Source organism: Triturus cristatus, chromosome 1_2 (assembly GCF_964204655.1).
Source record: "Triturus cristatus chromosome 1_2, aTriCri1.1, whole genome shotgun sequence".
NCBI lineage: Eukaryota > Metazoa > Chordata > Amphibia > Caudata > Salamandridae > Triturus > Triturus cristatus.
In genome coordinates, this window is record NC_140580.1 from 856,490,536 (window position 1) to 856,634,714 (window position 144,179).

The following is a 144,179-nucleotide window of genomic DNA, read 5'->3' on the forward strand; positions in this document are numbered from 1 at the left end:
AATCCGCATTAACCCCAGAGGCTAACACTGACGCCCCTAGCGAAACGCAACTTGTGCAGGAACAAACACGCCCACACAGACTTTGGTTTTAACAATCATGTTGGCCTTGTGCACGCACCTTGTAAGGGGTATGACAAGGAAGTTAAGTGGTCTAAGGTATTAGAGGTGATTATCCTAAGACAGTAAGTCTCCGCCTGAGACGATAGAAACCCCCCCTGTTATTTAAACCCACCCTCCCTTGTGTTTAATTTTGAGTTTGCTTGTTTGGTTTACAGACAATTGTGGAGCAGTTTCTTTATATTGTTTAGTGTGGACGCCCGCGCCCACTTAACACACACCTGGAAGGGAAGCTGTCGGAAAGACATATAGTGATACCCCGGTACCTACGATTGCTTTATTTATGTACAGGGGTTCCTACCCTCAATTTCTTGATTGCAGTGCAGGTACACATCTGAAATGCATGAACTCTGTTAACCAGCAAATTTAAATGTATGTACATGCCATACCCCTGTAATGTAACAATACTCAATAATTGGAAGCGATTGTTTCATGTATAATCACAAAAGCTAATAAAACAGATCAAACAAAAAAAATAAGAAATCAACAAAAGGTTTGTGGTGCTAAAATCACCATCTTCCCAGCTTTCAAAAACAGGCAGACTTTTGTCAGAAAAGCAACATTTTCCAGACAGTTTTGGCATTTTACTGGGACATGGCCTATTTTTCCTATCTTTTGTGCTTTCAACCTCCTTCCAGTTAGAGGTAGAAATGGGTGTGAAACCAATAATGGATACCGGAAAGCTATACATTTTTGAAAGGTAGATAGATAAAATTCTGAATTCAGCAAGGTGTCATTTGTGTAGATTCTTCAAGGTATTCCTATAGAAATTAAAAGTTGAATAAAAAAAATATTGAAATTGAGTAGAAAAAACACAGCCATTTGTGCCACATTTTCACCTGTAACTTCTTCTAACTATGGCAGACTTTTGAAAGCAATATACTGTTGCATCAGCGGGACCCTTTTGGTTGTGGGGATATATAGGGCTTGTAGATTCACCAAGAACCAGAGGTACCCAGAGCCAATAACTGAGCTGCACCTGCAATGGTTTTTCATTGTGTACCGGGTACACATCAATTCTTTTGGTAAAATTTAAAGAGTGAAAAATAGGTATCAAGGAAACCTATGTATTTAAAAAATGGGAACAAGATATGGAGTTTAGAAGCAGTGGTTATTTGCACATCTCTGAATTAGTCAGTAGCCATAGTAGCATGTGAATTAGAGGGCATTTTTCAATGCATAGAAAGACAACTGGTAATAACACTGCTTTTACTATTCTGTGTTCCCCTAAGTCTCCTGACTTGTGTGGGTAAGCCTAGTGCCTACGACAGGAAACGGGTCAAAACACAACATGGACACATCAAATTTTTCCAATGAAAACTGACCCTTTTTTTGCAATGTCACTAGCTGTGGCACCTAGAGAAACCTAGCAAACCTGTACATTTTTGAAAAGTAGATACCCAGGGGAATTCAGGATGGGGTGACTTGTGTTACCCAGAATCCCTTGCAAACCTCAAACTTTGTAAAAAAAAAAACACACACACACATTTTCCTTACATTTCTGTGATGGAAAGTTCTGTATTCTGCAGGGAGTCCTAAACTTCCACGCACACAGCATTCCCAAAGTCTCCCGATAAAAATGGTACCTAACTTGTGTGGGTAGGCCTAGTTCCCAACACAGGAAACAACCCAAAACATACATTGGAGACTTGAAAATTATGGATGACAAAAAGACCTGGTTTTGCGAGGGAGTCACCTGCGTTTTTGGTCCTTGGCGGCCATATAGGATAACCTACCAAACCAAGACATTTCTGAAAACTAGACACATCGATGAATCCCCCCAACGCTTTCTTACAAAAATCCCCTTGCTAAAAAAAAATCAAATTTTCCTTACATTTCTGTCTGGGATCACCGCGCTGGCACACATTTCATACCACCCAGCATTCCCCTTGGTCTCTCAATAAAAATGATACCTCACTGGTGTCCAATGGTGGCCCCCCTGCAGTGATGCTAAGCAGGGATCCTCTAGGAAAGGGTAGCATTTAAAAGGGGAGATTCTCCCCTTTCCATCGAAATCTCTCCTGTGTGTTTCGGTGCTCGGGGGCTGAGATAGCCCCATGAGCAACCAAGCAGTGAAAGTGAAATGAGCCAAAAATGCCTCGGGCAGCTAGGGAAGTTCTTCCCCAGTTCCCGAGGCAAAAAACAAAAGGAAATCCCTCTGCTGTTTTCAGCAGAGGGATTTCTGAATGCTGTGACTTGGACGTAACGGTTAAGTCCAAGGCATAGAAGGGGTTAAATATATACTAAAATACATAACAATCACTAAAAAACGATATTATAAACAACTGTATTTTTGTAAACGATTATAATGATTTTGATGTATGCAAAATAGAGATTACTTGCCTTAAAATCGATATTCTTGAGAATGATATTCTTGCAGACGATATTTCTATGTCAAGATATTTTAGACATGATTTTTTGGTATGATGATATTTTGGTTTCGACATTTTGGGGCCGATTCCGATCTTGTAAAAAGGCCCTACGAATCGTCGTACGGAGCGTTTTCTCCATACCACTCGCACCCGGTAAACTGTCCGTACAACCTAGGAAGTACGATTCGTACAGAAAGCCTATTTCCGTACGAATCGTACAAAAGACCGTACGGGTAAACAAACCCTACGAATCTGATCCGGAACAGCTTGTACGTGACGTCCGTAAGTATGTAAGCAGCGTTTTACGGCCCAGCAAGTACGATTCGTCCCTACGGCACTCCGTATGGCTCTTTTTTTTATGGGAGCCAATAACAGCCGTAAAAGCTGAGTCCCCAGGGGTACGAGTCGTACAGGTCCCCCCCGCGTATGTACGCATCGTACCCCCCGCGTATGTATGCACCGTACCACCCACCCACGTATGTATGCACCGTACCCACCCGCGTATGTACGCACCGTACTCCCAGCGCGTATGTACGCACCATACCCCCAGCGCATACGCGCTGGGGGTACTGTGCTTACATACGCGGGTGGGGTACGGTGTATACATACGCGGGTGGGGTACGGTGCGTACATACGCGGGGGGGCCTGTACGACTCGTACCCCGGGAACAACTTTTCCCGGGCTACGAGTCGTACAAACTTCGCTTCGTAGCGGGTAGAGTCATTCCCCGTGTACGGGACGTTTTCCGTACAATTCATAAATCGAATAGCCGGTCCGGGTCATACTGGTAAGCTCGGACTGTATGTTTATGAATCGTACGGAAAAGTGTCCGGGTACGTCTCGTACAACTTTTCCCGCTACGATTCGTACGGATCGGGCTGATCCGTATGTACTTTTTCCCGTACGAATTGTACTTCACGGGTCGGACGTGACTTGTACGATTCATACGGAAAAAAATACGGATACGAGTCGTACGGAATTTTTTTTTACCGGATCGGAATGGCACCTTTGTGTGAATACTGACTATCTCGCTTTACTTATGGAGACACCCCCATCAGATCTTTCTCCTCCCTCTGGACCCCACTTTTCAGTCTTCTAGATAGAGTTCTTTTTTTATTCAGCAGAAGGAGGATGTCTTGCGCAGCACCTTTGGATTAGGTGTAACACATACCCCAATGATGGCCAACTCACCTTTTGCCAGGCACGACAAATCTAAATTACAGCAGCAAATAACTACTAGGAGGAAAGGTTTGCCCTGTGAGGCTGCATATCTCAGTAAACTAAGCAGTGAACATACATGACCATTTGTAAATAAATCTTGCTTTTTATGTACTATGCCACCAGTTGTCTTTACATTATGCTGGGTGTTAATGTATCATTAGCTGAAAAACTTGAGTAGAGTTGGGCAAGACCTATGGCTCAGTGAATGTAGTCAATATCCAAAGCCATTATTTCACTTCTACTTTTCTTTGCCACATCACAGTTCTGACTCAAGCAGTTAGCTGCTAACATGCATGTTTAATGTTTTTTTTTGTTTTTTGTACAGAGTGAGGCATAGAGCAAAGAGGTCATTTATGATTTTCTCCTGTGGTGTTGTTGTTCACTTTTCGACCTTAGCCTCTTGAAGTCTCAGCAAGGCAGTTGTATTTAAAGTCCGTTGATCTCGCCACTTGGAGTGCGCTATAAGAAACAAAAGCCCAATATTTTGAGTCAACATTTAGTATGCTAGATTTAGTTAGAGTATACATGAACACAGGGCCTTCTTACAAAATAATAAACCAAACACTGGTTTTGTTCTTTTTACATAATATACAGATACGTTGAGCAAGAAACACACACTGGAAGTTAGGCCAAAGGAGTTTAGGAAAAGAATTACCCAAACTGTGACTGGTACAATTGGTCTTAGTTTCCATTCATTAACTACCAACAGGGTATTCCTTCACCAGTAGGATGCTTTCCTAAAAGAACACGGCCACTTTGAAGTTTTCATCAGCGGAGAGCTTGCATTCTCTACTGCTCCTCTCCTTGCCTTTATGTCACTAAAAGTAACTTCCGGGGACTGAAGGGGGTGGGCCTCTTACTGAAGGCACAATTTAATTGTAATTAAAAGTTAACGGATAAACTCTGATACCTGTGCAAACAAGAATTTACATAAGGATCGGAATGATGAGCTGTATGTTATTTATCACACGCTCCTGATGGATTCCGACACATCGAATCTCTGGTGGGGGGGAAAACTTGTGGAATTCTGAGTATTAAAAAAAGACTCTTCATGTTATGCCTTATTTGCCTCTTGAAACTCAAAACTGTAGGTATTTACCACGAATGCTACATACTTCTCCCTGGGTTAATGGTGTTTACCATGGTTAGCAAACATTCCACTGTAATCCACCCAACTTGTAATGATGGCCTCTTATTGAGCTGTATTAGCATCCAATTTAAGACGCTGGAACAGAGGCCTGTCAACAACTTTGTCAAATTATCCCACAGCTCAAAGTAGTACAGACTAAGGGCCCTAGTCCGCCCGCCACCGTAATGGTAAACGGGACCGACCGCCAGAGGTGCGGCAGTCCCGTTAGGCCAATTAGGATGCGACCGCCATCCTGGCGGTCGCATCCCGCACCTTTTACATTGCGGCGGGCGGTGCTGTAAGCAGCACCCGCCGTAATGTAAAATATGCATATTGTACATTGGCATGCACAACGTGACAGGCACCGCGCAGTGCCTGCCACGTTGTGCATGCCAATGAAGGGGGGTACCATGGGTACCCCCAAGTGCAGCCATCAACCCCCCCCACGCCACCTGGGGCCCGCAATGGCCCCCAAAGCCATTTACCGTATGCTTTTCCATGGCGGAGTCTCCTCCATGGAAAGGCATACACATACAGGCCTGCTAATATGGATGGCGGTGCCCACCATATTGTCTGCCTTTTCCTCCCGGCCGACAATCCGACCGGCGGAAAAGCGGCGGACGGACTTTCCGTCTGCCGTGGTACCCCCGCCATAGTAATATGGCGGGGGTAAATTATGCTGTGATGTTATGTGGATCGCCACCGCTGGCCGGGCGGTTGCGATCCGCACGATATCCTAATAGACCCTTAAGTCCTGTAGGTTTAAAATTTAAGAAGTGCTGGATATGTATAAATTAGGCATAAATGCAGAGAAGTTAAAAGATAAAGAATGAAAAGTTACTTGTAATCCTAGATCTCCATTCTGGGAATCATCATTGACGTCAAAAGGTTTTAAATAGTCCCACCCATTTGAGGGAGCTCTTTACAACACATAATATGTTACAGCCTGATTTAGAGTTTGGCTGACTGGTTACTACATTAACCGCCTGCCCTATTTAGTGCAAGTCTGACTATCATCTTTCCACCTGCTGTGCCATGATTGGCTTCATCGATGAAAAGCTTACCTTACTCCGGCAGCCTCACAGCGAGCTGGCTGTCACAGTAAGAGCAGACCAGCCATGTTTAGTGCTGATGGTCTGATGTCCTTTTTTTCTGTCGGTCTCAGCCAGCGAAAACCTGGTGGTGATTAACAGAAAAACAATACTGACCCCCGACTCCAGGGGAAAAACTCCCTGGCTGCGGAGGTCCTTGGTTATTTCTTTTTTCAAATGCAGTTTTTGAAAAACAAAGTTTAATGGACAGCTGTCAAAACCGTCAGTGGCCATCCACCAAAAGTTTGGTGACTTCACAGGCCAGCAGTGATCTCTAAATATGGTGATCCTTTGTCAGGGAAAGTGACGGACGTAAAGTCTTTTCCCTGACAGAGTAAATATCTCCATACAGTAAGAGTAAATATCTCCATACAGTAAATAAGGCCCTGTGTCAAGTTTCACACTTGTGTATACCCTGAAAATATATATTGTTAACCCGATTTTGCTTGTGCTAATACTGGGGGAGTAGCAACAGGGACTGGGAGCACTGCATGAAGTGTGCAGGAGCTCTACAAGCACTGGAGGCTAAGGGGTTAAATGGAATCCCTAGACTTCAGTTTTCCACTGTGTCCTGCATGTGCATTAGGAAGATCAGTGTCAATTCTTGTTCTTCAAAGATCTGGATCATCAGGGAGAACTACAGGGTCACTTACTTCTTGGATTGGTGTGTCTCCAGTGTTGGGGCTATCTACCAAAAGAGTGCTGTTGTTGGGTGTTGTGAGAGAGATTAGCATAGCGGAGCTTTTGCCTTTCGGTGTCTGTGCTTTTCTTGTGCTTTGTGTGTTTAGGGGTAAAGTGCAGATGAACCACTGTGAAGTCTAGGATGGTTACTTAAGAGACTGACTCCATATGAGACCAAATTCCTTGACTCTGAAGAACAAGTAAGAAGGTTCTTCATGCTGGTAGGGAGCCATCTGTTACCATGGACTGAACTGACCGAGCTTTCTGGAAAGGACCACTTTCTCATGTTCTCTTCATTCATCCTCCACAAGAGAGATAACAAAGTTGCTGCTTGTGTCAGTTCATGTCCTGCTGATGAATTCTCTGCACCAGGGAAGGTGCTGACAGCCTGAAAATGATTTCTAAAGCCAGACATTTGCATGGTTGCCACCACTGTCTGGAAGTCTTGCTGGACCTTGTTGTACTGTTGGCCTTTTGAACTTTCCAATTACAAAATACAATTGGATAGTTATCTTGGGACAGGTTTTTTTTTTATTATGAAGGCATTTTATCCACATTTTCCATCATACAATTACTGTAAAACACAAAGTGCATGCATGTGGTCCCAATTCAAAATAGATTGTGGCATGGACGTCAAACACAACAGCCATTTTTTAAAGCCACATGTTAACAAACAAATCCTGGGAACCCTATGGACCATCTCACATACCTATGTTATGTTAAAAAATATTTATAGAGTTCTTCATACACCAAAATGTTTTTTTTGGAGCTAACGGTAGAACAGACAAAAACTCGGATTTATATTTTGGCAGACAGGGTACTCTGTTGCAAATGCAGTGGCTTATCCTGTCCACCAAACCCTCGGCCGTCAACCTCATTTAGAGTTGGGTGAATTGTAAGTACTCCGTCAAAAGCGAAGGCCCGATCTAGGTGGGACCATCAGAGGACGAACTTTACACCATCTGGCTTACTTAAAGGAGATGGTGGTGAGGGCCTGATTTGGATTTTAAGAGAGATTAGTCCGTAGGGATGGGTGAACCCGTAGGGGTGGGAGGACAATACTTCTACCAACCTAAAGGACTTCCACCAGCCACATTTTTCAGTTGTTGGCTGTCCTGGTGGACAACTCTCTACATTGACAGAATCCGTTGTCTTGGCGATTCCTATCACTGTAGAAATGAATGCCAGATAGCACGTACCACCTTTAAAGTTCTCAAAAGCTTTTTGTTTTTCGAAAACAAACTCCCAATGCAGGAGTTTGTTTTGGAGAAACAAAAAACGAATGGCCCCACATGCTGGGGGTTTTCTCTTTCTCAGGGTGTGTAAATCATTGTTGTTTTTTTTCCCTGTCTCATACTGTCCGGTTTTTCCTGGCAGTGACGGACTGGAAAAAAGACTTTGTACCATCGACACTAAATAGGGCAGATGTTGTAAAGTACTTCCTCCAACGGCCCCTACTCCAATGACGGCTCCATCGCAAAGTCCATCCTCCACCAGCCCCTACTCCTTTGTTGTGCTATTGGATGTAGTATTCCGATGATGGAGACATTAGGGTCTCTGTCGAAGGAATGCTTACAGTGTGAGTCTTACTCTAAATGAGGCAGGGTGAGTTTGGCAGACAGGGTACTCCATCACGTTTGCAACAGAGAATTTTGTCTGTCAAACTCCAAATCAGGCCCCAAGTCTTTTTTTCCTGCCTGTCACCGACAGGACAATCCTTATGGTAGTTGACAGGAAAAACGCCCCATACCCTGGAAGAAAACTCCAGCAAGTTGGGGGGATGGGGTAATTTTTCCCCCCAAAAAATAAACTCCCGCTTTGGGAGTTACTTTTGAAAATTAAAAAGCTTTTGAAAAGTTTGACGGCTGTCTGTGAAGGTTGACGGTACCATCTATCTAACCTTTTCTTTATTGACATGACGGTGGTTCCTGTCAATATATAGAGTTGTGTGCAGGACTGGTGCAAAATTCTAAATTGGGTAGGCGGGGATTCCTCAGGAGGGCGGGGCTACTGTCCTCTGCCATCGCAAACAAAGTACTCTGTCTGCCAAACTCTAAATCTGTGAAAAGAAAGTGAAAAGAGGTAACTTTTAACTCTAGAGGAAGGGTAGTCCAGAGCAGGGGAGTCATAGTAGAAAATACTTTGCCTCCTTAGCATGCATTTTTTAAAGAAGGGTTGTAACAGTTATGTCGCAAAAGGGTGAGTGAAGGGAATGTATTAGATTGTCCACTATCTGAGTGTGCAGGTGTGACCTATTTTGAAGTAAGACTTTGATGGGCTGGCAGCCCTCTCATGATTGCAGAGGACTGCGTGCCCCACTGCTGAGTATCTGCTATGTTCACGACCTGGCAGTAGTGCTTCATGGCAAACACAACAAAATGATGGACAGAGTGCTGAAACTTTTCATCCAGTCACACCTAGTCTCAGATCAGGGTTCAATCCATCATTCTTTTGCTCACTATGCCACCCCAGTGTGGACCTAGCCATATGCAAATCAGTTTTGACCCTGTACCTCATGGGAACGGGCCAGCCTGAACTGCAAGGCCAGGTCCTCCCAGGACTGAAAACAAGCATCCTGGGACGAAGTCCATGCCCAGGAAGGCCTCGACATCGATCGGATGCTGATCTGCGTGGGTCCCAGTAAAGCCCTCTATGTTCAGGCTTAGAAACTTTTCTAGAAGTCAGATTTTCTTCAGAAGGGCAAACCACCAAGTTGAGGCCAACTGATGATTCGACGGTCTCCGTCAGGTCTCCAAGCATAAAGTTGACAAAAAGTCCCAACTTGTTTCAGTTTGGGGACAGGAGGTGTACACTCTAACACCAGCCAAGGGTCCAGAATGTAGGGGAAGCACCACTTTGGGAGCTAGGACTCCCGCCAACAGAGGCCAGCAGCAGGACTAGGGCAGCTCCAGTTGGAACTAGTCAGCTAGGCAGCTGCAGGGAGAGCAGCCTCTGGAAGCTTGTTGTGTTTATGTAGCTCATACCAGAGGTCAGCCAACAGACTTCTGGAGTCACTTCTGTGGTCTAGCCTGTGAGTGGAGGGCAATCCATTGTCCACTTCCTAACAGAGGGTTTCTGCTGGAGCCTCGAAGACGCACATCTGTAGTCCTGTACTGCAAACCAATCCAGTGGCATTCAGATACATTTCTGGCTGAATGGTAAAGCCTTGAATTCCTGTTACTTACCATAGAAATGCATGGTTGTAAAGGTGAAACAGCAGTGATAACAAACCCTCACATTTAACAATGAAGTCTGCTGTCTATCCACGTCCCTGTAGGACTCTATCTCTGGCCAATACGGTGGGTATACTTGAGTTACGGCCCCACAAAAGGCTTCAATAGTTCAGATTTTTACAGCCAAAGTGCGAGGAAGTTTTATGGCAAGACCGGAGGCTCCTTTAATGAACATTGGCGTTATTTTTGTGGGTTTTCAAACTTCATATTAGTGTCATTAAATTGTGAGTTTAAAAAAACATAATTATAAATTGTTTGTGGACTGTTGTTTCTAATTTATGGAAAACATTAAACGGTGAAAAGTGTTTTTAGAGTAGACAGCTTTACTAGGCCGATATGTTTTGGTGTAAGAAATCCTGCTGTTACCCAAGTCAAACCTAAGCATCAGACAAATGTGAAGATACTTGCTAGGCAGTCAGAAGCGTGTGAGGCAACCCAGTGCTAGTGCACGACTCAAGGGCACGAGGGAGCAAGTGTACAACAGGCCCAAGGACACTCAGCCTTGAGGAATAAGCTGTTGGTAATTCTGAGTAGGGCTGTTGTGTGAGGTGGCAGGAGATGGCAGCTTGACAGGCTAGAGTCACTGATGTCATCCTGGTTGTGGAGAAATTTCGTCCTGCAAGAAGTGGCAGCCTTTTCAGGTGGGTCACAGAAGTTTTTTTTTACATATATTGCGGCGTTAACAAATTGAATGACATGAGGAATTCTACTTACAGCTGTCTGAATGCCAGTTGTGTTTGAGGAAAGAGGCATGAGTGCCCACTTCTGTTTTTTGGTTTACTGTGTATGAGAAGTTGTATTTAGGAGATAAGAACTGCAGAGCAAGACTACATTAGAAAAAAAGAATATATATATATATAGGCGGGTGATGGCCGAGCCAGAGGGCCAGCAAAATGTTTTATCAAAGAGGAACGCTTTAAGGTGCTTGATCAATAGGGGGTTAAGAGCTTTGGTTAGGAAGGCTGTTGGACCAGCCATATAGAAGAGGAAAAGAGGTGAACCGTCGGAGGAAAGAGTCTGGTCTATTTGAGAAGAGGAAGAGCACAATGCAGACAAGGAAAAGATGGAAGGCAAGGGAGGTAAGGTAACGAAGAAGCATTTGAATGAGCCATTTGGGGGGGACAGGCTAAACACCATGCAGAGGAATGGTGTCCTATGCGGCACAAAGAGGCACAGTGCCTGAGAAGCATGAAGGAGTAGCAGGTATGTCTTGATAATGAAAATACATCTGGACTGTTAGAAGGAAGGAAAACGAGGAGATGGCATAAGATGAGAACACTTATGATAAGAATATATGCAGTATGGAGAATAAATTGGTGGAAGAAGGGGGGCAGTGAAGGACCCCGAGAGTGAAATATTTAATCCTGGTTCCATATGGCATTAACTTAGTGCAGAGAGGTTGCTATTTGAACATGTGATGAATTACAATAAAGAGTGTATTTCAAATCTTCTTGAAAGGAAAGAGCGGCAATGAAAGCTGAGTGCACAAGATCAATAACTGATAGGAAAGTGTGTTAAACACAAACTTTAAATCCAGAGATGATTACTTTTTATTAAGACTTCGGAGTGGGCATGTAATAATGGTAATACTTATCACACGCAATAAAATCTGACACTCCTGGGTTGGAATTCATCAGTTGGGATATATAAAACCCAGTTGTTCCCTGATAATGGGGAATAACATGCAGGTCATGGTGTGATGCTCCAAGGCCGCCTGTCATAGTATTTGCCAGCGATTTTGCCCCCCAATAGATTTTGTCAGGTTTGACTTGCCAATATTTATCAGTGTAATGCAATTTTTCTCGCAATATTCATAATTTCGATTCTGAGTTACTGCACATATTGGAATTTCGCGGGCAACTTGTAATGAGGGCCATCAAAGGGATCCAAGGAAAGACTTGGCGAGACCCTTGAGGCAATGGCAGTCAATGTTATTCGATATTTTGCCTATGTTATGTTGGCAAAAATCCCTGATATAGTTTAGAAAGCAGAGATAAAAGATTTATCGCTGGATGTTACGTTGTTCAGAGGTCTAGTTATACACTAGGGAATGCCAATGTAAATTTAATTTCAAAGCTCTGTAAAGCAGAACTAATGCAAATTAATCCAAAGATTGGTGGCATGGCAGAGAAGAACACTAGAGCAAAGAATAAATGTCTGTTATTTTGACTCAAGTGTGTGAAGTCTATAAGTAAGTATATTTCAGCTTTCACAGCATTGGATAAGGCGCAGAATGGTTTGGAGGAAGTAATGTTTTTTGAAGGTTTGGGAGATATGGACACTATGCCAGCCGGAGTTTCATAGGTCCCATTACCAGCTACACAAAAGAGCAGGACACAGTGGTTTTCACACAGCAACGGGAAGAGCTGCCAGAGGGAGAACTGTCAGAAGCTGAGCAAAGGGCAAGTTCAGTCCCAATGAGAATTTAGACTATTTTTTGCTTTACTCCTATAAAGGTGAAAGTAGGAAACAAACATTTCATCAGGCATGGCAGCAGATAATTTCTGATCAATGCGTATCAGAGACAGTTTGAGGCTTCAAAATAGAGTGGCAAGGGATTCCTTTTCATGTAAGGTAACCAAAGGAATTAGATTTTTTAGGAGAACAGATGGATCTAGTCAGTCAAGTGGTACAGCAAATGTTGTCTAATGGTGTAATTGTAAGGTATCAGAGGAGTGAAGAGTACCTTATGCGAGCATAATATTCTTGAAGAAGAAAGATAAGGACTGGAGAGCAGAAAGCAAGTCTCTCAAGGATGCATATGTCACTAGTACAGTGGTGGAAGAGTGTCAGAGGTTTTTACAATCCTCAAGGTTGGCCCAACTTCATAGGTTTATGAATTTGCAGTTTGGGCTCTTGTCAGCATCTTGGTGTTGTACAAAGGTTTTGAGGCCAGTGGCAGCTTTTCTGAGAGAGTGATGTGTGAGAGAGTTTATCAGGACGATATCGTAAGTATGTCACAGAGTTGGAAGGAACTGGGCAAGCACTTAGATCAAGTGAGGAATCTTTTAGAGAGGTTAGAGTTTAATATACATTTTGGAAAGTCAATAAGAAGGGAAATTGAGTTGCTGACATTTCAAGAGAATACTGAGAGTGCCGGTTTGAGGTTGGACATGAAAGAAGGTTAGAAGTATAAAGCAGACGATTTCAAGTATAAAGAAGAAAGAAGTGACATTGAGAAATTTGGCGTGAGTAATCAGTCTATTGTCATCCTCAATCCAAGCTGTGTTTTCAGGGCAACTGCATTACAAAGCTTTGCGTAGAATAAAGGCAAAAGTAATACAAAAGGGGTTATGATATAGATACATGGTGCAGGGGACAAAGGTAGGAGAGGAGCTTCAATGGTGGATGGAGCCTTAGAATGGGCTAGTAATTTTGGAACAAATCCAGAGTTTGTCCTAGAATAGGAGGCAAACCAGTGTTGACGGGGAGCCAGAGTAGACCAAATGGAGACAGGTGGTAGATGGTTTGTAGAGGAGAAAGGCATGCTCATATGTGACTTTGAGATTAAGGCTAGTCTTTTGGTGTTGCAGAGGTTTTAGAAGCAAATATGGAATTGTTCAGTTTTAATGAGGATGCGCAATGTAACAGCGGTTAGGTACATAAATCATTGTGGGCTTCACATCAAGAGAGCTGTTAGATTTTCTGAATGAGTTGTGTCATTTTTATTTGGAACAGAAGCTAGATATCAAGGAAGAATATTTACCTTGACAAGAGAACGAAGCTGCAAAACAGAATTCTAGGGATTATGTAATCGGGATCATAAAGACAGAGCTATTTCAAGAAATTCAGATTAAAATGGGCCCATTGAAGACGGATCTCTTTGTATCAAGGTTTCCAATGCAGTTGCAGAGTAGCTCTAGTTGGAGACCAGATCTAGGAGCTCTGGTGGTGGATGCTTTTCATCCAAACTGAAGGGGCGTGAGAGGTTAAGCATTCCCACCTTTTGTGATGGTTCAGAGTGTCGCTCGAGGAGAGGAGACAGAAATTTCTAATAGTATCAATGACTTTTTTCCAGGAGCCCCAACTTTGTTTTCAAGGTGTTCTGGAAATGGCTTTGATTGGAATCGGAAGTTGTCCTCATTAACAAATATATTACTGTATTCAGCTCCCAAGAAGAAACTGGTTTAGGCAAGAGGTAAAAGGTTCTAAGCAACTACCTCATGAACTCTTTGACCACTCCGTTCAAAAATATGTATTGGCAGTACGGTTGTCTGAGATATTTCGAATTGAGGTTATTTAGAATTTGATGTGGAGCCACTGACAAAAGATGTTGTCTCTTCGAGTGAGACCATTTACGGATCGTTTTCCTTTTCAGTTTGTAGATTTTGATCTGGATTGTGTATTATGTTTTTAAGTATCTCTGCAGAGTTTCAACCTGCAGGTCCTCAACTTCCAAACTTTTGGACATTGTAATACCGAATTGAGATGTGTGGTCTATGCACACGAGGGTCAGGTATGTCTACCAACGTTTTCCAGAAGTACCCTGACCCAATGCTGCCTAGCCAAGCTACAAAGATGATAGCACATAACTCAGTTTCTGGTTAGGGCATCCACCACATTGTTGCTCAGGGTGGATACATGATATATTGCAGGAGAACCTTTAGATTAATTGTACAGTTCCACAATTGTTGTGCTTCCATCGATGAAAGAGAAAACCCTGCCCCACTCGACCATTTGTGATATATCCTATCAATCGATAGGTATACTGTGATGTTAAAATGTATGCTGCCAGAGGTGCTTGGCAATGGGTGAGAGGAAAGTGAGGGGTTATCTTTATATTCAGGGTCGGGCGCAGATTTTGCAAAGTTTGTAGCATTTTTCATATTGTTTTGTAGCTTTGTGTACATGTACGCACATATAACAGCTAATTGTCCAGGTATGAGTTAATGCTTTATCCCAACTCACATACATTGGCTTCCTCTGGAGCCATACATTTGGTGAATATGCAAACAGCAGAGTTGAGGTCAAAAGGCAGGACTTTGAAAGGCCAGTGTTGGTTGTTTACCATGAGGCATGTGTTTTATTGGTGTATTGGGATCTTGAAGTGGGCACCTTACAGATCGATAGCAGCCAGAACACTGTTCTCATCTGAGGATGATATGGTCTCTTGCAGAGCCACCACAGGAACCAGTCTCTTTTCTAAAACGTGGTCAGGTTCACTGGGTTCAGGATAGAATGCCACACTCTTGGATCCTTCTAAATAAGGAACGCATGAAATAAAAACCCTTCCCTCTCTATGCCTTTACACCTGCTACATTGTGTTCTTCAGCAGCGTTTTGACTATCTTTTCTTACAGATCTTGAAGGTGTCAATTCTGTTGCTGTGTGGAACGTTTGGAGCTTTTGTTATAAATTGTAGGGAGTGACCAAAATGAACGCTCTCTCACACCTACATTTCCAATGTAATTGCTTGCTCCACCCATAAATGTTGGTGAATCCTGCCTTCTATCAGTGGCTGCGGTGGCTGCGGTGGGAGTGCTTTTGAAAGGAGATTCAGGTGCATTTTGGCTGATCCTGGTTTTTATTGGAGGGACCATCTCTACTTGTTTAGTAGAATTTGTTGCCTGGTTGCCGAAATTGAGTATCCTTCTATTATAAGTTATTTAAGGGAAAACAGATATGTTCTACATTACCTGTGTGTATGAAAATTTTCAATTTCCATACTGTTATCCACCAAGGTGTCAGAATATTATCTTATGTATGTTAAGTATGAAGTTTTTCTCTGCACTGTTGCGGATGATTTGACTATTTCTGTATACATTTTTATCAATTGCAGCCGTTCATTAACACATTGGCTGAGAAAGGATTGTGCATGGAAAGGCACATCATGAATCTTGGGCTGGACGTCTCAATGACCAAAACTATGTAAGTTGAAAATCATTCTGGGTTACTTGTGTTCCGTTTTAGAAGGGACCTGGCTTGGTATTTTCAGATGGACTGTTACTACTGGAGCAAAACAAACCCTGATTTGAATGTTGCTGATCTCCCTGTTTGAAGTGGCATAGTGAGTGAAAATCATGTTCTGGAATGCAGCCTGATTGACTGCCAGTGTGTGAGAATTTTTGTTAAGTAATCCTCCCATCACCTTTATGTTTTCTTTGGAAGTTCTACGCAGTCTGCCATATCTCTTGAAAACAGACTTCTTGGTAGCAGAGTCCATCAAAGTATCAGTGACGTCCAATTATGTTTTCCCACACTCTCTCAATATAGATAGAGACTGATTTTCCTAATCAATTTCACTACTGATCTCATCTGGCCACCATTGATGTAGCACTGACAACCTTGACTGGCATTGCAGCAAATGTATTTGTGTTTGCCTGAGGCATCCATGTTTCTTCCCTATCCAGGGACTATAGGATGAAGTTGAGTTATTAGACTTCAACTGAGCTTTGGTTGAGATTACTGAGTCTGTTTTCACTGGATGTATTAGGAAGGCAATTGATATTTTTGGAACTGTATGTTTTTTCCTTGCTGGGATTTGTCATGCACCACCAACTCTACTCCTATGCATGGTCTAATATTAGTATTGCCTTTACAGTTATCTGTGATTTATTTTTTAATACAAACAAAATAACAGGACTTTATTGGTATTTCACATTGGTGGGGCGGCTCTTCATGAGATTAGGGAATTTGGCAATGTCTTTGAATAAAGAATAACAGGGTTTGGAATATGAGAAATCTTCATCTAGTGCCACACGGTGATTCTATTCATTAGGTTTCGAGGGTTATTCAGTCACGTGGCAGGAGCATGCCCTGGCCCTCTTGCTATTCCCTAGTATCATCTTTATCCCTGACTCTGCTATTCTAATCCTTTTGTTCCACTGGCAGGGAGGTGGCTCTAGCAGCCTGGGAAATTTGGCATCTAAGCTCTGTAGAAATCTGGTAAATATGAGCCTATACAGGGTCCACTTTAGGGATGAGGAATAGTTTTTGGGTAAAAACCATAGGCATTGTCTGCAGCGGTATGTCTCTACAATCAATCGAGCCTGTTTGAGGGAATATGATATTTTGCTTCAAAGAATCCAAAGATCTAGAGGAGCTTGAATTACAGGCATTGAATTAGGATAAAATGGATGTTCCCCATAAAGTAGGCAGTCTTCATATTCCTGCAACTATTCCTCCTTTTCTTCTCCTGTTTCCCTTCCATGGAAGTCAGGAAGACAGCTCATCTCCAAAGTATCTCCCTCCTCATCTCGAATACAAAAAAAATATTCTTTCTCTAAAAAAGGGCTGACGGATGCCTCGTTATAGTGTTCCTGATTAAAGGAAGGGTCTTCTAAAGTTTGGGTTGGAGGAATATGCATTATTGTGGAAGCTGATGCTTGAAAGCACTGTAAAGATATAGCAGATGAGATGCTTACATCCTGCAGTGCAGTTGACAAGAACGTTGAAGATACAGTCAACAGGAAAACTGTCAACTAATCTTGCATTAACAAGACGTGTTTTACCAACAAGGTAATCTTCTTTGACACTGTTCACATCAACAAGAAGGCCCACAGTACTTGCATCTATTTCAGCACACTGTGTGACTGTTGCTCGTCCTCTCCTGCAGTAAAGCTAGTTCAAATGAGCATTACCATCTGATCTAAAAGCACTTTACACCACAAAATGGGGAAAGACATGTCTACATAATGGTGACACCCAATGTGACAAGCTATGGCATATAGAGGTGGCCAGCAGGGATGTGTCCCTGCCTCACTGTTGCTCAAAATATACTCAGAAGTAGGTGATTTACTCTTTCTACATCCTCTGACCCTGGGTACACCCTTTTCCAGTTAAAATGGGCACATCCCTGCATTCATGTACATGGATAGTTCCATATTTTAGAACCATATGAACGTTGGACTGCGGAAAGACTAGGCTGCAATCCGGAAACGCTGTACAGAACATGGGAGCAGCATCAAGAAAAAGAAAACTGGAATAATGGTGTTGAGTAAGAACACAGCCCTGCAGTGGCTGAGGTTAGAATTGTAAGACTGTTTTAGGATTAGGTCCGAATCCAAATAAATTGCAGACAGTATGTGCTCCAGTTATCTTTGCTATTTTGATCAAATATAGATAACGACAATTCAATTACCACTTTTTGCAGTCTGTAAGACACATAAAAGCCACGTGTTGATATGCAGGCCAGTGCAATGAATCCTAAGTGTGATGAAGAGATTGATTAAATAAAGTACAGTCTATGGTGAGAGACATGTCGTAGAACAACCCCTGTAAATGTAATTCTGTTAGAACGTGGTATTACGTTTAATAGTACTAAAACTATTCCAAGACTTCTATGTTACTGCTACAGTGTCATAAATGCAACCTTTAGGTGTTGTATGTCAAAAATGCTAAGTACTTTGTTGCCTGCAATAATAGTCCAGAATATCAACTATGCAAAGATCTCCACTCCCACTGTGAAGCCTCTCTATTGAAAAGTATAGGGAATATTAAAAATATTTAATTAACTCAAAAATAAATATTAAACATGTTTTTATAATTAATATTAATGTAAATTAATTTTTTATATTTATTTAAAATGTAGAACAACATTTACAATGCTCCAACACTATTACTACACGATTGTAAAATGTAGGCCCTCATTATGATGTTGTGTGGACCACCACAGACCGGCCGCCGGTCGCGGTCTGACCGACATCCAGGCCATCGGTCGGACTGCTAGATTACAATACTGGCAGTCAGAGCGATTATGTCGGGGTGGAAGACTGCCACCTCTGACACGCTCATGGAGCCCGTATGGACGGTGGTCAGACTCTAATCCCTACAATGGAGGCAGTGCCTGCGTAGGCACCACCATAGGGATTGGGATGTCCCTTTCCGACTGCCTTTTCAGGGTGGCCCCCCCGCTATGAAAAGGCAGACAGAAATGGACTTTGGGCGCCCCAAGCAGGTCCGCCATCCCCTGTGGGCCACAGCTAAATGGCCCGGGGCTATATGTGGTGCCCCTCAAACATCTATGCAACGTGTGCCAGACACCACATGGTGCCTGCACACGTGCATATGTTTTTGAAAAGAGCCTTTTTCTACTGCCGCTTGTGCTGCAGACTTTTTCCAGGCCATAGCAAAAGCCTCAGTAGAAAAAAGCATTTTACGACCACCTGCATGTGGTCTTATCGTAATAAGGCAGGCAGGACTGCCGACTCGTTCTTGGATGGTCACCTGCCCGCGGCGAGCAACTGCCATTGTAATTAGCCCCTCAATTTTGAAATACATCTTTAATTAATGGGAATATATTAAATGCAATTAAAATTATTTGTCTGCAATTTAAATTAAAAATAAATTACCACCTAAAGAACAAATATTTTGCATTAGTAATTATTACAAATGATGTATAGAATTAATTAAAATATTTTTGTTATATTTTAATAAAAATTATTGTTACATTGTTTTTCAAATTTTATTCAAAATAGGGTAGTCAAATATTTTATAATTAAATATTAAATATGTACTATTTGTACATACTTTTTAACATAAAATAATACTTATTTACATTTTTAGCTGATTTAAATAATTGAACATTATTTCCAATGGAATTTTATTTTCATTCCCTTCTTCTATTATTTTCTACCAGAGGGCATTGCAGTACAAGTTATTGCCCCTGTGTGGTGCTGGTATCAATTATATTTTTGGGAGTAACTTGCACTCACATTTTGTGAATAGGCAAAAAGTAGTAAACTTACTCAAAAGTGTAGATTACTGAAAGGTATAAGTTACCTTTGTGAATCAGGCCCATAATTTCCCTGTGCCAAGAAACATGTAATGTCTGGTTCTCTTGTAAATCACTCTCATACTCTGTGGCCAGGCACTATAAAAAAACCCTGCAGAATGATAATGAGTGCCACAAAAAAATTAACAATCCACTCCTAAGCTCGGGGTTTGATAGGTCCAAACTGTTAAGAAATCACAGAGCTAATTTCAAATGCCATCTGAAAAATCATGGGACAAGGCATATGCTATCTGCCACGGGTTCACACTTCACAGACTTTGGTACTGCAGACTCAAAGTGGGAAACAGGAGCTAAGAGGTTTTCTTGTCCAGTTCTGCATTTGATTTTCATGGTTTGTCTGCAAACGTGGGGTCGTGGAATGTCTGCACCCTTATGATATCTCTAACGTTCAACACTTTATAACCTACAGACACTTTTTTGTGGATTCTAAAAAATATGCCACTGTAATTAGCAAATGAACATGTTTTGGCCCCCCTTTTCAAAGTGCACCCATTGACAAAAATGCACAAATTTAGAAATACAAAGCAACTGCTCTATTTCATTCAAATTCGTTAAACAGCTCTAAAGTTGTAGGCAAATCAAAATACAACTTTTCAATGTTCAAGATATCTCAAATTTAATCTCTTCATGCCCAATCTGAACACCTTTTTAAAAGCTAGTTTAAAAACTACTGAATGGATTTATACCAAACGAATGAAATCACAATCCTAAAGTACTAGCTTTTTGGCAAGTTTGGTGTAATTCCGTTCAGCTGTTTTTTCTGTATAGAACAGCAAACAACCCTGTTGGAATTCAAATGGGATATCATACTCTTGAAAGCTCCCCCTTTTTTCTTTGCTCCTTGCTTGACAAATCTGTGCAGAAATGACCATTAAGTACCCAAATTGGATAAACTTTGTTTTCGGAAAGTTTCATGCAGATTCGTTGAATGGTGCCAATGTTATTAAAAAAACTGTCCAATCCAATCTCAGACCTAACAATAACTACATATATATATATATATATATATATATATATATATATATATTCACTGAAAAAACCATAGGTTTCACACATGTTATAGTTAGCTGGACATTTTACTGATAAAAAAACCAATGAAATTCCCCCGTTATAGTTACTGTAGGCAACTATAACTCACGCGACCGCAATCTTCTGCTGATGCTAATACTGTATTTAGACACTTATTTGCCCATGTCTTCTTCCATTAAATTTTAGCTATACATATATTACAAATATTTTTTTTTCATAAAGACACATATGTCATCAGCAGAGGATTACGGTCGCGTGAGTTATAGTTGCCTACAGTAACTATAACGGGGGAATTTCATTGGTTTTTTATCAGTAAAATGTCCAGCTAACTATAACATGTGTGAAACCTATGGTTTTTTCAGTGAATTTGCAAGGTTTTTTAAATGCTAATTCCTAACTATAACGTGTGTGAAACCTATGGTTTTTTCAGAGAATTTGTACGGTTTTTGAAATGCTAAGTTACTTTACGCCATTTGTGGCGTGCGCGCCCACTTAACGCAGTTCGTTCCGTGCGCGCACGGTGCGCTTCGTGCACCGTGCGCGCACAGTGAGCACGCGGTGCGCTTCGCGCACCGCGTGCCCACGTTACGCTAGATGGGCCATGAACGCACGATGCGCTTCGCGCACCGTGCGCACATGGAGGACATATGATGAGCATCGTTGTGACAGGTAAAATATATGTTTTGTTTTGCTGTAATAAGCCATGCGCAAATGGTGCCCTTCGGGCACCATTTGCACACGGAGTGGGGAGAATGTGGATATTTTTTTTTTATTTTTATTATTTATTACCGTACGCGTACGGTAAGCTTAATCGGCGAAATTTTCGAAAAAATTAAAATTGCCATTTTTCACTTGGGGGATCATTGGGGACTCCCTCGACATGGCTAGGTGCTTGGGAGCTGTCTAAACAGCCCCTTTACATGTTTTTGCACTTTGTTTTTCAACCCCCTGTCAGAGTGCGAGAGAGAAAATGGCGGCCGCCGCTTCCTGGTTCCGACCGATTCGAATGTTTACTAAGATCTAACGGCCAATCAGAATCGCGCTCGCGCACGTCACCGTACGCGTACGGTAAGCGCACCGTAAGCGCACCGTAAGCTGGCTCAGATATATATATATTGATTTAAAGGCTATTTTCTCAGAATCTACTGAACAGATTTACACCAAACCTACAAAAGGCACTTCCTTGACCTGAGGACTACCTCTCTGCCAAAATTCATTAAATTCTGTTCAGCCGTTCGGGCTGTAGCTCTGTCTAAAGGTCCTATGGAAAAATGCATGGGAAAAACGCGTTTTGGGACCCCCCTTTTATCTCAGCCCCCGCTTGACGAATCCCCCCGAGACTTTCAGGGTAGGAGCGGAGCTCAACGCCCCACCTATTTTGAAAATTTTGCGAGGATTCGTCGACCGGCGCCAAAGTAATTCAAAATAGAATGTTGCGGATTTCCTATGGTAAGAGGGTCCTAACTATAACTATCTACTGGCGACCGCCAGTAGATAATATATATATATATATATACACACTCACACACATACAGTCGCTTCACAGAACTCCTTTAACCCTGAAGGTGGTGGCGTGTGCACAGGTGTGAAGACCGTCAATATTAAACAACTACTTTAGCCATCCAGGAAAAAAAGGCATGCACACCTAGATATATATATATATATTCAATGAGAAAATAGAAAGGTTAAAGCTTAGTTATATATAAAAAAACTTATTTTATCTATACAAACCAAGTTTAAACAACAAACTAAAAAGTCTAAAGGTTTAGTTATATAAGGAAAAAGTTTTTTATTCTTTCCATCCAAACCATACATAAACTAGACGAAGATTAGATAGATTGGATTCTAAAGTTATAACTTTCATTCTCAATTGACACACCACCTTCACGTTACTTTAAGCCGTCCACCGTGTAACTTACTACCTACATTTTAACTTACCATACCACCTTGAAATTACTATAAGCCATGCAGCCTCCTACACTGTGTTCTCACCTCACTCGCCACACTACATTAACTATAACTTAAGCCTTTTCAAGGCACTGGTTATACCCTTGCATATGTCATTACTTCTACCACCTTATGATATCTTGATTGAGATGATTTTTCGAACACAGTGCACGGCAGAGTCATGAGTAATAGTGAAGGATCAAAGTGGTACTCTGATGTAGAGGTGGGCACCCAAAGTCCACCCATCTCCTACTAAGGCTTTGTGGAATTGGTGGTGGTGGTGGGAGCATAATTTCTAGTGGAGTGACAGACCTTTTTCTCTGTCTCCTTTAGGACGAAATGCATAGAGCCCTCCCTGTCTAAAAGCTGTTGACAGTTTCCCCTGACCCTTACTTCCTACTCTTTGAGTTATGTGTGAAAGGTTATTTATTACCAGACTCAGTGTTGCTCAATTTATGAAACTTGAAGAATGAAAGGCTGAGAAAACCAAAGCTTAAATCTGCATGTCATGATTTATAGCAGTGAGCGCTTAACTCAATGAGCTATTTGATCAACAACTACATTCAGGTCTCACCTCAAATACGATTTATCTATCGTCCATGTGACCATGCGAAGAAGCAGTCTTCCTCTACGTTGGGGGGAAGTATTCCCCATTCTCATGGATGGTGCAGTAAGGGAAGTTTTTCCTGGAATTTTGATGGCAAAAGCAACAAGCAAAACACCGTCCTAGTGTCTAAAAAGTACAATGAAAGACAAACAATCAACACATTATCCGTTATTTTAAAGGGTTTTAATATTGGCATGCACTGATATCAACGCAACAATATCAATACCCACATGTTAAAGTAAGTATATGAGCAGAGCTGATATGTTGTAAGTCGAGATTGTGGAATCAATTAATGTGCATTCCTACGACCTTCTCTACAAATGAAGAGAACCTTACGAAAATGAGTAACAATTCCAAATTCCACCATGCATAAAGGTGTGTAGTTACATTCAGCAGACACAAGATCCTCAAAAAACATTAGGCAAATCTACATTTTATGGTTTTGCAATTCTAAATATGTCAATTATTTTATTTTTGGGGTACTAATTATGCAGATAAGCTCCCATAGTCCACGCACTTCTGAATAATTGTCATCTTAGATTTCTCTTAACATAAGGATCAAAAAGCAGGACTGCAGAACACACGATATAAAGGTAAACTGGGCTGGAGAAAATACTCCTACTAAAGAAATAAACAATACTCACCTGTAATCTTCTCCTTGACTACAGTAGAATATAACCCTACACACGCGTGATCCTGGAACGCTTTTTAAATAGATTTTTTTCGAAAAAAGCATCAAAATAAAGTAAAGAGGCAGCTTTTTGCGTTTTTAAAAAGGCAACTAGGTAGGTGTGGGCAGCGGGCGAATGGAGTAGTAACCCCAAAACATTTCTCCCCTTCCACATTACTCATCCGCATACATTGCCAATGCGATGGATCCATCCTGACAACATTTGTACTGTCACTGTCCCGAGGAGACAGATATAATTCTGTGCAGTATCTGCCATGGCCATTTTGATCCGCAAGGACCCGAGGAAGTAGGCCTTGAAGCTGGGGCCTGAAGTTGAGCAAGGTGACACAGAGCGGAGACCCGGGCAGACGCATTATGTGTGAGCCCCTGATGGCAGATTTCACACAAGCCCAAGGGACTTCTCTTCTGGACGACACTGCGCATACCTGCTATTCATGTGGTGGCCGCTCACTGCACGCTTGGAACAAGGATGTACTGAAAGGGGGGACGTAAGTATGTATGTATGTGGTGTTAAAAAGCATGAACCAAGCCAAAGGCAGAGGAGCGCTGTGTAGAGTAAAATGTAGCTGGTTTGTGGACTGTTACTGCATCATGACGAAGTGAACCCTGAAAAAAGTAAGTTACCTCCTACTGAGCCACAACCTAACAGCTAGTACCATTCAACGAGTTTGACCTCTGACTGTCGCTGGGAGTGAATTCAGGTGAAATATCCATTGACAGTCACTTGCCAGCTAAGGGGTAACTTTGCTGACCTGGTTAAAGAAAGATTTGGAAAACAGTTTGAACGGGTAATTTAGACCAACTCTTAACTCAGAACAACATCTCCATCTACAAAGACTGCACCCTCAGCTCTAGAGGGGGTATATTATTTCTATAATTAAGAGGAGTTCTGATGTACCTGATTTGTGGATTCTCTGCTTCACGCGCTAGGTGGCACTAAACAGTGTATTCTTTTTTTTTTTTTTTTTGCAGAGTTTTATATAGCGCGAACATGACCTGACTCCAATGAGGTATCAGAGTGCTTTACATAGCACCAGTTACGTTACATGAGGACACACATTCATTTTTTTGTTTAGGCACGGGGAGACTTGAACCCAGGTCCTCCAGGTCTGAGGTCAAGCGCCCTAACCGTTAAGCCAACTCCTCTCCCCAATGATTTATTCCAATGAATTATCTTCTTCTTGTCATTGGTGCATTCAATAACCATATTGGCTGATCTGAGATGGACTGAATGCAATCCACCGCTGCTACCTGGAGCGTCAGCTTGTTGCTAAAGTGTGAATATGATGGCGGGAATATGATGGAACACTTGATTTCAGAAATGTTAATCTCGAAATCTTCAAAGAAGGATAAATAATGACACATGGACTCTGTCGAGCCAATTATCTGCAGGTGCCACCATGGAGTAGGAACTGATTCAGATAACTCAAGACCATTTGCAGCAGTTTCTCAAAGATATCAAGTCAGAAGAGGGACCGATGAAACCTGATTCCAAGAGTTATTCCAAAGTACTTAAGGGTAATCCAACTTCTTTGTGAGTCAGGATGAATGAACTTGAGTAGACACTTGAAGAGAGATCACAGGTACAGCTCCGTCAATCATCCCCTTTGGTATTGCTTTGTTCGCCCTAAGTTGGCAGGGTATGCCCAGACGTGGGTCCCTTGCTCCCTTTGCCACTGGATTCAAGATAGCCTGGCTGATGAGGGTTATGAACCAGAAACCGGTCCCAGGATGCTTGGTTCCGGTCCAGGGAAGACATGGCTTGGCAGTTCGGGCTGGACTGTTCCCATGAGGCACAGGGTCAGACTGATTTGCATATGGCCACGTCTGAACTGGGGTGGTGGAGTGAGCTAAAGAATGATGATGGATTAAACCCAGATCAGTTAACTGGGGGTGAGTGTTTGATTTGCTCAAACACTCCATCCATCATCCCCTTTGGTATCGCTTTGTTCGCCCTAAGTTGGCAGGGTATGCCCAGACGTGGGTCCCTTGCTCACTTTGCCACTGGATTCAAGATAGCTTGGCTGATGAGGGTTATGAACCCGAAACCGGTCCCAGGATGCTTGTTTCCGGTCCAGGGAAGACATGGCTAGGCAGTTCGGGCTGGACTGTTCCCATGAGGCACAGACTGATTTGCATATGGCCATGTCTGAACTGGGGTGGTGGAATGAGCTAAAGAATGATGATGGATTAAACCCAGATCAGTTGACTGGGGGTGAGTGTTTGATTTGCTCAAATGCTCCGTCCATCATCTCCTTTGGTATCGCAGCATTACATGTATGCCATTGTCAAGTCACTGAGGGAACAAAATGAAGAACTACAGCTCAAAAAGGATTTAGAGAGCAGAGAAATGGCATTTGCATAATAGGTCAGCCATGCCGCGTGGAGAGACAAGCTATAAGGAGCTACTTAAAGAGTTACTACATTTTATGAGAGGCAGAGAAGTGAAGTGAAGAAAACTCCAGGGCTAAAAGACATTAATGATCCTGATTGTGGTACTAACATCCAAAACAATTAGACATGGGTGAAACGTTTTTGCCAGAGGGTGAAGTCTTGAGGAAGAAGAAAAATCACTACAATATATATCGGCAACCAATACCAGAGTACTCCAGAGCTTGAAAGAAGTAGGTGATGTGCATGGATCCTCATGGGACATAAGCGAGTCCAGGTCTGATTCGTGGGCCTGGCATGTATTGCAGGATGCAGTTAGAGTATCCCCATCTGGGGATGTCTTCTGACACCCCCCATCCCCCCCCAACACCCAGCTGGATCACTAGATATTGAGCACTAGTCATGCAAAGTAGTTTTAAACTTGTGATATGGAATGTCAGGGGCTTAATAACCTCTTAAAAAGTTACAAAGTGCACTCTTACCTTAGATGCCAATCCATAAAAGTAACATTTTTACAGGTTAAACATTAATAGATATGGAGATGGGCAAGATTTGAAAACATGGAGAGGTCAGATGTACTCTTCAACTTATTTATCTTATGCCAGGGGGATGGGATTTTGTTGGCCACGAGGATCCCTTTCTCCCACCGCTGGACTAGAGCTAACGTTACAGGACACAATATACTTCTATATGGACTATTAGATGGGTCAGAGTTATGTCTTATTAATATATATGCCCCAAATACTGATGATGCATGTTGCTTTTTCCAAACTTTTGCAATTACTTCTACCATACTTAGGCATACCGCTTATATGGGACGGTGATTACAACTGCCCTCTTGCTGTACTTGCCTTCAGGCAAAACTAAATACGACTGGAGCCCTGTATGAGAGGATGGGCCTATCTAACTAAACATACAACAAGGGAGAGACATTGGACCTCATCATAGCTAAACCAAGCCTCATCTCATTAGAATCCATCTCCCCTTGTGACTGGACTGATCATCACAGCATTCTCTTCTTCATCAATATCGAAGTAATGCCAAAAAGGAGTCAACCTCCAAAAACAAAACAATGGAAAAGGAACATACAGAATATCAACCCCATCACCCTGGTTAACCGATGCAACTCCGCCTTGACCCCCACAACGAACATGGAGGACGTCCATGAACTCACAACTTTTTACAATTCCACGATGCTTGAAATCTTAGAAGCTACAGCACCCCTCCAAGAAAAAAAAAAATGTTTCCGCCAAAATTTCCAAACCGTGGTACAATGACTCCCTGAACTCGGAGCGTCGCAAACTAAGAGCTGCTGAACGACTATGGAAATCTACACCCTCAGACGCCCACCTACATCACCTTAGAACATTAAGAAACTCATACAACAGAAAGATTCTTAAGACCAAGGCAGACTTTTTCAGATCCCAGCTGAACCAAGCAATCAACCGTCCAAAAAAACTATTCGAAATCGTCAAGCAACAAGCTCGCAACACGGCTAACTCTACAGATCTTAACGAACTAGCTACACCTTCCTGCGATGAACTTGCCATCTTCTTCCGTGAAAAGATACAGGCCATCGAGTTCGACATAAAATCTAAGAAGGTCCTCCCACAACCTGTGGCACAGGACGCTAAAGCATACTCAAAATTCAAGGCCCTTTCCAATACTCCAGGGGAAGTCACTAAAAACAATGCCACTTGGAACACCTTCGAGCCAATACCTGATGTAAAAATCTATAACATTCTTCTAGCAATCAATCCCTCCAATCGCTTCTCTGACCCCCTTCCTCCTGCCCTATTCAAAATGATAAAAACATCCATCCTTCCTCTATGGGCAAAAATCGTAAACGCTTCTCTGAGGCAAGGCTCCATACCAGTCTGTCTTAAAATTGGGCAGGTTACGCCTATACTAAAGAAATCGGATGCCATCCCATCAGATCTCAACAATTACCGCCCTATATCTAACATCCCCACCCTGGCCAAATTGTTGGAGAAATGTGTACAAATACAATTATGTAACCATATTGAGTGCTACAACCTCCTAGACAATCACCAATCTGGTTTCCGTCAAGGTCACAGTACAGAATCTGCACTCACACACATATTTGATGACATACTACTTATGCTTGACTGCAACGAATCTTGCCTATTGATACTGCTTGACCTATCCTCCGCCTTCGACACGGTTAAACATGACAACCTATTGTCCCTATTGGAAGGAAGGATGGGCCTCTCGGGCACAGTACTTCAATGGTTCTCCTCCTTCCTTAATAACAGGACACAAAGAATCAAGATGAAGAATACACTCTCTCAACCATCAGTGGTCGACATAGGCGTTCCTCAGGGCTCAGCCCTATCCCCTATTCTCTTTAACCTTCTAATGGAACCCCTAGCGAACGCACTGAAATCAGCGAATATCCTTTACCACCTATATGCGGATGACACCCAACTATATTTGAAAATCTCCACACCTGAAGACTTCATCTCCCTCAACTCCATTCTACAGAACACGCAAAGCTGGCTCAGGAACAACCACCTCATGCTCAATATTAAAAAAACAGAATTCATTCTCATCTCCCCACCTAATCACACTCCAAAGATAGAGCAGTGGATGAAACACCTATCCGTCTTTGAATGTGCTCCCCTCCTCATCGATTCCGTGAAATCCCTGGGAGTCACCATAGACAAACACCTGGATATGAAGTCGCACATCAGCAAGGCCACCAAGGGAGCAAATCACCAGATGAGTTTGCTAAGGAAACTTAAACCCTTCCTCCCGCAGAGCGACTTAAAAATGGCAGTTCAAGCCTTAGTGTTATCAAGACTAGACTATGGAAGCACCACTCTCTGTGGCCTCCCCAGATACAAGCTGGCCCCGTTGAGGGCTTCACTTAACGCTGCTGCAAGATTGGTATCAGGAGCTAAAAGAAATAGCCACATTTCCCCGACCCTGAAAACGCTGAACTGGCTGCCATATGAGGCAAGAATTCATCTAAAAGTTGCCTGCATGACCCATAAAGCACTACACAACAACACACCCAGCTACCTAGCTCAAAAACTAGAACGATCCGGAGGATGCAGACAATTACGAAGCGCGAGTTCTCTACTTCTGAAACCACAAACCTTTCATAAAAAGAGAATTGGTTGCAGAGCCTTCTCAGGGATCGCCCCAAAGATATGGAATTCCCTACCTCCATTGGTTCGGGGAATCTCTTCCCTTACAGCCTTCAAAAAAGAGGTAAAAATCCTCCTAATGAACAAACTTACGTCCTAAGTCCTGACCCTATACTGGCTTCGAGCCACCGATACGATCCGCATATTACTGGATACCCTGTGTGGATGGAAAGAGAAGACTATTGGTCTGTTTATATCCCAATGCAGGCCTAAGGCCAAATAACCTTATTGTCTGCAATATGACGTTGCCCTCTGGGATCATGTTCTCGTCCACTGGTCTACTATGTCATCTTATACCTATGTTATCTTATACCTTTTGCCTCTACTGTAAGTAATGACGAATATCTAATGCGTGTATATTACTTTATCTTTTATGTCTCTTTAACTATATACATACTGTAAAGCGCTCTGATACCCTCGTGGGTCACGTTCGCGCTATATAAAACCTTATAAATAAATAAAATAAATATACATTTGGAGTGAGCTCCACCCCACTGTAAGTGAATACTCTTGCCACTCGTCAACACATGAGACCTATAGCAGACTAAATTGTATCCTGGTAACTGGAGGAAAGTGCCCCTTTTTGACAGGGTCACCCCCACTTTTTGCTTGGTATCTGATGCAATTCTGACAGAAGTGCACCGGCCTCCTTCTATCCAGGTCCCCTGGGCCAGATCTCTTTCCCTAAAATTGTATAATTGTTCACCCAATTACCAATACCGTTAGCACCTCCTGTGAGTACCTAGTACATGGTACCCCTGGCAGGAAAGCTAAAGAGGGTCTCTAACGGCCGTGGCATGTATTGTGCCACCCTAAGAGACCCCTCAGCACCACACATGCAAACTGCCATTGCAGGCTGTGTGTCAAGGGTGCAGAGAAAAGTGAAGACAAAAAATGGAACATCTCCTATGTGCCATGCCTGCAGACACTGCATGAAGTATAGGTCAGTCACCCCTACAGCAGGCCTCACAGCCCTAAGGCAGGATGCACTATACTACATGTGTGGACATATCTGCATGAGCAGATATGCCTCTGTGAAGACTAAGTTGATTCTTAGATATTACAAGTGAATAGAGAACTCATTTGAGTACATGTGCTTTATACTGGTGTTTATGAGTTCCCCAGCTACATGATGGCTTCACTGAAACTAGAGATGTTTTATATCAAACATCTCATATTAATAAGCCTACGCTGATTCCAGTGATGGATTTATTAATACATGCACCCAGAGAGCCCCTTAGAGGTGCCCCCTGAAAAACTACCAACTACCTGTGTACTGGCTGACTGGTGAATACCCAGCCTGCCACCACAGGCAGGTGTCTGACGCCCTGAGGGCAGAACCAATGCCTGCTCCACTGAATGTGTTGTCACCTCTTACAAGAAGGATGGCTAAGTAATCAGAATATCAAAGCAGGAGGCTTTATTGGCCTCTTTCATCCAGACAGGGGAAATACCACCACCCTGACCCGGGATCATTTGGCACCAGGACGGATGGGAAAATTAGCTAGTCAGGAGGCATATTCCTCTCTCAGGCTAGTACCACCCCTAAGGTGGGCTACCTGAAGTTAACACGACCTTTAGAATTCCATCAATTAGTTTGGCAGAATTAGGCTCTCTGGGTCACAGTTATGGCCATTTTCCACGGGAAGTGGTCATATAGAGACTGTAGACACCCTAAAGGTAAGTAGCCCATTGGCTACTACCTGTCACTCCCTGTAATGCCCCTAAATTGAGTATTCAGTTGGCAACCCTAACACCAGGAACTTAGATTCAACGGATTAAGAAGAGAGGACAAAGAAAAGCCACAAGAAAATTGAGAACTGAAAACTGCTGTGGACGTTTGCTGCCAAATCCTGCCTACCTGCCTGCGCTCACCCTCAACGATTGTGACCAGCGACTCATCCTGCAGCTGACCAACTTGCAAGAACCCTGGGAGACTGCCAGCTCTGCGTGAACTGCCAGCAATCTCACTTGGAGTAGAGGAGCTACTCCTTGCAGTCTGGAGGCACCGAAATGCAAAGTTTGGTCTACTGCGTTGCTGCTCCAGCCCCCAGCCTGATTCAGCAGCCCCCGAGTAAGAGGGCCCTGTGTTCCTCCTCCGCCCAGACCCCGGGTTCTCCTGTGGAGACTTTGCCCGCAGGCTCTGCACAATCCAGTGTTTTGTATTGGATATTGAGGAGGCGATGGGACATATTTTGACACTAATAGAGGCTCGACGACTACTAGAGATAGGTTCTCACAGACCTCTCTACAGGACTAATATTCACGTTGAACTTATAGCCAATGTATTGGCAAGTAGACTCTGACATGTTATTGGGTCGTTAGTGGAAGGAGACCAGTATGGCTTTACTCCGGGGACTAGCACATTGATGAACCTCAGACAGCTCATACATGTCTTGCAAACCACCCATGAAATGTAGATAGAGGGTGCGTTGATAGCACTGGATATCGAAAAAGCTTTTGATACTATTAGGTCCCACATGTCCACAGTGATGCATAAGATTTGCTACAATTATTCAGGTCTGAGTGGAATTGCTATATAGTGAGCCCATGTCTAGAGAGAGATTGGGCTCATGGTATCCAACAGCTGGGTGATCAAACGTGGCATTTATCAGGAATGTTCCTCTTTACCCTTATTGTTCAACCTAGCTCTAGAATCTTTGGCAATTAGGCTTAAGGATGTGCTGCAGAATTGGGGATCAAAATTGAGAATGTAACACATATAGTATCTACGTACGCAGATGATACTCTGGTTTAGCTTAGATAACCCCATGCTTTTCTATTGATATTGTTAACAGAATTGGAGCGATTTGGGATGGCATCTGGTCTCAGGGTCAATCAGGATAAGATGGTGGCTTTCCTCATGGGCAGGGTGGTAGGAGCCACACTCAAAAATCTACCAGATGTGGGTCCACAATTGGAAGTGAACAGATTTCGATACTTAGGTGAGCAGATAATCCATACTCTGAATAAACAATATGCTTATAATATGGGTAGTGTCCTGCAAGGACTCCGAAATTGCATCACCTTCTGAAATACATTCCCCCTCTTCAGAATAGGTCATATCGCGCTTGCGAAGATGGTGCACTTGCCCTGCTACATATATAATTTACAATACAAAATTCCCGATCCACATTTAGGGAAAGAAATTAGTTTTGCATTTCTTTGGTTTGAGCGGGAAAGAAAAGCAGGCTACGATTATCCGATTATCTTTTCTTAAATCAGATAAAGCGGAGGGTGGGCTAGGTCTCTCTGACCTGCAATTATATTACTGGCACAACCCGCACTACCTGTGCCCTCTGCACCCCTGGCACATTTCTCCCTTGAGTCATTACAGACCCCTTGCATCTCCACTGGCCCTCCTTCTGATTCCCATTGGTATTGCCACAATCATGCATGCCCTTCCCTCCACTCCTCATGCATATTGCCATAACCATGTTGACCCCATGGCCCTTCCCTCTGTTACCCATGAGTCTTTCCAAAAGCGCTCTCAAAAGTAAGGCCTACTTACGGGTCCTTCCCTACTTCCCATTGCACATACCATTAAGCTCAAAATCTTGCCAGATTTGCAAATCTTGCAAGATCCGGCAGGTATTTTGGTCACAGTAGTATAAATACTATGCATATCCCTAATTGCCTTTGCTTGGCTTCTTACCTACCTGGTTGGAAGCTCTCCATTCCTGGTACTCCAAAGATTTCCTTCCTTGGCTCCAATGGGGCCCTGTCGCCTGCCGATCCAGTCATCCTTGGCGTCGTCTCCTCAGCATCAGCTTGGAGTCCATTACCTGGAAAAAAGAGAAAATATTAGAAACCTCTAGAACACTTTTGACTACCCCCAGGCATCGAAGTTTGGAAACACATTGTGAACAGTTTGTGGACAATCTAGCAGATACGTTTAAGACTAAGAGCCTTGATGAGTGTCAACCAAGTCGCTAAACAAAGGATGTGAAAAACTCAGGTAGTGTAGTACTCTAGTTTTCTTTTCAGTGTAATACAACGTAACTCCTTAGCTTAAATAGAGAAGGACTAAGAGAATTTGATTTGCAACCCTCTAACCTTTAAATAGAGAAATTGACAGTATTCTCACTTATAACTTATTGGTGAGGTGATTAATGATTAGATGGTCACACGCTTTGTGGATGGAAACTAATGTGACATATGTAAACGTGACTGATGTTTGTGCTCCAGCAGTGTGTTACGAAGGACGTCAACTCTCCGAGGCAGTCCAGTCCACAGAAGACGTTGAGGTTTCTGCAGACTCCAGCCTACGCACCTTTTCTCTTCCAACCCGAACCCCACCTCCCTTGGAGATCAACCGCCAATAATCATAGAACATCATGTTTTGAGGGTCAATGTCAGGGGGCTTGGTGGACTCTCTTTGCTCCCACAGGCTACTGGTATTTTGGTGAGTGGAACTTTGACAATTGCATTGAAGCTCAGCTCCAGCCTCTTGTTGCGTGGATGAGGACAATTGAGAAAAACAGCTACTGAAGGGATGCAGGGAGGAGGAACCTATTTCCATTACATTAATGAGGGATGGAGGTGCGCACACCCACTGCCCGTTCATCAATAAACATACTGCAGACATGTGGCAGACTGAGATTTGACCCTGAGAGACCTGTATCTGACAGATAGTTTTATTTAATTTGAGGAGGCACGACTCTAGTTTGGGTTAGGCCCTGGACAGTTTCTGCAATACGTAAAATATCCAAAACAGCAAAGGGAGAATTGGACCAACTTCTTGGCTGCCCCCCAGCTTCCAGGTTACTGGAATTGGTCGTGCTACACACACTGTTTCCAAGTTATACAAGGCGCTGAAGACTGATAAGGTCTGATCTTCCAGTTCGGTATAGATAAGATGCTGATCTGGAGTTACCACTAACAGATAAAGAATGGGACTCAATTCAGGAGCATGTGAAGCTAACTTCAATTAACACCATGTTCCAGCTGACAAATGCTAGTTACCTCCGCCGCACCTATACTACCCATCTGCGGATTAATAGAATGTATCCAGTCAGGTCATCAAAAATGCCCAAAATGTAGAGACATGGACTTGTGAACATCTGTAAACATTTTGGCGAGCAGTTGTACCAAAATTAGTGGAACTTGTAAATATTCCTAGTATGCTCTCAGTACAACATTTGCCTATTTAATCCTATACCCAGGCCCCAAGGTTTGAAGGCCAAAGATAAATTTGCTTTATTGGGGGTAGTTAAACGCCATATTGCTATTCAACGGCTGAGATCATGTGTCCTGTGAGTGAGATCTGTAAGAGTGGGCTATTATTACAAAGGAAATTCGTCTGAATGCATTTAGAACAGATGCTAAACTCCTAAATGATTCTGAATTATGGTCTGCAATGCTTAATGTGTTAATATTGGAGAATGGGGAATCGGAGTCAGCAGAGAAGTTGTATTGTGGTGAAATATCAATGACACCTGTGATTGTTGCAATGGTTAATTTTGTTTCTCCTGGACGCCTGTACCATGGTTTATGCTTGAATATATAAATAAAGTTTAAAGCAAAAAGTGTATGGGTGCCTCCATGGGACAAAGTCTGGCTGATGGGTGAAGGAAAGTAGGATCTGGCAGAAAAGTTGAGAAATGGTGGAGACATTAGCAGGGTTTGAACTGGAAGAGACACATTAAATAAACTACAAATATAAATAACATTTTCGAACCACTCTCTGATCCCATTTAATCCCTCCCTCCTCTGATGACAGAATTGAAGGAATATGTCAAGTGCTAAACATAACACTTCAAAAAATCCCAAACTAGCAGTACAGACCATTGTTTCTCCTCATTAGGAATTGTTTCTCCTTATTAGGCAGATGAGTCGATAACATATGTGGGGTGCAGATCACTGCAGTAATTTAACAAATAACAAACCCATTTATATCCTGCTTTTAAGGCCCGGCCCAAAGGATCTGCAGTAATGGCATGGGGCAGGCCTTCCCTGGCTTGATAGATAAGATGCGGTTACGATGACAGCACTCGGAAGGAGAGATGAGTGTGGTGGGGTATTGGTAAGGTGGCGTGGCCAAGATGTCCAGCAGCAGGCGGCTATAAGTCATCGGAATCCTACACAATCAGGACCTGATCTAGGTCGAACATGTATACATTAGCTGCCCCTGACCTGCAGTGCAAGGAAGAAGAGATTGAATAAGTTCTGGCAGTGCTGATGACATGGGACATGGGAAGCAGCGAGTGTGGCATGTGAGCCACAGCAGACCTTTGCCAGAAAAACGGTGGATGCACGGAGCAGCTGGAAATAGTGTGGCTGTTGCAACGATTGCCCGCTCAGGTTGCATCTGCTGCTTGGTAGCCCTCCTTTATGGCTCCTCCCATTCCAGATTCCCAAATTAAGGCCGCCTAACTGCAGACCAAATCATGCCCTTGATTGGTTCTTCCACTCAGTCCCCCATTTGAAGTACCAAAAGGAAGGCCACAGCCCCCCTCTCACTTTTAAAACAATCCACTCAAAATATTGCAAGGTCTCGCAATATTTCAGTAGTAGACGTGCTCTGGTAAGCATCTTGGGGGTCAGGGAATAAAAACTGCGCTCGAGTATGAGGCCCTTGTTTTGGTTCCTTTCACACTCTGTGTGTTCAAGCGCTAAGCCACGAAAAGAATCCAAGACTCACTAATCTGTAGACTCTCTAGCTACTGTGACATGGCCACGCAGAGAAATCCTTGGGATCGGCAGCAACCCTAAGAGAAAACACACAAAAAGAAAAGAACAAGTAAGAATCCACGCAATGCCCTTAGAAGTGCAGCATGGCAATACTTAGTAACACTGTTTCTAAGTCATAACAACCTAGAGTAACTTTTGAGACACATGCTGAAAGCACAGAGTAGCTTTTAAAAACAACAATAACCATTTTTGTTTTAAAAACATTAACTGGTGCGGCATAAGGCTTGATTATTTGGCAAAGGCAGATTTCTTGAGCAAGAATAACAAGTGTTTATGAACTGCAAAAAAGAACTCGCTGATATGAATCAACCCAGGAGACTTTATAGAGAAATGCCACAGTTGGAATAACCCTTGAGACATTAATCGAGGAGCTGAAATCCGATGTAAGAGTGATAGAGTGTGTTCCCAAGGAGAAGGTACAGCATGTTTTATAGCAAAAAACTCATATTATTTATAATTGTGTCAGGTGATTGTTAATTCCTGTTTGTGATAACTACAGATATTTGTCAAAGTAAAGCACCAAGCTGAGTCATAGGATGTTTGAGGAAAGACGAGTCTAAAAGTTTAGCAGCTGCCAAGTGTCATCCTTGAAGACCACTTAGAAAACATCTCACTCTTCCCAGCCCCCTTCCTTTCTGGAAAACTATCAACTCAAAACATTTAGACTCTGAATTGAGAGTTGTTCTAGAGAGTAGCGGGTAGACCAACATCACCCCTGTGCACTCTCATGAATCTTCAGGTGAGTGGCAAGTGTGACAGAAAGGCAAGATATAAAAAAAGAAATTCCACCTGGGTGACATGGTGGTCTTGGATTCAACCTATACAAAGGATCTGGCCAAGCAATCCCAGGGGTATATGATTTGGCACAGGCCTTAGCAAACATTCAAAATGAGGCTCAAGTGCTAAGGGATGAGAATTTAGAACAACACAATGAGTTGTAAAGATAGAAAACTCGGTATGACCCATGTATGACGTATTTTAGTCAGGGTCAACTCCAGGTCCTGTGTAGTATGAAGGCTTTACCTAATGATGCAGCAAAAACTGTTTTTGTAATATCCTATTTTGGAAGTAGCGAGGCCAATGGGTTTATTTCCATGATTGAAAATAATAATCCAATATTATATGACCAGAGGAAATTCAAGGAGGCTATTAGAAAATTGTTTGCAAGGCATGTGTTTATACAATCTAGTAATAATGAGTTCCTGAATCTAAAACAAAGGTCCAAACACCTTGTAACCTATATTATGACGTTTAATTGTTTGGTCATAGAAACTAATAACCTAAGGAGGAAAAAAAGTATTTGTTTTTACAGGGCATTAAAAGACAATCTGAAAGACTCACTGTCTCATATTTTCGATTTACCTCAGGCCTGCTCAGAATTTATCGCCCTAGTAGTCAATTGGAGCACTGGTTAGAAGAACAAGAAGGGGAGAGGCCTTGAGGTAATGTTGGAGTACTATTACTAAAACCTGAAAGAAAAGAATTGGAGCACAAAGAACTGCCGTTTGTACAGGATGTAGAACTCATGCATATCAGGGCACTTCAAGGATCCCTAACTCCAGAACAAATGGAACGTAGGCACAAACTAAATACCTGCCTATATTATTGTAAACATGGGCATTTTGCAAAGGACTGCCTTACCAGACCCAAAATTTCCCAGAAAGTGGCAGCTGCCACAAGAAGCGAGGGATTGAACCAGAAAAACTAGATAGCCCAACCAGGAAAGAGATCCATTTGTTGGGAGAAAAGAGAAGAACTATGATCTCACAATATTTGGCAAATACTTGTTGTAAAATCTCTCGTCACTTAACTATCACAGTACCAATAATAATCTCGACTCAACAAAGGAAAGTGATGTGTATGTTAATCAACTCTAAAGCTACATGGATTTTTTAGATGTCATAAGCGGCACAGTTGGGAATACCTAGGGTGCCAAAGGATGAGCCAGAACTATGATAGACGTAGACAGACCAGAATTATTTTCCCGATTGATTAGATTTCAAACACCACCACTTGTTGTGGCTTCTGAAAATGAGCACACTAAGAAACTAGCTTTGACTTGATCGATACTCCTAATCCTAGCACAATTAGGAATGCCCCAGTTAGAACATCATAATCCCAGAATTTAAAAAGAACTCGGCAAAGTCACCCTTGACTCTCGCTATTGAGTTAATGTATGTTATAAAGAAGTACTTGACTTAGTATTCCCCCAGTGTAGGCTGTAGTGCAGGGAACCTGGGAGGGAAATTTACCTGAGGTCTACCAAGATTTCTTAGACATGTTCAGTGCTAAAAAGGCTACACAACTGCCCCCTCACAGAGCATTTGATTGCAGGATAGATGTTATTCCTTGGGCTCCTCTCCCTTGCAGTAGGGTTTATGCCACTACAGAACCAGAAACTCAACACTCAAAAGCAATCAATATCTGGATGAACTCTTAGAGACTGGTTTTATACAACATTCCACCTCTCCTGTGTCCTCCTATTTGTTCTTCATTACAAATTAAAATGGCGACCTATGTGCCTGTATAGATTACTGGGCAGTGAACAAGGCCACAATAAAGAATTGTTCTTAATCCTGGTACAATTTGACCACATCCGAAACTTGACTATATACATTAAGTTAGATGTTGAGGGGGCTTAGCACAGAAATGCAAAAAGGAAAGAACGCATAAGAATCCATGCAATCCCCTTGGAATGCAGTGCAGCAGGTGCCACAACAGGTTAGTACACTTATCCTGAGTAATATTATTTCTAAGTCAAAACATCCCTTGGGAGCTTTTCCAAAATATAGTGAGAGAACAACAGAGCTTTTAAAAACAAGAAAAAAAAATCTAAAAGAATATTTACTGGTATGCCTTAAGGCTTGATTATTTGGTAAATAAAAGCCTCTTGAGAGAGAATGACAAATGTTTACAAACTGGAAAAAAGAACTCAATATTAATCAATCCAAGAGGCTTTATAGATAAGTGCCAAAATTGGATTAGTCCTAGAGACATTAATCAAGAAGCTGCAGTATGATGTAAGAGTTATTGTATATTCTGTTATTTGGAGTGTGTTCCCAAGAATAGGCTACTGCATATTGTGGAGCAAAAGACTACTAGCAAGTCATTCATTTTTTTTTTTTGTTTAAATATCTTTATTAGGGGGGCGCTAGAGGGCGCACTGCGGAATGGCTGGCTGAAAAGGCAGCTCCGCCGGGCGGAAGACAATTCGCGGACTTTCGGCCTCATAAACCACCCAAACGACAACGAAAACGGCGAGTATGGCTGTGGGACGCCTTGGGGCATAAGGCAATGAAGTTGCGGGACTGCCTCGGCGGCGCGGCAGGGCTTTTTCAACGAAAAAACGGACGGGGACCGGAGAGCCGATCCAAGATGGCCGCGCCCGCTGCCGGGGACTGCCGCCGCCTCTGAGCGACCGACCACCGGCCCGCAGCTACCAGGATCTGCTGAGGTATACAAAGCGAAATGCCGACATCGAAGCGCTGATGACATTTGTAGTTGAGCCCTAAGAAGCAGAAACGGCGCGGACACACAGGACCAGAGGGCCGATCCAGGAGGGCCGCGCCTGCTCCCGGGGACTGCCGCCGCCTCGGAACGACCGACAACCGGCCCGCAGCTACCAGGGTCTGCCGAGGTATACAAAGCGAAATGCCGACACAGCAGCGCTGGTGAAAATAGTAGGTGAGCCCTAGGAAGCAGAAACGGCGCGAACACACAGGACCAGAGAGCCGATTCAAGATGGCCGCGCCCGCTGCCGGAGACTGCCGCCACCTCTGAACGTCCGACAAATGGCCCTCAGCTACAAGGATCTGACGAGGTATGCACAGCGAAATGCCGACATCGAAGCGCTGGTGCCCATGATAGGTGAGCCCTAGGGAGCAGAAACGGTACGGACACACAGCGTATTTGCTGGCGGCCACAAAATGGCGGAGAGGTTTACTTACATGCCCGTGACACAGTGAGTACGGGAGCCGGATGGTCTTCGATCTATCGGGCTTAACAGCTGCACGACGGATGACCAATGGCGGGATAAGATACAGGCAGTACCCGGAGGCACGCACACCAACACGGTGATTCGGCGGTTTCGGCAGTGAGGGGGGGACAGGAGTGATAACGACGTGGCAGGAAAGCAGAAGCTGGCTGGAGAGGAGTGTGCGACCTGTCCCTCCTGGAGCGGCATCTCATGGCGCCACATAGCTGGTTATTGCCGCGCTGACCTCGATCTGGAGTGTTCCACCACTGGCCTACACACCCCCGTGTGTCAGAGAAGTCGGGACAAATTGGTAGCGGTGGCCGAAGTTAACGCGGCTGGAGGAGGTGTCGCACCTATCGATAACCGCCGGCGGGCTGTTACATAAACTGGCTGCCCCGTCCGCCCGCCTGCCGTGCCACAATCGTAAAAACAGCCACGTACCACGCTGATCCATAGACCCGCACCACCAGTACACTGGCGACTGCCATGGGTAAACCGGACAGGCACCAATCCAAGCTGCAATTCGAGACTCGCAAACAAGGCAAAAATAACGCTACTGCCCCAGAAGCTGAGGGAGATCGTGACGCGTCTGAAGGCTCAGAAATGGAGGCCGTCCTGAAGGCGATCCAGCAGAGCCTGCAAGAAATGAACAACAAGCTGGACACCGTGATGCTGAGGGTAGACACCATGGCGACGAAGCTTGAGAAGCACGATGGACGGCTGACGGAAGCGGAGCACAGGATCTCAAAGGTGGAGGACGACTCCATGGCTATGTTGAAAATGTGTAGTGGTCACGACAAAGCGCTTGAGACCCTGCGAGCGAAGGTGGAGGATCAGGAAGCTAGATCCAGGAGGAACAACATACGCATTTCCGGCCTCCCGGAGTCCACAAACACTGGGAAGATGGAGACCTATGTGGAGACACTACTAAAAGAACTCTTTGGGGCCGATAAATTCTCACCTGTCTTCCTTGTTGAGCGGGCCCATCGGTCGCTGGCACCGATACCTAAACCGGGAGCTGCCCCGCGCATGATAATAGCGAGGATGTTGAATTACAGAGACAGGGACACAGCACTCAGGATGGCCAGGGAAATGGGCAAAATCACGCATCAAGGTAATACCCTGGAATTTTACCCAGACCACACTGTGGCGGTACAGATGGCCCGCAAGGAATTTACCCCCGTAAAGAAAAAATTGCGAGACCTGGGACTAGAGTATGCGATGCTATACCCAGCAAAACTGAAGATCATGTCAGCGGGTAAGCCGATAATACTTCCAACAGTGCAGGCGGCGCAAGAATATATCAAGAAGCTGGGAAAGAGGATGGAATCGCGGGGAGGGACCGATCGCACCAGCGACGTTGAATGAACACTGGACACACTGGACCACGTGCAATGACGAATGAAAGATCTACACTACACTCGGTTGTGGGACTATGCTGACTGTTGAGCGCCACGGGGCAAACTGCGATTGATGTGGTGCTGGGCGCCCAGTGTGAGGTCGGGCGGCCCGGCTCACCCACAGAGTGTGGGAGTACGGACTGACGGCGCACACCCAGCCTGGATCAGTTGGTCGGTAGCACTGGAGATGTCCCCTATCGCAGTGAGTACAGTAAGAGCATTGGGAATGAGGAGATTGGCGGACATAGACTTACGGTTATGATGGGGCACAAGATGCACAGGCACAAGTGGTGTGCTGGCGCAACGGTGCTGGCCACTGGGTGGCGCTAGTCTCTTGGGACGTGACGACCCACCGCTAACAGGGTGATACAAACTGGCGGGGAGAGTCGGCGGTAAAGCGAATTCACAGGTGTGCACCGGGAGGATAGACAATTGGGACATAGCGCACTTCTGCATAGACTGCCGGGCCGGAGGTCATGCTTGCGACAGTCTACGGGGTGGGGAAGGGGATGAAAGGTAACATGCAGATTAATTGCTATTCATACTTCCAACTTCCGCCCACATCCACTATGTGGATGGCGATGTGTGAACCTGGCGACACCCCCCGGAGGGTGCGCCCCACTTCCAAGTTAATTACATTACAGTTACAGTTACAGTTACTCTTGGGATGGCTTTGGCAAAGTTCGGGGGCTAAAGTGGGTGGGGGGAGGGTGGGGAAACTGGACTCTAACCAACTACAACCTCTGTGTCTGAGAGGCATGGCGAACTCCTTGGCAAGGTACTCTCACATGTATAATGATTGCACTCAGAATATGCCGCTGTCACATTCACCTATCATGGGGTATACACTAGTGCACTCACGATATGGAACCCAGACTGAACATCTAGCGTGGATCATCCATCACCCTCTACTAACACATGTCACGTAGAGACTCGCTAAAATTACTCACTTGGAACGTGAGAGGGCTGGGCAACCCCAGGAAAATTAGACAACTGTTTGCTTACTTTGATAGGTTGCGAATTAACATTGTTTTCTTGCAGGAAACACATTTGGATCGAAACGGCACTTCCACACTGGGGGTAAAATGGGCTGAATCAGTCACTCACTCTAACTACTCCTCTTACTCCAGAGGTGTGAGCATACTGATCAGAAAGGGTACGGGCTTTGACATTACTGATGTTCATAGGGACGCGGCAGGGCGGTGCGTGGCGATAGCTGGTAAGATTCGAAGGCAACAGATCTTACTCGTTAACACTTATGGCCCTAATATTGATGATCCAGGGTTTTTTAGACAAGTGTGGGAAACCATCACGAGCATGCAGGCGCCTAAAGTCATTTGGGGGGGGGGATTTCAATGTCACGTTGCAGGATGCGCTAGATAGAGCGGCACACACTGCGGAACAGCATGGGAACGCCAGAATAATGTTACGGGATGCAATGGAAGACCTACATATGGTAGATCTGTGGAGGGCGCGTAACGCGGGAGTAACGACAGCAACACACATAAACGCGGCAAATGACAGTTGGTCCAGGATAGATTATTGGCTGGGCACGCAAGACATACTCACATGGGTGCTTGATGTTGTTCACTTGCCCCGCACATTATCGGACCACAACCCGGTGCTGTTGGAGGTGGAGGTCCCACACTATGACCCACCGCCTTTCACTTGGCGTTTTAACGCAGCAGCGCTAAGAGACCCTGTCTACGTTCATACAATACAGGAGGCAATAGGTGACTATTTTGACCTTAACGGCCCAACAACGGAAGACCCGGGTTTGTTATGGGAGGCCTTTAAGGCTACAATCAGGGGAGTCTGCCTCAGTACAGCCTCAGGCATCCTCAAAGTCTTACGACGGCAACTGCAGACACGCGAACAAGCCATTCGCACACTGGAACAATCATACACCCAGACGGGAGACACCAAAATCTTGGGGGAAATCCAGGTACTACTGACAGAACATGCTAAACTTGCTACTGAAGAGCTGCATTATGTGTCTAAACGAGCTACAGCGAGAAGATATGGGGAAGGAGGTAGGCCTGGCAGGGAACTGGCCTCAAAGATATGCGCAGGCAAAACACCACAAAATATCACGTCCATAACTACTGACGCCGGGGAGGTGATTTCTGACACCAAGGGTATTATGCAGGAATTTATGAACACATATGGCACACTATACAAGGCGCACCCCTCACCGTCACAAGCTGAATTGTTGAAATACATGGAGGACATAGAAATGGCATGGCTGGCTGATGGACATAGGAAGTACTTGGAACGCCCTGTAACTGTAGAAGAAGTCACAGACACCATTAGACGCTTACCTAATAATAAAGCACCAGGACCAGATGGCTTTGTAGCAGAATTCTATAAGGCATACGCTGACCTACTCGCCCCACATTTAGTGAACCTGTACGGGGCGGCACATGAAGCCCAAACACTGCCAGCATCAATGAGGGAAGCCTTACTCATTGCATTGCTGAAACCGGGCAAAGAAATAGATAAATGTGACTCATACCGTCCTCTATCACTGTTAAATGTAGATACAAAAATCATAGCTAGTCTGCTGGCAGACAGACTTAAACCGCTTATGCCGCTATTGATCAGACCTGACCAGTCGGGTTTTATTCCGGATAGGGCCACCACACACAACACACGCACACTGTTCGCGTTAGCACACTATTTGGATCCGGAAACAAAAGCTGTGGCAGTGCTCCTAGACGCTGCTAAAGCGTTCGACACTATTGGTTGGCCCTTTATCCACGCAGTGCTGGTCCGCATGGGCTTCCCGTGGATCTTTCAGAGATGGATAGCTATGCTGTACACAAACTTGACAGCACGCATCAGAGTAAACCGATACGTCTCAGACCCCATACAAATCTGCAGAGGTACTCGGCAAGGGTGTCCGCTCTCGCCGATGCTTTTCGCTTTAGTGTTGGAGCCCCTAGCCTGCAAAATCCGGCAACACCACCACCACTCGGCGATTCAAATGCCCTCTCGACCCATCCACATTTCACTTTACGCGGATGACATGGTGTTATATGTCAAGCACCCTGACCAGCACCTGAATCCGCTTCTGAGAGAGTATATAAAGTTTGGTCACCAGGCAGGTTTGCAGATAAACTGGACTAAGTCCCTTGTATTGGCGCTAACCGACAGCACACAACCGACCGCATTAGATTATCCTTTAGAGTGGCATGAGGACCCCACCAAATATCTGGGCATATGGTTCCATAGAGACCCCGAATTGGTAATCAGGACGAACTACGGGCGGGCGATTGCGGCCCTGGAAGACAAAATTAAAAAATGGAACAGGCTTCCGCTGTCCTTGGCGGACAGGGCAGTGATTGTGAAAATGGTACTGCTGCCGAAATTCCTGTATTTGTTTAACAATATCCCTATAAAACCTCCCGCTGCTGTCTTCCGCAACATCAGGGCGCTAGTCCTTAGTTTGTTATGGGCAGGTAAACAGGCGAGGATGGAATTACGCACCATGACACTGCCATACGCGAGGGGGGGGTTCAAGGTTCCGGACTTCTACCTGTATTACCTATGCGCTCAGGCGCAATACGCACACTTCTGGTACCACGAAGTGCCCTTCCTGACACATGTGGCGGTGGAGGCAGGGGACGCCGACCCGGTCCCCTTGCCCAGTATGCTCACGCATAAGCGCACCAGGCTACACGATCGGGATATTAACCCAGTTAACACGACCACAGAAGCATGGAGACTTCTGGGTAGGGAAGCAGGCTGCTTACCGCTATATGCACCCACGCTCCCGCTAGCACATCACCCAGCCCTCTCGGTAACACAAGAAAGGGTCGGCATGGATCTGTTCCGGCGGGCTGGAATAGACACGTTGGGGGACCTGTACACAAAAGGCGAATTCCAGACACTTGATAAATTGCAATACATCAGCAATCCAACTCCGCTGTTCAGTTTTAACTTCTATAGACTGCAGAGAGCACTACGGGAACACTATCCGACACATCCGGAGGAACCACCTATCCTGGAACCTCTACAACTACTCCTGACTACACCCAAGGCATCTCACCTGGTCTCCAAATTATATGCGAGGATACAAGGGGCGGTAGGGTCCAACACACACAAGGCCAGGGACAGATGGAGCGCGGGACTAACAGAACCCCTGACGGATGTAGAGTGGGATTCTGCTTGCATGCTCACGGGAATGCTAACTCCCAACGGGAACTTGAAAATTATACATTACAAGTATTTGCATCAAGTGTACCACACGCCTCAGAAGCTTTACAAGCATGGCTTACGAGAAGATTCAAAATGTTGTAGATGCGGTCAGGAGGATGCGGATTTCATGCATCTAGCATGGCACTGTCGTAGAGTGGCGGGATATTGGGAACGGGTTGTGGAAGTTTTGAGTGAGATGCTGGGGGTTGGCGTGAAGTGCGAGGCAAAGATCTGTCTACTGGGTATTACTCCACAGCTGAAAGCTTTGAGGCGTAGATTCTGTGCTGTGGCGCTACTTCTGGCCAAAAGAAGGGTGTCACTTCACTGGCATAGTAAAAGAGCGCCAGAAGTAAAACGATGGATTGAAGATATGGTGTACTGCCGTGATACGCTCGTCACATACGAAGAGGAGTTGCCGGGCGGCTCTAAACCCAAAGACTATTGGGGGTACTTACGAGCCTATCTGCTTGAACATGACAAGTCAGACACAGACACGGAAATTGCGTAAGCTAGAAAACCTGCAAATGACAACACAGGGTGATCAGTTATGCAGTACCGACGCTTGGGAGGGAGGATGCCGTGATGCAGAGGGGAGGTTGCAGGGGGAGACCTATAAGTTGGGGAATGTAATGTTAAGATAAGTTTCAGTTACAAAACGAAATGTGCATACAATACATCAAAAACTGTTCAAATGTAAGATTACAGATGTACCAGACAGCGAGCAGAGCACTGACACACACCTGCCTGTTGTCGGATAACACGCCGCCGGTCCGCTGGATGTCGGCTGATGGGCTGTGTACAACTCGCATTGTAGCGCAAAAAAAACTGTACTTGCATGTAGCCGGCCCGAGGCGGATGTAGGCGAGTGCAGTATAAATGATTCGCGACATGTCGGATGTGTGTTAACAAAGTGCAATAAAATTCTTACAATTAAAAAAAAAAATATATATATATATCTTTATTAGGGGTTTTTTTTTTTGTTCCAAAACATTTCCCCATTTGCTCATGTTACACGTCATAACAGTTCTTCAGAAAACAAAGATTAAATAAGAGCAATGTTTCCAAATATACATTGCATTTTTGCGTCAATATTGTTGCGAGTAAACCACTCAGATTATTGCAGATCATAGTACAATGCGTTACAACATACACAATTTTCATCGAGTGACTATTGCTCCTAACACTCCCCTGATCTGCAGACCTACATATCCCTCCACAGTGCTTAATCGCCCGCGGAGAGAGAGGAGTACAGCCAAGTGAGAAGTGAGGGAGAGAAAAAGATGCCAGTGCTACTTAATAACATATCCTATAGCAGTAAGACCACCCTTATCAGATTGTCATGCGAATGACAAGTGTTGAAAAACAATCTTCAGTGGCCAGTACACCAGGCCGACGAGGGACTGGTGCCAGAGGGAAGTAGGAAGGAGAAAAGCAGATACCCCAACAACCTTTTCCATATAAACTATAAACAACAATTAAAAGGCTGCCTTCTAAAGACCGTTCTGAAAATCATTGCACTATAGAGTATGGGACTTTTTAAATGCAGGAGGTATGGCAGGAGAGGGCACTGGGGCGGAGGTCGAGCGCATGACAGTGCCATGGACCCGCTCCAGGTGCGTAGGTGCCGGGACATAAAAAAAATATTAAAAAGGGGGGGGGGGGCAGAGGAGTACGCTGCGCCAGGCCCACGCCACTAAATGCAACCAGTGAGAGGTGAGTGAATGAAGGTCTCCAAGTGTCCGTCTCCCTAACCCCAGGACCGTCGGTATGTGTCGTATGGGACGACTGCCTAGGTGTGGTAGCCCTCCCCAGTATTCACAGTGTTGAAAGCTGTCAGTAGGGCGTCCCATTGTAGTGCTATGGGATATTTACGGAGCCCCGTCGTCTCTTCCCTATGAAGTGCTGTGCTTTCTGCCTGCGCCCATATCTGGAGTGAGTGCGTCCAGCTGATCGTCTCCGGAGGGTTCGCCCTACTAGCAAGTCATTCATAATGGCATCAAAGTAAAGCACACAGGCGAGATAGAGGCAAAACCGTCTGAGGTAAGACAAGTCTAAATTTTATAAGTTGACACATATGATCGTTGACACTTCAAAAGCATCTGTCTCTCCCCAGTCCCTTCTGAGGCACCTATAAACTCACGACATTTAGATAAGGAGTGGGTGGGCCCGCATCGACCTTAAGGAATCTCCAGGATTTTTAGGTGAGTGGCAAGTGCAACAGCCATAGGGCTGGACTTTGTCGCTGACTGTGCTCCAGCTGCAAGGAAAGGAGATCACCTGGCTTGGCACAGTGATGGCAGGAGGAGTCCGGAGGGGGAATCTGGGTGATGACTGTTGGCCTTGTGGAAATCTGAAATAATTTCTGTTAGCATAAGCAGAAACCATCTAGGTTATGGTATCCATTTTGTTGGCTTTGTAATTCTCCCATCCTCTGCTGCTCGTCTTTTTCCCTGCCTGTGCTGTCTATTTTAGTTGACTTCCTGACTCAGCTAAAATAAATATGCATGCTAAAGAGTTTGTAGCTGCCAGAACACCTGGTTTCAGACTCAACTGTCAATCTCTTAGTGCTGCATAAGCACTCCTGCTCCCCCTCCCACTTGGCTGACTAAGTGATTTCCCATCGGCCCATGTTTGTCGGTAACTATTCCTGTGTAGGCCTGTACCTTCTATTTGTATTCACATGCTCACCAGTGCAGGAAAAGCTGTATATAAGGCCTGTGTTCTGTGACTTCAATATACTACCTCAGGCAGCACTTGAGAGTGCTGTGTGGACGTAGTCCCACTCATGAGTGATTAATAAACTTGTTATTTGAATTCCAGCTTCAGTGCCAAACTCTATTTTTTTGGTCTAAGGACCCGTGGACAGAGAAGGGTGACCCCGCTGGGTGTGCTCATTGAAAAGCACATTTCCACAGTTGGCGCCCGACACGTGGGCCCTCATCGGAGACGCGGTCGTCCAAAGGAGTTGTCTTGATGGGAGAGTGGAATTTTGCTGAGGAGATGTCCTGCATGAGGAGACCCTTGTCTTTGCAGTCAAAGTGATTTTTCCGGTTTTCTCGATTTGTCCCTCCAGGTGTTGGCCGGACCCGACTGAGGTATACTTTGCCGTTTTTTTTCTTCAGTGACCATTAGGTCGACCAAGAGCTTGGCAGTAGGAAGTTGGAGACTTTTGTTTGGTAAGATACCTGAAGCGACACTCTTGATTTGCTTGGCCAAGATTCTGGTTTTGTTTGTTTGATTTATCCTTTGCAAAAGATGAAGGCAGGTAATGTGGAGATTTTTCTCTACTTTTGAATATTTTGGAGACGTAATATTTTACAAAAACTTGGTAGCATGCCTGTTCCTAGCACACTCCGTAAGTTGTGTTGCTGTCTTGGTGGTACCAAAATGGATTTAGAAAGAAGTCAGCCGGCTCCCCTGGGAGGACACCTAATAGGCATATGTACATTAAATACAGTATTTCTTCCATAATGTATAGTACACTGTGGAACAAATATACGAAAAAAGATCCTGATCTACAATGGCCAGTGAATGGGTCAATTGATATTAAAAAAAATTCAGTATGTAGAGCAGTGTTTGTTTAAACATAAGAGTCGACAAGATATGTTTGATTGTGTCCGAATGTGGGAGAAAGAAGTGCAAGAGAGAGTGAGGAAAGAAGAAGCTATAGCTGAAAAATAACATTGAAAAATGATCTATCAAAAAGCGTTAGAATTAAAAAATAAAGAGATGAAAGCAATAAAAGAAACAGAGGAAAGGGAGCGTCATTTACAGGTAACTGGCCAGTACCCTATTAGGCGCCCCATTTATCCCATACTTAATAACCCTCAGGATGATCCCATCTTATTAGATCAACCTCTGCCCCCGTATACATTTCCCTCTGCCCCTGAGAATGATCTTTCTGAAGAAGAACATCCTTCTTCACATGATAAAGACTTCGATAAGCAAGATGGGTGGCAGACTCGCTTTACTTTGACTGTGGCAGACTCGCTCTACTTTGACTGTTGATGAAAAATCCACTATCAGATCCACTGCTCGCAAAGAAGCTCATGGGACTACTTCTGACCCAGACCTTGTAGCGATAATTCAGCAGGGAAAGGATTTAGAGCAATTATATTTTGCAGAGAAGTTTACCTGGGAGGTAATACTTGGTTTTAGAAACGGTTCTAAAAACGTAGAGCCCACTGATATCAATTCTGATTATAAACAATTAAATGATGGAACTTTTCTTTTTTCAAATGTACCTGATTTAATTAGGCGAGTTGTTAAATTAAGACATGATACACTACGTTTAAAAGCGGAGCAAAGATCAGCTAGCAAAGTTAAAACTGCACAAACAGTTCAGACCCCAGTGCAGAAAGAAGAAGTTTTGGGGACAGACAATGACCCTAGTGATACTGTGGTTACTGTAAAACCAATGCGTTAAGCTGCGCCTTTGTATGTTCGTCCGAAGGGTGCGGGAACAAGTGCTGATAAAGATTCAGCTGATGCAAAGGGATATTTAGACTATAATTGGGTCTATACTCCTTGGAGTAGAGCAGATGTTATGGCTCTTAAAGCTGCTTTGCCTGACCCGCAGCAAAATCTGTCTGCTTTCTATGAAGAAGTGCAAGGCGCCATTAGCTCCTGCACTATGACCTTGCCAGATATCGATATGTTTTTTGAACTTATTTTGCCCCCTGATATGTGTAGAACAATTCGGAAAATAGATGATAATGTAGCATTTGGTGATACTTGGGTGCAGTTAGAAGAAACAGATGAGGCTAGAGAGCCTGCGCAGAAACCACAACAGGAGATATTAGATCGTCCCAAAGCTATTGTAACTAAAAACTCTCATACCCCCTGAGAAAATAGATTGGACAACGTTAGCGTCTTGTAAACAGAAAGCAGATGAGTCAGTTTCTGATTTCTTTGCACGATTTGAAGAGACATTTCATGACTTTAGTGGGCAGTCATTGACAGATGACACGGGTATGCATCTGTTCGCCGTCAAATGTGTCGCTAACATGTTGCCAGAAATAGCGAGTCGCCTAAAGGCCAGCAAGAGTTCATGGACTACGTCTTCCCCAGTTTCCCTTTTGACTATGGCCCAGTATTATGAGCGTCAGGAATTGGAAGCAAAAGGCAAGGAGGATGTTATGTTGGCTCAAGTATATGGTCCACCATTCAGAGGTGGTGGTAGAGGCGGACGTGCAGTATATACCCCTGGTGTACCCCCTTTCTCTTGATCAACTTTGTCTTCTGATCAGTGAGCTTATTGTAAAGCGATTGGACATTGGCGTTCTGAGTGCCCCCTTTTGAGAGGTCAGCAGTATCAACGGGGTGAAGGAAGTATGAGAGGACGCCCAGGGAAGTCAGGAAATAGGGGAGGAATAGGAAATAGTCCCAGGTTTGAGGCAGTTGAGCACGGGCTAAATTATTCTAATACTTTTGACAGACGGAATCAAAATCAAATGTCAGATTATTCGGCTGATGGTCTTTGTGATTCTGATTATTCATAGGAATGCCTAGGATGGGGTAAGGAACCGGTTGAGGTCCCAGTAGATCAGAAAGGTCCTTATGTTGATGCAAATGTCTTGGGCTCTACTGATCGGTTTCTGGTTGATACATGAGCTACTCGTAGTGCTCTATCTAAACAATTGGTTCCTAGGGCTATGATAACATTGATAGGATTCGCTTGCATTTAGTCTTGATAAATTCACTGCAGAATGTCCATTTTTGCTTTCCCCTACCATGCGGGATAACATTGTGGGTATCAATATGCTCAAACATTTTCGTGCTACAATATGTTGTTGCCCAGAAGGTGTGCGTGTTATCTTAAATTATAATTATCCAATGGTTGTGAGATCTTGTCTCATTAAAGAAGATATTGCTTTGGCATCGTTACCTAGGACTTTATGGGCTACATCAGATACTGATGTGGGACAAATGGTTATTCCACCAGTACATATTCAAGTGATGGAAGGTGCTTCATTGCCTCGATTGCACCAATATCAAATATCTCGGGAAGGCAAGGAAGCATTGACGCACATTGTTCAGGATTTGATCAAGGTGGGGGTTGTGGAAGAAGTTCCTTACAACATTTGTAACAGCCCTATTCCTATTTTGAAAAGAGTCACTGACACTAAAATTTACAGATTCATTATTGATTTACGAGAGGTTAATAAAATTGTGGTGTCTCAATACCCGGTAGTAGTCTCTGACATCACAACACTTCTTACTATGGTTCCTCCTACTGCCACTACATTTAGTGGAATGGATTTGAAGAATGCTTTCTTATCAATACATATACACCCTGATAGCCGTTATTTCTTCGGCTTCACTTTGAATATTAGATCATACAGATTCTGTAGAGCTCCACAAGAGTATACAGAGAGTCCTAGCATTTATAGTCAAGCATTGAAAAGGCAAATTGATTCTTTTCCTGTACCGAAAGGGATGTCTCTTATTCAATATGTCAATGGCATCTTGTTGGCTGCCGATACCCCTGAACAGTGTAAAATAGGAACGCTGTCATTATTGTCATTTCTTGCCTCTCATCGTCACAAAGTCTCTCGGAAGCCGGCCAAGAACTGTTGCTGGGCTCGCTGTATGCGCCTAACGTGGACCAGGCCTCTTTCCTGGCGCAATTGACGCAGCTCCTGCACCCATATGCTGGGCTCCCCTGGCTACTGGGAGGGGACTTTAACATGGTACTGGACGTCCAGCTGGACAGATCCTTTCCCCCCCTCCGTGCCGCGGGGGTGGAATCCAATGCCCGGGCGCTGGGAGACTGGCTCACGCACTGGTCGCTGCGGGACTTGTGGCGCACACTCCACCCGACGGACCGGCTATATTCTTATTACTCGGCGGTCCATGATCTCCATGTGCGGCTGGATCGGATAGTGGGGTCCCACTCATTACTTCCGCTTATCGTACAGTCGGAATATCTGGGGCGGACGCATTCCGACCACAACCCCCTATGGCTCCGGCTCGACTGGGTGGCGGACCGCTCACCGGTGCCCACCTGGAGACTCCAACCAAGTGCACTGGAGGACCCGGAGTTCCGTTCCTCCCTGGGTACGGCCGTCTTGGCCTTTTTTGACGCCAATGAGGGGACGGCGAGCAGTGCCTTGGTGGAGTGGGACGCCCATAAGGTGGCCATTCGGGGGCACTGCCTGGGGGCCCAGTGGAACATACGGAGGGCCCTCTCGGACTCCCTGACGCGCCTTGAAAATGACCTCCTACGATATGAGAGGGAAGGAGAACGTGGGGGCAGGCACTCACGCAGCCTGGAGGATCTCCGCGGGCGACACGCGGAGCTCCTGGAGCGGCTCCGCTGCCACAATTATGCGGCGCACACCGCCAGAACGCATGCCAGGGCAGATCGGGCGGGCCGCCTGTTGGCCTGGCTCATCCAGCAGGGGGATCGCAGGACCCCGATCGGAGCACTCCGGGGGGAGGACGGAGTGATGGTGCACACGCAGCGTGAAATCCATAGGGCCTTCGTAGGCCACTACAAACGCTTGTACGCGGCTCAGGGGACGGGCTCTCGGCACCTTCTTGGGGAGTTCCTCGCTTCCATTCGCCTCCCTGTGGCCACCAGGGAGCATAACGCGGCACTCGGTGGCCCCCTCTCCCTCGAGGAAATTGGGGAGGCAATCCAATCATTGGCGACGGGCAAAACTCCGGGACCGGACGGATTGCCCGCGGAGTACTACAAGGCCTATCGCGAGACCCTGGTACCGTTGCTGCGCGAGCTTTACAGCAAAGCGTTGGGGGAGGGGTTGCTCCCACCCTCCATGCGTGAGGCGTTCCTGGTCTCCCTGCCGAAGCCAGACCGCGACCCCACGGTCCTGGGCTCCTACCGCCCCTTGGCGATGCTCAACGTCGACTACAAGATACTGGCGAAGGTCCTAGCAGACCGGTTAGCGACGGTGGTCCCGCACCTGGTGCACACTGACCAGAACGGGTTTGTCCCTGCGAGGTCCACTTCGCTCAACCTCAGGCGATACTTTAGGGTGGCCGGTGAGGCAGTGCATAGATGGCCCGGAGCGGGATGCCTCCTCCTAGACTTGGAGAAGGCGTTTGACTCCCTGGAGTGGGGCTATCTGTCCACGGTGTTGCTGCAGTACGGGCTGGATGGGGACTTCCTCCGGATGGTCGACCTACTCTACCGGAACCCCACGGTCCGTGTTAGGTTGGGCCCCTATGTCTCGGAGGCGGTGTCGGTGGGCCGGGGCACCCGCCAGGGGTGTCCCTTGTCCCCGTTGCTATTCGCCCTGGCGATGGAGCCACTGGCGGAGGCTCTGCGGACGACCCTGGGAGATGGTATACCACTGGGAGACGCGGTTCACCAGGTGTCGCTCTACGCGGATGACCTGCTGGTGTACGTTAGAGATGTCGGTAGCATGCCGGAGCGGCTGGCCCCGTTGCTGCGGTCCTTTGCCACTATCTCGGGGCTCTGCGTGAACGCGGGTAAATCCTGCCTGTACGCTTTTGGCGAGGAGACTGAGGACCCGGGCTACAGCCTGAATGGCACGCCGGTGCAGTGGAGGGGCGGCACCTTTCGTTACCTGGGGATACACATCTACCGCTGCCCAGCCGACCTGTTTGATGGCAACCTGGGGAGGGCGGTCACGGCGCTTAGGTCACAAGTGGCCTTTTGGAACACGCTCCCGCTGACGACAACGGGCAGGGTGGCGCTCGCCAAGATGGTCATGCTACCTCGTCTCCTGTACTACTTTGCCAACCTGCCATTGTACGTCCCCCCCGCCTTCTTTGGCAGACTCAACCGGATGCTGCGGGATTTTGTCTGGGGCACCGCCAGGCACAGGTTGGCGCTTGCGAAGCTCTTCCTCCCGACGGACAGGGGAGGTCTGGCGGCGCCCTGCTTTGAGCATTATTACCTGGCGGCCCAGCTGCAATGGGTCGCCCGCTGGTTGGCAGACAGGGGCAGGAATGACACAGCCACGGTGGCTGCCCCCTACTCGCTGGAGCATGTGACCGGGCTTTTCCACCCCTTGGCTGCGGTCCCGCGACCGCTGCCGCTCCTCCTGGCGGTGGCGCACAGGTGCTTCCGGAGGGCCTTATACCTCACGCGTGCGGTGGTGCCATATGCGCCGGCGATACCCCTAGAGGGCTCTCCTGGAGGAGGTGGGGGGGTGCTCGCGGCCCCCGCGCTGACGAGCTGGTGGGCGGCGGACGTGCACACGCTGGGAGACCTGTACAGGGACGGCGAGCTGATACCGTACGAAACCTTGGTGTCGGAGGACGGGCTCCCACCCGGCGGGTTCCTCACACACCGCTCACTACTGGCGAGCCTCACCGCCAAATGGGGAAGCATGGCCACAGAGCCTGCCCAACACCTAACCATGCAATACCTGCATGTCATGGGGAGGGGCGGACACCTGGTTCGCTGGTTCGCTGCCTCGTTGTGAGAGCACGTGGCGGTTGATCTGGGCCCACTCCGCGGCAAGTAGGAACTGGATCTGGGGAGGCCGCTGACGGACAGGGAGTGGGAGAGAGTCCTCAAGAGCCCAGCGCGTATCCCCCGTAATATGCGGTTCCGTCAAATCCAGCTGTTCATAGTTCACAGGGCCTATCTCACACCCGAGCTGATTAATAGATACTTCCACCGTGCTGACGCGCACTGTCCTCGGTGCCGTGAGCTAGGGGCGGGGCTGCTGCACTTGCTGTGGGGCTGCCCAGAGTTGCACACCTATTGGAGGGCGGTTAGTGGGCAGTTGCGGGGGAGCACAGGACGCAGCATTCCCTTCGACTGGCCCGAGCACGTCCTGCACCAATTTACCAGGCCGCCCAAGGATAAGGTAGCGTCCCGATTCCTGGATCTGGGGCTCGTGGTGGCGAAGCGCCTCATCACCCGGAGATGGAAGGCACACGACCCGCCGCACGTGCGGGCCTGGAGTTTATCGTTTCAGGCATGGGCCAGAGCGGAAGGGACGGCTATCCGTAGGGAGGACACCCTGGGGCTGCGGAGGGAGCCCATGGCGGACCGCTGGGAACAGTTGCTTGTTGAGTTCCGGCGCTCGGAGGGGGAGGGTGCCACAGGCTGCGCAGGCGAGGCCAGACAGGATGACACTGGCGCAGGCGGCGGCGTAGTGTAGGCAAACCCGCTGACGGGATAGCATGGCCCCCATTACCGCTGGATCACGGATGGGGCGTATGGGGACGCGCGGCGACAACTGCGCCCACTGGGACTTTGAGGGGTACTCCTGGAGTTCGGGGCGGGGGAGGTCGGGGTGGGAAGGGGGTAGGAGCGCACCAAGCGAATCGTTGTCACCGCTGCCATTTGTTATGGGTTCTTCCTTTTGTATAACATGTAATCTTCCCGACTTTATTGACGCCTCAGTTGTGTAGGCGTGATCAGTTGCCCTCGTACGGCTCAATGGCTGGTGGGTGGTGGTGCTGGCCCCCCCCTGCATAGAGGACACCGGAATTGTTAAGGGTGGGGTGGCTGGCTCCCGGGGGGGTGGTGGTGGGTGCGCGCGCAGACACCAGGCTGTTCCCCCTCTCCCCCCCCCCCGTCCTGCCAGTTGGCATGTCCTAAAAGTTTGTACAAGCTTATGACTTACTGAATGTGAAACATGATGCCGAACATGGTTCTCCTGTACAAATGTTTAAATTCAAACTCAATAAAAACAGAATTGCAAAAAAAACAAAGTCTCTCAGAAGAAATTGCAATTTTGTAGACAACAGGTTACCTATTTAGGTCACCTCCTGTCTAAGGAGGGATGTGCACTCACACCAGACCGCATTCAGACCATTTTAGACACTTCTGTGCCCTGTACTCAGAAGGACGTTCGTGCACTGATTGGCCTTACTTCTTTCTGTAGGCAGTGGATCCCTAGCTTTTCATACATTATTAAACCCTTGTTGGCCCTTTTGATTAAAGACACTCTGATGCCTCTCTCTATGTCAAGCTCTTTGTTCAGCACCAGTATTAGGAACTCCAGACTACATTAAGACTTTCATACTCTATGTACACGAGAGGGAAGGTTGTGCCCTCTCGGTTTTAACACAGACACACAGTGATAAACAACGTCCTTGTGCATATTTCTCAGCTGTCCTTGATCCAGATGCCCGCGCACTGCCTGGTTGTTTCCGAGTGGTAGCAGCAGCGGCTGTGTCCATAGGTCAGAGTGAGGGAATAGTCGTCACATAGATTGTTTGTGTTACTACCTCATTCAGTCGATGCCTTAATAAATCAAACAAAGACACAGCATCTGACTAGTGCTCGCTTGACCGGATTTGAATTGACACTTTTGGCCCCTCATATCATGTTGAAAAGATGTTCGACTCTGAATCCTGCTACATTATTGCCACTTCCAGCTATCCAGTCTCTGTCACAAGAGCTACATGATTGTATATCCCATACTGAAGAACAAACAAAGGGTTGTGTTGACCTGCAAGATACGCCTCTCTCTAATGTTGATGGAGAACTATGGGTTGATGGTTCTTGCCTGAAGTTGCCTGATGGTACTACATCTGCTGCTTATGCAATTACAACACTTCAGACAGTAGTTGAGACGGCTCGCATCCCACAGAAGTCAGCTCAAGCAGCTGAGTTGACAGCACTGACAAGAGCATGTGAGTTTAGCACAGATTTGCTTGTTAACATTTACACTGATAGCTGATACGCTTTTGGAGTGGCTCATGATTTTGGGCAACTCTGGAAAGAAAGAGGCTTTCTTACTTCACATGGGACATAAATAGTACATGGGGAATTAGTACATAATCTCCTTACTGCCTTGACCTATCCTAAGAAAGTAGTAATATTTAAATGTAGCGCACACAAGAAAGTGACCGATAAAATAGGAGCAGGCAATGCCTTTGCGGATCACACAGCTCGGGAGACCGCAATGCAGCGAAGTACCACATCTATGTATCTAGTCAAATCACAGGCTGAACGTTGGCATGATGCCAGGCAAGAGGTGCTGGGCATGTAACAATCTGCCTCTGTTGATGAATTCGACCAATGGTCCAAGGAGGGAGCATTGGATGATGAGGGCTGTTGGAGGAATAAAGAAATGACCAAATGGAAGTTACCCACAGCCTATTTACACCCTATGATTCACATGGCACATGGGCCGGCACATGTTGGAGCATCCTCAATAGCAAAGCAACTTATGCAAGTTTGGGATCATCCAGAGATTGTCGGTACGACTAAGAAAATAGTCCAGTCCTGTCTGATTTGTCAGTATGATCCTGGAAAGGGAACACAAACTCCAACAGGAGGGCTTGCAATACCTACTACACCTTTTGAGGTCCTGCAAATGGATTACATCCAGCTTGAGCGCTGTAACAACCTAAAGTATGTCTTGGTAGTGGTTTGTGCCTTTAGTAAATGGGTGGAGGCATGCGCTACGAAAGAAAATACATCTCTTACTACAGCAAAGGTGCTCCTAAATGAGTTCTTTCCCCGATTCGGCATTTGCCGAGTTTTGTGGAGTGACAACGGACCCCATTTTATTGGGTAAGTTGTTGAGTATCTCATGAAAGGGTTGGGAATTAAGCAGAAGTTTCATGCTGCTTTTCACCCACAATCAGCAGGACTAGTGGAACGTTACAATTCTACCCTGAAATTAAAATTGGCCAAGATACAGGCTTACACATCTTTGAAATGGCCTGATGCACTGCCTTTAGCATTGCTATCTATTAGATCAATACCACATACACGATCTGGCCTCACACCGTATGAGGTGGTTTTCGGAAGGCCAATGAATATTTGGGGGATTCCTAAGCCACGCCCTATACATGATGTACCCTATGTATTGATGAATGACTATTTGTCTCAGTTGACTGACAGTTTGTCTTCTATTTATCAACAGGTTCGGGAGACTCTTCCAGACAGGTCGCAAGGTGAGGGCCACTGCTTGCGCCCTGGTGACTTTGTAGTCGTAACATCATTCCAGAGGACCAGCTTCCTAGCACCGAGATGGCGAGGCCCTGAGCAGATGTTGCTGGCTACCAGGACTGCAGTTCGAGTGACAAACCGGAAGAACTAGGTCCATGCGACACACTGTCGAAAAGTGTTGCAAGACCTAGTGAGCCCAGCTGCGTTGGCAGATCACTGCGATATCCTGGTCACCGAGAAAGGATAAGCCACAGCACCTGAAGGATCTGAGGAAGTCTTCCCGGACCACACGATTCCTGATACATCCCAATATCAGCTGTGACCCAGGAAGAAAGACACTTCGTTGCTGAAAAAGACTGTTTGAGCCACTGTCCTGGGTGGTTAAAGACTGACTACAAAGGGGGATAGTCTATTAGTGATTACTCGTCTCAACGTTAGTGAAGATCCAACGCCTGCCCAGGACCTCAGGGCACCATCTGTTTTGTTGTTTGTCGACAAAATAAATATGCCTAAGGAGAAGAAACCAACTGCTGCAAGAGTTTGTAGCAAAAGAACAATGATTGCTACTGGACTAACCTTGACTGTTGTTACTGTTGCTATAATATCATGGATTGAAGAGGAAGTAGCTCCTGTCCGAAATCTATTGACTGCTACTACTCATGTCCCCATTGAACATCATTACTTTACTCTTCCTTATCATGAGCAGATGCACAAACTAGTCACTGAAATCCACGAGGATTCAGGGACTTGGACTTTGACTGGATGGCTATCGAACATGTGTACTGTATGGGGTTGGAAACTATTGTCAGCCCAATGTATACTTTTTGCTATTCTTTTTATTTGTTGCCTATGTATTCAATGTGGCCCAATGCTCTGTTCCCTATGTATTTCTACTTGTACCTCATGTATACCGACTAAACGAAATGTCACAAATGTAACTGCTCGCTTGGCAATGGACCAAGAAATTACTGAATTAATGCAGATAGATGTGTATGATGTTTTCCGTACTCCCTCAAAAGCATAGGAAGATGTCTTCAGCATATGCTAAAAGGGCCGTCTGTGGAAATCTGAAATAATTTCTGTTAGCATAAGCTGAAACCATCTTGGTTATGGCATCCATTTTGTTGGCTTTGTAATTCTCCCATCCTCTGCTGCTTGTCTTTTTCCCTGCATGTGCTGTCCAATTTAGTTGACTACCTGACTCAGCTAAAAGTAATATGCATGCTAAAGTGTTTGTAGCTGCCAGAACACATGGTTTCAGACTCAGCTGTCAATCTCTTAGTACTGCCATAAGCACTCCTGCTCACCCTCCCACTTTGCTGACTAAGTGATTTCCCATCTGCCCATGTTTGTCGGTAACTATTCCTGTGTAGGCCTGTACCTTCTATTTGTATCCACATGCTTATCATTGCAGAAAAAGCTGTATATAAGGCCTGTGTTCTGTGAATTACATGTACTACCTCAGGCAGCACTGGAGAGTGCTGTGTGGACGAAGTCCCACTCATGAGTGATTAATAAACTTGTTATTTGAATTCCAGCTTCAGTGCCAATCTCTATTTTGTTGGTCTAAGGACCAGTGGACAGAGAAGGGTGACCCCTGCACCGGTGTGCTCATTGAAAAGCACATTTCCACAGCCTGTGGAGAGCAGGATGGCACCCGGTGGTGGTGCGGTCAGCTCTTTGCAGATTTATCTCTCGCGGCCAGGAAGACATCCTAAATAGGATCAACTTACTTAAATTACTGTCATCCTTACCTAACCTGGGGTTGCTTGAATCAACAGATCTGACCTACATTATGTTTATCCCTTGTCACAAAGAGAGCCTACAGGAAGAAAGAAAAGTATAGTTCAGAAACAAAGAGATAGCCAGGCGGTGGAGTCCCACTATAAGAGTTTGGCCTGGCAGGATCATAATGAATTTTTCTCAGAGCCAACCTCTCCAATAAAAGGGTTCCTCCATCAGGAGGTGTCTCAATTTTGGTCCATAAACCTCTGGAGCCGGATGTGAGAGTCCACGCTAGTGGTGCTGGGGCCTATTTTTCTGATGTTAGCGGCAACATCCTCTGGATATGGAGGAAAGATGCTGGCACTTATTTTTGGAAAAGTATACCTAAACAGATAAAAAAGCAAACAGAAAACAATCTCTAGTGATATCTTAAAGTTAATCAAGGCCCTACAACAGCAGTATCTCACAGAAATGTGGGTCTTGGTGGGTGACTTCAATATGTTCCTGCTCGAAACCCGTGAACCATTCTCATGGCAACAAGAAGAGGACAACGTATGGGGCATCCCGGAGATCGTTCCGGATCATGTAAAGAAAGACAAGGTTGGCCAGAAGTTTGCCGCCTCTTTCAATGCCTTGGACTTCAGAACACAAAACAGAAGAGGGGATTTTCACTCTGCATTTCACGTGGGTAAGCAATTTCCAAGTGTGCCACACTCTGACGACCAACAATGCAAGGCTATCCTGTACCCTCCATAGTGATACTCCTAAACTGACACAACTTCAAACAATTGGTACAGAAGAGGGAACTTGCGGGCTTCGAAGAATAAAATGGTCAACAATGCCCTCTCCTTCGGCCCTGGTGGAGTTGAGAGAATCTCTGTAATTTGAGGCAAGTAATTCTCCACCCTCAGCTGCGAACTGGCCGCAGTTATTGGGAAATCTAACGGAAAGACTCACCAGCAAGTTCCAAAAGCCACTTTCGTAGAAGACAGGCCAAGGTGGATATGCTTAAAAAAGATCTGCATATCATCATGTCTCCTAGGTTGTTGTCCTTTCTTGAGCGTATATAAATATACTTTCACTTAATTTTGGGTGCTCCCTTGGTGCCAGATACTCATCTACCTTAAGTATCAAACTTCTGGACTTAACAGAGCAGTCCAGATATCCCTTCAAAACAAAGACACCAGAGCACACCTGATAATTGTTACTTTTATCCTACATGCCATCCTTTAACACCAATTTTTCTGTCACGTACGCGACAGAAAATTGGAAACACACGCTTGTGGGACTCGTTAGAGACGGAAGATGGAACTTAACATGGTTCCATGGAGGATACTGAAAGATACAGTTTGAACTTAAGAAACATTGATGTTAAAGGGCGGTCTACCTCGCAGAGACAAATAAATAGGAAATCGTTTTTATGACATATATATTATGAAAACTCATGGACTTATTGACGTCATGAGGACAACTACTCTCAAATAGTGAGCCTTGAGGAAGCCCAGGCGGGCAAAACACGCGTCGGCTGTTGTGCATATTTAAAAGAATAAAGATTGATTTTGGATATCTACGGCTACGTTCATGAAATAGGGACTTTTTTGATAATTATCTTGGAACGTGACCAGAGAATTTAAGGTGGCAGTGCCTAATGCATGTAGGATAAAAGTAACAATCATCAGGTGTGCTCTGGTGTCTTTGTTTTGAAAGGTCCAAAAGCCAGGCAGTGCTTATACCCAGAGGGTAGAAAAAGTAAATGGGGTAACCCTGTGTCCCTCAGAACCTGGGCAAACATACGATTGTACACCCAGAGGGTAGCTTGTAACCCAGCGCTGAGGGTCCTTAAACAAGAACTAAATAAACTCCGGAGGTTAGCACACAAAAGTACTGATACTGCGTCAGAAGTGGCCAAGATCCGGAAGGCTTTTAGATCAAAAGTCTGAGAAATCACCCGAACCAATGAAAAACAAGCATGGGTGGAACTATATGAGGCCGTGAAAACAAAAAATCCAGCACCATTTTTGAATCTCATTAAGATGAGGTTGTGTAAAAACATTTGAAAAACCTTGCCTGCCAGGCCGACCTCCGAGTGGTCGGAATACATTTTCAACCTGTATAACTCTGGGGAAAATAAGTGTGGGCACGATGATCCTGTGGAACAACTAATAGACTGCTCTAATTAAAGTCTGCTGCACTGGGGTGAAGCATTGTCATCCCAAGAATCGATTAATCATACATTGGCATCTTTTTGAGCTGCTGGTGCCCCGGCCACAGAATAATTGGCATATCCGCTAAGCCCATCTTTAAAAATTGTTTGTGGGAGCACACAGTGCCTGACAGCTGAGGATGTGCCATACTTAGTCCATTTCATAAAAAAGCCACATGTGATAATCCATCCAACTTCCGGCTCATTGCCCTACTTGATGTGGAAGGTAAATGATTGCCAAAATCCTAAACAACGGTCCAACACTAGGGCCCTAATACCCATCACTCTATCTGGTTTTAGGAGCGGATATGGCACTGAACACAATTTGATGATCTTCTCCTCTTTGATCAAAGGTGCAAACAGCAAAAAGGCCCCTTCGCTCTATATCATCTTGATAGACTTAAAAACTGCATGTGATAAAGTGTATAGAGGGAGACTATGGCAGAGGATGTCCAGTTGGGGCATCTCAGATAATCTTTTAAGAGCCATTAGAAGCCCATACACAGAAACCTGGGTAAAAGTAAAAGTTACACCTAATACAGACACTACCCATAAAGTCAAGACCACCTCTGGAGTAAAACAAGGCTGTATCCTAACTTCACTATTGTTCAACCTATACTTTGTGGACATTAAAAAAACGTGCTGGGGTTGGCACGTGCTGTTCCACCCAAATTTGCCGACTCCCATATACAATGCCTTGTGTACGGGGATGACACTTTATTATTCAATCACAGCCCGGTAGGCCCTCGCTGTTTATTGTGCGGAATACAAACTTGAAGTTAATTATGCCAAAAAGAAAATCATGGCTTGTGAAGTCAGAAACAGACGTGCAGCTTAATTCAATTTCTCGATGAATAACGTGGCTCTAGGACAAGAGACAAGTCTTAAATATCTGGGCTTTTATTTAAACAATGTGGCTCTCACGTCTCGCATCTTTGTTACCTAAAAGACTCTGCCTGGTCAATCATAAAGAGTTTTATAAAACTGGCTTCCAAGATGAGTGGCCCGATCTATCGGGCATCTGTAAAGTAATTAATGCCAACACTCACGTATGGCTCATTGATTTTTAAGGACCACAGCTCGGGTTGGCTGGACAAAGCGTAATTAAGATGTCACAGACGTCTATTCAACCTCCTGGATGCAGCACCATCTTCACAGATTCAACTGGAATTTGGTTTTTATAAGCAATCAATAATGTTTAAGGCTTGGTTTTTGGGATACTACGTGAAGCTCAGAGCTGCATCTCCAGAGTCTCTGAAGGAAAAGCTAAGGCGAGGTTTCCACAACAAAAAGTAATGTGGGACCCTTACCTTAGGAAGCCCATGGAAGCCCTTGATGCTCTGGATATCCTTGATTACAACTTTATCCTGAAGCTTACCGCAAAACTGTTGGTAAAAACGGGGAAGATACTATCCGGAATTGACGACAAACAAGAACTCTCTCGAAAAGCCCATGCCAGTTTATGTGACTTACTGTATCGAGTGCCCGGGAAAGCAGCGTACTTAGCCTGCCCCATGAAACTGGCAATTAAAAAATATCTGCTGAGGCTGAGATGTGGTCTAACTCCTCTAAAAGGCTATAAAATTGGGCGCTTAACCGGGTCTACGGAACAGCACTGCCGCTTTTGTAACTTTAAGAAGGAAAGTCTTTCCCACCTAATATGCACGCGCCCAGTTTTGAAAAATGTAAGATGCTACTGGTTGAAACCTCTCTTTTGTAACTTGACATAGGACAATGCAACACGGCTATCTCGGCATGTCTAAGTGGTGTGAACCGGAAGTTATCAGCTAGATGTATGAAATCCTCCAAAGAAGCTCTAAAGCTACTAAATCTACATTCTGAGAGTTTTTAACTATCTTAACCGCCAAAGAGTGCCTAGCCCTTTCATCCATTTTGTTGGACTACACTTGGTTCCTGGACTTCTTTTCTTTATTTTCAAACAGCTGAGCTTACCATAGTCAAAAAGTTTTGCCATAGGAAGTTACATCTGCATTACAGATTTTTTACGGCAGCTTTAGATAGGCTACAATATCACTTCCTAGAGTTCACTACTACTGTTTTTGATCAAGGTTTGATTGGCTGGGGCGGACACGGCTTGCCCTGCACTGAAGTCGATTACCCCAGCCAAAATGAATCTCTCTTTATTTTTGGAATCTTTTTATTGACATTTTGCATTACACAGTCACATAATTACTAGATCAGCACAAGCATTAATTACTTTAGTCAGCTGTTGACAGTGACATTAGTGTATCAGTAGATGTACCTTGTTCTATTCATTTGAGAAACCAAAAGTATACAATGGATAGTATACATCTACAGTACTCATATCTAGGTGTGTTCTTTCGTTATGTGCATCACTCTTTGTTCACTGAGTGGCATGTCATAGGTTGGAACAATGGGAGGAGGGTTCAACCAAAGGAGGACAAATTACATAAGGCAGGGTAGGGTAAACCGCCTGTGACCTGTTGCTGCGAGGAGCTGCTACAAGGGCGTATCTGCTCTTCTGAGGTGCTGGACACCAAAGTATTGACTGGCTGACCCGGTAGAGTGGTTCACTTATCCACATATATCACCACATGGCCATGCTGTAATGTGCGACCCGACTAGTCTCCCTCCCTTCCCCCGGGAAACCTCAGGTTGTGTGCTCAAACCCAGTAGATTTGCCACAATAGCACCCCAACTAACAGCTAGTGGAAATGTGCGAAGGCCCAGGAGCTCCTCTCTTTGCAAGGCCATGCCTTCCACCTTGGCCTAATTAAGCAAAGAGTGGCACCATGCCTTTACATGTGGGGCCACTGGCGACTTCCAATGTTAGGTGATCAGGTGCTTTGCCATGATCAAGCCTAGATCCAGAAAGCTGGAAGTGACCCTGTTATTCCTGCCCCTTTTGAAGAGGTGTAGGATGTTTGTCTACTAATGAAATGGAATGTCCTGTTCTGTGCATCGGATTAAGGTGATTGCAACTCCAGCCCAGTACTCCCCCAGACAGGGACACTGCCACAGTAAGTGTAGCAAGTCAGCGTTGGGTAAACAACACTTGGGACAGATTGAATCTGTGCAATTAAAGAGTTTATTAATCTGGGACGGGGTGAGGTATGCCCAATGTAAAAGAAAGAGCTGAATCTGGCGAAAGCGCTGGTTACAGGGAATGTGTGTTGGACCCTCTAGTACTGTGGACCATTCTTTGTCTGAAAAGGCCCGCCCTCGATCATCCTCCCAACGTTGTCACAAGGGAACCAATGAGATTGGTGTATGTTGACGGAGAGAAGATGCAAACCAGCGGATCAGGTGCCCCCGTCCCCCATTATATGCAGGTATTGAATCATGCAGTGTGTGGGGAGTTCTGTAGCTAGGTTACCCCATTTTTATGAGAGTGCAGTGACGAGCGCATTATGTAGCAAAAAGCTCCCTGGATGTAGACCTTCCTCTGAAATGAGCTCAGTGCACGGTATGAGGGTGCAATCTTGATACAGGTCCCCTACTTCATGGATTCCTGCCGGATCCCAGCTACGCAACTCATCCATCGTGATAGGGGACCGCCCCGTAGGTGTCCCGAAGAGGGCAATAGTAGGGGCATATGGCTTGATATCTAGAGTGAGAAAGAGGCTTCTACGGTAGCATCTATAGGCTATTGAGAGCAATAAAGAATCCGGGAGCTGAGGTTTTGTACAGAGGTGAAACATGTGAAGCAATGTGTGATGTGGTATGGGAGGGCACTTTGTGGCAGTATCAGATAGGTGGCGGGAGGCTAGCCAGACATAGTCCCTGATTACCTTTTCAAGTTTACAAAAGAAGGAAGGAGAGATGTAGAGGGGCAGCGTAGAGAAATAGTACAGGAGGCGCGGAAGGATCACCATCTTAGTGAGAGGTACTCTACCAGAGACGGACAATGGGAGGGTTCCCCCGAAGGCCATCTGTGACTGAATAGCAGTGGGGGTTCTGACGATGTTGCCATCGAAGAGGTCTGCCTTACTCCGATATATGCGGACCCTCAAGTAACGAAAAATACCAAAGCACCATGACACCTGAACACCGTTCAGCGAATACTTAGGGTCAAGGGTGTCCTAGGAGAAGGGGAAGAGGATGGACTTTGCTGCATTGACCGGCAATCCTGATGCTGTGGTAAATAATGTAAGCACTAAATCTAAGGGGGGGGATGGAGTGGAGGTCTCTCACATAGAGCATGATGTAATCTGCATATAATGAAATGATATGCCTGCCATCTCCCAGGGAAATGCCCATGTCTACCCGTGAGCGTATGCATGTAGCTAATGGTTCTACTGCTAAGGAGAAAAGGAGGGTTGATAATGGGCAGCCTTGATGGGTCCCGCAGCCCATGTTGATTTTTATACAGTAATTTAACCATGCTAATAAAGAAAGAGCCCAAACCAAACCTGGGTAACACTGCAAAAAGGTAGTCCCATTCAAGGGAGTCAAAAGCCCTCTCCAGGTCTAGCACCAGGCAACCCGAGCGGTCCAGTTCAGCGGGGCGTATTCTGCCACTAACCCGTTCTGATCGGCGTGTATCAATGAGGGCATGCAAGGTGCAAGCCTGTTTGCAAATATTTTCGCAAATATTTTATAGTCCAAATTTAAGATTGCAAGGGAGAGTGTAGGAACCCAAGGCTATATCTCTACCTGGTTTTAATAAATATACCACTTTAGCCATGCACAGAGAAGGTGGCAGGGTCATGCTGTCTATCGCAGAGGTGTAAAGGGTGTGTAATCGCGGAACGAGGACCTCGTCATATGTCTTGAAAAACTAGGTAGGGAGCCCATCAGGTCCTGGTGTTTTTCCGGAAGCCAGTGATAGAGTGCCTCCCGGACCTCATCAGCCAAAATTAATTTCTCTTATTAGGCTTCTGTGGCATGCTATCCAAACGATGATGAAAATGATTTTGCTGCCATCAGACACGCTGCATTGATGCTGTTTGAGGGTTCTGCTCGGTGCATTTTAGCAATGATAATTTCTTTATTAGACATTTCCTCTCTACAGATTTCTTGGTGGGCTACAAACCTTCTGTGTAGTGTTTGTAGTACGTTGTTATTTTCTCTTCATTTGATGGCTCTTTTAATCTCATGTGGACATCATCGCAACTTGCCCTTTAGTGGACCTGGTTCCTTATAGAGTTGAGTGCTGCTACATGTATCGATTGATTAAGCTTTGACTTGTCTGTGGCTCAGTTTTTTCTGTTGTATACAGGTTGCTCTTTTTATATTGTGATGATTTTAAATAACTTGATACAATACGCTTTTTTTGTCTATTTATCTTTGCAGATACTACGTTTTGGGGTTGCCCAATCTGCTTGACCTTGCCAAACTACATGAGACTGGAAGGGTAAGAGGTTCCCTTCCCCCTCTGCAACTAGATGAGGCTGCAGTGGAAAGCACTTTGACTAATAGCTGTCCACAAAATTAAGTGGGTTTGGTGCTGGCGTGGCTGTGGCCTTCACGAAGAATCGTGAGGCAGAGTGGTCGGATGAGTTGCGCTCTAAAGCAGGCCGTTGATAATAAGAGGAGGAGCTGCCTCCCTATGCGGGAGCTGTGCAGAACCCTCAGGGGAGCATCTGGGTCTGATGAGGTAGGAGGTGAGATGCTTGATTGTTGAACATGGACAGTGAACTGGGTATATGGTGAAGCAGCCTGAGTTTCATGAAAGTATGCTCCCATCCTACATGATGGTTGCACCTGTAGATGTGTATGTTGGCACCCCCACAGTGGGTAAAGGTGGGTGAGCTGCAAGGGCACTAGGATTAAATAATGGAGACTGTCACTGTTGGCCAACTCCCTTTGATGCTTCCCCACCCTTCAGCCCCCACACACCACTTTCTCTGTTTGTGCCACTCTACATATTGTTCATACAACGAGGGAAGAAGAAAAGTGCCCTCGCACACTGTGTAAAATCCACAGACTCTTGACTGGCCTGGAGACTCAGGCATGCTTCATGGGCAGAGGTTCTTCACTTGATCATGAACTGAAGAGACTGCTATTAGGTATTGTTATACCTTGGCTGATTGATAGCCAGGATAAAGTACGGCATTGTCGGTTTGTCTTTAACTCACTGAGGTCTCCAACTTAATACATTTGCCATTGGCCAGGACAGGCTGCTACGATCCTCGCAGCAGATGAATATAGACCAGTACACTGAGGGACACCCTTACACGGGGTTGGAAAGAGTATAGGAGATTGTGGAGTGGTGGACACCTAACTTGAACGCAAATTTTATCACAATAAAGCAGTCTCATCACACACTGGAGTATAAAATTCATACCCTCGTAATCAAAGGCGCCCATTTGAGAGTGGACTTTGGGAAAATAAATGAGAGAAGCCTGACCAAATAGACGAAGGTGGATATAATGTAAACAGAGGTGACACATATATATATATAAAAAAGTGACCCTTCCGCTGTCAAAGCTAATTCTCTTTAGAAAATAGACTTCAAGACGCAAAAGAGAGCTCTCGCTACAACAGCTTTTATTTATAGGTTCCCTGAGTGAGTTGGAGGTAATGAACTGGACAATTTATTGAAAAGTGGATCAAAGGAGTCTTGCACCTCAGCAGTAATTGTGGTTGAAAGGGTCACAGAGCCCTGGTGCCAATTCTACCCCTGCACACATCACAGGGCACTACATGTGAGAATCCTGAACTATAAGGACAGAGATGTCATTGCCCAGCTGGCGCCACGGTTGGAGGAACTGTATAAATCGGTGTTGAAAGGGGGGGGGGGGGGGGACTCCCAGGGTCGATGCGAGAATTCCTCTTGGTGTCCTTTCTAAAGCCTGACAGGGACCCGAACCTACCAACCTCGTATCGGCGATTACATTGCTGTCAGCAGACTGTAAGATCCTGGGCAAGATCCTAGCAGGTCACTTCACCCAGATCCTCCCAACACTAGTACATTCGCACCAATGCGGCTTCGTGCCGGGCAGGAATACCTCCCAAAATATCCGCAAGCTGTTCTACATTCAGGACCAGCTGCGCGGTTGTTTACCCTGCGCCTGGAAAAAGCCTTTGACACCATCACATGGCCGTATTATCTCTTCTCAGTCCTGCAACTCGTGGGAGTGTGCCCCAGACTACTAGAGTACAGAAGATTACTATATACCAACCTTACGTTCCGCGTACGTCTAGGTCACTACATATCAGCACCCTTCCAAGTGAAGATCGACACAAGGCAGTGTTGCCCACTCTCCACCCTCCTCTTTGCCTTAGCAATGGAGCCCTTGGCAATCCGCCAACCCCAGGAGTGGGAGAGCTGAGGAATCCCACTAGCTGGCATCACCCACAGAGTGTTCTTATACGCAGACGACTTGCTACAATACGTGCGGGATGTGACAATGGATCTAGACCCCCTATGGGCCACACTTACGGATTTTGCAGCTGCAGCTGGATTGCAGGTCCAAATAGGAAGCATTAAGCTCGCCTGGAGTGCCCAAGCACCGCGATACCTAGGCTTCCGACTCTATCACACCCCAGCTGACCTATATGAAGGCAACCACCGACGAGCACTGACGGGCATACGAAGATCAGTGGGATTCTGGAAAACTCTACCCTTGGCCCCAATCGGCAGAATAGCCATAGCAAAGATGATCATAGTGCCTAGACTACTATACCATTTTGCTTACATACCAGTCATCCCCGCCAGATCCTTTTTCCGAGAACTGGACTCCTTGCTCAGCTCCCTCATATTGGGTAACGGTCGACATAGAGTAGCCCTCATAACTATGCACCTATCTATAGACCAAGGAGGACTGGGGGCTCCATCTTTTGAGGTATATTTCCAGGCAGCACAACTCCAATGCTTATCCTGGTGGACGGCGGGGCGACACCTGGAGGAAACCAGTTCTAAAACCGGCCCCTTGCCGGTACCGGTGATATGCCGCTTACTGTTGCCAGGGAACTGCCCCAGCACAACGTATCCCATACAGGCAGAGATAGCCCTTAGGTGTATGATGAGAATCCACCGTATTTCCCGCGAGACTCCACTCTACACGCCCCTGTTACCTCTAGCTGGTCTACTCAGGGGTTCAGAATATTATACAACCCAACTCTTACAGACATGGACGTACTACTCGCTACTTGAGGTGGAGACCCTGTTCGCAGACGGACAACTCGTCCCATTTGCTCAGTTGGCAGAGGAAAGCGGCCTCCCAAGAGGACAGTTCCTCCTCCATGGACAGATAATTTCAGACTGCTGCAGACTGTGGGACCTATCCGAGGGAGAGCCAATGACACACCCGGTACTCCATACCACACTTCACATAGGCCCTGGGTGACACTTGATTACCTGGTTATATAAGACCATACGCGAATTCGAGCGCCCATTACATGATAAAGAATGGGAGCAGACCCTAGAGTACCCAAAGAAAGTCTCTCGCAATCCACGGTTTAAAAACATCCAATTTTAAATCTGCATCGAGCCTACCTAACACCAGCAAGCCTCCAGAGATTCTATCCTACCACACAGTTCTCACGCCCACGCTGTAGCATCCCCAGAGCATTTCAACATACTCTGACGATTGGGATGTTGAGACTGTAAATAGTATGCCATCCGATTTAGAACCGTCTGCAGCATTTTTGAAAAATAAAATGTTTGATGATTCATCTGATTTTAACACCATGTATTGTTACCAACACCATGGTCATCATTTTCTGCATAAAACAAGTGCACCACATAATGTTTTCGCATATTACCAATGGGAACATTGCCCAACACCACCGGAAGGTAGTTCACAAACGTTTGCACAAAGGTTTGCTTATTTTTCCAGGTTCAATACATCTGATCCATGCTCATATTATTATAAGCTTGCCCTTACATCTGCACAGAAAAATATGCTTACTAATACGAAGCAGATATACTCTGCATCCTCTATTGCCCAAATGTCTGAACAGGGTTTCGACTTATGGAAAGACACTATAGACATAAAATCTGTCTCTGGTACTAAGGAATGGCAGGTTCAGAGAACTGAGGCACTATTTAGAGCATGCCTCATACCACAACAAATTATCTTCCTCAATGACAATGTGCAACAGACTTCCTGTCTTGGGTTAGCCAAGATCAAGGACTTGAACACTCCTCGTATTCCTTTGCTTGCACACTTTGAGGGTTGGCAAAACTATACAGGAAATGGTGAGGGTACACTAGATGACATCATGCAAGGCATTTCAAACAATACAACAGATCCCAATTGGAAGGGATGGTTGGTTTGGTCTATCAACACAAATAGGTGTCAGTCAAGATTCAAGGGTACCACCGAATGGTTTAGTATCCATAGGCCTGACTTACGCTATGTACAACGAGAACATCCATGGGTGGTGACATCATACAGTGTTGGGAAGTTATAATTAGCTTGGCTAAGAACCTCGACACTGTCACAGGTGAAACAACACTTGTCCTTACTCTCAGAAGAGATGGATTTAAGGGATTTTTTGCTAGGTACCCGGAAGCCACATCATAAACTCTTCTTATACGCTGTCTATAATTAAATGTGGAAGGTCTCTCAACAGGAAGCTGCTGAGAGACTTCGTGAAACTGACAGAGTTAACTTAGCTGTGGTTGACAATGGTATGACCACTCTGACATCCAAAATGTATACACCGGGCAACATTGTGTCTTCTGCTATAGATTATCTGTCCATTCTACAACATAGGCAATCACAGTTGAGCTCTATTATGTCATTAATGCTGCACGCTACAATCCTTGCGCTACGGTTATGTGCCCTGGCGATATATCAACAGTAGGTCAATGTTCTCTGCATATAATGTGACTGAAAAGCAGACAACAATGGCACAAATGGATGCAAAATATACAATGCAGCACATTGAAAAATTAGACAAATTACCTTTCACCGTGGCAGAGTCACCGTCCACAGAACAGTTAATTCATGGCCATATAACATTGTCAGTAACAACTTTCCAGTTTCCATATTGCCTAGAACACCACCAGGTAGGCAGGTATGAAGCAATGGGTAGGGAATTCATTCATGAATCTTGGGAATTACCTTATAGATTTAGATGCAGGAACAGAGACACTGAAGTGTTTCTTAGCACTACAGACTGTGCAAATTCATTGAGTGGATCTCTCATTTGCCAGGATATTATGCTTCATGGGGCCTGTAATGGTTCAGTTGCAAACTTGTCCTATCATTTGAAAGGGTCCCAAGCTTGTTGTGGGATGCTTCCAGGCATTGCATATCTAGTGACAATAAGTTCCAGGGTTACTTGTATGCAAGTATTGTTTCCATGACCCATACAGTCAGGGAGGCGCCGTTATGGCCTTCGTTGAATGTTTCCTTTATACGGTTTGATACTCTGAGCCGAATGAAAGCCATGCTTTTACAGAAAGATGTGCCCTTAACCTCAGCCTGAGAGACTTTTGATCTTCAGGTTGCAAGGTCCTCAGCTGAGATACAGGCACTTGTATGAACAAATAAATTGCCCTTTCTATTTCAGAGAAATGGTACAGTGTATCTTTAATATATATGATACGAAGGGTATAGTACACCTATTTAAGACCATAGATTCTGGACTGTTAAGCACCTTTCAGACAGTCTTCGGAGCGATTCCAGCTTTTACACACTCGTATTTGGAAGCATTTTTGGAGGGCTTCCTCTTATCCTGCTACTGGTAGTGGGAATCCTGATTTAAATTTTTCTGCTACGCAATGGACATCCCAGTCACCAAGCAGATGGAAAGCAGATGGAAAAAACGCTCTTGGGGCAATGTTACAGTGATCACATGGTACTCCATCTGGGCACACATCGATACTGGGAGCTAAGCAAGTCTTGGTTCCTATAATTCCGACCATTCTGGATTGACTGTGTTTTGCCTGTTCTCCGCTGCTTGTTCTACGGACACAAATGCATGTTGGATCTCTGTCTAACACTTCTATCGGTTGAGCCACCGGACTTGGATGTATTACTGGACTCGTTAACGGCCCGCGTAGTGCAGTGTCCTCAGCGTATTCCCATGTTGATGTCGGTATTCTTAGAGCCACCACGGGATACTTCAGCTCTACTACAGGCACGCAGGCTTTGATTGCTTCAACTGCTCCCCCAGCATCGGCTGTGGGAACTGAAGAAGATCACCTTTGCTCGATTGACCTAATCTGTGAGGTGTTACAGGGACCGTCGTCTGCGAAGGCAAGCAACAGTGATGTTGCGTCTCCCACTCAGGACACATAAACATTTGGCTTTCCGTGTTGTGAGAAGAATTCAGCCTTTTTCCAAAACAACCGAAATTGGAATTTTTTTAAACAAATCTTTTTCTTCTTTACTCTTACTGAGCACCATGGCTTTCAGCCGCATTCAGTTGCTCAAACTATATATGAACATATCTTAAAGGACTTATAGAGTTTTTAGGCATTTTTTATGAACTTTTAGAGAATTTTTATTCTGAACATTTTTTTCCAATGTTTTATGATTGATTACAAAGCCATTCCCTTTTTAGTATGCCGTCCGGTCGGATGAGGAGTGGGTGTTATGCTTTGTAATGTATCCCAATATAGGCTTGGGTAGTCACCTAACCGTTCACCTACATTTACCCTACCGTTGTACTACATAACAGGTTTGTGCTGACCTTTTACCTAGTTAGGTGCTGCATAAATGTCGTATGGCTTTCTCCGAAAACTAGCCTAATTTATTATGCATGAGGATTCTCAGAATCACAGCAGGACTACCATCTTCTGCATAATAACTATGTATAAGGGTCATCCCTTTCGTCATCCTCAGCTGACATGACACAGCAAGGTAGAACCCCTGAGGGTACCTTTTGGGTATATAAACACCATATCTTTGCTGGGGCAGGCAGTGGAGAAAGACTTCAATGCTGACACACTGACGCGTAACGCTGAGGTTCCTGAAAGCTGACACTCCAGCACGCAGTGGTCTGACATCCCTTGCGGGGTGTCCATCTCGAGACCAAGAAAGGGTCCTCCATTCTCTCACATCAGGTAATGAGGCTGGTTACATCCTAGGGGGATTCTTGGCTATACACCGACATACATGCTAGGTACACTTAGGTACATCTAGTTAGGGTTTGCATCGTAGGAGTACGCATTATTACTGTCATGTATTTATATGGCTGCATATACTCATTGTTTTAGCACTACAGTAGAAATCTACCATCCTTTTACTCTGTTGATGCTTATAATCGCCTATATCTGTTTCTGTTTTATGGTTGTTGCAGCACATATATTTTACACTAGAATGGCGCTGGTTCAATAAATGCTTATTGGAAACGTCCCCACTGTTTATACTGTGTATCTCTCCGAGACAAAATGAGCACGAGTGACTAAGCGAAAAGTACTGTACAGTTTCCACGATCCCTGAGGGGTCAGAATTGTCATGTTAGATAATTGCCAGAAACTATTCGCTCCTTGGTAAGAGGCGTTCATGTGGCACTGTGAGCTACCTAGGTATACAGGAGAACACATCTGGTGGGGGTGTCGTGAATAAGTCTGGACACCTATCCCACAGGTTATCTTGTCTAAACATGCAGATCCTATATAGATTGGTAGGATAAAAAATAAATAAGTGAAATGCTAGAAAAGGATAGACAAGAAGGGGGCTTGGAATTCCTAGATTTAGAGTTGTACTCCCGGGCAGCAGGAGTGGGGCGGAGGGGGGTAGAGGGGTTGGTGAATAAAAAATAAAAAAAAGATCACTCACCTGGCCGGCCGCTGCCTCTCTTCCATCCCCTCCGTCCCCTTCCTGGCTTCCAGTCGAAAAGGAAGCACCCATGCTCCCCTAAGCCAATCACAACGCTGCAATGCAGCGTTGTTTTCTTTTTTGCCATGCTGCGGGGCGACGTTCCTCCGCCTTAGCGTGGTTGTACTACATGGTGACACAGCTCCAACGCGCTGCAAAATGGTGCAAGGAGTCTGATAATTAGGGAAAAGATTACTCCACAGAACATTAGGTTTCTGACGCTCCAAATGTGGGGTAAAGGCGCTTTGGAACGATAGCCACAAGTAGTATGTCAAAAGGAATCTGTATGAGTAGATTTTTTTTTTTTGTAACAAATTTTTATTGACATTTTCAGGTTTATTGTGCTGTACAGTATACAGATCTTTCAAGCAATTGTGCCGTATAGTACAGTATTCTGTATCACATATCATTTTCGAAGACTGGAGGATAATTGGTAAGAAAAGAAAAAAAACGATTTGTGAACCCTATGGACCCTGATAGTAAATATGTCACTTGAACTGGGGTATAACACAGGAAAAACTAGGGGAAGGGCATGGAATTTCACGTCCGGGCCTCTCAGACTAATGCTTGGACAGTCGTGTGGGTGTGGCGCCCTGATGAATTGCGATTGAACCGACTCTTAGGCCCGATCGGCAAGTGTGACAGTATGCGCTATAGAGTTGCTTTGTATGTGATCATGTCACCAGCATGTGAAGGGATTGGGCGGTTAGGATTTAAGACTGCGTTTGCAGGGCTGGTAGTGTAGGTGCGTCTCCGTTAGGGTCTTCGCCGGGGGTTAGTTGCTTAAAGCGATACAACAACATGGCCCAATCCATTGATATGGGGTGCTCGCGGAGGAATCTGTATGAGTAGATATGGTTAAAAGAATTTTGGGTGGTTCTCTTTTTGCTAATGATCTGTAAATAGGTGGTTACAGACATTCCACCACATTGCTGAAGATGTGTCAGTGATAAATTGGAAGGATGGAGGATATTGTATCATCGGGGATTTGTACCAGGGAGAGAAATGTATAACTTTTGATGGAACCTGGTAGGCGTATGGGGTTGGGCCTGGACACTTCCTGCAATATGCAAAGCTGGCTTAAACTGCTAGTGTGATCTGGCTTGAGTTCCCTAATGCACCAGACACACCTGCTGCTTTGACAGGATTGCTGGAAATGGGCCGATAACGACAGATAATCTTGCATCTATACAAAGCCCTAAACAAGCACCACTGACGGTCAGACATCACTGGGATGTAGATATGGACACCTCATTGATGGATAGTGAATGGAAGGTAGCATGTACTCAAGTGCAGAAGGTATCTAGCAATTAACTTTTCAAATTAATACATTTTAATGGCCTCCACTGAACTTACCTTACAGCAGTAAAATTGAACACGATATATCTGCATGTCCCTTTTGTGTGTATGTGTGTGGAGCAACGGAGGCTGCATTCCTCCACATGATATGGTCGTGCACGATGCTGCACACTGTTGGAGTGAGATAGTACCTATGGTGAAAAAGGTGACTGGGTGTGCTTATATGGTGCTGGGGATTATCTCCAAACCAAAAAAACACAAGAAAGCTCAACATAGGTTTGAGCTTTAGGCCTTAGTGTTGGCCAGACGATGCTTAGTGATTAGATGGCAAAACATTAGACCCCCCCGGGGTATCACACTGGGAAAGTGATGTGTTGGAGTGGGCTCTGGCTGAGGAGCTAAGAATTCAGGACGGACACTTAAGCTCCGTGTGATTTGTATATAGCAGCCAATCTGTTATTCTGCAGAATGAGAGGAGACTTCAGAGGTGCTGACCATAACCAGTTGAACCTAAAAGGGAGTGATAATGTTTCAATACACAAATACATTACAAAACTTATAGCGCTACTATTCGATAGTATTGCAGATTTTGTTGACTTTATGATGATAATCACATTCACAAAGCCCATTTAACACAAATAGACGTACTGAGCTTGAGCACAGGGGAATTGACATAATAGGGGACCTCTTTCTTAATGGTACCCTTATGGGTTTTCAGACACCAGTAGACATATTGGACCTCCCTCAAGGACAGCCTTTACTTTATGGAAGGATACTACAAGCCATAAAGTGGCAGTGGAATATAGATATCGCCGAGCCCCCAGTACGCAAAATTACAGTCGCTATACACAATGCGTAGGGCCTGAAAGATAATCAATTGGCTTTATAAATCACTGACTGCAATTACGGGGCTATCTCTCCACCCACTGAGGGATAGATGGGAAAGTGTGGTAGGTCGCGCATTCAATGATAAAGAGTGGCAAATTGCTCTGGAGTACCCACACAATGTATCCCGTAATGCCAGATTCAGATATATAAATATTAATATACCTTACCCCACACAAGATAGGATGGATATACCCAGAGGCACCGTTCACCTGCCCTAGGTGTCGACACAGAGCCACCAATTTTTAGCACATGCACTAGAGCTGCCCCACACTCCATACATATTGAAATTCAGTGTAGAGGGTCGCCTGCTTGGGATACACGCCCGAATCGAGAAATACAAGGTGGCTACCAAAGTATTTGATCTTGCAGTATTATTAGTCAAAAGGGCCATGGGACCATCATTTACAAATAAACGGTCTGATTACCTTATGCCCTTATTGTTTTGTGTAGGTAGAATTTAAGAATACTTTTGAGGTCTAGAGAATGCAACGCTCTCTCAGGAGGGGTGGAAGGGTTCGGGAAAAAGGTAGGGAGCTTAATAGCCTGATTAATATGAAAATCAGAAACAACCTTTGGTAAGAAACTAGGGAGGGTTCTAAGGCCCACCCTGTTGGCATGGAAAATGGGATAAGGATCTTTAGAACACAGAGCTTGTATCTTGCTAACTCTGTGATCAGAGGTAATTGCCACTAAGAAAGCAGTCTTCCACGTCAAATGCTGCAGGGATGCTTTATGTAAGAGTTCGAAGGGAGGACCCATCAATTTAGAAAAGACTACACTAAGCTCCCAGGGAGGAGAGGGAGAACTAACCGGAGGATATACCTTTTTTGACTCTTCAAAGAAGTCTTTAACAAAAGGCATCTGAAAAAAGGAATCCTGCATGGGCGATTTTCTGTATGCTGTAATGGCTCCCAAGTGAACATTTATGGAGGTAAACTGAAGGCCTGATTTATCCAAATACAACAGGTAGGGAAGAATAACTTGTTCCTGTCCTAGGATGGAATAATGGCCATTGGTGGTGCACCATAGGTGGAACCGCTTCTATTTGAACGTGTATGACTTCCTCGTGGATGGCCTCCTTGATTCTGTCAGAATGCTCATACAGTCATACTTGATTCTTTCAGAATATTCATACAGTTCATACTTGACCTTGTAGAATTTGTTGATTACCATAGGAATGAGTGGGATTAGCAGAATGGCGTAAAGTAATGTCTCTGACCAATTGTTCAAAAGCGCATTCCCACTGGAGCCTGGTTATGGATATCTGGATGCAAAGACGCAGCAGACTGATGTCTGGAGATCCCTATCGTTGAAAAATGTCCTGTGTGACATTGCCATTTAGCACCCAGTTTAGGGCTTCGACAAAGTTGCGACTTAGTGTTTCCGCATGTACATTGAGGGTATCTGGGAGATGGATCGCAGATAGAGTCAATGTTCTTGCTATTAACCATCTCCATATGGCTTGGGCCTCTAGCGATAAGTGGTCTCGACCTGGTTCCTCCCTATTTATTCACTAGTACATGGTCGTGAAGTTGTCTGTCTGGACTAACAGGGATCGTGTCTGGATGGAAGGGAAGAATGATTTGAGCGCTAGATGTACCGCTTGAAGTTCCAACACATTGATGTGGGAACTCTTCTCCGCTTCAGACCACAACCCCTGAACTTGTAGAGGGCCCATGTGGGCTCCCCATCCCTGGAGTGATGCATCTGTGTTGATTAATTATGTGACTCGGAAGGTCCTGGTGGCAAGGAACTCCTTTCATCAAATGAGGAAGTTGCATCCACCACCTTAGGGATTCCTTGACCATCTGAGGGAGAGTGATTGCTTCTTCCCAGCAGTCCGAAATCTGTGAATACTGATCTTCAAAGCCTGCTGGAGGGGTCGCATTTTCAACCTGGCATTGGGGACAATGAAGATGCAGGATGCCATTGATCCCAGTAGCGAGGATACGTGTCTGGTCGTGGGATGAAGTGTGTGGAGGAGAGTGCAGCATTTGTTGTTGATTAAGAAGAACCTCTTCTCCGAAGGACAGACTCTTGCATCTGCAGTATCCAGAATAGCACCCAGGTAGTGAATTCTTTGGGTTGGATTGAGAATTGACTTTTTGTGATTGACTTACAGGCCCAAATGACCTAGCACACAAATGCAGGATTTGAGGTGCTCTTTCAGTAGTTGAGGAGACGAGCTCTTTAGCAACCAGTCGTCCAGGTACGGGTAGGTGAAGATCTGCTTATGCAGGAAGGCTTCTACTACCGCCACGCATTTCGAGAACGTGCGTGGGGCTGACTTGAGCCCAAATGGGAGGACTTTTTACTGGAAGTGCTCTGAGGCCACCAGGAACCACAGAAATTTCCGAAGTTTTCAGGAAATTGGTATATGAAAATGTGCGTCCTGCAGGTCGATGGAGCACATCCAGTCCTCTTGATGGAGCTGGGGAACAATTTGATGTAGCGCCAGCATCCTGAACCTTTCTTTGTGGATAAATTTGTTTAAGAGTCTGAGGTCGAGTATAGGCCTCTACTCTCGAGTTGGGCCCTTCTTTAAGACTAGGAAGTAGAGGAAGTAGATCGCCTGTCGTAACTGGGGCCAGGGAACTTTTTCGATGGCTTTTTTTTGTAGCAGAATAGTTACCTCCACCCGAAGCAGGTCTTGCTCTCTGAGGTGGGATTGCCGGAGGTGGGGATTTGAATCTTATTGAGTAACCATTCTGCACTATATTGAGCACTCTGTCCTTTGTGATTTTTTGCCACTTGTCCAGATGTGTCATGATACTTCCCCTCACCGGAGTGGTAAACACAGCTGGGGGAAGCAAGTCCTCATTGTTTGGTTGGTTGCTTAGCATAGGAAGCTGATGTTCTGGCAGCTCCCCCATCCACGTCCTGGCCGACGCTGATGGGATCTAGACTGGTGATGTTGCTGGGAGGTCGAGTGAGGGGTTTGAACCATCTGCTGATCCTTGCGAGTGTCAGAGGGACGGTATCTGCATCTAAACTCCTTGCGCTTCTCCAGACCTACTGCTTTCAGGGTGTCGAGTTCAGAATTCAGATTTCATCCTCGCCGTTTAATCATTGGCATGGGTGCCGAAAATGGAGGTTCCACTGAAGGGTAGGTTCAGGATCCTGTGTTGGGCTTCGGGTTTGAGATCTGTAAATCATAGCCAAGAGTATCGCATAGCACAGATGCCATGAGAGTAGCCATGGGCTGCCAGACCCAAAGCATCAGCTGCAGCACTAATCACTTGGTTCACCACCAGTCCCCCTTCCTGGAGAATCTTTTGGAAATCCTTCTGAACTTCCTTTGGCAGTTTCTCTGTGTACCTGGACCCATAGTGCCCTATCATAACTTCCTAGAAGGGTGAGACACTAGTGACCTTCATATAGGTAGAAGAGGTAGTACACATCCTTTTCTCCAGGGAATCCATTTCTCTGCTGTCCTTATCGGGTGGCACCATGGAGGAGGATTCCCCTGGATGGGCCTTCCTGGCCACTACACATCAGAAGTGAAAGTGCACACCAGTTCTTCATTGTTTAACATTTTTTATAATTTCATCAGCTTGATCTGTGCGTGCAGCCGGTGCCGCGGTCTGCCCTTCAGCCACGTAAATTAGAATCTATCATTGAATTTCCAGAGTAAAACTTCACTCCTGAGTCGGACGCACTGCCATTTAACTGATCAATTGCAATGACGGTACAACTGCTTAATCCATTTTGTCACTTTTCATTTTATTTTGCCAATATTCAAAGTTCATTCCATTCTTCTCTGTCACAAGAAAGCCTTGCTATGTAATCACATTTCTGATGCTGCAGCTATGTTCATCCGGACCTTTATTCTGAAGCAGAAAATTTACATATTTCATCCTCAGTAGTGCTAAATACCCAATGCATTTCGGGCCTCTCTTTTTTTTTTGCCCGTCATCAGGGGTTCACTACAAAAAATTAAGCACCAACGTTAGACCTCACAGTATAACATGTAGTACACATTTTAGATTACTCGAATCATGTTTAAAAATTCCTCCAATGATTAACGTACTCCCTCTAAAACAACACGGGGCTTTTTACACATCTCCTCCCCCTTCATTATTCTACAACTCTATGATTATAGTAAAGATACACAAACTGACTTTTCTCTACCATCACTCTTACTTTTAAACCATCGTTCCCATAAACAAAGGTTCCCTTAAACTCTACCATACCTGCAATACATGACCACGTTCTCCTTCCAGAAGAGAAGCCATTTTAAACTTGTTTACGTTTTGACCCTTTTTCTTTTAATCCTTTTTTTTTATAAAATATCTGGGTGTAGCCCCTCCCCTTCTGGATAACCAATGCTGTATGCCTTCGATTGCCTCATTCCTACATTTCCCACAATCCACTAAATGTGAGTACTTGACTCTAGGTTCTTGTTGCTTAACCCTCCGTTATTTCTTAACCCTCCTTTTTGCCTGCTTAAACAGAATAAAGTCTACCGTACCTCCTATACGTGTCTTACCATCCTATTTCACCAACCCATATCCTTTGTTTTCACTTGATGTGACCCCACCTCCACTGAGTGACCCTTTGTGTATACTCCATCCACCTCATTCCTTTCATCTCCACTTCCTCCGAACCCATGACTCCAAACCATGCTGTTTAAACCATCATTAATCACCCTGTTCTGCAAAATAAAGCCTCTTTCACAACGTAATCAGCTGACTCGATTACACCGCCCTCCCTTACGATGTTACCGACGTTAATCAAGGTTTATCATTAAACATTTTCAAAACTCCAAATTTTAAAACTAGGAGATATCTGTGAATTCATTACATGCTATTCTCATACTGTGTTTACACCGGAATTAAAACCAAAAAATCGTCCGTAGACTACTCAGAAGCAGGCCTTTTTGGCCACTGCCACTATGACAGTCCGGCGGTGGATTGGCCCTCAGAAAGAGTGGCTCCCGGTCTGGCACTCTGTACTTCTTTGAAATGCGCAATGGTGCAGGCCCTATTAACGCATCTGAAAAGGGGGTTCAAGTAGACCAGGTACTAGAGGAAGCAGAGGTCTAGAAGATGATCAATGATGCAGTGTTTCAAAGATTCTGACGCTGAGGTGGTTGGAGCATTCATCTCAATGTTCAATTTCGCTGTAGCCCTACATAGGACCTCATTGAACGGATGGAGGGGTTGCAGACAGTGTAGGTGAGTAATCGCCAACAGATGATCTTGATGTCTCTGTGGATCAGGAAGGAGACCTGTTTTTATGCCTCCGAGACCTCGGAGAGTAGGAATGACGAGACCTCGAAGGAGATCGCCTGTGAGGTGTCCTAGAACGAGACCTTCTTGTTGAAGGAGACCAAGGCCTTTCTGGAAGGCGAATATGTCTGTGAAAAGTCCGACTTTGTCTTGGGACTCTCCATTCCTTTACACTTTGAAGCCAGCACGGTGAGAGGTTAACTGGTGGCGTCTGTTCTCGGGCAGGATATCCCTCTGGTGTAAGCTGCACAATCCTGAGACCTGGGGAGGTGAATGCGCTTCTGGACTTGTCCGTACAGACCTCGACGCTGGCCTCTGTGCTTCTGACACATGTTGTTCCCTAGACATCGGTGTGGGTGAACAAGAAATTTGCTGCTTCTTTGCCGGGGACAAAACATGAGAAGACAGCGGCCTCGATATCGACCTTCTCGAGGTGGAGCGCCTAGGTCTCGACGTCGGTAATGACAGTGAACGGCTGAGCCTGGCGGGTGGGGAGGCTCTAGACGTGGTAAGTCTTTGACCTGTCGTCTGTGGAGTCTTCGATGAAGACCACCCATGCCTGGGCGGCAACAAGGCCCTCGACGTTGAGTGCCTACGTCCCCTCAGCGGCAGACATTTCAACATCAAGCTTCGTTGAGGGGTTGCCGACGACAGCCGGTGCATTGGTGGAGATGTTTTCGACACCGACTGACATCTAGACTTAGACGTCGACTTACTTGGTGCCATCTTCGATGAGGATCCTTGACCCTTGGGCGTGACTTCGACATCGACTTTGTCATCGATGAGCATGGGGCCGAACGTCTCGACGGTGACTTTACCTTCTATGTCGTTGGTTGCTGCAGAGGCCTTTCCAACGTCGATTTCAATGGTGAGCAAACAGGCATTTTCAACATTGATCTCTCCATCGATGGGGAAGCAGAACAGTGTCTTTTTTTGTCCTTTCTGCCTCTGTGCTCGAACTGCACTTGAGAGGATGTCTTTCTAAAAGGCTGTTGGGAACCTTTCAGGCCACTTGTGGATCTCACCTTTCTTCTCTCTTGCATGGCATGCAGCCTTATTCTTTCCCTGTCACACAGAGTCCTTCTGGAAAACTGCTGACAATGATAACATGTGTCTGGTTGTGAGAAGTTGGCAACCACACAAAGCAGACAGAATGTAGATCAGATTTTGCCATTTTTTTCCACACAAAGGACACTTGTTGAACAAGGCTGCCATTTCTTTCTAAAAAAATTATCGAAAAACTCAGAAAACAGAGAATGGTAGTATAGATGATACTCAAAAACTTCAAATGAAGGTCAAAAAACCAACTTCCAAATATCAATTATTGACAGAAAGTCAAAAACTAATAAGTTCAATGCTCCAGGATCCTCACAGAAGGTGCCAGAAAAAAGAACTGACTTACCTGTCACCTGTGGAGCATGATGGGAGTATGGAGGTCTTAAAGGCACAGCGCCAGTTTTATTCTGTTGTTTTTCTCTATGCAGCCTATGGGCTAACTACCTGCTATCACTTTGCCTTTTTCTTTGAAAATATAGGCTATGTTAAGACAGTTATGGAGTGCATGTTCTATGTTACAGAAATGCTAATAGATATGTATTTATTTTAAATAAAAAATCCAATGCAATTTTGGCATTTTAGCCTATTTGATGGTTTAGGTTGCATGCATATGTATATATAGATTTAGATATGTATGTTTGACGGTACTACATACTTAAAGCTTTTGTTTAACATATACATATTATTTATTTTTTTCATATATGCTCTGGGGTCCCCGCACATGAGCTGGACTATTCAGTGTTTATGAATATTGATAAGTCTCCCCTGGAAGAGAAACCTGTGATCACAATAACAGTGAAAAAAGATGTCCAAGATGAATTCTTCCAATAAGCAGTGATCAGTGTCAAACAGAAGACCATATTTGGCCAAAAGGAGAAAATAAGGCAGTACCATCACTTGCTGGCAACCTCTTGCATCAATTGGTCAATATAGGCACCAGATGCAGAATCTCTTCCAAAAGGAGGTGTTTGCTGACCTGGTGGAAATAGTTTTGAATTCTCCTAAGATGTTCATGAACATAAAAGGCAAGTTTAGATCGCCTTACTACATGATGAGCAACCTGGTAAAGGTTAGCAATGCTGGCTTGGATGAAGGATTCTGATTTTAACTATGGTAAGTATGTCTCATCTATTTGGCAGCCTCCCATCAGAATATCTATCAAAAATCTGGCTCTCCCCTTCAGAAGAGATGCCAATTCAAGCTGGTAACCCATCAAACAAGGCTCTTCACAACCAAGGATCCGACTACATTAGTCACGGCCAGAACTTTCCCTGACTGACAAGAAGATTATGCTACGTACCGCCTCCCTATCACTTGCCTACACTCCCCAGATCTACCAAAGCAGAAGTGGAGGATGGCCCTTCTCCTAAATCACAACAAAGACCTGGAACAGCCTCCCCAAGCATCTCAGACTATCATACCTTTTCCAAAATTCCGAAGGACCCTCAAGACCTGGCTGTTCAAATGAGCCATTCCGGAACTGCAAGCACCTGGATACCCTATTGGGTGATTAGCAGCACTTTATTAATATTGATTGATTGAGAATCTCAGTTGGGCACCACCTTGTAAAGCAAAGTAATCGGAAGAAAAGTGTATATTAACGCTTTCGATAATTCTGTTAAAAAGGTATTCTCGGGGGGCGTGGCCTAGCCACGAATGGAGTGAAACGTGCAACCTCGGAGCTCCACTCCACCGCGGCATGCTAAAGCTCATTCGCCAGGGTAAGAGCTAGCTGTCAGGCTCGACCATGAGGGATCAGCTCCTAGAACACGCTAGGACCCCCCGGACACCCTGAAAATCCGCTGGGGACCCTTCCTGCAGACCCAGATACAACAAGACACAGTGGACATGCTCTGCGACAACTCCATCTCGGGCCTCATTGACGAGCCTGCGCCGGTGGGGTTGCCTCTCCCTCGCCTTGGTTTCTCCGCTGAGGAACACGCCTGCACTGGGGGCTGCTTCTTTCCTCCAAATTCATCGGGGGTGGCACTGAGGTGAGGGGAAGCCCTGCTGATGAAGGGCCCAGCAGCCTCCCGGCCGAGACCTAGGAATGGGCCAGACTGCAGAGGCCTGTAAAATCGTCCTGCCGGAGCCGCCACTCAAGGACAGGCGGACCTACTAGCAGCAGCCCTATGAAGAAAGCAAATCCGATGCTGCGGGAAGGCGACGGACAACGGTCGGGGGTGGCGCCCTAGAGGGAGGTGGCAATTGCATTGTGGCCACAAATATAGATATCGGCCACACCTCCGGATCGTGCTCTGGGCCGGGGCCCTGCACAACTCATGCTGCTCGTGGCCCACATCGCAGGGGAGACGCAACTGGTGGTGATACACCTGAAGGTAAGGGGGATCGGCTGCAGGGATCGCACCCACCCTCCCTCTCTTGCTAGGCCCTTGGCTGCCTGAGCCACAGGGCATCCACCTTCCTCTGAAGACCTCATGCTTGGACATTCCAGGAGGAAATCGCAGAGACCGACGCTCCTCCGCCCAGCTACCCCCTCGCCATTGCCCCCCTGCACCTACCATTAATTTTGTCCCTCACCGCTGTGATGATCAGCATTACGCCAGCGCTTACGGGGGTAGGGGAGATCGGCTGCGAGGCCCGCGCAGTGAGGCCTTTGCCTTTCCTCCCCCCTCCTGCTGATTCTCACTTGGGCCCACCTGGGAGACTGGAGCCTGCTACACTGAATCCGAGAGATGGCCAGTGCATAGACGAGTGTGGCTGTGTCCTGGCCCCATTACCTATCCCTTGAAGTGCCTCATAGAGGATACCTACACTTTACCCCTGGCATTGTGGACGACCTCAGCTCTTTCCCCCACTCCCTACTACTCAACTAACGCTCACTGCTTTACCTGCTGATTATTGAGGTGGGGGCCACATGATGCTCCAACACCTTTTGGGGTGAGGGGGATCATCTGTGGGGTTCGAACGGCGAGACTCTCCACCCCCCTCGACCCACTACGTGGAATCTTGGTGTGCTCCTACATGCTGGCCTGGACTTGGGCCTTCCTGCCTGTACTGGGGAGTGCATAGCGTCTAGCGTGGACGAAACATGGGCATGTGATACTGAGGCCCCCTACAGCTTGCATTCAATATTGACTCGTTCACTTACCCTTCTTGGTGCACTTTACGCCTACCAGGTCCTGGAATTGGGCCTGCACCCTCGGCTCCCTTGAGCACGAGCATACTGACCCCTCCCTCTGTTTTCTGAACTCCGGGAGCCGGCTGAGAGGACTGTGCAACGAATGTCTACACCCACCTCCCTCTCGCCTACCCTCGAGGCCTTCCTCTCGAGCCTCTCCTGCTGGGGGGTCCGACCTCTCTACAGATGCGAGGGGGCCCTTGGTGGACACCATTCTGAGACTTCCATCTGTACACACTGGGGAATTGATATATGACTACTTTACCATAGCGAGGACATAACGCACACAACATGGGCCTTTCAGCACATCGTAAATAATTATCTCCCTGATCCCCTGGAATCATTCTTCCTATGCACTGTACTGTGGAGGACTCAACTCTCACCATACCACCCTCTAAAAAAGGAGCAAAGACCCCTCGCCCTCCCCAGATAAGGCCAATCCTACGGGCTGAAACCTAGCGAAGCTTTACAACTGCACTCGCACCCCTGGATCATGTGTGCCTCCATACTTATGCTTTTCCCTCTGGCCTCCAGACGAGAGATCTCTCCTACAGGGCCCGCTCATTGATTCTATTCATCTCTTCCTTTCCTTGTTAAGCATCTTGGCGCCCTACCCCGGATCTCTGGGGTCACCGCTACCACAGACGTGGATGTGACCCAAACAGCCTACGGTGCCCAAGACCACCCGCTGGTACAGATAGGGTCTTAACCCTCAACTTCTCCATAGCGGCTGGTCCACAGCGTCCCCGGGGAGGACTACCGGTCACAAAGCTAGCATTTCCTTCCCTGTCCTCTTGGGTCTTCTTCTGTGATCCGCAACATTCAGGAAAAGTTGTCTTCCGCCATGCCGCGACCCAAAGCGGGCAAAGACTCTGCACCTACCCTAGCTAAAGAGAGGCATCCCTATGGTTGAAATCCACTCCCCAGCCGCTGCCTACTTCGGACCCGCCGAATGCTTCCACCTCGGCCGAACAACCGATGGCCCCGATTACAGAGGCTTTCTTGACCTCTTTTCTACAGGAAATCAAGGCTGAAATCGGATCGTTCAAGAGTGACTTGAAATCTTGCCTATGAGAAATCCAACAAGATGTCACCGAAATTGGGGGCCGGGTGAACACCCACGTGGAAGATCATGAGAGCCTCTGGCGCAGAATGGCTGAACTAGAACACCAGCATATTAACCTGCAACTGAAACAAGAAGATTTGGAAAACCGCAGCCGGCAAAACAATGTCCGCATTAGCGGGATCCCGCGGGGAGCAGAGGACCACGATATTATGGCCTTCACCACTGACCTTCTGCACACAATCAGAGCAGATGATGATGCTTCCCTACTGGCCCTCGACAGAACGCCCCGAGTTGCTGGTCCCGTAGACCATCCGGGCTTTGTCCCAGACATTCTAATCTGAGTAAATTTATTTGCAGAAATCCGGAAGATACGGGAGAAAGAAATCTGACGTACAAAGGCCATCCCATTCAAGTCTTTCAGTACATTGCCCTGGTCACTCCCGTCGCTGTAAAGAATTCAAGCCTATTACAGACAAATTATGGGATCTTCAAAATAAATATCAATGAGGCCACCTTGCCGCATTGATTTTCTCTTGGGAGGGCAAGCGCTAAGCTCTCCGCTCATTGCATGAAGCGAAGCGGCTCCATCATAGACTCGGATGACAGGGGTCTTCTCCACTGGGGTCCCCCTGCAAAGGAGCGATGCGGCCAGAATGGTTTACTGTCCCGGCCCCCAAATGCAGGGCACGCGTCAAAGAACAGACCTCTCTCCAAACAAAGAGGGGCATTATTAACCACCTGCGCACCATGAGCGCAATTCACAACTCACAACTCGGAGACCTCGGACAGCCACGTTCACACTAATGTACCAGTTACACCCTGAATCATTCAGGAAGATCCCCTGCCAAAGGAACATTTATGATCCTTATTCTAACTACTGTGCTTCAACTAATAATTTGTCAACCTGTGTGAACGACTCCGAATGTTTTCTCTAACTCATTATGCTTTGAAGTAACCCTCACTTTCCCTGAATAGCCTGAGCCTCAGCATTACACAGTCACTCTGCTAGCTGGCATACTCCCTTACACTCTCACAAGACCAGGGAGGGCTGCAGAGGCAGCTCACCTGCCTCTGTTGACTACCCCATTAGCTTCTCTCCCTGATAGCCAATGGCTCGGCTATTCAGACCGCCATTCTAACCGCGAGGTTCGGAGCCTGCGCCATCCACACTGGCACATACTACGCTCCCCACTCACGTAGTGCCTACTGGAGGAGTGACATCCTAGGAATGGTCTCAGTCTCGACATTCGAGCTATTCCAGAAATGGCAGTACATCTTACAGGCCCTGTTGAACAAGTTACTTACCTTCGGTAACGATATATCTGTAAGAAACATTAGTTAGTTAGATTTCTCACCTTAGAATAGAATATCCCCAGTCCCCAGGCGTCAGGCTGGATCCGGAAAGATTTTTTGTCATCAATAGCCTTGCACGTCGCTATGCGTCGTCTGCGGCTCCGCGTCCGTCATCGGCGTCGTGATCGCCGGAATGACGTTGTCGGAGTACTTAGACGTCGCCCTCGCGCGCTGACGTCAGTTCTTGTACATAGCTTTCCGCGCCAGGAACGCAGAGCCATGCAAGAGACCGACACTGGTGCCAAAAACGTCTAGGGCCCTGAAAGGGATGACCTCAACCCTAGATATCGGTTCGCAGAACGGGGAGGATGGGTGGGTCGGTTAGGAATCTATCTAACTAATGTTTCTTACAGATCTATCGTTACCGAAGGTAAGTAACTTGTTCATCTGAAAGAAACACGTTAGTTAGATTCCTCACCTTAGAATAGATACCCCAGCAAGGTGGGCCTGCAAACCAAAATCACACCAGAAAGTCCTGGAGAACAGAACGGCCAAAGAAGCCGTCTCTCCGGACTTGGCTGTCCAGGCAATAGTGTTTGGCAAACGTGTGCAGCGAGGCCCACGTTGCTGCCTGACAGATGTCCTGCAAGGGGACTCCCAGGCCCAGGGCAGTGGTCGCCGCTGTGGCCCGAGTGGAATGGAACCTCAGCCCTACAGGAGGTTCCTTTTTAGCTAAGGAGTAACAGACCTTAATACACAAAACGACCGACCGAGAGATGGTTAGTTTGTGCACCGCCCGTCCCTTCTCAGCGCCCACGTAGCCAACAAAGAGTTGGTCGTCCACCCGGAAGTGTTTGGTGCGGTCCAGATAGAAAGACAGCACCCGCCTTGGGTCCAGACGGTGGAGCCTCTCTTCCTCTTTCGAGGGATGCGGAGGCGGAAAGAAGGTGGGCAACGTGACAGACTGTCCGATGTGAAAGGCAGTTACCACCTTACGGAGAAAGGAAGGGCGAGTCCTGAGAACAACTTTGTCCGGATGGACATAAAGGAAAGGAGGCTTCGAAGAGAGAGCCTGGAGCTTACTCACCCATCTAGCAGAGGTGATGGCAACCAGGAAAGCAATCTTAAGAGTGAGAAGACGAAGGGGACAATTATGAAGTGGCTCAAAGGGAGCGCACATCAGGAACGTCAATACCAGATTCAAATCCCACTGAGGCATTACAAAAGGGACAGGAGGAAACATGTGAGTAATGCCCTTAAAGAAGCGAGAAACAACAGGGGATTTGAAACGAGAAGGCTGATCAGGAAGCCGTAAGAAAGCAGAAATGGCTGAAAGATAACCTTTAAGGGTGCCCAGAGCAGAGCCCTGCTGGGCCATGGAAAGAAGAAAGAGTAGAACCTCAGAAACAGGGGGGGAAAGGGGATCCACAGCCTTTGCTGTGCACCATGCCACAAATTTGTTCCACCTGCAGGCGTATACCGATTTTGTGGAGGGACGCCTGGCTGCCAGAATAACATTACAGACTTCAGGAGGCAAGTCAAATGGCATCAACTGCCGCCGCATGGAGGTGGAGGCTGGACAGGTTCGGGTGGAGGACCGTCCCCTGCTGCTGCGACAGAAGGTCCTCCTGAAGAGGCAGTTGTATCGGGGGATCGATCGACAGACTGAGTAGCTCGGGATACCAGTATCTTCGTGCCCAATCCGGAGCCACCAAGATTACTTGGGCTCGGTCGCGACGCAGACGCAACTCCACTTGCGACGAACTGATGACATTGCGTGCTCTCTTTGGTAGCAAATAGATCTAACCAAGGCTCTCCCCACTGCCGAAAGAGGCCTTGCGCCACATCCGAGTTTAGACGCCATTCGTGATCCATCATGCACTGGCGGCTGAGTTCGTCTGCTCTGGCGTTCAGAGAGCCTGCCAGATGTTGAACCACCAGGGTGATGCCCTGATGTTCCAGCCATGTCCAGAGGCGCAGAGCCTCCTGACAAAGGGTCCACTACCCCACCCCACCTTGTTTGTTGCAATACCACATGGCGGTGGTGTTGTCCATGAACACCTGCACTACACTTCCCCGGACAGAGGGAAGGAATGCCTTCAGTGCAAGTCGGATCGCCCTCAGCTCCAGAAGGTTGATATGGAGCCGGGACTCCGCCGGAGACCAGAGGCCTCTGATCTCCGCCTCTCCCATGTGGCCCCCCATCCCAGGAGGGACGCATCCGTCACCACTACGTGCTCCGTTTGGGGTAGGGAGAGGGATCTGCCACTGACCCAATCGCGGTCCGTGAGCCACCACTGCAACTGTCTCGCAGTACCCTCCGAGATCAGGACGTGGTCGGACAGGTTGCCCCGATGCTGGGCCCACTGAAACTTCAGGTCCCACTGCAGAGACCGCATTTGCCATCGGGCATGATGCACCAAAAGGATGCAGGAGGCCATCAGACCCAGAAGCCGCAGCACCAACCTGACCGACACCCGGGATAGAGGCCGAAAGATGGGAATCAGGGCCTGAATATCCCGGACCCGCTGTTCCGGAGGTTAGGCCCGGAACTGCGCCGAATCCAGACCCGCTCCGATGAAGAGGAGCTTCTGGGAGGGACTCAGGTGCGACTTCGGCACATTGATGGAGAACCCTAGCAAATGGAAGAGGTAGGCCGTAGTCTGGAGGTGGGAGACGACTGCCTGGGGTGAGCCCGCCTTCAGCAACCAGTCGTCGAGATAGGGGAAGACCGGAACCCCCAATCTGCACAGATGAGCTGCGACCACCGCCATCACTTTCGTGAACACCCGAGGGGCACTGGTGAGGCCAAAGAGGAGCACGGTAAACTGAAAACGTTCCTGGCCCACCGTGAACCGCAGGTAACGCCGGTGGGCCGGCAGGACGGGGATGTGGAAATAAGCGTCCTGCAAGTCCAATGCTACCATCCAGTCTCCAGGGTCTAGGGCAGCCAGAACCTGAGCCGAGGTGAGCATCTTGAACTTCTCCTTCCATGGGAAGGTGTTGACGCTTCTGAGGTCCAAGATAGAGCGTAGGCCCCCTTTGCCCTTCTTGGGAACCAGAAAGTAGTGGGAATAACAACCACGATCAACTTCTGGACCAGGAACGCGCTCGATGGCCCCCTTGGCCAAGAGGGCCGTAACTTCCTCCTGCAGAAGTTGCAAGTGATACCCCGAAATTCGGTGGCACTGCGGTGGCATGGCTGGAAGGGTCGCCTCGAAGGGGAGGGAGTAGCCCCTTCGGACGATTTGCAGCACCCACCTGCCCGATGTGATGGTACGCCAGTGGAGCAGGTGATGGCGAACTCTGCCTCCCATTGGCGTGGAATGGGCCTGAAAGCTCGGACTATGAGGGCTTTGAGGCGGATGCTGCTGGGGTAGATGTGGACGGACTGGCACGTTGTCCCTCTGTACCACCTCGGCGGAATCCACGTCCGCGACCGCGTGGAGGTTGGTTCTGCGGCCTGTGGCTAGGCGGACGGGAGGGGGCGCCCCTTCCTTGGCCATGAAAGCGGCGAAAAGCTGAAGTTTGCGGGCGCGGGGCCGGAAGGCCCCAGGACTTGGCCGTAGCCCTGGAGTCCTTAAAGTGCTCCAGCGCACTATCCGCTTTGTCGCCAAAAAGGCGACTGCCATCGAAGGGCATGTCCATGAGGGTGCTCTGGACATCCCCGGAAAAACGACGAAGCGCCACAGTGGTCGATATTGCCCTGCTCAGCGAGTCTGTTGTGTCCAGTCCACATCGGATTGCATGCCGTGCCGCATCCCGCCCCTCGGCAAGAGCCTGGGCGAGTCTTGTCCGGGCCTCCTCCGGACACTGGGGCAGCACGTCCTCCACCGTATCCCACAGGGAGTGGGAATAACGGTCCAAAAGGCACGCGGTGTTGATAGACCGCAACCCCATACTAAGAGAGGAGAACAGCTTCTTCCCAAACTGTTCTAGCCTTTTGGATTCCCGATCCGGGGGAGCGGACGGGAAGGAGTTCTGGGAGGTAGAGGCCTGGATAACCAGGCTCTCGGGCGTGGGGTGTTGGGACAGAAAACTGGGGTCGCCCGGTGCAGGGCGGTGGTGCCGGGCCACGTTCCGGTCCACAGGAGGAACTGTGGAGGGCTTGGACCAGGTGCCCTTCAGAATGTCAATGAGTGCTTCCTTGAACTGCAGTAGAGGCTCCAAGGAGCTTGCTGACGGTTGAAGCACTTTGGTGAGGAGGTTCGTCCTCACGGCCACAGCAGGCAGTTTTAGCCCAAGGGCTTCGGCCACCTTGCGCAGCACCACAGAAAATGCAGCACCTTCCTCCGAAGCTACGGCCGGAGGAGAGATGAAGCCAGTGTCAGGGGAGGTGTCAAGACCACTGGCATCCCCCAGCTCATCTACCCAGCCCTGAGATAACTGGCCCTGACTGGCCAGAGGGTCCTCAGACCCCTCCTAGTCATCACTGTTATCCGCTGGACGGCGCTGCTCCGACCCCGGGCCCGGACCGGGACTAAACTGGGGAACGTCGTCGTCCGGGGACGGCGCCGGGGGTGGCACCGGAGGAGTCGGCGCTGGCGCCGGCGGAGGGGTCGTGAGGTTGACTGGCACCGACTGGGATCCAGGCCTGGATCCCCTGGGGGCCTGCGGCGTCGGGAGCGGAGTCGACGACGGCGCTGGGGCCAGAGCCGCCGGCTCGCTGGGCCTCCCAGTTGAGCCTGCGGGGCCCGAAGGCGCGCCGGCAGGCGTCGACGGCGGAGCCAGGTTTCTCATGGCCATGAGGAAGATAGTGACCTCCGCTGGAGTCGCGTCAGTCCCAGGGACCGGAGGGTATGGCGACGGATGGGACCCCTGCGGCTCCGACGGAGCCGCGCTGGTGGGGCCACCCGAACCCTCAGCCGGGTCGCGTGACCGGCGAGGGGAGTCAGAAGAGCGGTGTCGCTTCTTCGACCTCTTCTTGCTGTGCTTCGACTTACAGGATTTCGAAGACTTGGACCCCGGCGAGCGGTGGTGGCTGCGGTACTCGAGTAGTTTGCGGGACCACTCCCGCCTAGCTTTCGAAGTCAAGGCCCGGCAGTCGAGGCACGACTCATCATCGTGGTCGAGCCCGAGGCAATAGAGGCACCAGCGGTGGTGGTCCGTGACCGACATCAGTCGGTGACAGGAGTCACAAGCCTTAAAGCCAGGCATCCCTACCGGCACCAGAGTCGATGTCGACAAGAATAGAACCAAAAGAGTTCAAAAAGTTTAGTCAAAAAGTGACTAAAAGGGTATGCTCTTCCCGGATCGGCGCTTACTGGTTTTACCTCTTCTCCCTAGAAGAGTACCAATCCCCCACCCATGACTAAAACAGCCTTCCCGGACACTTTCCAGTGACACTATGACCACAAACCCATCAATGAAACTTCTTACTCTTAATGTTAAGGGCCTCAACTCTCCTAATAAAAGACGAAAGATTTGGAGATACCTACTCCTCCAAGAACCTGATATTATCTTCCTCCAGGAAACCCATTTACTCTCTACAGATATCCAGGTCATGGCTCACCCGAAATATCCTCACCAATACTGGGATCAGCCACTTCCAAAATGGCAGGGGTCACCATATTAATCAGATCCAGACTGGGAGGGGCGACTTCTTGAGTGACACGGAACACTGGGGGACGATATGTAAAGCTCCAAATCCAATTGGGCGTGCAACCCTTGACCCTTATCAACATCTATGCGCCCAACCAGGTGCAAGATCCCTTTCTCAGATCCTTATTGAAGGATCATCTACACTCTTTAGCGGATGCGGTGATTCTTGGAGGTGACTGCAACATGGTGTGGGACCCCACACTAGACCGTAGCGCAACTTCATTTCAGACCACAGGGGCAATGTCAGATTGGCCTGAAGGACGCCTGGAGGTACCACTCCCTGGGCGAACGCGATTATACCTTCTTCTCTCATGTACACCGTTCTTATTCAAGAATCGACTACTGCTTCCTCTCGCACTCCCTGATTAAATATCTAGACTATGTCTTCAGACATATCTATATCAGACCATGCCCATGTGACGGTGACCTTTCATGTCCCGGGTAGATGATACGAGGCCCCCAGTAGATGGCGCCTTCTCCCCAAGTCTTACGAGATCTAATATACTTGGCAGAAGTCCGTCAGGAGATCTTGGCTTACTTTGAGGTGAACATGCCCCCGGAACCGTCCGAGGCCAGACGGTGGGATGCTTTTAAAGCAACCATCTGAGGTGTTATCACTTCTATAACGATCCCCTTTCCCGAGAAGCCCGTCTGGTTGAACATTGCTTAACTAATGACATTAAGGCTTTGGAACACAAGGATCACGTCACACCCTCGCTCACACTCAAATGACAACTTGCCTTGCTTAGGGGTCAATTGAGACTACTTCGCACTAATAAAGCAGAACGTACCCTTATGTCACTTAAGCACAGATTCTTTGTGGGAGGAGACAAGGTGGGGGCTGTACTGGCACATCATGTACCGGCCAGGTTGCTAAAGCTCATGTCTCTAAAATCGAATGCGCGGACAACACCTGGGCCACATCCGAACGAGACAAGGGTCAGGTCTTAGCTGCATTTTACACTTAACTATACACCGCAGACCCCCCTCAGGCCTGATGAGGCATACTCCTTTCTCAATGCATGCGTCTGGGACCCTCTGGACCATTACTGGAAGACCCAATTAACTTAGACGAAAGAGCATTGAAACAACTTCCACTAAATAAAACTCCGGGCCCAGATGGCCTCTCAATTGCTTTTTACCGCGCCTTTCTCCCTCAACTTCAGGACCACCTGCTCCACCTCATTAATACATTCTTCGACACCATGGGCCTTACCCCTATGATTTCAAACACTGAAGAAGGGCTTATACCAAAACCGGCAAAAGACCCTTCTCTCTGCACCTCCTACCGGCCCATCGCACAGCTTAACACTGACGCCAAAATATACACTAAGATTCTAACAAACCGCCTTGAGCCTTACCTCCCAGGCCTGATCAATCCCGATCAGGTGGGGTCCATTCGCCACCGACAGGGAGCTGACAATGTTCGGCGAATTGCCCATCTTATTGAAAAGGTCCAAAAGCGAGACATCCTGGCCTGCCTGCTATCCCTTGATGCGGAGAAGGCCTATGATCGCGTTGACTGCCAGTTTCGCCATAAAGGTACTCCATTGGCCTAGGACCAACAATGATCTCTAAACTAATGGCTCCTTACACCTTTCCTGTAGCGCGATTCTGAATTAAGGGCCAGCTTACGCCCCCAATCTTGATCCACAGGGGCACCAGACAGGGCTGCCCACTCTCCCCTCTCTTGTTTGCCTTAGCAGTGGAACCCCTCGCTATAGCCATTCACCACTTGCCAGTCCCTGTTTGCCGACGATTTAATGCTTTCAATTACCGCTCCGGCTACGTCTATCCCAGCCTTATCTTCGCTTCTCCACTCCTTTGAAATAACCTCCAATTTTAAGAGCAACATGTCTATATCTCACGCATTAAACATAACCATCCATACTCCGGACCTAAAGAAACTTTAACACATTACCCCTATACACTGGGCAGATCAATCAATTTGCTATTTGGGCCTTAATTTGACCCCGTCCCTCTCCACCTGACCCAGGCCAACTGGCCAGCCTGTCGTAGAGTAATTCTAGAAGAATTACAATGCTGGAAAAGACTCCCTATCTCCTGGTTGGGTCATCTTAATGCGGTGAAAATGACACTTCTCCCAAAGATACTTTATCTCTTCCAAAACTTGCCTACCCCGATCCCTCTAGTAGATTTCCAAAGCGTGACCTAACTTCCTTTATTTGGGGTAAAGGACGTCCGCGCTTCTCGAACAAAGTGCTTATGTTGCCCCGGGACTGTGGAGGCCTTGCGTGTCCTAATCTTTTAGAATACTATTGGGCGGCCCGTCTATGATACGTATCTGAATGGGTGGTACGGGAGAGTGAAAAACATTGGTTCCACATGAACAGGGCAGTGGCTTGCAGACCCCTGTGGGATCTAGCATGGCTTTGCAGAACAGCTAGACCCCGCAGTACATATGCTGCAACCCCCACAAAAACAGTACTCGAGACAGGGGACAAGATCGCGGGACCCAGAGGCCTAACAACTTTCCCTTCAACTAACACACCCATTGCTCCGGCCTTACAACCAAATGCATTCCCCGAATGGAATCAGGGAGAGTGTTGAGTTATCCAAGACCTCTTTGAAGGCGACAAATTTAAATCCTTTGACATATGTAAACAATCCTTCCATGTCACCGACGCCAGCAGACTTCAATACTATCAACTCCATCACTGGTTGCTCATCCCCAGGTACATTCACACCTTCGAAGGCACACGACGCCTAATTTCTCGCACTTATCAAGTACTACAACACTCGCAACCCCATTGTCTTCACACATACCAAAATCAATGGCTTATGGATATAGAGGAACTGGGAACAACTATTGTGTGATATAAGTAGAATTTATAAGAGCATTACTCAGTGTGAATCGGCATAAAAGGTAATGACTCGCTTTTACTACACCCCCGCACTACTACAGAAAGTCCTCCCTGCCCTCTCTCCCCTATGTTGGAGATGCCAAATAGCAACAGGGGACTTTATTCATGTCTTGTGGACGGTGTTCCTGGAAAGAGGTTCTAAGCCACATCAAAGACACTGTGGGGTTCCTCATCCCAAACTCCCCCTTGGTGTCCCTGCTGGGCATTCGACCAGCACAACTCAAAACCATGACGCACTCTGACTGGCGCCTTATCATGCAGATGCTGGGGGCTGCAAAACAAACTATAGCCCAACATTGGAAGACAATATCTCCCCAGGATATCTGCCTGGTTCCTGAGCCTATGGCATGTCATGACAATGGAACTCCTGACAGCCCTTTCGCCCATACAGATGCCAAATTCACATATACCTGGCAACCACTTATCACTAATCTCTCCCAAGCTGCGCATGCTCGTTATCTTCCACCTAGGCTGCGATGTCTTCAACTTTTTTGAGGACTCTTTACTCCTATACTCTAGAGAGATTGCACAACGAGATCCCTTGACACTGGGGGCGGATGGTGACCCCCTTTCCTAGCCAGCAATATACATAGGGATGAAGGACTGTCCCTGATATTCCTTACAACACAATTGGCTTACCCTCCCTCAAACCCTATACATTCCTGGTTATCCGTAGATCTCTTTTATTATTTTAGATGTTTTCATGTTTTAGATTTGTGAACAACATATAAAACGGAAGCAGTTGATGATACCTTGGCCCCATTGAGTGCCTTTTTGGGCTCTTTATTCGCTTGAGCCTTAGGCTACAGGTCTCGAATGCTTTCTCTCACTTGCACTCTAACATTGTACAAGATATGTCTCTAACATATATAGCATTGAATGATCCCCGGAGCGCCCCAATGCATGTTTATAGCTAGAATGTTTGCACTTTTTATAATCACATGCACATTACAATGAACTGACCCGTACCTGAAAGGATAAGTCCCCTTCAACATCCTTCAACTATACCCACTTCTGTGCAACTTGCTGCCATCCTTATTACACCACTTGATGCTTGATAGCTAAACGCTACATGTAAGGCATATACTGGTTGATGCCCTGCTTACTTAAGCTGCTTCCCAACTATCTTATACTGCATGCGATGATGTAGATACAATTATTATTTTTAGAAATAAATGTTTTGACTTCTCTTGTGGTAATAGAGCTGTAACCAACGCCAGTGTTACAGAGGACCTTACTCAGGCCCTATAATGCTCCGTAACAGGAGTCAGTTTGTATAACCTGAACTCTTTTGATTCTAGAAGACTTGGACAATTGGGTTTCAATGCCAACATGACGTCCTAAGTGTACTACTACTGCTATGTAATTACCTAACAAATTCCTCCTCTCCCTTTTCAACTGCATTTCTATTGTAAAGTTTTTTGGAAGATTTAATAAACAGAATTTAAGCAAAAAAAAAGGTATTCTCACTGGATCAATTCTTAGGAAACCAGGATAAAAACTTTGAAGAATCAAACAACGTTGTTATTTAGCACCCATTTGTTTTTTTCCAAAAGGTGCCTGATGAGTTTCTCTATTTTTTAATTCTGAAGGCCTAAGAGACACACCATCCCTAAAATTCCTTGTGAGAGACCAGTGGGAACTTCCCACCCCCAGCGATGCCACCCAACAGACCCTCCTTACCTGGACCCCACTCACGACATAAGATACCCTAAAGACTGTGAAGAGCATCCACTGCGGAGCACCTTCTGACCCCTGTCTGCCGCACATCTTCCACAAGGCCGCCACTGTCATCGTACCCAAGCTACGTCGATCCATCAACTGCTCCCTCTACCACATCCATGTCCTCCTCAACCAAGGCCAAACAGCAGCCCTCATCCTCCTTGACCTATAAACAGCCTTCGACACCGTCTTCCACTGCACACTAGCCACCAGGCTCCAGGCTCCAAGGAAGGCCCTAGACTGGTTACTATCATTCCTCTCAGGAAGAACACAGAGAATAAGACTCCCGCCCTTCCTATCAGAACTGACAGAGATCAGATGCAGAGTACCCCAAGGATCCTCCCTCAGCCCCAACATCTTTAACGTCTATATAACCTTCCTCGCAACCACCATCAGAAATCACGGGCTCAACATCGTCTCCTACGCGGATGATACCCAGCTCATCTTCTCCCTCACCAAGGAACCCAACATCACCAGGCACAATTTCCGAAAAGGGATGAAAGCCGTCGCAACCTGGATGAGGAACAGCTGCCTAAAACTCAACTCAGAAAAAACAGAAGACCTCATCCTTGGCTCCACCCCCTCTGCATGGGACGACACCTGGTGGTCCTCTGCCCTCAGAAACCCACCCATCCCAACGGACCATTCACATAACCTCGGCATCATACTGGACTCATCACTCACCATGAATCGCCAGATCAACGCCGTCTCCTCTGCATGCTTCAACACCCTCCGCATACTATGCAAGACATTCAAGTGGATCCCCCCCGCGATCCCCCGGACACCAGGAAAACCGTCAGTCATGCACTCATCACCAGCAGACTGGACTACGGCAACGCACTCTACGCCGGTGAAGAATTGTTTGTAGAAAACGTTGTAGCCATTTTGGTGAATCAGCTATTTCAGCCAATCGTATAGGTACAGATAGATGATGAGGCCTTTCCACCGAAGAGATTTACTACGATGGCTATGGACTTGCAAAACGGAAAGGGAGCAGACTCTAGTCTGAATGGCTATAGTGGAAGCTCTCTATTCAAACATTTGTGAATATTTTGTGTTTTACACACACACATAGGAATGTGGAAAAATGTGTCTTAAGATCTATGATGCCCATGCAATATGACTGGTTTACCTGTGGTAAGATCTGACAAAGGACTAGACTAGGATGCAGATTTATCCTCTCTTGACACATTTGTTGATCATTTTAAACACAGAATGGGAATGCATTCAAAACTAGGAGCCAGATACATAGGATTTGCTAAAAGTGGTCACAATTTTCGCACTGACTTTTAGTGAATTCAGTGGTATTTTGCTAACTGATGTATGCAATAATAGCTCGGTTCACATAATACCGAATTGGAGTGGGGCGCAATTCAACCTACCTGGTAAAATATAATGAGGCAGGTCGCACTTTGCAACCCACTACAATTTACTGCTATCACAGGGATAGGATGATGATATTTCTGATCACAGGAAGGGAAACGGGGACGGGTCCTTAAAACATGGGAGGTTGGACCACTGAATACCAGAATCAAAGCAAAAGACCTTGTGTGTATACTTAGTCAAGAAAGCAATAAAAAAAATGACCAAAGATCATTATTTAATTGATCATTTACATGAATAAATTAAATTTGTTGAACAGTTACTTCATTTAGCACAAGGGTTTTGAAAAAAAGCAGATACAAAATAGAGATCAATACACAAATAAAGTGTTAAATTTGACACTGACAGAACATTAATACACCTAATTGAATATGGGTGATGTTTGTGACAAGAACAACTCGCAGTACAATGTGAACATGTTGCAGTCAACTATCAAATGTTCAAAAGGATTGCCAGGCAGGTATCTCAGAAAGGTGTCAAAATACAAGATCCAAAACTATTTTTGAAAAGTGATGTTTTATAAAAAGTTTTGGATGAAGTGTTTGAATGAATATCAATTGGAGGAATACACAGCGCTTTTATTGAAGACCGAACTCTATGTTTTTAATCTATTCATATCAGTTTCCAGAGCTAGAAATAATTTGATTTAGAAATCAGTTGATTTCCATGAAGCATTGCAGTGAATTCTAGCTGCTGATGTTTTGAAAGATTGCATGCCCTCACACATTTCCCTCTGATTCCTTGTGAGGACTGCCTTCACACTGGTATTTTTTAAATGAGTAGCTGCAGTCTAACATACATTTTGCCAGTAGCATCTAAGGGGCACATGCATCAACATAAGGAACTACGATTCTTTAATAGTGATTTTTTAGAAATCGTTATTTAGGAATCACAATTCCTTATGTATGTAGGAATCGCTTAAGAAATTGTGATTCCTTCATATTCCTTAATTGCGAATTGTAAATTGCGATTCGCAATTAAGGAATAGCTTCTCATTCATTCCTATGGGCCTACAACATAGGAATGAATGGGAATTGCATGCCCAATTTGCGAGTACTAAATAGGTACTCGCAAATTGCGCATGCAATTTCAAGGGTGCAAGGATGCCAAAAGGACACCCTGATGCACCCCTGAAATTGCCATGTGACCACATGTTGCGCACACACACATGCCCCAAGGGCATGTGTGTGTGTAACATGGAACTTTGAAAAATGCACTTTAGTGCATTTTCAAAGTTTTCGCAAATTACCATCAACTTTAAATTGATGGTAATTTGCGATCCCTAATTGCGAAATTGCAATTTAAAATTGCATCATGCATTGCATTATGGGAATCGCAATCATTTGTAATTTAAGTGATCGCAAATTTTGGGATTACTTAAATTGCGAATTTGCATTTGGGTTAATGCATCCCAAATGCAAAAATACCGGTCGCAAAAGGGGAGATTCTGCTAATCTGCCCCTTTGCGACCGGTATTAAGAATGATGCATGTGCCCCTAAATCTTTGATTCCTCACTGTGGCTGAGCTGTAGTATCCAGAGCTGAACGGGTACTATAATTGAATCAGCCTTCAATTCAGTTTTCAGGAAGTCTGGATCCTGTTGTGGCACCTTATATTTTTTCATTAGGGGACCTCTTCTTCTTTGTGAATGTTGAGAAAACATTTTGAGAACAGGCAGTGGTCCTGCCTGCTCTTAAAAAATTAAACAAGACATTTAATTTTAAATTGTTGAAATCTGTCCCGTTTTCCTTTAAGGAAAACGGGTTGCAATTCAACAACATAAAAACCTTTATTAAAATGCATGTACAGACATGGTGGTCTGCTGGCCACCATCCCTGTGATGGCTGTGATTCCTAATGGGTCACAAACTGCAGCTCACCTCATTAATATTCAAGAGGTAGGTCGATTTGCAACCCAGTAGGAATGATTCAGATGAATCACTATTTGAAAATAGCTATTTCTAGTCAATGTACATCCGGCCCTTAGACTCACAGGTTTGAGAATAGCATTTTGTGGCACTGTAGTAGTAGTATTGTAGCACTGTTAAATGTACCGCAAAATGCAGTTTGTGAGTAGGCCCCACAGTGAGCAACTTGTGCCAGCATGAGTTTTTTTTTTGTACTGTTTACTATTAGAAAAGTGTATGTAGCAGTATGTGATGAAAAAAGACATTTGAAATCAACTTACACCACTTGAACAGGAGCATCAAAATCAAAACAGTAGCATATAAGAAGTATGGTATCTCCTTTTAGGGAGCTATTTAGATATCTTAAGTAACTAAATATTAACTAAATATTGCTCAAAGAGCTGATTTGGGCAGTCTTGATAATTCTGATGAACAAGTCCGAAGAGGATCAGGGGATGGGTGATTTGCCAGTTGGTAATATTAATACGTTAAATGAGAATCTAACCACTTTCATATAACTTGTCTAGACTCACGTTGCCCTTTGCAGATATTTTATTCACAAAAGAGGCATCTTCTTATTTTTGTCTTCATTCTTTTGCCATTCCCTTGAGATAATATCCAAGAGCCCTCTTAGCATTCAGAGTATCGAGATATGTTTGCTGGTGCAATTGGACTGGAAAGAAAAAAAGAAAAGATATGGACTTCGTAACATGGAAATTTGAAATAACTTCAAAAACCTTTTGGTATGGCGCTAAGAACTTAATACTCTATATGAAAAAAATGAACATAGCATGAACCTAACTTATACATGCTACAAACTTGGAAGCCAAGATGGTTTCTATTTTCCATGTTAAATGCAATAAAAGGTTGTTACCTGTAATTGTAATTCCTACGATGATTATCTTAATTATCCATGTGTGTTAGGGTGTGGACACTTCTAGTGGAATCCAAGAACACTTTTAAAATTAATATATAAATAACTATATTATTTTAAAATATATATTCCGTCTTTTTACACGAAAATAAATAGAGACTGCACAGGGAATTAGTTGCTTTTCCTTTAGCCAGCATTGCAGCCTTCACAATGCCATGCATCAGACATGAAGCTCTCTTGTAGGCCACAGATTTCTCGGACAAACAGGAGGGTGGAAAAGTCCATCATGAATAATGAAGTTAGCCATGATGGCTAACTGCAATTAAAGGTAAACATCTTTACCTTTGGGGGCGAGGGGGCTAGAGAGCCCACAGCAAGATAGCCGCACATTAGTGTAGTTCTGCCTGCCAGGCTCGACAATCTGTTAATTAACCTCTGAATACGCAGCCATCCACAACTATACGGCAGTGCTCGCTGGCGGAGGGGCACAGCGCTGTGCTCGGATGATGCAGACGGTCAGATAACATCGTTCTGGACGGTGTAGAGCCTATCTGAGCCGAGGTGAGAAAATGACGGCGCCACACTAATGAACGGATGGAAAAACTCTGCAACCCTGGGCTGTGGGTCGCTACTGGAAGGAGGGCTCTGGTGTAGCTGATTGGTGATAGCAGGAAGAGAGCCCTGACCCTGCAGCACCGATCCTGCCAGAGGAGATGTAGCGTGTTGTACCTGGGGGCCTGCGGGAGACTGCCGGCCTCTGGGCGGGCTTGCAGACGAGAACCCGGGCTGTCGCTGTGGACCATAACCGGACGTGTGCTAGATGGGCTGGTGTCTGATACGGATTGCTGAATGCCTCGGCTGAAGCTGGTGATTGCCCACTGCTGGGCAAACATGTGGCGTTGCGGAGCCTGAGGTGAGAAATGGGGCCGTGGACCTCCAGACCCTAGGCTGATCGCTCTTACCCAGTTTGGGGCACCTGATCTGTCGTGGAGAGGTGGACTTGGCCCGTACTGAATACTGAATGCTTTTTTTGACCGAAACATGGCTAAATGACACCACGAATCCCGCCATTACCCTCGCACTTCCGGAGGGCTATAACATCATCTGTGCAAACAGACCCAACGGTAAATCCGGGGGTGGTGTTGCATTAATTCATAAATCCAAATGGGCGGTCTCCCTTCCCCCATTTGACCAAATTGACAGCATTGAAGGTCTCCCCTTCAACGTCCAAATCTCCCCATCCTCTTCTTGTTCTGGAATTCTTATTTACCGCCCCCCGCATTCCAATGTCTTTCACTTACTGGCACTGGCGGACTATCTTACTCAGCTTAGCACACGATACGCCAATTTCACCGCTCTAGGAGACTTTAATCTCCACGCCGATAATGATTCCTGCCCCCACAGCAGTAATTTCATTTCGACGCTAGCCGCTTGTAAGCTTGTCCAAACAGTTACTCTACCTACCCATAAAGCCGGTCATACTTTGGATCTGATCTGTTCCAATCTACCATCTATCCGAGTCACATCTCCTATCCCGGTTATATGGTCGGATCACTTCCTCATCCCTTTCGAGATTGACATCACCCGCTACGCTAGATCTGCCATCACCCCTAAATCATCAGGTAGAAACTGGAGTTGCATCACTCCTGAATCACTCCTGGGACACCTCAAAAACTTTCCTCCTTGTCTGTCGTCCGATCCGGACATATTGATCGATAATCTGGACTCATGGATTACTCAGGCCTTGGATGCCTTAGCTCCCAGCAAACCCATAAAAACCTACAGGGCGACACCCTCCGCACCATGGTACTCTGATGAGCTGCGGCAGAAAAAGGCCTCTTGTAAATCCCTCGAACGCCCTTGGAGACTCAACTTCTCCCTTGACAGCAAAATCACCTACAAATCAGCCCTTAAAGAATATCGGAGAATGATTGAAAGACACAAACGTGATTTTCTGGCATCCCGAATCCAACTTGCCAGTAATGGCCCTAGGGAAATTTTCAACATAGTGAGATCCTTCACTAACCCCATTGCGCTGACTCGTACTCAGCCTGCCTCCCAGTCGCTTTACGACAAACTCTCTAAATTCTTTGAGGATAAGATTGAGGACATCTACTCCTCTTTCCCCCTCCCCAAAACCGCAGGGCAAAAAAAGAAACTTTCTACCCCCTCGCCCCAGCTACCTACCCTATTCGAATTTGACACCATATCAGAAGTAGACTCTCTGGCCGAACTAACCAAATGCAAATCAGGCTCACCCAAAGACCCCTGGCCGGCCAAGCTCTATAAAAAACATGCACCCCTTCTCAACCCCTACCTCAATCTCATCTGGAATGATTCATTCAGAACGGGCTGTTTCCCTGCCAAATGGAAACTTGCCTCCTTAGTTCCCATCTTAAAGAAACCTAACCTAGATCCAGACAATCCCAGTAACTACAGGCCTATTTCTCTCCTGCCTGCCCCAGCCAAGATATTGGAAAGACTGGCACATTCCCAGCTGTCGAAATACATTGAAACCCATGGTCTTCTCCACGACTCCCAGCACGGCTTTAGGTCGGGCCACAGCACCGAGTCGGCCCTTATCGAAATGGCCGACTCGGTGAGGTGGACGCTTGACCAGGGATCGAGGGCGGTGTTGGTGCTGCTGGATTTATCGGCAGCATTCGACACCGTCTCTCACAAAATCCTGCTGGGAAGACTGGAGGACCTTGGGCTGGGTGGAGCTGTCCTGAAATGGTTTTCATCCTACCTTTCGGACCGCACACAGCAGGTTTTCACACCCCCTTTTTCTTCTCTGGCCAGACCACTCAAATGGGGAGTCCCACAAGGCTCTTCCCTGAGCCCGCTCCTTTTTAACGTGTATTTCACCCCTCTGGCCAAGTTGATTGCACAGACGGGGATCAAATCTACCTCCTACGCTGATGACATCCAGCTTCTTTTCACTTTCGATTCTCACTCTGCCTCTGCTTTTGATCCTTTGAAATCCTGTCTCAGGGACATCTCGAGCTGGATGGATACCAATTCCCTCCGGCTCAACGCCGGTAAAACAGAGATCCTTTTTTTCAACACATCATCCCCCTTGGATTCCAGTATATGGTGGCCAGAAGACTTAAGCTTAGCTCCCATCCCTAAAGACTCGGTGAGAAATCTCGGAGTCCGCTGGGACACTCAACTTAGCTTCAAAAATCAGGTGCAAACAGTAGCAACCTCCTGTTTCGCCAAGATTAGAATCATAAAACGCCTCATCAATTATCTGCCGGCAGACTGCCGTAAGACTGTGATCCAGGCCCTGATCATATCCCATCTTGATTATGCTAATGCTCTCTACCTTGGTATCACAGCGGGCCTCTGCCACAAGCTCCAGACGGTCCAAAACGCCGCCGCACGGCTGGTTGAGAGAATCCCGGCCAGACACCATATTACTCCTCATCTCCATAAGTTACATTGGCTGCCCATAGCAAAAAGATGTGTATTCAAGGCCATGACTCTGGCCTTTCGAGCTTTAAAAGGCAAGGGATCGGCACACCTCAAAAACATTCTTCGACCTTATGCCAACTCCAGGACTCTACGGTCCAATACCCTCCATTTCCTGGAAACCCCCCGATGTAAACGATCTCGGGCCGGTGGCAAAACCTTTGAGGTCTGTACCTCTCAGTGCTGGAACAAACTTCCATTAGCCTTACGCACCTGTCAGACTGAATTAGTTTTCCGTAAATCCCTGAAAACACATCTGTTCTCCTCATAAATTTGGATATCTGCCCCTACGACCTCCCTTTGTTTTTCATTGTTTCAGCGCCGGGACGCCCCGTTGGGGCCGCTGTGCGCTTTATAAATTTCCCAAATAAATACTGAAAACCTCAGTGGCTCACCCCCCTGGCCCGCTGGACTGTACACGCTGAGGGTCCTATTGCATACTGGTGAGCCTCGCCCGGCCTTGTATCGGCTCTGGTTTTTGACCCCCTGCGAATGTGCTGCACGGAGTGCCCAGATCCAGGCTGCCCGAGTCTAATGCTTGGCCCGCACAGGCAGGACTCCCTGGACAAGTGGTGGAAGGGGCGGACTGTGGATTGCCCTAAAACCTGGCCATATTGTCCAGTTTAGCCGCTAACGATTGATCAGTGACTGGGGGTCGCGCTGGCCATTCTTATTTCATCATCAGTTTCAACATGACAGTGGGGCCCTACATGAAGGGGGAGATGCAGCATGCATAGATAATCAAATACTCCAGAGGTCAGGAGGCGCAGTGGGGGAGCAAGCGGGGCTCTAGGAGTTTGATTCCAGCGACGTGTGGTACCCACAAGTGGCGGGACTGGGTGCTCTGCTACCCTACTACTTGCTGCATCTGCAAGCCCGTTCAACATGGGAAAACATGATAAACAGCTGACTCGAGTGACGTTTGAGTCGAGGTGCACACCTAAATTATCACAGCACGCACACTCAAACTGACCAAGAACAGCCTTCTCAGATTACTCCCACTCTAGAGGCCACATTACTTGCTATGCAACACAGTCTGCAGTCAATTGATGGAAAGATTGGTATCTTGAATCTTAGAATGGACAGTATGGCATCCATGCTAGATAAGCATGCAATGCGACTTACCTCGGCGGAGCAGAGGATATCTGCTACAGAAGATGATATACAGTCGCTTACCACTAAACAATTGAATATGGGTAAAATATTGGGTATATTCCAGGTGAAAAGACCTGCAGCAACCTCCGAATTACGAGCATACCGGAGTCCACCAACACCGGCCGATTAGAAAATGATATGGAAAACATGCTGAAGGAGGTATTCGGAAGTCAGCACTTGTCTTCTGTAGTTATCGTGGAGAGGGAGCAGAGGACCGTGCAGGCAGGTTCCCTGCCTGACCACGCCATGGCCAATAATCGACAAACTACTCAACTATTGAGACCGCGGTGCGGTCCTGCGCCTTTCCAGAGAAAGGGGGATGTTTCAATATCATGCCAATAATGTTGCCTTCTTCCCTGACTTTACTGTGGCAGTGGAGTCTGCTCGACGGGAATTCTTACCGGTGAAGAGACTCCAGGTAGCCGGAGTGCCGTACACGATGTTCTGCCCTGCCTGCCTCTGAGTCGATCATGAGAGAACACAGAAGATCTTCTTCACTTCAAAAATGGCCATGGACTTTGCTAAATCTGACGTTCCTACCACAGCTCTCCAAAGCTGGACTCCATCACGGAGGACTGACGAGGCTTCCTGGACATGTGGTGCCTTTCGGACTCCCTTGGTACGTCTCTGACTTGTTCTCCCTTTGCTTGGCATAGCTTGCACCGGTTAAATGTCTATTGGGCACTTGAACTCGTGGAACTGGTGAGTCTGATTTCAGATGTCAGAACTCATTGTACATTGCATTTGTGATAAGCGGGAGTTGATGCACCTGGTATTTGACGCACCTGGTATTTGACTGGAGTTACTCAATGTAAACTGTATTTCTGATGTATTTCTGTTCTCCCAGTAAAGTTCAGGGTCTCCTGATGCTCCCCAGCGTTGACGCGCCAGCTAGGTCTTGCCTTCCTAAATGACCTTGAGTTAGATGCTTGGCCACCTAAGCTCTTTTTAAGGGGTTTCTGACCTCTGGCTACCCCCATGAGGGACCATCCCAAATATTTACTAGACTGGTTTTCAATTTTTTCCTTCAGCAAATTGTTGCTGGGTTTTTCTTAGGATGGGTTTCCTTGTGCTAAAGTGCTCGGGATCTTAGTTTGTTATCTGAGATCCCTGCTCTATATGACCGCTATTACCGTTGAGACACAATACTATTATGCAATTACAATTCCACACAGACTACAACAGGATTGCTTAGGATATTAATGGCCCGACCCATTTGACAGTTTAATTTCCTCACATGGAATGTGCGGGGCCTAAATAATCCCAAGAAGGCTTGTCAGGTGTTTGCCTATCTGGTCGTCAGGCTATACATGTGGCATTCCTTCAGAAGAGACACCTTACAACAAAGGCGGCCCAGGCAGACATACGGATAGTATCATTGTATTCTTCGTATTCCAGGGGCGTCCTCCTCCTGATTAAAAAAGGAACACCCTTCACTATGACACACACCGAGGCAGATGACCAGAGTAGATATGTGATTGTACAGGGTAGCCTTGGTGGCACTGTTGTTACTCTCATAAATGTGTATGGCCCTAACATAGACGACCCTGACTTCTTTAAGAAAGTATGGAATCGACTAATAAGTTGCATCCTTCTGCTGTCATATGACGAAGGGACTTTAATGTTTATTTAGACCCATGTATGGGCAGATCTGCTGTTGCAGACGGGCAGAATAAGCAATCTACTTGTATATTGCGGGAGGGCACGGCAGACTATGGCCTATTGGATGCTTGGAGGGTACGTCACCCAGAAGAAAGGGAAGGCACAGTTATTTTGTCTGCTCATAATATGTGGTCATGGCTGGACTACTGGCTGGTGACGTAAGAGGTAAGCACATGGGCAGTTGAAGTTCGACATATGTAACAAACTCTTGCAGATCACTCTCCTGTATTGCTATCAGCTGTTATCCCCACACACACGCCTAGACAGTTTCAGTGGAGGCTGCTGGATGCAGTATTCAGCAATGGAATAAGCACAGCGGTGATACAATATTTGGAAAATAATAACGGCACAGTTGGGGATGTAAGCACACTGTGAGAAGCCTTTAATCTACAATTAGAGGAGCTTGTATTGGGCTCCGGGCAGGAGTGTTGAGATCCATTTGTGCTTGGCTGAACTCCTTGGAAACCACCATACTCAACCTGGAGAGGGTATACGTGGCCCGACCAGATCCCAAAACGTTAGCTGACATCCAAACTCAAATTACAGAATACAGTGACATGGCAGACCAAGAAATATGTAACATGTCCAAACAATCCAAACGATGGGTGGCATGTACCTATGGGAAAGGAGGTCGGCCTGGCCGTCACTTAGCAGCTAAAATCAAAGAACCTCTGGTGCCCACTCAGGTGGTGAGTATAGACTCCCCAGAAGGTGACACATACTACGATACCCCCTCATCACAACCACAATCATGGGCTTTTTACACAAGGCTATATAGCGCTCACGCCTCAGCAACTGAACATAAAGCAGCATATATTTAGATGATTTTACGCTTGCCTGGCTGTCCCCAGGACAAACGTAATTTCTGGTTCAACCCATCACGGAGGATTACATAAAAGATGTAGTGGTGCTGCCGGATCAGTCGGACTGTGTTCCCTCTAGATCCACCACTCATAACTTACGCATGCTATTTACAGTGCTCCATCAATTCGATCCCTAGCGCCAAGCTCCTTGACGGCTGTATACAATTCCGGTAGCCAGGATCCGAGTTAATGGTGTCACATTGGAGATGATAGGCATTGATTGGGGAACATGACAGGGATGCACGCTATCTCTGATCCTGCCGCACTGGCGCATGAGCTCCTCGTATGTGTAGTAAGACAAAGGCTTGCGGCTGCCGCGCTGCGCTGTCGGCAGCGGCCCTTAGCTATTTATGAAGATGATATGGCGTTGTATGTCCGGGACCCCGCCACCAACCTTGCACCAGTCATCCAAGAGTATATAATGTATGAATGGTGCTCCGGGCTGAGCATAAACTGGTCTAAGTCAACTATATTTCCACTGAGTTCCTGTACGGAACCCCATGCCCTTGAATACCCCTTAGAATGAAGTGCAGATCTAGTAAAATACTTGGAGGTGTGGATACATAGAGACCCAGAGACAGAGTCATTCGGCAGAACTATGGTGCTGCTGTTCTGAAACTGGAAGGCCAGGTGAATCATTGGATACGCCTTCCCCTGGCCCTGGCTGATAGACTAGCCATTATGAAGATGGTTGTGCTTCCCAAGTTTCTATACTTATTTGTAAATATCATGAATCCCCTGACTCTGGCCTTTTTTGAATCGCTTAAGTAAAATATGATAACTCTCGCTTGGGCGGAGGAAGTAACTTTGGCTCCGCTGGCAAACACTCATGCGATTATACAAGCAGGGAGGGTTTGGTGCCCCTGACTTTTAACTTTACTACTTATGTGCACAGGCTCACTTTGTGCACTATTGATATCACCCCCAGAGGTATATCCCGCATGTTGCAATTGAAAGCGATGACGCCTACCCAATTCCCCTCAACGCTATATTACCTCACACACACGCGGTCATCGCGACCACCGAAATAAGCTCAATCTGCAGCACAACACACGTCTGGAAGGCCCTAGGCACCGGCACTAATAAGCTCCCCTTTGTAGCAACTGGCATTACCACTCCTACACCACCCAGCTCTGTCAGTCACTCAGGAGCCAATTGAGCTCACAGGGCCTGGTGTCGGTGGGAGACGAGTATTCCAGGGGGGACTTTCCTCGCGCTCACTGACTTTGTGGGTGTGCAAAAATTCCTCACTTATACACTTCAATCAATACCACCGACTTCAACTGGCAATGAAGGCTCTGTATCCCTCCTTTCCACAGGAACCAGCGGCACTGGGGCCTTTGCAGATTCTCCTCACTTAAACTGACCGTAAAAAGTTAATTACCAAACTAAACAACGCCTCAAAGTGCGACTTGCCCAAGCCCTTAAACGCCACTGTGGATCGATGGAATGCGGTCTTAGAGCAAACTCTTACACTAGCTGAATGGGAATTTTGTTGTGACCAGATAAGGAGCACGCTAAAATCGAATTGCCACATGGGGATTATTCATTTGAAATATCTACAGCAAAAGTACCATTCTCCGCACCAAATGCAGAAATATGGGTTGCGAGCGGATTTGAAGTGCCCACGCTGCTGCGGGGTTTTTAGGTCTCGGCTAGCGAAGGCTGCGCTTGCGCAGTCTCGCTCGCGAGATTTAATGACTTGGAGAAGAGGGGCTTGAACCCGCCCCTCTTCTCTCCTCTTCTCCATTGGCTGGCGTCTTAAATGCTGGCCAGCCATTGGAGAAGAGGTTTGTCTCGCAAAACAGGCCCCGTCCTTTTCGGATTCGGGGGCGTTTTTTTTCGATACTTTTCGCTGGGCGTGTTTTTCTCTCCTCCAGCCAATGGCAAGAGGAGAGAAAAAGAAAAACACGCCCCCGAATCCGAAACCGCCGCTGCCTTTCTCCGAGGCATTTCTGCTTCACCTCGGAGAAAGGCGGCGGCGTTTCCTCCCCACTCACTACATAATCCCTACATAATCCCTAAGTAACGCAGGGTCAGGTGTCGGGTCCGTTTGTGTGTTTGAATGTTAGTGTAGTCCTTACTGTTTCTTCATTATAACCAGAGTTCCACGTTCTGGGTTCTAATGTCGGCAGTTGCTGTTTCTTTCTGTGGGCCGCCTGACGGTTGATGCGTGGACTCTAGATCAACAAAGCTCAAATAAGACTTTTTGAGTTTGGATTTATCTGTGTGACCAAGTATAAGCCTGATTAACCCTCTAACCCCATCCTGTCTTTCCTCGTCAGCCGATTACCTTCATTTTCAACATCCTGCCTCTGCCTACCAGCCCATCTCTTTCTAGCGCCAAGAACTGTTCCAGGCGATAGAGCGCTTTAGAACTTTGGTAGTTCACGTGGAAGGCAGCTAGCTGTCCCTTTCGAATTTAGCGACTGTCAGCACATAGGCTCTTCTCACCTCGAGAGACGAGAGGCGTTGCGCGCGAGGGGCGCGCTGTAATCTGTAACAAGCAGCGGCAGATAAGGCGCCGCAGAGCGGGCTTTGCAAGATGAGATGCGCTCTATTCCTGGAGCCAGCGCTACGTAACTTCCCTGCCTGTCCCCAATATGGGAACTCGGGGAGGACAAGTGCGCAGGATGTGACCTGCCACTGTCAGTCCTCCGGGACCCACCCCCAGTTCCTGACAGCCGCCGGAAGTGTGTGGTTGCCATGTAACTTCCTGAGAGGCGGGAGCGGGGCGGAGCATTGCTTGTGTGTCCGTCTGGGGCTGTGTCTGTCGGTCCTGTCCGTGCCCCCTCCGGTGGCCTGTCCGTGCCCCCGGTGCCGTGTGTGGGCTTCCCTCTCTCTCTTGTTTGTGACCCCCCCAGTCTTTGTTCTGTGGCCCCGGGTGTTCCCGGCTTAGGGAAGGCAGGATGTCGGTGGCCGGGCTGAAGAAACAGTTTTATAAAGCGAGCCAGGTAAGGGATGGGGCTGAGGGCCGCGGGGGTGCCCGCCCGGGGGCAGAGGGGGAGGCATGTGAGCTGTTGGGGAATGCTCACGAGCATGGGACGTAGGCTGGGAGAGGGGGTGCCAGCAGGGGAGCAGAATTGGGCATCACGGAGGGGACTGCCGTAATGGGGTACAGGAAGGGGCATTCGTAGGGATAGATACTATGGAATGGGTGGGTACCAGCATGAAGCTGAGACTGGACATCAGAGGACGTATGGTGGGGCTGAGGGTGCCAGCATAACATTAATGGCTGGGGGCATTGCATAGGACAAAGGCTCGGGGTGGGCAGGTCACCATCTTAGTGACATCTGGGGTCATGCCTGAATAAATGCCTCAAGTCAATGGAGGTGGCAAGGCACTAAATGTATCTAGACAGCCGTGCCAGCTGCCTGATGTGGCCTTAAAAAGACAAGTGGGAATCTGGCCTACAAACTAAGTATCTTATGAGTCGCTCAACAGGTGATGTATCAACGTATGACCACCTTTCTAGATGCCGCTTCTGTAAAATGTGAGGACATGTATTTTTATCAGCGTGCATTCTGATCAGAATCACTTCAACCCGTTAAACGGTTCAGGAAAACGATCCACTTTAAGTTAAAGTGGTTTATCCAGAACGGCACCGTTTGGCCAAATGTGAAGCTGGGAGTTCAGTTCAGGTTTTCCAGTTACAAAGCCAGCCATTAAAGCAGCAGTTTTTTTCTCTTGTGTCTAGGTTTACAGGAAATAGCATTGCTTTGTGGATAGTTTGTCCCCCGAGGGCTTCCTCACTGCACTCAATCAACAAAGCCGATTGGCAGTGTATAGAGATCACTTCCTAAATCTACTTTAGTGTGTGAAGGGGAATTTTGTAGAAACGAGTTGGCTACACCTTATATGAATCAATTGTGAAAAGGGGCAGAAAACAAAATGAATATCTGCAGCTTAAGTACGTCACACTACTTGGATTAAGCAGACGTCACTGTCGTTATTCACAGTATAAACATGAGGCAAGAAGGCCTAAGTCGTATCAATATAATAGAAAAGCCTGTGTAACGTCATAAGCTACCCTGCTAACCCTCGACTCGTTATCTCTTTATTAGTTTGTTGAATTTAAAAGCGTTATTTCAGTAGAAGTAATAAGACACGTTTCGAGCGTGATGTATGCCTGTAGTACATTCCAGGATCTCTCTTTTGATTAACGGGAGACTGAATACGTAACACTGTTTACAAAGCTGCATTATGGTGGAGGGAGGGATGGAGAGAGAAAGAGCAGTGCCACAGATTGGCCGTGGCTCTGCGTTTCAGTGGTACCCGAAGCCAGAAGCTTGCTTTAACCACGCTTCAATCTTTCTTTGCTCACCCGCATATATTGTTCACCAGCGTATGGAGACATAGGTCGTTGAGCGCCTGGGTAGATGGATAGGAAGAGATTGGATGGTATCATGACTGGGTCTTTGGGAATAAGGCTTGCTGGGTGGACAGAGGAAGTTGGTCAGCGCCAGCCTTGGATGGAGGTTTGTATCAGTATCTAGATATGAGAAGCTGAGGTGGGCTGACAAGGAGAGGACATGGTGTAATGGCAAAGAATAGGGCTGGCCTGAGGGCATCGGCTATCATGGGGACAAAGCAATGCCCAGCATGTTGCAGAAGGTGTGTTTAGCACCTTGTTGAGACGAAGGGAAAGAGTGATACCAGGATAAGCCAGTAGCTGAAGTGGGCGTTGGTATGGGAGATGCTCTTTGGCCCCACTGTTGGCACATGGGCTGCACAAACATGCATTTGAGTGGAGGCTTGTTAAACTACTTTATGATGCGATTGTTTGGAAATCAGAATCCAAGAGAATGTTTAATAGAGGTAGGATTCAGCAGCATAACCCCTAGCCTGCGGTGGCATCAGCTTGAAAGGCATGTGCCTGGTGGTTGTGGTGACACTGTCCTAGAGGCAGATGTGGTGGACAGCCTACCCCAGAGTAAACTGAAAAGGCCAATAGCCATGTTTCATATAGTCTGGTGTGGTGAACATTTGGACTTGTGCCGCTTGGGCTCAAGAATGGGAGCAGCTCTTTTCTTATAAGAAAGTGAGCTGAAAATATATGTATTGTTTTCTGTTTTATCCATTTAAAGCGAAAACAAAAGTTACTTCTGTTGTCGCTTTGTGAATCTGTTCGGCCTCTCAGTAATGCTATCTTTTAAGTTCCTCTAGTGAGCCTTTTCTCAAACATTAATACATAAGTGGGCACTGGCTCATGGACCTTGGGGTTCTTCAGGAAAGTCACGTTTTTTATGAAAAGCAGCCAAGCAACCTGACATCGTATTTGGAGCTTGTTCTTTCTGGTTCATTGAATGCCTGTGCGCAGTGTGACATGGACTGACTGTAAGGCATTTAGCGTAGAGTGTCAGTCCTCCACAGTTCTGGTCGTAAACACCATTCATTCCTATAGACTGTGTTTAATGAATCATAATAAGTGACATTATTATTGTGTGGTCTTGATAGTACATTCATTTGTTTGAGTGGCTTTGTGTGGGTGGATCTGTGTGTGTGGGTGGCTTTGTGTGTGTGGCTCTGTGTGTGGCTGCAAATGCAATAGGTCTCGCATTTCAGAGTGATTAAGCTATTGACATTGTAAATAACAATGCCGTTTCTTTACATGTTTTAAAAACATAAACAAAAATAATGTCATGAGCAATGCCAATAGCTCTAACTTTTACAATGCCGAGACCATTGCATTGTAAATGCTTGTTACATCTAGCCTGGGCTTGTCCTCCTGTTTATCACGATTGGACGAAGGTGAAACGGGTCCTCTGACAGGATAATGGGAAGATTGGAGACAAGTGCACGCCGGCGGTGTGTCTCTTGGGCCTCGTTAAGCCTCTCCAGGCAGCTAATCGTAAACTTGTGGCTGTGGCATTACTGCTTGCAAAACGGAGAGTGTCCGTGGGTTGAGCCCTTTCCCCCCAAGTTCGAAGCATGGAGGACAGACATGGCGTATCGCAAGGCACCATTAGACTGCTATACAGAGTGTTAGACCCGGCCTCGTGGCATGGCCATCCCTGTCCCCGCCCCACATATCCTGACCCATGCACCTCATGCAGCCCCCGAGCACACGGCCTAGCCGATCCTTCCCACCAGAACACACACACACCCGACCCGGACTTCCCCGTCCGTGGCCTTCCTCCTTTCGGCCACACCGGGCCCACGTGCCCACTTCATGCACCATGATGGCCGCCCGGCCCCAGCGCGACCCTGGCCTAGAGGCACCACTCCGGCTGGAGGACATTGCGCTCCCATTGGGATGAGAGAGGGAGGAGCAGTTTCCATCGCACCTCTGAGCTCCCCTGGGAAGGGGGGTTTCGATCGGCCCGCCGGCCTCCCCGACGGCTGGCTCCACGCCTGCTGGGTGTCTGGGGCTCCTCCCGACCCGGCCCTGAAAGGATCAAAAGACAATGGCAGGAAACCCCGACAAGCGACCCCCAGGTGACAAGACCCCTGCCTGCACAGACTCCGGACATCAAAGAGGGGTCGACCTATAACAAGGGGTTCTCTGGGACTACCCGGCAGATTCGCCTTTGGAAACACCTGAGCCCTGCTGAGTGACTCGCGGCTCCCTGAAGATCGTAAAACCTCCGAACTTGTGCTGAGCCCTGCTGAGTGACTCGCGGCTCCCTGAAGATCGTAAGACCTCCGAACTTGTGCTGAGCCCTGATGAGTGACTCGCGGCTCCCTGAAGATCGTAAGACCTCCGAACTTGTGCTTGAGCCCTGCTGAGTGACTCACGGCTCCCTGAAGATCGTAAGACCTCCGAACTTGTGCTTGAGCCCTGCTAAGTGACTCACGGCTCCCTAAAGATCGTAAGACCTCCGAACTTGTGCTTGAGCCCTGCTGAGTGATTAGCGGCTCCCACAGACTCTCCTAGGTCCCGCCGGACCCCGACGACGACAAGCGTATCCCCCAGCTCGAGGATTGTGAGCTGTGCGCTGGGTACGCCCCTGCATTTGATCCATATCCCCAAAGACTGTCCCGCTACCTCCTACCTCCCCCCGAGACTCTGTGAGCCGTGCTATACTTGTATATATTTGCCTTGCTGATCATAAAGATCCTACGACTCCGATTTGATAAAGATTTGTTCTTAAGAACTCACGGTGTGGCGTCTCTTTGTCGTGTGGTGCCGAGTGTATGATCCTAGATACGAGATTCCTCCCCTGAGGAGTCTCCCGCCAGTGCCCGGCTACGATACCTCGAGGGTTGGTCTCAGGATAGTCAGGGCCCCCTCCGGGCTCCTCTGAGGTCGCCTTCTAACATTAGAGGAACTTCCACAGGCCTCACGACCTAAGGACTTCTGGGCCCCCTATACATCGTATTCGCTGATGTTAGCAATTGCCGACTAAGACTGCCTGTTTTATTTATTATGCAAATTTCAAACAGATGGGTTATATGGGTAATTTATTTGATGAACTGTATTATTCGCTGCTATGGGATATTGCTGGAATCTCAGATGCATCTGTTTCTTTTCATTTTTTTTTTTAACTTAAAATATATTTTTTTTAAAGCATCTTTACCTTCTAGTTCATGGGAGTTTCATTATCTCACGATGAGCTAAAGTAATACGCAGTCCTCAATTAGTTAGTAGGTAAAGAAGAAAAAAACTAGAGGATCTATTTACATGGGTGGTCTGCTGTTTTTGAGAATCTTTTTTGTAATAAGAGTTTCCAGGGTAGCGTTTGTAGGAACTTTAGACGATCTCGACGTGGCAATGTAACAAATTACATACATGTAAATGAACACGTTACTTACAGGTAATCTTGTTTTCCCTGATTCATCCTCCTCTTCCCAGGACTGACTTAGTGTGGCATTTCTTCCTCCCAACAGGCCTTTTCCATATTTTATGGGATACTTCCTATTTAGCATAGTGTTTCTTTCAACTCTGTCCTTCAGAGGTAGAAGAAAGCCCCTCGCCTACCACTATCTACCAAAATTTACATTACTGAATACTGGTGCAAAAATACAGGAGGGTGGGCCAGATGGACTGTGAATCGGAGGACTCAGAATGGGTGTAATGAAGATTACTGTAAGTAATGTATTCATTACGCCCTCATGTATGTCCTCCTCATCCCAGTACTAACTTAGTAAGAATATCACAAATCTATCATAAAAACAATTTTTTGCATAGACTCATCACTGATGCAGAACTTACATTTATTAAGATGATAATTAATGCACTGCAATCTTCAACACAGTAGTAGGAAAATTACAATTTTGTTCATCTGTCAAGTTGTATCTATAATGTTTCACAAATGTCAAATTCGAGGACCATGTCACAGCTCTACATATCTCCTGTAGAGAGGAGCCACCCAACTCCGCCCATGATGCAGAAACTGACCTCGTAGATCTGGACTAGGCCGATGTAGGAGGAGAAACATTGATGCACTTGTACGATTGAATAATAGCCTTCTTTACCCATCGACGTATTGTTTGAGAGGCGGCCTTTTTATCCTTATTTGATAAACCATGGAAAATAAACAGGACATTAAACTGTCTTTTGTCCTTTCTACATAAATAGAAAGGGCTTGTCTGACATCCAAAGACAAAGGTATTTGGGCATCTGAATCGGACTGAAGTAGTAGCAACACTATTTTCTTTGAAATATGGGAACGTGAGAGGACTTTGGGAATTAAATTAGGGTCTAGTTTAAGAACAACCCTGTCCGGGAAGAATCGCAAATAAGGATAAGAGCTCATCAAAGTCCCCAAGCCTTCTTGCAGATGTAATATCTAGTAAGAAGGCCATCTTAGCTGACAGCCAAGTCTGTTTCTTCAAAACTCCTTAAGAGCTCAATGATGTGTGGGGTGATTTTTGAGGAAACCTGAGGCAAGGAAAGAACTTTTATAGCTGCCGATTGAGGAGCAAGAGTGGCTGGAGGTTATCTCCAGCCACTCTTTCTCCTTAAATCCAACATCTTGAATGGATCAATAGAAATTGGGTGAAGAGCACATGCTGTACACCACTTTTGGTACTTTTTATAGTAAGTTAATGTGAATGGTTTCTTCAGCTAAGAAACCATAGCATTATTCAGAACAGCCTAAATTTTGTAAATCTATCCATTCAAGTTCTAAGTGGTCAACCTGAGATGTTGAAGATGGGTTGCGGGCAGGAGAGGGAACTAAAAAGGATATGGAACTGTTTGGAGGTGAAAGTACTTCCCCCAAGACAGAGACATCAAGGGAAAAAACCAAGGCCGACAAGGCCAAAAGGGTGCTATCAAGATTACTGAGGTCCTCTCCTACAGAATCTTCTAAAGCATCCTTGAGAGGAGGGGAATTGGAGGGAAAGCATAGAGAAGTCCCTCTAGCCATGGGACCAAGTGGGCGTCTAATGCCCAGGCCTTTGGCCACCACATCACTGGACAAAATATCCCCAACATTGAGTTGTTCCTGTCGCAAACATATCTATCCATGGGTCTTGGAACCATGCACAAATCCAACAGCACTCCTGAACAGATAGATGGTACATTATGGAGAATAGAAGGCTTCGAGTTAGACCATCCACCCTGAAGTTCAACTGACCTTGGAGGTAAATTACTGACAGGGATAGAAGGTGGCTCTCTGTCTAAGAAAATATCTGTGTAGCCGGAAGGTTTAGACTGATGTTCATGGTCCCCCCGTTTAGGTAGGCCCTTGTCACCTGGTTGTCTGTCCTTACTGACACTTTGCAGCCTTCTAACAAATGACTCACAACTTGAAGAGATTCGGGGAGTGCAACCGCTCCTCTTAACACCACCGACCCTTCAGCTCTAGGTCTTCCAGTGTTGGGCACCACCCCATAGACTTGCATCTGTGTGTCAGGTGATTTTGGGTTGGAAGGTGTAGGGGAACCACCTTTGATAGGTTGTTCTCTATTAATCACCACTGTAGCTTTTGTTGAATGGTCGAGGTCACCGGGACTTGATAAGTAAGGTTCTGGAAACCTGGGGCCCAATGCGGTTCACTAACTATTTGAGGTGGACAAGAACCCATGTGCTCCAGTCAATGCTGCAAATACATGGACCCTCAAGCATTCACTGGCTTGTACCAACAGTTGACTGAGGTTAAAAGTAAGACAGTTCAGAAATGTCACAACCATGCAGTTAGGGTAGGAAGACTCAACCCACTTGCGTATCAAACTGGGCCCCTATAAAAGTCTTGACTTGCAGTGGCTGGAGGTGTGACTTCTGAAGGTTGATTGTAAAGCCCAAGAGCTGCGCGACTTCCATCACCTTGTCTACATTCTGCTGAGTCTGTGAAACAGAAGAAGCAGACAACTGCCTGTCATCAAGGAACGGACAACATATACTCCATAAAACTGAAGATAGGCAAGTGCATTTGTAAAAACCCTGGGAGAAGTTGCTAACCCACATAGAAGAGCTTGGAACTGCAGATGTTGATCTTCAATTGCAGACCTTAAGAAAATCTGATGGTTTGCATGAATGGGAACATGAAAATAGGCATCCTGATGTCCAGCATGGCTAGAAATTTGAAGGTAAATCATACAAAACTTCTCCACCAGTACGTACTTGTTTCGTGACTTAAAATCTAGAACAGGCTGAAAAGGACATCTACTTTCAGCACTAAAAAAGGAATAGAATAAAATTCTGTATCAAATTGTTCGTATGGCATCAGGTTTACTAATCCCTTCTGCAGCACTGACTATAACCCCAGGACCATTGACTAAGCTTTTAATCTGTCTTTTGGTAAGAAGGTATGTATTGAATCTGAGGAAGAGGAGAATTCAGAAAAGGGATGAAGTTGCCATGTCTTATAATGTTCAAAACCCAGGAGCTGGCAATGCACTCTTCCCACTGTTGAACATAAAAGTGGTAGTCGTGCCCAAACTCTGGCATAGTCACTTTCGTGACTGAGTTTGATCTTGAGAGTTGAGTGGTTGAAATTCATTGGTGAACGCAGCCCACTGAGCTCGGGCCTATCCACGAAAGGGATTTTTAACTTTTGTCTTCTGAGGTGTCTGTTTTGGAAGAAAATACGTTTTCCCAGAATACACTTTCGATGGCTTAATGATCTTTCTTTCTTCTGACACTTTCTGAACCATCATGTCTAGCGCACCACCAAATAATTAGGGTCCCATAAATGGCAGCTTGTGGATAAGAGCTCTCTGAGAGGGTTCAAGTTTCCATAATCTCATCCTCAATAATCCTCTACCAGCTACCGCCACCCCAGTGGAGGAGGAAGCTATCCAGAGACCATCAAACGACACACCTGATAAAACTTAGGAAGAAGCACCATTTTGGCAAGAACTGGTGTGGAATCTCCGCTGTCTTGGAAACAATCATATAATGACTGAAAGTCCTTAAAAAGCTTCTGAGTGGCATATGCTGAGTAAATAGCATAAACGCAACGCAACAAAAAATGTCTCAAGTGTGGTCTCTGCTTTTCTATTCACCACATCAGGTACAGTTGAGTCTTCAGACACCAAGGATGAAGAGGCAGCCATGGACGCCAAAATCGTGTTCCCTATGGAATCTGCAGAAAAGAGGAATCAAAGTCTTCCAAAGCATACCTCGTGTTCAAGAACCAAGGTTTATATTGCTTGTCTGTGTCCTTCCATTCCTTAACCAGAATCTGCTTTATGACTTCATACAGCTGCAAATTATCTACCTGGGCACCACTGTATTTACCATAAAAACCCTCCTTCTGCTGAGGTTTTATTTCAAAACACAGTGCACCAATATGGCTGAGGGGATCACAAAAGTGGCTGCCCTGGACGTTTTTGCCCCATCAGTGTCCTTTCCTTTGTCTTAATCCTCCTTCTGTCACTTTAACTGAGGCCCAGCAAATGCAGAATCCACAGCCTCCTAAGAGGCAGGAGTTCATCCCTTCAAATCTGCAAAACATTCTGCTGTTTCATTGGGTTCCAAATGATGTTGCTTGAAATGTGCTTTTTGCCCTTCCATGAATGCACACAGAAAATTGACTTGCTAAGGCAGCGTCCACAGCAGTTTGCCAGGTAATCTAAACTGCTTTGCAGAGAAGCGCTAACAGCAGTATCTTTTTAAATGGGCACAAATGTGTGAACCCTTGCCTTCCAGCACCAGACGTGCAAAGAAGCACCAACACAGTATTGAGAGCAGGTCCTCGTGCCAGCTCCCCCTGCAAACAGTCTCCTGTCCAGCTTGCCTGCAGTCAACCCTCTGCTGCCTTAGGTTTGCGTCTCCTCTGCTTCTTTCCAGGTCGCTTTTTGCTTGTTTTTCTGCCTTTTTCTGCACACTTTAGCCCTCTATTCTTGCCTCTCTCTGTTCGACCTGCCCATTATTTTGCCCTTTTCTGCTAGTTTCTGACCTTAATTTTTGGCTCTTTTTTCTTGTTTCTGACCTTTATTTTGCTCTTCCTGCTCATTTCTGACCATTATTTTTCCTCTTTCTGGCCGTTATTTTTGCCCTTTTTGCTCGTTTCTAACATTTATTTGTCCTCTTTCTGTCGTTTCTGACCTTTATTTTTCCTCTTCCTACTCGTTTCTGACCCTTATTTTTCCTCTTTCTTCTTGTTTCCGATCCGGCTCTTCACAGAGACGTCATATCCACAGCGCCCAGAAACCCTTAGGGGTAACAGTGCTGTGCTATACAAATGCTGATTGATTGAGACGCCCCACAGAGCTCTCTGAATGGCAGCAGGTGTGGATGCCATGAAGGCTCCCCACCCCAGCCAGTACCGAAGGAGGAGAGCGTCAGTGGCCAGCTGGCTTAAAAACACCCAAATCGTGCTGTGAGTAACACTTTAAATAACAATAAATATCTATATATTAAAACATCCATTAAAATTACAGGAGACAGTAGAAGTTCTGAAAGCATAGAGCTGGAAGAGAGGCTATGCTAAATAGGAAGTATCTAAAAAACATGGTAAAAGGACTGTCTGGATGCAGAAATGCCTCACCAAGTTACCAATGGGATGAAAAGGACATAGCGGAGGGGCTAATATAAGCTGAAGTTGCTATTTTACTTCTACAAGTTACAGTGAGCTCTAGGTCTACCAGGAAGTGGACAGCTACCATTTTGATTTAAAAAACTTATGCATTTGTTAGGGGGGGAACAAGAGTTTATGTAAAAGTCATAGCACATGACATGGAGCAGTTTTGAAGGCCAAGCGTTTTTAGTTTAGTTTAATATCTTCAAGCGTCTTAACATCAAACGAATGGAAGGACTGCCATGTATAGGCTTTTGAGTAAGAACAGAAAGTGTGAAAATTAACAGCCTAGATTGGCTGGAAAAGTAAGATTACTTTAGGGTAGAAAGAACGAAGTATCAAGCACCTAGGAAAAACATGAAAATATCCTCACCAGAAATTTCAATAATTGTCCTTGATAAAGATATAGTTATTATAAATGCTAACTTTCATGAAATCTGCTTAATTTCAAGTCTGAGTTTTGCCTAAGATATCAAATACATAAAAGATCAAATTCCTAAGATAGAGCAAACGTTCTTATAGGAAGGTGGATTATTTTGTATGTGGTGATGCTGGTCAGGCTTCACCATGCAATTCTTTCACAGACCTCAAAGAATGGTCCTTGGAGTCACAATATTAAATCCTTAGCTCAGTCCCGGTAGTGTTGCAAAGAGAAGTCAGGCTTTATCAGAGGGACAAGTGTTAAGCTTTTCAGAGTACCAATATAGACGATAAGTAATTGACACAGCTGAAGAGACATTCAACACCAATTTATAAAAATAAAGAGTATTTTTATCTGAATTTAGACACCAAAATGAACGGAATACCATACATATAACTGAGCTCAGGCGTAACCACATATATTTAAAGCAGTGCATTAACTTTTCTGCACATGGTGAAGGGAGAGTGGAAATGGAGCAGTTTACACTGTTCCTGCAGTCTGCAATGGCAGGCCTGCTGTCAGTAGTTTACTTGTGGCCCTGGGAACGCTTTACCACCCTGGGTACCACTAGTACCATATTCTAGGGATGTATAAGGGGGTAATGTCCCAGTCAATTGGGGATGCTAGTTTACAAATAACAGTTTTAGGAAGAGAGCACTGGCACTGAGGCATGGGTAGGAGGATCCAATGCATTTCGGGGTCATAACCATCAGCATTGTGGCAAACAGTGTGTGTCGGGGGGTGACCATACAAAAGGAGCACTTTCATACAATTCTGAATGGGGTAAAATATTTAAAATCCGACTAAAAAGTATTTAATACCAGGAAAAATTAAAAAACATACGTCTGAGCAAGGTTCTTTTTATAGGCAGCAATGCCAGATAATTATACACACAAAGAACAACACTGGAAGCTGACATGGCAAAACATTATGGCTGGAGAATAATAATTTCCTCTGTATGATGAATGAGTCCTTTTTCAATACACCATATACTAAACCACATTCAGATGAAACCATAGTACGTTCTAGTTGGTGGTCTCTTTGTTCCTTGCATTTATTTGGTATTTTTCTGCATCCTAACCTGTGGAATTCAGAACACATTTAAAAAAAAACAATCAAGCTTTTGAACTATTTGAAGGGATAGTAAGGAGAAGTAAACGGTGGAGCCTTGGAAGTCAGAGGAAAGATGGGTCTTCGCAGTTGTTTGTCAGACATGGTTAATGGATGGTATATAGTGAGAAGAAAAGTTATTGAGACTGAACAGGGGGGTGGGTTGTCGAAGTGAAAATGGAGAAGTAAATGTCAGACAGAGTAAAGCGTGCAAAGTATAGGTCTGATAGCACTGGTAACTCATCGAAACCTATAACACAAGTAATGCGCCACTACAACCATAATTCATCGTGCAGCACAGCCAGTAATAAACACAAACAGAACTTACATCAACTAATCCTGCATCTCAACACTACACATTGGCCAAATAAAAGAAATCACTAATGACTCCAACCCCACACTTGTGTGAAATAAGCATAACGACAAAGGCCACAGAGATGACAATTTGCCACTCTGCACAGAACATGGCAAAATCAAGACAATCCACTAGACACACCAATCCCATATACACGTTCAATCAATATGGTACTAAGCGTCTCAGAGAGTCAGTGTGTCAATCTCCAACACCACCGAACAAATTCAAAATGTTGCGTCGCCTACAACACCCAGGGCAGATCACACTAAACAGAACCAGAACCTTAACTCACCAGTCACATTTCTCAGCACCCACATATCATAGAGGCCACTAGAAACAACAATACCTTCACTCATGCAACCATCACCATACCGGGGTCTTACCAATGGCTACATGTTGCTCTATAATGGCCCTAACACAGCCACAACACCCACCTCCCTGGCCAAAGGTCCTCCAGACACTCATCTAAGTTCCTGAAAAATTGAGTCTGCAATGAGCGCAAAAGCTGTATTAAAAATCCACGAGCCAATGTGAACCCTGTGAAAAAGGGCTGTTCTTAAGTGAACATTCCCTGCCCTCCATTCATGTCTGTCTTCCTCCCGATTGCAGATCTAAATCACCAGCAAATCATGCATGTATGCAACTAACAAGTTGGGCTTGCGGAGTGCATGTTATTGGTTTTGGGAATGACTAGCCTGAGACTGTCATTTGTTCTCAAGGGCCACAGGGTATGCCTCTTCTGAAGCCCATTGTTAGCTGGTGTGGTTGTTTAACTTGAGGTGTATGGTTGGCCAGATACAGCACCTTAAGTTCATTTCGATACCTAACTGTCATCAAGCGAAGGTAATTAGAACTGGAACGATGTGATCTTTCTTTTTCTATCTGAAAGCAAATATTGCTGCATAAATGCAAGGATCTCTAATCTATGAACCCCACAGGCTACTTGTCTGGGAAAGATCTTATTTGCATGGTTCAGTCATGACATGATTATGGGTTTGACACGGAGTATCTAAAAATGTTATTCTGTTTCTTGACAGTCAGTTGCGAATTACAGCTCTAATCACCTCAAAATGTCATTGAGAAGCCTAGGCAAAGGAGACCCAAGCTTAGTTTACCATGGCTGCCATCTGATGCAGTTCATCCAGCATTTGTAGGTAATGCAAAAAAGGAAACTGAAAGGACAGAGGCAATTCCACATTAACTGGGAGGACAGAGTAAATTCAGCATTTAGGTGGCCAGTTCACCTTCATTCCCTTATATGAAATATCACACATACAATTGTAAATCATCTCAGCCCCCATTGACCCTTTCATACTGGACCATGATTCGGATGTGTTGCTATAAATCTGGTTTTCCAACTTGTATTCATAAAGCCATTTAAGAGAAGCGGGGAGAGTGTGGATTCCTGTGATATCCCAGTTCAAGAAACTGGAGTAGTAATTAAACAGTCTAATTTTACAACCTGTGAGAGCCTGCCATGAAAGGCGAGCCAAGGTAATACCAAACAGCCTCAATCCAGGATCTGTTACTTCCTGCAGTGTCTGTTGGGCCACAGCATCAAATTCACATGACTGATTCCAAAAGTATAAACATTGTTGGTTGCTGCTGATGACTGGCCAGGTGAAATCTATCTGTTATCTTCATCTGTGTCGACTCATTTTCTGGGTGGGCCTGGACTGGAAGTCACAGATTAGTATTTCTCTTTTAGAAAGGTTTGAAAAAACTAATAAACCATGATTCTTCCTTCATTATTGCCGTTAGAGTTATTGGTAAATTAGCAATATGGCAATTGGGGGGAGGGGAGGGGTCCTGGCATCTTAAGAAAGAGGTGGCCAGGTGGTGGCATGGCTGGGTGGAGAAGTTGGTAGTTATGAGTTAAGAGAGCTCCATTCTGGCACACAACAATCATACAAAATTCTGTAGCATAACAGCATGAAATCCGGCGCTAGCAAAAAAGATAAGTCCATGTTCATAGCAACACAGAACTGCTGCTTGCTTATGCTGCATTCTGCCAGTTGAGGGAGGAGAGTCACATCATTGAGGCCTCACAGTGGGAAGATAGGAGACCCAGGCATGTCTCTGTGGCCCACAAAGCGGGTATGGTGCAGGGCCCATTCGGGTTGATAGCTAATGAGATAGCATGATTTTCCATTCACCTCCTTCACTCCTGTGGCCTAGGGTGAGAGGACGCCTGCCCAGGTGGGAGAAAACTGAGCAACCCCTCCCAACTGTGGGATTGAATACAAAAGTTAGCTGTGGAGGGGGAACACAGGCCCAATTAGAGGGCGAGAGGCCTATCAGCCCAGAGACCCCACCTCCACACCTTGTGGTCGCTGGAAAGTATTTGCACCATGGTTGATCACTGCGGTGATGCCTCAGCCCCTGAAATGATGAATTCCAGTCAGATTGAAGGGCCTGCAGGAAAATGCAGTTGGAGAACTGTGAGGCCAAATTCGCCGTCCAACAGCTTTTTCCTCTACCTCAATAACAGCTGTATAGCTAGCTGGAGGCCACCAGAAAGGAGAGTGTCAGGAACACTCTACCAAGTGTCTGTTTTTGGGACTCTGAGCCGCCCTTGAGCCTCCCTTGGAGTTGCGGGTGGAGAAAGAAGAGGTTTCCAAGCAGGAAGCCACTCGACTCTGCTTCTGAAGGTGCAGCAGAGGTGGCACGCTGCTCTGACCAGCTCCCTGGATGGGTGACACACTGTGCAGAAGTAGAAAAGTCGCTGTAACTGAGGTGCTCTGGATTATCAACTTTCGTAGAGCATCCGAGGTCACCACAGTTCATCCTGCAACAGCTACAGAGTCAGGGCCTCCAAAGGTTCTCTAGTAAGAGACAGCTGCTTGTCTTGGGGTCTTAGACTAAGATCCTACATGGACAAGGCAGGCCATATCCCCAGTCAAGAAAAGCTTGATAAATTTGCACTATCCAAGTCACTGTCAGACTCACTGGTCCTTAGGGGAGAACAGAGGGAGTCTCCTTCCTCCACGGATGTACTTTTACAGGCTATACAACCTTCCTGGGAGGCACTGGAAGCCAAGGTTGGCAAAGCTGCTTCAAATATCATCCTTGCAAGAATTCGAGGGCTGTGACAAGCTTGGATTCACCACCAAATTAGGGGAGGTAGTCGCTCAAAATGTCAGGTGGAATTTGGGTTGCTGCAGACACAGATATACAACTACCAACATAATCGATATGCCCTCACCCTATATGTTTCTACTGTAGATACCTTTACCCACCAAAACCCCCATGAGGAATACAGGGGGCTTTCCCCTCAACCACCGAAGTCATTTTACAGGCTATCCAAATTTCCTGTGAGGCATGGGCAACCAAATTGGTATGGTGGGCCTTGATGTAGCTTTACTGAGACAAAGTTCTGCAGAACACAGAAGCAAGAGTTATAGAAGCGGAAGATCGCATTTCAACCCAATAATACCCCTTTGGGAGCTAAACTCACTATAACCATTATAAGAGAGTGGAAACACAATCTCTAGACTAGTGTATACAAACATTAGCTATAAATACCTAAGGGATAGCGCACAAAAATGGAGAGAGGCAGAGTTTGTGAGCATCATCAAGTGTACAGCTGGAATGGATGTTTGTAGGCTGACAAAAATGCAGATGTACATTGCTCGTGGGTGCTCCCCACAGCACCTGAAGATATGGGAGCAGTTAATGTAACACTACAGAATGCAAGGATAGGACGATATAGAGGCGAAACCTCATGTTATGGAGATTCTGGGAGACCTTTCGTCTATTTATAGGATCCCCCACATTACGTCACTATATGGTGCAATATCATTGATCTACGGAAAGTGCTCTAGTGGGCCATGTGTTGTGCCTTGGCTTTAATTTAAATTAAAAAGCTAATAAAAGTGTGTTGTAAAAAAATAATAGGTGGGTGGAATCACAAAGGCAGGTTTCAGGGGTTAAATATTGATTTACAATTTTCCCAATCACTGGTGCAATTGTAGACACAAGACATTCATTAATGCAGTTGAGAAGGATTTCGGGAGCACCCGAACAACATTCCTTCAAACACCAAGTTTTAAAACTGGAGGATGCAACAGACTAAACTTTCCCAATCATCTTTTGTTCAATCAGGTAGGTTGTGTCAGTTTCTTAAGAACTTTGCTGTGCCTGGCTGATATGGTCGGAATAATAGGTCTTCTTTGCCTTCCTGATGTCCTTCCATGGATTAATTGTCCCATCTGCTTTCCTTAGTTATATTATATAAGCGGACTGTCCAGATCATGTCACAATTTCCTTCCCAGCTGCTTACACTAATTTCCCTGGTGGTTTAAGAAACTCTATTATATTCAACCATAGACAGCTCTCCGATTTGCTTCAACTCGATCCAGGGTGGGATTGGGATTAAAAATCGGCCCGGGGCAAGTTTAAAAAAAAGTGGCCCACATTTGCATGTTGACAGAGGCATGTTTTCTTAACTTTACTTAGATTTAAAAAAAGGAACGGATACGTTCACACTGGTGAAACACACCTGAAAACAAGTGAGGCCACTTCTGCTCAGGCCCCTGCTCCCGTTCAATATGCATACTTTCATTGGCCGGCCCAGCGAGAGAAGGGAGTGACACCTCTGCCCGTTGATGAAAGGGAGTTAATGGACGCCCATTTGCCTCCAGAAAGGCCACTCAGGCACCCACTGGGTCGCTGGCGGCATCTGAACACACCAGACACAGCCCAAATCGCCCCCCCACGCTGCCCAAAAAAGCAGCCCACAGCTGGAATTCGGATACCGGCCCCTCGACCATTGCCCAAGTTCCTGCCTTACCCATCCGACCCTGACCTATCATCTCACGTTAGCTATAAATTATTGAAAACAAGCTATTGCCTTTGAGATCTTATTACATTTTGCGATCATTTTTATATAGCACGAAATCGACCCGAAGCATTTGAGCGCTTTACATGGGCACCAGGTACATTTTACAAGGTCACGTTCATATTTGTTTTTAGGCATGGGGAGATTAAGGCTTTTGCCCAGAATCACAGGGCGTTGAGCCGACAACGAGCCTCGAACCAGGTTTCCTAGATCCAGTCAGAAGCTCTGGCACTGACGCCACACCCTCTCACCTCTCCACGCATGCACCACATCGATCACCCACAATAAGCTGTGTTCAAGATTATTGCTTCCCTCATTCTACTCACCCTATAATACGAGTATTTAAACAACTGTTCCTTGTGAAAGAACAATTTTCCCTATACTCATAAACTTTTGGGGTGGTTTCTCCCTATCTCCACCCCAGAAAAGCTAATTTTGCTGCATTTGATAGTGGTAAATCTGACTTCATCCTCTCCAAGTGAACAGAGATAAACATCATTCTGATTTTCCTATGCAAAGCAGGAGTATTTCCACATGGTAATTGTCTAGTACACACTCCAGCTAGTTGTTCTGCACTTAATGCTTCTGCAGGGCACAGAGTAAGTTTCAGGGGCTGTTCCTCTCGGCTCATAGTTATCTTTCCCTTCCCTCTTAGTGGAGTGAAATTGGTTTTCCTTGATTAGAACTGAGGAGAAGTTACTTACTTTTGGTAACGCCTTATCTGATTGAGACAAAATCTAGCTGCAGAATCCTTACATTTTGATTTCCCCCAGGCGTCAGACTGGATCCAGAAGATTTTTTGTGAACAGTACCCCTGTGTGCCATTAGATGGCGTCGATCGACTCCGCGTCCGTCGTCAGCACCGGAAATGACATTGCAGTACCTATATAGGTGCCATCAGGCGCACTGACGTCAGTGACTTTTCAGGACTTTCCAATGCCAGAAGCGCAGAGCCATGAAGAAAACTGACCACTGATGTGTCAAAACTAGGGTCCTGAAAGAGGTCATCCCAGTCCCTAGAAATCAGTTCGCAGAGTGGCGGGGATGGGTGGGTCAGTAAGGAATGTGCCCCTAGATATAGGGGCACATTCATCAAGCCGGCATTTTGCGATTCCCAAATAGCAAATTTTACCGATTTGCTATTTGGGAATCGCAAAATGCTATGCATTTAGGAATCGCAAAAAAAATTACGACTCCTTAACATTACCTAATAGCGATTTGGAAATTGCGAATTGCTATTAGGTAATGTGACTGCATTAATTCCTAGGCCCATAGGAATTAATGGTTTTGCATTCAGTAATTGCGATTACCAAATTGGCAATCGCAAATAGCAAATGCAAATCTAAGGGTGCCCGGGGGCCTAAGGCCCCCCTGCAACACTCCACAAAAAAAGTTAAGTGTGAACATGTAAAGCACACACATGTCCTAAGGGCATGTGTGCGCTACAAGGCACTTTGAAAAATTCATTTTTGTGCATTTTTCAAAGCATGCACATATTCCCATCTACTTGAAGTTGATGGTAATTAGCGTTTCCTAAATGCACAGTTCGCATTTAGGAAACGCTACATGCATTGGTATTAGGGAATCGCAAATTGCGATTCCCTAAATGCATTCGCAATATAGGTGATCGCAAAAAATGCGATTACCAAAATTGCGAATGCCAAAACCTTCATGCATAGGAAAAGGCCTTTTTTCAATCGCAAACAGGCCGATTCTGTGTAGCGGCCCGTTTGCAAACGGGAAAAGGGTTGCTGCATGTGCCCCATAGTCTACACCAGATAAGGCGTTACCAAAGGCAAGTAACTTGTTCATTTGATATAGACTTATAGCCGCAGATTCCTTACCTTTTGAATAGATACTCAAGCAATACCATCCCCGGTGGAGGGTCTGCAAACTAGTTTTAAATGATAAAATCCTGCAGGACCGACAAGGCAAGGTGCCTATCCCTGACTGTCCAGACAGTAATGTTTAGTGAATGTGAACAGCGAAGCACACGTTGCTGCCTGGCAGATATCCAAGACTGGACCTCTGTGTGCTAACGCAATAATGGCTGCTTTAACTCTGGTGGAATGAATTCACAAACCTTCAGGAGGTTGCTTCTTGGCCAGTGCATAGCAGATTTTGATGCAGAGCATTACCCATCTGGAGATGGTCCGCTCTGCACTGCCAGACTTCTCTTTGCACCAACATACCCCATGAAGAGTTAGTTGTCCACCCACAACTCTCGTCTGCGATTAAAGCAGAATAATACTTTTTTTGGGTCTAGAGACGATGGAGTCGCTGCTCTTCTTTAGAGGGATGTGGCGGAGCATAAAAGGTAGACAAAAGGTGATATTTTGGCCTACATGAAAAAGGGTGAATACTTTTGGTAGGAAGGAGGCCATTGTGCCTAACACCACTTTGTCAGAATAGACTGAGAGCCAAGGAGGCTTAGATGATAAGGCCTGCAGCTCACTTACTCTGTACGCAGATGTAATTACCACAAGGAAAGCTGTTTAAAAGGTAAGAAGCCTGAGGGGACAATTATGTAGAGGCTCGAAAGGAGCCCACATCAAAAAAGTCAAAGCCAAACTAAAGTCCCTCTGAGAAATAATGAATGGTGAAAGAGGGAAGAGATGAGAAAGACCCTTAAGGAACCTATGTACAATAGGGGACTTGAATTTAGAGGGTTGCTCTGGCAACCACAAAAAGGCATAAATGGCAAATAGAAAGCCCTTAACAGTGCCCAGAGCAGAACACTGCTGGGCAAGAGAAAGAACAAAAAGACCTTCAGAAAGGGCAGACAGGGGATTAACTGATTTTTCTATACACCAAACAACAAATCTTGTCCAACTGCAGCCATACACTTCTTGGTGGAGGGACGCCTAGCTGTCAAGATGACATTACAGATTTCGAGAGAAAGGTCAAAAGCTATAAACTGTCGCCGCTCAATCTCCATGCAAGAAAGCAGAAAGTAGAAAGGCTTGGTGCAGAACCCGCCCCTGCTGCTGCGAAAGAAGATCTTTCCAAAGGTGCAGCCTGATTGGAGGATCAATGGCCATGCCTAGTAGCTCGGGATACCAGTGTCCGTGCCCAGTAAGGAGCCACAAGGATGACTAGGGCCCAGTCCGGGTGGAGACGCCATTCATGGTCCGCTAGGCATCTTCAGCTGAGTTTCTCCCCTATAGCATTCAGAGACCCTGCCAGGTGTTGAACCACCAGGAATTAGCCCTGCTGTTCCAGCCATGTCCAGAGACACGTAGTCTTTTGACAAATGGTCCATGACCCCACCTTGCCCTGTTTGTTGCAGTACCACATGGCGGTGATGTTGTCTGTGAACACTTGTACCAGCCGCCCCCTGATGATGACAGAAAGGCTTTCAATGCCAGTCAGATCACACAGAGCTCCAGCAGGTTGAGGGGGAGTCTGGATTTCACCGGAGACCAAAGTTCTCTGATCTCCACCTCTCCCAGATGGCTGCCCCATTCTAGGAGTAACACATCTGTCACTATTGATCTCCACCTCTCCCTGATGGCTGCCCCATTCTAGGAGTGACGCATCTGTCACTACTGTGAGATGTGGTTTGGTGAGGGAGAGGGGTCTGCCTTTGACCCAAACACTGTTCATTAGCCACCACTGCAGATCATTCGCAGTTCCTTCCAGGATCTGGACCAGGTCGGAGAGATTCCCCTGATGCTGCGCCCATTGGAACTTCAGGTTCTACTGCAGAGCCTGCGTATGCCATCTACTATGTGTCAATAGCAAGATGCAGGAGGCCATGAGGCCCAGCAGCCTCAGAGTCAGTTTCACCGAAACACAGGATAGAGGCCGAAATAGTGGTATCGTAGCCTAAATCTCCTGGACTCACCGCTAGGGAGGATAAGCCCTAAACTGCACTTCATGCAGAACAGCTCCAATGAAAGGGAGCGTCTGAGAGGGAGTCAGGTGTGACTTTAGGATGTTGATAGTGAATCCCAGAGAGTGCAGAAACTTTGCAGTAAACTGGAGGTGGGAGACAACAGCATAGGGCGAGGCCGCCTTCAGCAGCCAGTCATCAAAGTAGGGGAAGATTGGCACCTCTGACCTCCGAAGATGAGCTGCAATCACCGCCATCACCTTAGTGAACACTGAGGGGGCTCTGGTAAGGCCAAAAGGAAGCACGGTGGACTGAAAGTGCTCATGGCCTACCGCACATAGCGCCGATGGTCATGCAGAACAGCAATATGAAAATAAGCATCTTGCAAGTCCAATACTACCATCCAGTCTCCTGGGCCCAGAGCAGACAAGACCTGAGCTAACGTGAGTATTTTGAATTTCTCCTTTTAGAGGAGGAGATTGATGCTGTGGAGATCGAGGATAGGATGAAGGCCCTTGTCCTTTTTGGGAACCAGAAAGTAGCAGGAATAACAACCACTGCCTACTTCTGAAGTACCCGGGGATTTTAGGACCCCAGCGGTGCCAGGGATAGCACCCTATGACTTCGGGTTATCCTGTTGCTGTAGTATTATAAAAGACGCTCTCATGGTAATGTAACAAAGAAACTGGCAGAAGAAGCTGAAATATGAAAAAGACATCTTTATTAAACATTAAATGAGTGAGACTACGTCGCACAGAAGCCTTAGCAACTGAATGAGGCAGTCTCCAGAACAGAAACCAGTCTCCTCTTTTATGGAGAATGTTACGCTCTGGGCAACACCGCCCTTCTCTTGCAGTTGGTCATTCACATGTATACATTGCAAACGAAAAGGCAGAGTCATGATGACCATCCCACATTCCAGTTAAGCCAGCCCGTAATTATTTACCCAGCAAGGCTCAGATCCCACATCAGATATCGATAGGCCCCAATAAACATGAGCATCTTCTGTTTTGGGAAACAAGCCATAAAGCAGGAACAGTCAGGTGTGAAAGAGATTAGCCGGAGGCTTGTGTAGGATGAAAAGACTTTATGGTGTGTCAAGCCCTGATGCTAATCACAGGTGGCCAGAGGACGGGGAACTCGTGAGACCAGTTTGACCTGGGGTGGCGGAGCCAAGCTGCCCAGGTCACAGAGAAGTCACAGAAGGTGTACGTGTCCTTTAGGCCTAAGCATGGCCTATGTGAGGGCAATCACAAAAATGGCTACTGTTCTAACATGGAACCCGAGGGTTCAATATGTAGTATTATATATATATATACGGTGAATTCTTTGGTTAAACATGACAAAAACACTTGTACATACCGCATTTGTCATTTGCGGTTTGTTAAATACCAAAGTCGGCAGGGTAGGGGCCTGCCTCCAATGTGGTTCCATGTTTTAAAGTACCACACTTCCAACACCAGAACTCTTTGTATGACTCCTTTGGCCACGATCTCCTTGTAGAGATGGGACAGTGATCCTCCATCAGCCGGTTGTAAGATGGTGGCATGGTGGAAGGGGTAGTCTCAAAGGGGAGGGAGGAGCCCCTTCAGACAATCTGCAAAACCCACCTGTCTGATGTTAAAGATTGCCAGTGAGACAGGTGATGGCGAATCCTGCCACCAACTGGGTGCCATTAGTGGTAAACGGGCAGACTAGGAGAGTATGGAGGCTGTTGCAGGAGGGAGGGTGGTAGTCTGACCATACTGCTGTCCACCTGACCCACGAGGTCTGTAGGTACCTTGCCCTCGGCCATGCAGAGGCTGGGTAGCCGGTGTGGTGGATGGACAGTGTGAGAAACTGACCTGGTATATGATGTACACTTATGTAAGTGGGCACCTTGCACCAGTCCAGACAACCCTTATGGTGATTTAAGAGGTCTTGGACAACCTTAGAAAGCTCTCTAAGTGGTAGCTGTGGAGAGCAGCCTTCGGGCTTAGATGGCTTAGTCCAGAAGGAGTGTAAACCAGCTTGTTTTACCAGAATGCAATCTTATAGTACAGATTAAGTGAAAAAGAACCACACAATGTATTTCTAAAAATGTGTATTTAATACATAATACTCTCTAATACACAGAAATATCTCCTACCCGTAGATATGCACACCATACTTTAGCAAAGAAACACAGTAAATAGCACGAAAAACACAGTGGACCCCAGGGGGGACCAAACCATATACTAAGAAAGTGGTATAAAAGCCACGACTCAGGTCAAGACAAGGTTGAGAGGATGTAGAAGTGCTAGGGACCAAGAAACCACCCAAGGTGAGTAGATAGGGACCCCACGGAGGGCGTGTGCAGTGTGGGAACATGACTGCGAGCTCAATAAAGGCCAATGGGTAAGTCGCGGTTGTTATTTTAAAGAAGAAGGACCCCTCCCAGTGGACCTTGAAGAAACCCTGTGGAAGACAGAAGATTGGAGAGTCACCCCACCCGTGGATACCCTAGTACCCATGTTACCTACACCAGGGAAGCCGGGTGCATACGTGTGAAGTGGTGTCGGAAACCGCTGTCGAACCCAATGGAGGACTTCAGGAAAGTGTTGCTGCTGATGAACGAGAAAGTGTCCGGTGGAATCCGAAGATGGATTCTAGATGAGAGGTACCTGCAAGCAGAGGGGACAGAGTCTATGTCACTCAGGGGTGACTACGAGACTTGGAAGACGAATGCCCTCTGATGTCAGGTGTTGCAGAATGGGTGACGATGAACTTGACTCTGCAGCTGTGAGGACCAGGCAATGCGGAGGAGCAACAGGAGCAGTGCAAGAGCTGTCCCACGAAAGATGTCGAGTTCGGAAGTGTCGGTGTCCGGCGGGAGCACCAACAAGCCTTGGCAAATGCAACCAACACAGGAATTGAACAAGAAGCAACATCGGGACCAGCAAGGTCCAGGGGACTCACCACAAGCAGGGGAGTCAGGTCAGGCCCGAGCATTCAGGGGAGCCCAAGAGAAGTAAAGCTGACCCTCAAATGGACCCACAGGCCGGAGGCACTGGAGTTGCAAGAGGACCTCAAGCAGCTCACCAAAAGATGCAGGCCACGATGCACATGATGCGGTGTGACCCAAGATTCTAGTCACTGGAGATGCTTGAGGTTGGGGCTACTTGGAGTCAGAAGATCTTCTTGGATGGAAGCCAGGAAGCCTTGGGAGGTTCCTGTATGGTGCACAGGCACAGACGATGCAGCAGACTGGAAGGGAGACGAAGTCAAGCCCAAACTAAGCCCAGCCAAGTCCAGAGTGCCCAGACGGTAGAAGAAATGTTGTCTGATCTGAATCTTATACCACGACGAATCTAGGGACCTACACCCAGGTAAGCCCTTAAGCACCATAGGGAAAGAGTTGGATGATTCAGGGGAACTTCCCAGGGGAGGGTCTGAACAGAGGGGAGGTTACTCCCATGTCCTTTGTCCAGTTTCGCGCCAGAGCAGGAGCCAACGGCTCCCAGGACTGGTTTGTACTGGACTATGCATGGGGACACCAAATGTGCCACACATGCAGACTGAGTGGCACTGGCAAGCGGACCCACCCTGCCCCAATACACTAAATCCTGTCGGGAAGGTGGTCACACCTCCCTGTGACAGGATGCCTATTGTTCTGCCTTACCCTGCTCGAACTTGGCTCAGCAGCAGGAGGGCAGAATCGTGTCTCTGGTCGGCAACAACCTTTTTGTGCTGTCCGGATCTGGAAGACTGGTACCGGGGACATGGAGAGCCTAACGGAGGGCTCTTCCAGTGCTTGGAATCATACCTCCCACACCGTTTACGATGTGGGGGTATGATTCCAACATGTTTGATACCAAACATGATAGGATTTATAGCAGCCGTTTTTAAGATGGTCATCGTGTAATTACGCAGTGCCCCTCTATATAGTATATGGCTGCTTCACTGACAACCCGGGAGCATGGGCTCTGTAGACTGTAGGGGTGTCCTGCTCATGAAGGGGCACCCTCTCACTTAGAACCAAGCACCCTGCCTTCAGGATTGCAAAGGCCTGCTATAGGGGTGACATATAGGTTTTAAGTGCAGTGACCCTAGATATAGGAAACCTTTATCTTTAGTAACTGGTGCTAACACCAGCTTTCACAGGCTGCAATGGCAGGGCTGTAGTTCCATTCTGAATGGTCTCCCACGAGTGGCATAATGCATGTTTCAGCCCATGGGAGACCTCTAGGGTACCTATGCCCTGGGTACCTTAGTACCATATACTAGGGACTTATAAGGGTATCCCAGTTTCCAATCTGGGATGTACCTAAGTACTTGTTATAATAATTTAAGGGAGAAAGCAGAAAGACTGGGGTCCTGATTAGCAGGATCCCAGTCATACTAGTCCAAAAACAGCTTAGCATCAGGCAAAAAGTGGGGGTAACCATGCAGAAGAATCCTACCTTCCTACAGGCAGGAATTCGCGCCACTGGAAGTTCCTTCCGTAGCCACGAAAGGCAGATTGAGGTGGACATGGGGCACCAGAGAGATCTAAGGACCTGGCTGCAGAACGAGAATCATCAAAATGCCTGAACACCGAATCTGCTTTGTCTCCGAAAAGATGGGTGCCATCGAAGGGCATGTCCAAAAGGGAAGCTTGGACATCCCATGAAAATCCAGTTGTCCTCAGCTGGGCGTGGCACCTAGGGGCCACTCTCGTGGAAACCACTCTGCCTAGTAAGCCGGTCACATCAAGTCTGCATCAAATAGTGAACTTTGCCACCATTCCCCTGTCTGTGAAAACTTGGGAGAGTACAGCCCGGGCCTCCTTTGGGAGGTGTGGGAGCACTTGCCCAACCATATCCCACAAAGTGTGGGAATACTGGCCTAAAAGGCATGTGGTGTTCACGGACCGCAATGCCAGGCTGGCGGAAGAAAACAACTCTTCCCAAATGATTCCAGCCTCTTGGATTCCCTATCCAGGGGAGCAGTAGGGAAAACACATTGGGAGGTGGAGGCTTGGTTTATCAAACTCTCAGGGGTAGGGTGTTGCATTAAGACGTTTGGGCTTCCAGGTGCGGGGCGATGGCAGCGGGAAGTCATTCTGTTCACAGGAGCCCCTGTGCTAGGTTTGGACCAGGTAGCCAACAGGATGACAGGGAGGGCGCCATTGAATGGAAGTAAGGGTTCCGACGTTGAGACTACGCGTTGCGGTACCTCTGTCAAGAGATTAGTCTTGACTGCCACCATCAGTACAATGGTTCTGTTGGGTATAACCACAATATTTCTTATAATTACAATTCAATTTCAAGAACAAGTTATTTTCTGCAAAGGTTGAATGTGAAAACGTTTTGAGGGAACACACAATAAAGGCACAGTAACCACAATGAAATCGGGTTTTCTGGGTGTTAAGATATTTTATATAAATTTCATCATTTATATTTACCCACACATAAGGAATTTTGTTGCATACACAACTGCCAACAACGTGAAAATTAAAGTGAGTTGTGATCAAGTGACATGGTGTCAACGCTCACCTGGCATGGCGTCATGCCGTAACTTCTCCACTAGTGAGAAGTGAGCAGTGTGAGCAGGCGCACATCGATGTGCCGAAGCCACTGCAGTCCCGAAAAAACACCGACCGCCTGTACCAGGGTACAAAACAGAACCCGATAGAGACCCGTTTCGGGGCCTCCTTTTAAAAACTGCCGGTGCTCAGGACCAGTGAGACCTGGCCCCCTTAAAGCCCTGGGTATCTAGGTTTTACCATGACGAGAGCCATCTCAATTGACAAAAACTATTATTTAATTATCTCGGGGTCACTAGAAGCTCATAAGGACCAATTATCCATAGGAAATCCGCAACATTCTATTTGGAATAACTTTGGCGCCGGTTGACGTATCTTCGCAAAATTTTCAAAACTGGTGGGGCGCTCCGGTCTGATCCTATCCTGAAAGTCTTGGGGTGATTCATCAAGCGGGGGCTGAGAAAAAAGGGGGGGTCCCAAAACGTGTTTTCCCCATGCAATTTTCCATAGGAACCTTTAATCGCAGCTACAGCCCGAACTGCTGATTGGAATTACACCAAATTCGGCAAAGAGGTAGCCCGTGGTTCAGAGTCGTGCCTTTTGGTTGAATGGTGTAAATCCGTTCAGTAGTTCCTGAGAAAATCAAAAGTAAAATCACATATATATCTGGGCGGAGCCTAACCACACATCTCATCGTGAGATCTGATTGGCTGTCAGCACTTCATCCAAGAAGTGTTGGCAGCCATCTTGGGACCAATACACATGATAGCACCTCTCTAAAAAGCATTGCTGTTAATAGAAGGTTTTAAGACTTTAGTTACATTATAAATCATTTGTTGATGGTACCATACTCATTTTAGGAATTGTGGTGTGTTCCAAGGTGATTTTACCATGTGAAAAAGCCTTCTGCTGGGATATCATGAATCATGTTTGACAGAAAACTATTTTCTCATGCTTTTCCCACAAAGGTTTGGAAGGTGATCTATAAGCTAAACTGAGAGCATATTTTCTGTAAATTCACATTATCTTTCTCAGTCATGTGAGAATGAAGTCTGACATTCTCAGTAAAACATGTACATCCAACAAGGGCAGAGACTGTCAGTTGATTCCTTTGTGTTCTACTGCAGCGTCCCAGTGTTCTAAAGAACAACTAGAGCGCTAACAGTCCTACTTATGACAAATGTATTGTACACCTGAAGCCATCTTGATTGGAATAAAGTGGTAACTCTTAAAACATTTAATTTAACAAAGGAACAAAATGAGGGGGTTCATTTTGCCATAGAAAGTATGATTAGTGCTGAAGAAAGAAAAATTAGGGCACATTTTGAGTGACTTCTCAAATCCTTTTCTATTTCATTAAAACATTCTGACATGCAGACTGAAACATGCACTTTCAATACCAGCAGCAGACTTCCCTGGTGAGCAGTAGCTTTACTACAGTGATCTAATGAGCAACTAGAGTGCTAATATTCTGAATTTATGGCAAATGTGTGACACATCTGAATGTCTTCTTGATGGAATCAAAGTAAAAAAACGAACGTTTTTCCTACTGAGGAGACTGTAGTAAATGAGGAAATTAGGAAACTTCATAACAAATAAGTCTCCCAAGATGGCCACCAAAGACAAAAGAACCCAAATGTAGCACAAATATCACCCAGATGTAGCCCAAGTATAGCCCAATTACAGAATGTGCCAGAGTGTTCTAAAGAACAACTAGAGCACTAACATTCTTACTTATGACAAAAGTATGGCACACCTGAAGCCATCTTGATTGGAATAAAGTGGTAACACTTAAAACATTTAATTTGCAAAGGAACACAATGAGGGGGTTCATTTTGCCATAGAAAGTATGATTAGTGCTGAAGAAAGAAAAATTAGGGCACATTTTGTGTGACTTCTCAAATCCTCTTCTATTTCATTAAAAAATTCTGACATGCAGACTGAAACATGCACTTTTAATACCAGCAGCAGACTTCCGTGATGAGCAGTAGCTTTACTACAGTGATCTAATGAGCAACTAGAGTGCTAACATTCAGAATTTATGGCAAATGTGCGACATATCTGAATACCTTCCTGATGGAATCAAAGTAAAAAACCCTAAGCATTTCCTACTGATGAGACTGCAGTAAATGAGGAAATTAGAAAACTTCATAACAAATAAATCTCCCAAGATGGCCACCAGAGACAAAAGAGCCCAAATGTAGCACAACTATCACCCAGATGTAGCCCACATGTAGCCCAATGACAGAAGTGTGCAAAACACGTTTTATTTTTTGTGTTTTTGCAGTTTTATATAGTGCAGACTTGTCAGGTATTGGAGTGCTTTACCTGAGCATTGGTTACATCACACAAGAACAAATTCCTTTTGGTTGTAGACATGGGGAGATTAGGTGATTTGACCAGAATCACAGAATGTCGAGCTGAAGCAGAAACTCCAACCTGGTTCTCCAGTTGCAAAGTCTGCAGCTCTCAAAGTAACACCACATCCTCTCCCCTAAGTGCAACATTTAATCAAGTGCTCAACTGGATAAAAAAACATAAAGATAACAAATAATTTAAAAGTGCTTTGTCGCTATTTGAAAACTCAGAAAATATGTCCTCATTTTAGTTTTTTAGAGCACTAATCATAATTTTGATGCAAATAAGACCCTCTCATATATGTAATTTATAAAGAAAATGCTCTAGATATTACAGTTTTGATTACATCAAGATGACGTCAGGCGTTCCACACTTTTGTATTAAATATAGAATGTTAGCAATCTAGTTGTACATTAGGATACTGTTGAGAGGCAGAGGCCAGGGGCACGGTCTCTGAAAATTGAAGGCAGGTAGGAGGGTGCAGAGGCAACAATTTGGCCACACTGAGCAGGCAGGAAGGGCAGTGGCAGCACAACAGACTATGGAGGGCAGTGGAAAGTGGGGCAGGGGCAACAAACCAACAACACAGGACTGGCAAGAGAGGCTGTGGCAATATAATAGACCATAGTGGGCAGAAGGAAGAGGCAGTGGTAGTACAACCATACATGCCAACAGACCCGATTCAGCCAGAAAACGTCCAATGTTTTTAAGCTCAAATGGGCTTTATTTGATCTGGCTCCTGTCTACAATCTCCTCTTTTTCAATGTAACTCAAAGGGAAAAATCAGTACCCCAGTTTTTTCTCAAAATCTCCCTCTTACCAAGTTCAAAATGTTCGCAAGTATGGTACATTGGATCATGGAAGGCAGGAGGAATTGGGGTAGGGACATGAACTCGGATAACAGAGGACAGGAGGGACATGGAGAGGTGCACCAAACTGACCCTACAGGGCAGGCATCAGGGTTTGCAGCAGCACAATACACCACACAGGGCATGCGGGACGGGAGTGCAGCACAACAATCCATAGAAAGCAATAGGGAGGGGACAGAACCATGCACATGGACAACAGAGAACAGAGGGGAAAGAGGCAATGCTAGCTAGCTGACCATAATGGACAGACAGGAGAGAAAGCTGCAGCATAACAGACCATAAAGGGCAGGAGGGACGGATCAGGGGCATTACAACGGAACAAACAAGCCAGGAGGGAGGGAATAGGGGTCTGCACATGGTAACAGAAGGCTGGGGGCAAGGAGGCAGGGTAGGAGCAGCAAGATGACCATGGAGGTCAGGGAGGATGGACACTAGAAGCAAGACACACCATGGAGAGCAACAGTGAGACTATGATGGCATATGCACAGACCATGGAGGGAAGGTGGCAGGGCGTCAGGGGCAGCTAGCTGACCACACAGGGAAGGTGGGAGGGTCCGTGGCAGCACAGAAGACCATGCATGGCAAGCAGGAGGGTTAGTGGCAGCACAATGGCTATGATGGGCAAGAAGGAGGGTGCAGGGGCATGTACAAAGGACCATGGAGGATAGAAGGGAGGGTCAGGACCTGGGCACAGACAAGAGAGTTCAGGGGAAGGGGCCTCACAACAGACCACGCGGGGCAAGCAGGAGAAGCAGTTGCAGCACAACAGACCAGGGAGGGCAGAAGGGTGTGGCAGTAAAATGGACCATGGAGGACAGGAGGAAGGGGATAGGGACATGGAATGTGGACAGGCAGGGTGGAGGTGGCAGGGATAGGTTACAGTCATCTGACAATGCTAGGCAGGCGTGAGGGGAGTGGCAGCTCAACAGAACACTCAGAATAGATAGGAGTGGCAGGTCCATGGAACATGGTGGGCACAAAGGATGGAGCAGGGGCATGCACAAATATATTTTAGGGCAGGGGGAAGGAGAATAGGGGCAGCAAGCTAAGCACAGAGGCTAAGCAGGAGGTCAATGATGGGGCATAGAATTGGGCAATGGAGGGCAGGAGGATTGGACTGGTACATCATGCTAAATGGAGGGCAGTGGCAGCACATCAGACTATGCATGGCAGGAGGGAGGAGGCTAGTCCATGGATTCAGACAACAGAGCATAGGGAGGAGGTGGATGGGGCAGCAAGCTAACTGTTCAGAGAAGGCGGGAAGGCCAGTGGCAGAACAACGGCCACACAGGGCTGTAATAAGGGAGCAGGGACATGGAC

General features: G+C 46.3%; 1 long non-coding RNA gene across 1 annotated transcript; it reads right to left on the reverse strand.

Annotated features, from left to right (window-relative positions):
- Positions 1 to 4,029: 4,029 nt before the first annotated feature.
- Positions 4,030 to 103,320, reverse strand: LOC146868158 (uncharacterized). The gene is made up of 5 exons (XR_014966184.1): positions 103,181 to 103,320; positions 36,058 to 36,124; positions 33,074 to 33,199; positions 23,127 to 23,285; positions 4,030 to 4,169 (listed from the first exon to the last, which is right to left on the reverse strand). It is a non-coding gene; the product is annotated as an uncharacterized LOC146868158 (long non-coding RNA).
- Positions 103,321 to 144,179: the final 40,859 nt, after the last annotated feature.